The 136663-nt window shown below is 41.9% G+C and overlaps 7 protein-coding genes across 9 annotated transcripts; 4 read left to right on the top strand and 3 right to left on the bottom strand.

Moving 5' to 3' along the window:
* Positions 1–264: 264 nt before the first annotated feature.
* grm1b (glutamate receptor, metabotropic 1b) lies at positions 265–16850 on the top strand. Its single transcript, XM_061082980.1, has 8 exons — positions 265–1027; positions 2418–2667; positions 7466–7701; positions 10787–11033; positions 12000–12168; positions 12786–12912; positions 14421–15348; positions 16004–16850. The coding sequence occupies exons 1-8, from the start codon at positions 319–321 to the stop codon at positions 16848–16850; spliced, it is 3513 nt and encodes a 1170-aa protein (XP_060938963.1). The 5' UTR covers positions 265–318.
* Positions 16851–23150: 6300 nt separating this feature from the next.
* stxbp5b (syntaxin binding protein 5b (tomosyn)) lies at positions 23151–47702 on the top strand. The gene is made up of 29 exons (XM_061082385.1): positions 23151–23646; positions 26046–26143; positions 29535–29616; positions 30047–30147; positions 31078–31212; positions 33256–33319; positions 33972–34055; positions 34496–34619; positions 34774–34852; positions 35984–36138; positions 36241–36313; positions 36585–36732; positions 36957–37024; positions 37139–37179; positions 37481–37701; positions 37873–38057; positions 38385–38510; positions 38681–38832; positions 40036–40098; positions 40184–40240; positions 40331–40378; positions 41612–41662; positions 41827–41955; positions 42702–42938; positions 43149–43512; positions 43646–43811; positions 44208–44319; positions 44745–44965; positions 45052–47702. The coding sequence occupies exons 1-29, from the start codon at positions 23509–23511 to the stop codon at positions 45091–45093; spliced, it is 3564 nt and encodes a 1187-aa protein (XP_060938368.1). The 5' UTR covers positions 23151–23508; the 3' UTR covers positions 45094–47702.
* Positions 47703–51863: 4161 nt separating this feature from the next.
* Positions 51864–97245, top strand: sash1b (SAM and SH3 domain containing 1b). The gene is made up of 18 exons (XM_061082378.1): positions 51864–52334; positions 84734–84862; positions 85462–85512; positions 85950–85999; positions 87779–87822; positions 88199–88285; positions 88418–88536; positions 88740–88841; positions 89863–89995; positions 90616–91016; positions 91845–91919; positions 92009–92152; positions 92256–92388; positions 92605–92774; positions 92856–93062; positions 93501–93651; positions 93964–94095; positions 95382–97245. Exons 1-18 carry the CDS (start codon positions 51864–51866, stop codon positions 96188–96190), a joined length of 3408 nt encoding a protein of 1135 aa, XP_060938361.1. The 3' UTR covers positions 96191–97245.
* A 96-nt stretch (positions 97246–97341) lies between these two features.
* Positions 97342–98978, bottom strand: ddo (D-aspartate oxidase). Of its 3 annotated transcripts, none has more exons than XM_061082383.1 (4): positions 98807–98978; positions 98557–98665; positions 98277–98462; positions 97342–98072 (listed from the first exon to the last, which is right to left on the bottom strand). In XM_061082383.1, exons 1-4 carry the CDS (start codon positions 98976–98978, stop codon positions 97523–97525), a joined length of 1017 nt encoding a protein of 338 aa, XP_060938366.1. In that variant the 3' UTR covers positions 97342–97522. The 3 variants fall into 3 exon arrangements, with proteins under 3 accessions (XP_060938366.1, XP_060938365.1, XP_060938367.1); XM_061082382.1 differs by having other exon boundaries at positions 97342–98081; positions 98286–98462; XM_061082384.1 differs by lacking the exon at positions 98277–98462 and having other exon boundaries at positions 97342–98081.
* Positions 98979–99875: 897 nt separating this feature from the next.
* zbtb24 (zinc finger and BTB domain containing 24) lies at positions 99876–104863 on the top strand. Its single transcript, XM_061082379.1, has 7 exons — positions 99876–99897; positions 101218–102016; positions 102684–102851; positions 102957–103040; positions 103125–103208; positions 103303–103384; positions 103814–104863. The coding sequence occupies exons 2-7, from the start codon at positions 101242–101244 to the stop codon at positions 104664–104666; spliced, it is 2046 nt and encodes a 681-aa protein (XP_060938362.1). The 5' UTR covers positions 99876–99897; positions 101218–101241; the 3' UTR covers positions 104667–104863.
* A 485-nt stretch (positions 104864–105348) lies between these two features.
* Positions 105349–116184, bottom strand: si:ch73-242m19.1 (coiled-coil domain-containing protein 162). The gene is given in 25 exon segments (XM_061082157.1): positions 105349–105402; positions 105746–105891; positions 106112–106174; positions 106268–106388; positions 106996–107205; positions 107302–107454; positions 108413–108547; positions 108659–108811; positions 109172–109339; positions 109745–109792; positions 109997–110146; positions 110988–111097; positions 111177–111297; positions 111377–111515; positions 112067–112272; positions 112430–112612; positions 112961–113056; positions 113170–113323; positions 113565–113703; positions 114191–114368; positions 114750–114873; positions 115321–115497; positions 115601–115650; positions 115752–115863; positions 116177–116184. Coding segments are annotated over 25 exon segments (3198 nt in total).
* A 9629-nt stretch (positions 116185–125813) lies between these two features.
* On the bottom strand, positions 125814–134676 carry foxo3a (forkhead box O3A). The gene is made up of 2 exons (XM_061082156.1): positions 134146–134676; positions 125814–129386 (listed from the first exon to the last, which is right to left on the bottom strand). Exons 1-2 carry the CDS (start codon positions 134674–134676, stop codon positions 128073–128075), a joined length of 1845 nt encoding a protein of 614 aa, XP_060938139.1. The 3' UTR covers positions 125814–128072.
* Positions 134677–136663: the final 1987 nt, after the last annotated feature.

Below are 136663 nucleotides of genomic sequence, written 5' to 3'. Positions count from 1 at the left end.
CACTCGAAGAATAACAAAATATCTTCATAAAAGAGAATCTGGAACGAGAGAATTAATTTTCTAGAAATGATCAGCTGATTATTAAGATACTCGTGTTTTTTTTGTGTGGTTGATAGACTCATTGATCAATTAATGAATCCCTGTAGGTCATTTTAAATGAGTGAAATTTAGGAATTAAAGCCCCGTGTCTTTTCACATCCAGGATGACGACACTGAAGAAGAAGCAGCTGAGGTCATTGCCGTCTCATCCACAAGAGGATTGATGGACCTCCGTTATGATCAAGGGGACATGATTCTACATTCAGCTCCCGTGGCACAATGTCCAGCATGATTTATCTGAGTGCCAGTTTGTATTTGCTTGTTTTACTGTTCGAGGCTGTCGTGTTGTCCAAGGGCAAGTATGAGAGGTCGGCGGTGCCAAGCTCTGCCTCCCGCCTGGTGGCCAGGATGGACGGGGATATTATAATCGGCGCCCTCTTCTCTGTCCACCACCAACCGTCGGCTGAGAGGGTGGCAGATAGGAAATGTGGGGAGGTCCGCGAGCAGTACGGTATCCAAAGAGTGGAGGCCATGTTCCACGCCTTGGATCGGATTAACTCGGACCCGAACCTGTTGCCCAACATCACCCTGGGCTGTGAGATCAGGGACTCCTGCTGGCACTCCTCCGTGGCCCTGGAGCAGAGCATCGAGTTCATACGAGACTCGCTCATCTCCATCCGGGACGTCAAGGATGGCTCCAAGTGGTGCATCGAGGGGGTGCCGTCCAGTCAGCCGCCATCAACTAAGAAGCCCATAGCAGGGGTCATCGGGCCCGGCTCCAGCTCTGTGGCGATTCAAGTCCAAAACCTCCTGCAGCTGTTCAACATCCCGCAGATCGCCTATTCTGCCACTAGCATCGATCTCAGCGACAAGACTCTGTTTAAGTACTTTCTCAGGGTAGTTCCTTCCGACACGCTTCAAGCCAGGGCCCTGCTGGACATTATCAAACGATACAACTGGACCTACGTGTCTGCAGTGCACACAGAGGGTAAGACTCATTCATTACTTCAGAATTGCACGTCCACATACTTGAATAGCAAACAAGAGATTTCTCTAAAGAAATGATCAAAACTGAAACAGAGGCCAAAATATGACTTGAGAACAGTGATTGTCATGATGTAATATCCTGTTTCATTGGATCGTCCCTGAGTCCAAACCCCAAACGTTCACTTCCAGATGTAAACTTAAGGTCCAGACTCTGTAACCCTGATGAACTCTGTTCAGAGCCTAAAAAAGACATTACTTGTTTGAACAGATTGACTTGAAGACACAGTATTCAACAGAATATTTTGTCTGTAAAGAAATCAACATTTCTCTGTTCTTTCTGAGATACCTAGACAAACAGGAGACAAGATGACACAAGAAAGAAGCTGCATCATGAGACAGGGGCTCTGAATCATCTCCAATATTGAGCTCAGCACTTATTAAATCAGTTACAGTTGTTTATGTTGAGTATAACATTAGTTAGACTGTCTGGTTGACGACAGTTTTCGTGAGGTTCATTCATGTGACATCAGACTAAGCAGAGAACAGTTTCAGAGAGGGAAATAGAAAGTGTTTTTCTCTGTGATGTTTGATTATCTGTTTACAGCTTTTCTACATCAGTTAATCAATGAATCCAGAAAACATAAAAGATAAACTCTGCAGCTACACCATGAGTCGCCATTTCACCCCCCACACATCCTTGGATCTCATAGAATTTTTTTTTTTGCATATCTTGTAATGAAAACAGATAAATCCAGATGACACACAGAAAACACATAATCATGTCAAAGGATATATACATTCAAGCAAATATTATGATAATTAATATACCCCCCACATCAACATGAGTCAGATGTGATACTTGAAATACTCAAATCTATTTTTTAAAATGTATTTAATGAGGGAATATGAGTCTGTGACAAGCTGATCAAATCAAATCAAAACCTGGCAGACATTCTTTGTTTACCATGTTTATAATCTGTATATTTGAACTTGTTATAAAGAAGTTTCAGGGGCAGAGAGAGGATGTCTGTTGGCTTTGTCAGTGATGTTGTATACTTGCTGGCTATGGACATCTGGAGAAGCAACCTAAAAAATGACAAGTGCCTCTCTCGTCCTCAGTGAACGCAGTGGAGGTCACCTTCACCCAGTGTGCTCCAGTTGTGCTCCTCGTGTTTCCATAAAAAGAAATCTGGGGACATAACAGACCAGTTTAAAGCTGAAGGGACAGATGTGTGTTCTCAGCAAAACGTTCCCTGGATAGTTTTAACAGAATGAAGAAGAACAAAAAGAAACATTTGAAATCCAGAGTGAACTTTTAAATCCAAATCCATTGATCTTTCCCTCCCTCCTGTGAGTGAAGCTCTCCTGACAGCGCCTCTTGTCTTTCTCAGGTAACTACGGGGAGAGTGGGATGGAAGTGTTCAAAGAGCTCGCCTCGCAGGACGGCATCTGCATCGCCCATTCTGACAAGATCTACAGCAACGCTGGCGAGAAGCACTTCGACAGGCTGCTGAGGAAACTGCGGGAGCGTCTGCCAAAGGCCCGAGTGGTTGTCTGCTTCTGTGAAGGCATGACAGTCCGAGGCCTGCTCATGGCCATGAGACGGCTCGGAGTAGCCGGAGAGTTCCTCCTAATTGGAAGGTTTGTTAGAGATTGTTTTCCCACAGGGGGGATTTAGTTTTGTTTGTTCTGTTTTCTGTTTGAGGAGAAGTACACACGTTTTTAAACTTACTGAACGAAAAGAAAGCTTTCTCTTAGTTTAGCAGTCGGTTTTTGAAAGATTATAAAGAAAATTTAAATGAATTATCCGGATAATTGAAAGTTGCAATACAAAAAAAGGTTAAAAGATAAAGACAAAAATCAGTACAATCACGTCATAGCTGTGGCTTTCAGCTGCATCACAAGATGGTGTTTGTTGTTGTAAAAACTTTGCTTCCATGTTGGCATTAGAGTTCAGTATAAAAGTTCATTCTTGACTTTGGAAGCAATCTTAACTTTGTGACGATAACAAAGATGGAACAATCTTACATCAAGGTCCTTTTAGTAACTGTTCAGTTATTTGTAGCAATATAAGGTTTAGATTGTCTGTCTCGCTCTATTGTTTGTGGTGATACCGTGCAAAATGTTTGTGTTTATGAATTCACACACAAACACACACGCACATGCACAAACTGACACACACACACACACACACACACACACACACACACACACACACACACACACACACACACACACACACACACACACACACACACACACACACACACACACACACACACACACACACACACATACACACACAGACAAGGGGTGAAAACAATAACAATAATCTTTTTTTGGCTACACAGGCCTGCAGGGTCATAAACAAATCAGGATAAAGTATAAATAATAATAATTATTATTATTATATCAAAATAACTTATTTGTATAGCACTTATCCAAACAAGGTTAGAAAGTGCTTCACAACATAAATGGCAAAAAACGAATGAATACAAATAAATAGATTTCCAATTCAGTTCAACATATTAAGGCCGTGACACTGACATTGATAATAATTTAAACACATTAAAAACATGTAATTATCAATTCATGGACATTTTTTCCAAACAAACAACACCATCGCTCTGTGAGGAAAACACAGATGCTGAATTCTCTGTTATAATCTGCAGCCACACTCAGGAAGGAAGGTCTCCACAAAGTTCATATAGAAGCAGAATATCTTTTCTTCTTCTTCTGGGAGTAGAGTTCCTGTGAAAGCAGAAGATGCTTTGAGTCAGGCTCAGTAATGAATAATGCATCCGTGCAGCGAGCTTCCCCTCTCGCTGTCAGATCACAGGCAGGATGGGCTAATATGGGACAGCACCTCCAGCATAAGCTGGGGAATGTGGAAGCAGTGAACATCAAAGCTCATATCAGCACTTATAGCAGACACGCCGTAGTCTCAGCTCATCTCAAGTCCTGTTAAGAGTGTTTGGAACACCTGAAACAAGACTGGGGGGAAAAGCTCGCTATGGTTAATTTACTAGAGAAACGGTCCGTTAATGTGTGGCGGCCTTATTCACAGAGGCTGATGAGTCAAACGGCCGCCTCTGAAACCAAGAATGATGAAATGCAGGTTTGGGGGGGAAATTAAATAGGGCGTTTCAAAGTCTAAACTCTTGTTCCTTCCACTTGAGTTTGCACTGCTGCTAAAATCTCCTCGGTGGATGAGGAGGGTCGGAGTTTGGTGGAGCGGTGTGTGTTTATGTGTGTGTGTAAGAAAGAGAGAAACAGTGTGTGTGTGTGTGTGTGTGTGTGTGTGTGTGTGTGTGTGTGTGTGTGTGTGTGTGTGTGTGTGTGTGTGTGTGATTGTGTGTGTGTGTTCATTTTTCTGGGTCAAGGAGACTACTGAAAAAGGAAAATGTTTTTTTTAGAGCGATGCAGTAAGTGAACACATGCAGGCCTGTGTAATGGGCAAATCGAAACGCCCGAGGTGCTGGTCATCAGCCATCCATCTTCCGCTGTGTGGAGGATGAAAGAAAAGTCTGCTCTCACACCACAGATCACACACATGTTAAACAGCAGACAACTTCATTTGATTCAACTCTCGTGTGAAGCTGCCGTTGCCTTGGAAACGATTAAAGAATATACCAGTTTTGCAAATACTTGGCTGATGCCTCATAAATGTCCTCAACATTATTCTGATTTCAATAAAAAACCCTGCGTGAGGATTTTTATTAATATCCTCTGATAATGCCGAAATTAAACGACCGTAGTTGTGTGATATCGGAACTGTGTTGTGGGTCTGTGCTGTGAACGTGCGTTGGTTGACGTCAGAGCTGCAGGTTTTTTGGCGCTGGCAGCGTTGGACGGGGGGGAGTGTGATGCTGGGAAGCAGATGGCCAGGTACCGTTGATACTGTCGCACTGGAGAACAGTTGTCAGGTCGTCTCTTGAAGTGGGAGCCAAGCCACACGTGCTGCTGGCGTCGCTTTGTAAAAACCACAAATGTGAAGGCTGGTCGCTGATATTTTTGTCCTGCAGATGAACCGTAGCTCGTGCAATAATCAGCAACTTTGAATTCATCTGATTTGGGTTTTGTTTCTTCTGTGTCTCTGTGGAAAAGCCTCTGAAACAGCAAATCACAAAATGAATACGTTAACGTACGATGCTAAAATTCTGATTGTTCATACTCTATATTTAATCCTAAACAGGAAATAAAGTAGGTGCAATGTTATCTACCATCTTTGTTCATTGGGTTATATAATGCCAACATTAACTAACTATCTGTGTTATCAAAGTACAACTGAGGCTCATGGGAATCTCATCGGTTTTGAAGGTATTTAATCAAAAAACTTAATATTAGAGACATCAAATTTTGACTAGTGAGGCAAAAACATTACTATGAATCATCAAAAGTCTTATATTTCATCCTCAGGGGTTCATCAATATCTGTGTAAACCTCGTTAGCATAGGTAAATATAGATAATACAAAAATACATATGTCAGTAGTGGTAAAAAAATCAAGGGATTGAAAGCTGATCATGACAGTTTTCGTCCTCTGGGATCATGAGTTTGTCTTTCTGGGTCTTTGTTCGGAGCTTTCTTTTACCCGGGAGACACATGAACTTTTCTCAAAGTCCTTTCGGGACATGACATGAATACGTTTTTAGATGGTGGATTTTGGAACTGATTTGACATCTCTGGTTCATTTTAGCTCAAAGTTTAACAAAACACTGTTATACCTGACTTGGTTTTTGATGTTCAGAGACATTGAGTTGAGATCTGTCTTTCAATCTTCCTCCTTCTTTAGGTAAAGGGGAACCTGTAAAAAATGTTTGGTTAGTTCTTGCATTTGAGCTTGCTGCTCTCGGTACCACGTCCTCCTCATTAATGTTATTTAAGGATTCCATCTTCCAACTCCTCCTTCATATCTGACTCATAGAAGTAACTCCAGCACAGTATTGCAAATATGCAGATTCAATCATAATACTGTTTTTTAACGAAGCATTTGGAACTCAAATACAGGGGGAGGGGGGGGGGCTGTTTTGTGTGATTAAAATCTGAAGCTTCAAACAAAAAGCTGTTGTATTTTCTGCACAATGTTCTGAGAGAGGATTAACTGCAGAATTGACTTTCAAAGGATGGATGCATGAAAACTATAAATACACACCATGACCAGTGTGGTCACAAAATCTCACCCGGGAATGTATGTGTGTGTGTTTGTGTGTTTGTCTGTATGGATGGAAATTTGTTTTCTGGGGCAGATTGTCTGCTACAGAACTGATCTGTGAATTCTCGAAGGACTTGTGATTGTGTCTGCGGACGTTTTTCTTTTCTTTTTCCCCCCGAGAACAGTGAACTCTCCACGCCCGGCAGCAGGAGGCTGAGAGAGAAGCAAAGTCAGGGAAACAAAAGGGAGAATATTTCTGCAGGATTCAGCCTCAGCCTGGTTTATCAGGCTGCATGTGGTGCAACAAAAATAACAGCAGGGAATAACGCTTCCTATTAGATTGTGGCTTTTAGAACTGTTAAAATTGGGATAAGGTTTAAAATCTATAGTATAAAGTATTCTTGTATTACAATAACTTTTTACTTTTCAGAGGTCTGTTTAAGTATTGAAGTTCTATTTGATTGGAAAGAGCTTTTTAAACCAAAGCTTTACAGACATACACAAGCAAGTAATCCTTCAGCATCTAGACCCCAGTTTTTTTGTATCTCCCCTGTATCAACATTACAGGCGAGTCACTGACTAAAACATGCATCAGTTTTTGAAATCTCAGAGTGTCGTTGGCTTATTTCCAGAACCCCTAAAGACTCTTCTAACCATTTGGATGGAAAAATTAAGAATTGCATAATTTCTTATGAAAATATGCAATGTGACGAATAGAGATAGAGATAGATAAAGATAGAGTAGTAAAAATATGCCTTAAAATATACTTCAGTTTCGAGAAGTTACAAAGAATCCATGCTGTAGTGAATCCCACAAGTCATAGTGAACATAAAATAATTTCAAATTACACAGAGATAAGTTAAACTTAAAACGTTATATGTAGAATATAGTGACACATGGTGATTTACAGTATTGCCTATAGGATGACAGCATTATAGATCATAGATATTAATGAAGGATGTGACCTGGGAAGACGTCAACTGAAGCTGCAAAGAGAAGTGAGAGTTATTATTCACTCAAATATGGACTTCTTCCACAAAAGCAATATGAAGCCAAGAGTCACAAACCGTCTCTGTTGTAAAATGGAAAAATGTTGTAAACAGAATGGGGAAATATCTTAGTAAGTGTTGTTAATGGCCTATTCTGTGGTTTTTTAAAAGGTCATTAGGTATTATTTTCCTGAAAGAAAAACACATTCAGCTTTGACTAAAATTTATGAATAATACATGGGAATGTATAAACTGGGGCTTGTTTAGCACTAATTGTGTTGTGTTCCTCTCTGCAGTGACGGCTGGGCCGACCGCATCGAGGTGGTGGAGGGCTACGAGCAGGAGGCGGTGGGCGGCATCACCGTGAAGCTGCAGTCGGACGAGGTCTCCTCCTTCGACGACTACTTCCTGCGGCTCCGGCTCAGCACCAACACCCGCAACCCCTGGTTCCCCGAGTTCTGGCAGTACCGCTTCCAGTGCCGCCTCCCCGGACACCCGCAGGAGAACATGAATTATGCACGCAACTGCTCAGGTAGCTAAACAACTGGTGGAGCGATTACGATGCTTCCTGCAGCTTTTTCTGGTTTACAGTTTACGCTGCCGTGCACATCAGCGTGTCTCCTTGAACTGCTGTGATGTGTGCAAAGCTCGGAGCATCGATGCCAAAAGGCCCAGTAAACTGGAACACACTCTTTTAATTATGAATGAGACGTGCCAGAGGGTAGAATTCTCCCTGAGTCACTTCAATAACACCCCTTTTCTCATATTGTTCATTTCTGTGACACGTGGCTTTACAGAGGATGAGGATCTAGGTAACTTAAATCCTTTTTTCTCTTGCAAAGGAACAAAGTAAATGCACCAGCTTAAATTCTTGGTCTCAGGAAACAATGCTCAACAAGCACGTTTCCAAAAATATCTTTTCACATACTGCTCATACTTATTTTATTTTTTTTGTTTTAAAAATAAGTGTCCAAATGTATATATTTACGTTTACAATCTCGCAGTAAAAGGGGATAATCCCCCTCTCTTTTCAAAAACATGATGGAAAAATTACTTTATTTTAAGTGTATTGATAAACGTAAATATAAAATTATGCATGCAGCAAAAAACTACATTGTACGCCACAGTTGACAGCTCACGAGATTACTCTATGAATTTTTCTTTTTGCCATTGCACCCTCTTTCCTTTTTGCACCTGATTTAATCTTCTTACCTTTGCAGCATTTACACCTTTTATTTATATTTCTACAGGGAATAGAGCATCTCCCCTTTATTGTGCACATACCTCAAGCTTTTACCCAACCATCATATTTTAATGGCAGATGATAGAATATTTATTTTTGTCTCGTAAGTGTGGGTAGAGTTACAGTTTGCTGTCCTGTTCTATCGTTTCTTTATCTATAATATATGTTTTTATTTATTTATTTTGATGTAGAACTCCAGGACGGTGAGTGAATTCCTCTGAATGGATCCTTAATGCTCCTCACTTTAGCAATATATATATATATAGAGGTCGACTGGTATTAAGATACTTTTTAATCCTGTGTTGTGATTATTAAGGTGTGTTTTTATTCACAATTAATTAAAATGACGATTAATCTCAGTCCACCTCTAATATATGAAGCTATTGGGATGTTTCTATTTATGTGTTTTATTTATTTTTGATGACATTGCAGTGAGAGCAGCCCAACAATTGGTTCTTATCTGCTCTCACTTTGTGCTCTCGCACCCTTTCTGGCCTTGAGACAGAAGTATAAAACAGCCCAATAACATTTGAGTGAGATGGTAACACGCTTAAGTTGCATGTAGCCGCAGACACGGTAAAGAAGTTTGCATTAGTGAAAATTAAAGTTTAATTCATGTGACACACCGAGACGTTCAGTTGTCCCGTAGCCGACTCCGTCCGTCGTGCAGCAGTAGGTCCTCTGCTTGCATGCTGACATCATGACATCATTGCATCATAGTGAGTGAGGCTCACACGGCTCGGAGAGTGAGGCGAGAGAAACGCCAAGGAGCCGTTAAACTAGGTCATCGACAGCAGTTCCCGCCGGACGCTCAAACAGCTGCTTATACCCAGTGGACTTTGCAGTTAACGTGTTTGTTTGCACTGCAGACAGTTTCCCAGCAGATACAGCTAAATGTTGAGTGGGGTAGTTCTGTTTTACTTGTATCAGGTGAAAATGTTACGGACAAATGATGAATGTAGACAGAACACAGAGAATTCCTACCGTATCTCCGCTAAGGCAGCAAAATCTGCACATTTGTTATTTTGATATGTGAGAAAATATTGGAAAGAAATAGATCTATGTCAAATAAAACATGATGAGAATAGAGCACAGCTTGTCTTTGACGAATCTGGCAGTAGAAGGGCAATCGCCATATCAAAGAAAGTGAAAAATTCTTGGATCTACCCATTTATCAGGATCTGCTGCAAAATGTAATAGCTTCTTCCTTGGGTCATGTACCACCCCTCCACAATAGTTTCTGCATAACTCTTCTAAAAGAACAGATATACAAATGCAGATGGGAAAATATCCTCCTTGCAGAGGTAAATAACAAGAATTGTGGTTGTTTGTCTCTGCCAACAAGTGAAGTTGCAAGAAATATGATCATGATCTCCCCTTCTGTTCCTGAGGTGTTTATAAACGTCTCGAAGTGGTATTATCACAGTGAAGTCAAAAAAGGTCAGCGGTTTGTCATCACTTACTAATTGTTTCTTATTAGAAGCCTGTGTTAAATTCATGATTGCATGATGAGTTTATTCATGTTTGGCCACGAATGTGACCTTGACCTTTAAACTTTGACCACCAAATCGTAATCGGTTCATCCTTGAGTCCAAGTAATATTTGAAGAATCGTTAATTGGTTCGTTTTTCTCCGTCTCTGCCATGAGCTGATTTGACAGAGTCGTCTCTACTTTGGGAAAAGACTCTTTTCAGAAGGGAAGTTTTCAAAAAAAATCATCTTAAACTCCAGGCGCTGCCAAACAAACAAAGCAGACTGAAAGCACGATGGAGCTCTTTGTAACAACACTGAGCCGAGAAACTAAAAGAGAATGCTTACCCTGCTTCTAGCTTTCATTACACTGAACTGATAGGGTGTGTTTGAGCACAACACACTGATTGCATCCGAGTATAAATCATTTCTCACTCATTCGCTCGTCGTGTTTGTTTGAAGAAAGAAAATATGCAGAGACGACAGGAGATCCAAACTCATGAGAATGAAGGGTAGGTTGATTTTTCCGGTTGAGGAGACAGGATCTTAGCGGCACAGGGTTTCAAGACCAATCCCAATGAAACCCTTGGTCCTGAAAGCAGAAAGGCACAGTCCTGCCATGGTAACAACATTTCCTGAGACGTCCAGTTCCATTGAATCCGTCTCCCACAGAGGAAAAGACATGTAGCTTGCTGCCGGCAGAGAGTAATGAGACTGGATATGTGAGCACCCTATCACTCCTTTGTAATAAGTGACGTCATGCAACACACACAGAACACCTGAAAGTTAGATTTGAAACGCTTTACACGCTACTTGCTTGCAGCAATGAATCCCCTCCTGTAAGGCTGTTAATGAGATGCATATGATGGGGATGAGTCCTCACTGTTCCCTCGTGTGTGGACAGGTTACGAAAGTCTGGAGGACAACTACGTTCAGGACAGCAAGATGGGCTTTGTCATCAACGCCATCTACGCCATGGCCCACGGGCTGCATGACATGCACACTCACCTGTGCTACGGCCACGTGGGGCTGTGCGATAACATGAAGCCCGTCGATGGCAGCCACCTGCTGGACTTTCTGCTCAAGACTTCCTTCACTGGTGTCTCTGGGGAGGACATATGGTTCGACGAGAACGGGGACTCACCTGGGAGGTAAAACTTATATTTTTGTTCTCTGCAGTAATTCTTAAAATTACCACAAAAAAGTTTTGTGTTGTCACTCAAATCACTGTGACCACAGATTAAATGTAATATCCTTAAAAATGAATTCCAACCTCTCCTGTGTAAGTGATGGAAATAAGAGTTTGCATCCTTACAGTTCTTCACTGATGGAAAAATAATAAAATACCATCAATAACAACTTTTCAACATATCATCTCTATAGATAGTAAATGGTTTGTGTCTTCAGGTCCAGGGTCACTACATAAATTTGATATAACTCTATAAAACCCTGTCTATTTATTAGGTACCAGGTGAAAATTAATTAAATATATAAATTATTGTGCCAAAGTGTGTTTCTCAAATTTGCTTTCAAGAGGAAATAATGCTGAATTTATATTTCAGAAAACTGTAAAACTCTTGTCAGTCTGTATAATTGCATCATTTTTTCCCATTATTTATTTAAGTACAGGATGGCAAACCCTGTCAATCAGTCATATCAGGGAAATTTTAACAGTGCAAAAATAATGGCACTAATCTGCAATTTTAGGACTCCTACTACCTCTTATCAAACACCTTAAAAAATGTCACACAGAGATAAATAGAATATCTTATTTGTGATTTAAACAGTTAAAAAGGGCTTTTTTATCTTTGCCTTCTTATCTTGTCCCTTTCTTCAAATATTGTCTTTCACCTGAGAGGAACTGAAATTGGAGGATGGGTTGTCTTGAAATTCCAGTTCACTTGCTCCTTTGTTTTTATTGCAAACAAGAGAGCAAGTGAGGTGAAAGCCAGAAATATCAGCACCAGGAACTATCGATCAACCCGCTGACAGGCCCCCTGCTGATAAAATATTCCTTTTCTCTTCTAAGTGGCAGTAAAAAACTCTTATTTCCCCTTGAAGAATTGATTCAGCGTCTCGAGCTCTCCTCTAACTCCTCGTTCTCCTTTCACCTTCAGGTATGAGATTATGAACTTCCAGCGCGTGGAGTCCGGTGTTTACGACTACATAAACACTGGCTCCTGGCACGAGGGCGTTCTCAGTCTTGATGATGAAATGCTCCACATGAACCTCAGCGACATAGTCCGCTCCGTCTGCAGTGAGCCCTGCTCCAAAGGAGAGATCAAGGCAAATATACAACCTCTACATGTTGTGAATGTATACTGTAAAGCACATTTGGGTTGCCAGGTCAGGTAAAATGACGTTGGCTGGTGTTAATCATTTATATTTGGTAAGGATTTAGTTTTAAATGATGGACATCTATTAATGAATTCTCAGATAATTACTCAATCAAAGTCTGTAGTTATACATGTTAATAGGCAGTTAAATATACTTTAATCATCGGGTCTATGTTGTAAGTGTGAATATGAATAACTTTTACATCCAATCACTTGGCAACCCAAGCATAGTTGTTGCTCGTTTAGAACTACTGTAAAAATTACTGTTAGTAAAACCATTATTCAGATCCAATCAGTCATTTGTAAATTAAACTGTTGTATTAATATGTTAGTTAGAAATTCTGTTAATAAAATCTATTATTTCACTATATGGCTTCATACAAAAAAAGAACTGTATGAATTATAAAGAATTGTGAAACAGTTATTGAAAACAGGTCTCTGCTGAAAATGTTGTGAAACCTGGATATATCTCAATGTAACGCATCTTTCTATCCAGATTTTTATATCTAAATGATATGACAAAAACAAAATGTATCATGACATTTCTTTGTTTGTTTTGCTGATCAGGTGATCAGGAAGGGAGAGGTGAGCTGCTGCTGGATTTGCACGGCCTGCAAAGACAATGAGATCGTCCAGGACGAGTTCACGTGCAAGGCCTGTGAGCTGGGCTGGTGGCCTGACCCAGAACTGGAAGGTGGGTTCTTTCTCTTTTACTCTGCTTTTTTGTTACTTTGTGATTTTGGGTAATATGCTTATTTGCTTCCTTGCTGAGAGCTCACTGTTAAATAGAAGGCTATATCAAGTAGGTAATTGACTAAATCTGCCAATTAGCAATTTCTTAAAGGCTCAGCGTTTAGAATTTAGTGACATCTACTGGTGAAGTTGCATGTTGCAGCTGAATCCCCCCTCACCACACCTTCCCCTCCCAAACATGAAAGGGAACCTGTGGTAGCCTCGAGTTGTTATAAAAACTCAAAAGATGTTTAGTTTGTCCAGTCTGGGCTACTGTAAAAAAACATGTCTGCCTCTGTAGAGAGGACCTGTTTCTTCCTGTTTCCAGTCTTCATGCTAAGCTATGCTAATCGGTTCCTTCACATATGACATGCAGCTTCATGTGAGAAACGACTGTGTTTCAATCTTCTCATCCAACTCACAGCAACAATGTGAAAACATTTACAACAGGGATGTAATTCCCAAAACATGTACTGTTGCATTAAATCCCCAGAATTGAATCTCTGCAAAACGTACCCAAGACAAAAGACCTCACCTGATTAGAAGAGAAGATGTTGCTGCTCTGCAAAATACCTTCCCATCAAAATTACTTTAGTGGCCACAGGCTGAGTTCCTGTAGCCTGATGCTCCCGGAGATGAGAGATATTTTAAAAAGTAATTAAAGGCTGTGTAAAAAAGTTAAGTTCCTCTAAGCTTTTCCTCACCTCCTCCCACCACCTGCATTCTGCACAGTTTGTCCTGCTGAGATTCTTCTGGCAGTACTTTCTCATAAACCTGTCCTGTCCTAGTTTCACTGCCTTCCCATGACATCTGAGAGCCATTCATCATCTTCACCGTATCACCCGACAACAGCCTCACTTCACTTACCGCTCCTCTGGCCCACTTTCAAAGGCCCCTCTGTGCCGCTCAAAGACACGTTTTTAATAAGGACCATCCTGCCTCCGCGCAACCACAAAATCTTTGGCTATCAAAAAAATGTGGAGCACAAAGGTGACAAGTATTTACTGCACTTTAAAAATAAATATATAATCCTTCTTCTGTTTAATGTTAAGTCAATCAGATTTTAAAACTGTGTTCTCAACATGAAGCTGAAAACAGATCTGATTTGGATCCATGAAAAACGCAGCGTTTTTTCTTTGTCCTGCTGCATTGGCCCCTTCCCTCCGTGGCTGCGGCCCAGCCTGGCCGTGGCTCAGTAGAAAGGAGTTTATTTATAGTTGAGCTAAAAACCTACTTCGAGACTTACCGCATTTTCACAGGCTAAAATCTATTTGATTCATTTTGAAAGATTTCACACAACGAGACCTAAGAATCTTTTCATTCTTTCTGTGCAAAGTTACATTTGATTTAGCACTTTTAGAATCCAAAGTCTTTCCAACTGGCTTGTCCCGAGAAATATGAATATTTTACGAGTTGCTTTTAGTATATTGTGACTTGTTTATTTCTTCTTGTGTTTTTCTCCCTTTTCAGGCTGTGAACCAATCCCCCTGCACTACCTGGAGTGGAGCAATCCAGAGTCCATCATCCAGGTGGTCCTCTCCTGCCTGGGCATCCTGGTCACGTCGTTTGTTGCCTTTATCTTTGTCTTGTACCGCGACACGCCCGTGGTCAAGTCCTCCAGCCGGGAGCTCTGCTACATCATCCTAGCAGGCATCTTCCTGGGCTACCTGTGTCCGTTCACCCTCATCGCCCGCCCCACCGTGGCCTCCTGCTACCTCCAGCGGCTTCTGGTGGGACTCTCCGCCGCCATGTGCTACTCTGCCCTGGTGACCAAAACCAACCGCATCGCCCGCATCCTGGCAGGCAGCAAGAAGAAGATCTGCACCAGGAAGCCCAGGTTCATGAGCGCTTGGGCTCAGGTGGTTATCGCCTCTATCCTGATCAGTGTCCAGCTCACCTTGGAGGTCACCCTCATCGTCATGGAGCCGCCGGAACCAGTCAAATCCTACCCAAGCATCAGAGAAGTCTTCCTCATCTGCAACACCAGCAACTTCGTGGTCGTCGCTCCTCTGGGCTACAATGGCCTGCTCATCTTGAGCTGCACCTATTACGCCTTCAAGACTCGCAACGTTCCTGCAAATTTCAACGAAGCCAAATACATTGCCTTCACCATGTACACCACATGCATAATCTGGCTGGCGTTTGTGCCGATCTACTTCGGGAGCAATTACAAGATCATCACAACCTCCTTCTCCGTGAGCCTCAGCGTGACTGTAGCTTTGGGCTGTATGTTCTCACCAAAGATGTACATCATCATTGCCAAACCAGAGCGAAACGTGCGCAGCGCATTCACCACCTCTGACGCCGTGCGCATGCACGTTGGCGACGGCAAGATTGTCTGCCGGAGCAACAGCCTGCTCAACATGTTCAAGAGGAAGAAGAACCCTGGGAACGGCAGGTAGGTTCAGTAATTGAGTCTGAGTCTCGCTCCTGAGGCACCTCAGGGATGCTGGTTTTACTGTAATTCCCTCTCAAAGGGAACCTGACGTCTTACTGTATTCACTTTCATAGGATCACCTGTTGTAAAGTGTGACGGATATAGGTCAGTACTCAATTCACACAGCCATCTTAACCTTTAACCTGTTGGTAAAATTAAAACAAGCATCTCTGTGTGCTAAGGGATGATAAGTGAAATCACAAATACAGAGTACTAAAGGGTGTCTGCAGGTTCACAGAATTCCATTCAAGACTTTTTCTTAATGCATTATATTCAATATAATGCTATATAAAAGTATAGATGTATTAAAAAACAGTCAATATGGCCTGTAATTATTAATAATTATATCATCTTTTTAGAACTTTCTGGCAGTGCAGAATCAGATACACAAACATTTAACTTATGTCTATTGCGGAGTACAGAAAATATTCAAGGCCAATTCCAATGGAAGCAAATTCAATATTTTCAAACCTGCAGATACCCTGGGATATTACATGATATTAAAAAAAAAGTACATTATGGGTAGTGTTTTTTACATGAACCAGAAATTATGTTTTTTTTTGTCTCCACCTTCTGGGTTCCTGTGAAGTAACAGCCATCTTTATTTTGTTCATAGTTCTAATGGAAAGTCTGTGTCATGGTCTGAACCAGGTGCAAGACATCCTCCAAAAGGGGATCACATGTGGCACAGACTGTCAGTGCATGTGAAGAGACAGGACGCAGGTTCCAATCAGATGGCTGTCATCAAACCCTTAACTAACACATACCAAAACACAGCACTGGATTTCTCCAACCTCAGCACTAAGACTCTCTACAATGTGGCTGAGGAGGAGGAGAGTGACCTGATTGGATATAACCCCCCCATCACTCCCCCCATGATGGCCCACGGGCAGATACCTGCTTGTGGGCTGATAAAAGACGTGGGTGGGGAGGTGGGGGTCTATACCCATGAGCATCTGCAGAAAAACAAGATTTTCCCCCAACATGTCATCATGGCCCACCCGCAGGAGGAAATGGTGGTGAGCAGATTCACCACTGACGTCCCGGAGCTCAACGATTTGATAAGCATGCCTGAGGCGGTGAGCGGCGGCATGCCTGTGTACCACCAGGCCCACCTCATCCAGCGGGAGCCCGTCCTGCCCCTGCACCTGGACCCCTTCGATGAGGAACCCGACTCCCCTCTGGAGGAGGACGGGACGGAGAACGAGCACTTTGGCCTTCTCCACGGCTACATGTACAACAACGCACACATTCACGACGAGGAGGACCTGGTGGAGATCAAATTAGCGATGGAGGATTCTCTTGCTCTGATGCCTCCCTCCCCATTCCGAGATTGCCTCGCTCCCCCGATGAGCCCCTTCCCAAATTCGCCGGTATCCGAGTCAATTTTGAGCGACCCCCCGAACGTGACGTACGCCTCTGTCATTCTGAAAGACTTCAAGCAGAGCTCGTCCACTCTGTAAGGGCAGTGATTACCAGTTGTACAATATTATTGCATTTATAATGACTTGTGCTGTATGATTCATAAGGAAAAGGTCACTCCGTGGTCGGATGAGTCAGTTTCACTCTATAACTTCAAAGCTTAGACATGATAAGGGTGAACAACTTGGCGCCACATTTTTAACTACTTTTAGATGTTAGATGAAAGAATTTGCTGACTTCAAACATATATTTCTACACCAACATAAGCTTTTAGGGTTAAAGTAGAATTACTTCTCATGAGACCAATAATTAGGATTGTCTTTGTGTGTACTTTTGTGAATTAATGCCATTTAAATAGATTCATTTGATAATATAGTACCTGATGTAACGATCAGATGAGTTTCTTGATTTTAAACAGTTACTTAATGGTCAATAAAGTTTGTATGTATTAAAAAAACAATTACATTTTAAGATAATGCATTTTATGATACACATTGTGCGTTTTTGTGATTTATCGGGAAAATAAAGAAATTGAAAGATGTGAAGGAATATTTTTAAATTTTGGGGAAATCGCATATTTACAGAGTAGAGGCTAAAAACATTGATGTCACTCTAATATCAGACCAATAACTATTGATGTACAGCCAACAGTAGTATGACTCTTCTCATCTAAATCATATAAAACATGAATTTAGTGTATTTCTCTGAATATATCAAATTACTTCTTTGAGCTCTGCAGGATTAAAGTTTTCTCCTGTGAGATAATATACAAGATTTCTTGTTAAAAAAAACCACTTATGTGTGTGACTTTTTGATGGATGCAGCACTGCAAGACGAGAGCACTGGCTGTATCACGAATGTAGCAGAGGACGTTCAAGTGCCACATTTTCATTCCGATTAGTTTTGTACGTTTATGTCATTTCTATGTTCTTGAAATGCAATTTCAACTTTGTATCTTTTATAATTAGATGTCAGATTTCATAAATGTACCAATATATGTATAAGATAACTGATATACATATGTTTTGTGTGAATGTATGACTTGTGTATCATATTTTGGTATTCAGATTATGTGCATTACAGTATTAGAGAGAACTCATTAGCTGTGTATGCTTATATTGTGTGATTGGCTGTGTAGATCAATCAGTTTCCTAAATATTAAGACTTAAACAGCTTATTGAAATCGTATAATGTGATAAAGTGCTATTGTTTGTATTATTCTCAGTAAGCTCCTAATGTGCAGCCTGATACAGTAGCCTATACACAGTAAGGATTAAGTCTGCCATTTTAAACATATAGTTACTGTAGTGCATTTGAAGGAAACTTATTTGATTGGAGTAAATTAAATATTTTTATGCCTTTGTCTCCTCTTTTTCATGGTGAAATGTTTGGTGGCTCTGTGTCCTGTGTCCTCCTACTACAGCTGTTTTAAACCAGCGGTCAAAGATTCATGGCTTTGTTTTGATGCAAGAAAGTCAACATAAGAAGTCATGCAGGGAACAAAAAGTTTTTATGAAAAGCTGCATCATCTTGCGTTGTATCAATAAAAACTAGGATGAAGGATACAAACCGTCTGCTGGAGCTGACTTGATTTACTCTACAACAGTTGAATCGGACGCCAGAGCAGTGGTGAGACTGCAGCTTTGGGAAATGTGTCAAGATTCTGAAGTCAGTGTTGTAGCACATTCGTCTGCCCCACAAAGCCCAAACACAGAAGTAGCGTTTTACCTAAGAAGTCATGGTCAGAGATAGATGAAGTATCTGTGAAAACAGCATGTGAAATTGGCGGTCACTTCAGAACAGAGATAAACATCCAACTGAATTCCCTGCAGCCTGGCGAAACATCCAAAGAGGAATTGCTTTATCTATTGAAAGCTTAAAAAACGGTATATTTCCTCCCCTGGCTGTTGAATTAGCAGTTGAACCATATCAGTTTGGATTAACTGGTTTCTTGAAAATGTATTTATAAATTAAATTGCCCAGACGCCACAGAGGGCCACACAAAGGCTGCTGCTGGATAAACGTTCCAACAAGAATCCAGTCATGAATCCACAGCCACCAGACAGAAGCTGCTTCTGAAAGTCTGTGAGCTGCCTCAGTAACTCTACACTCATTTATCTGTTTTGCCAACCTCCTCAATATTGTGTGGATTGTGTGGGCTGCCTCATAAACACCTCTGTGGGGACAACGGAGCTCATTTCTCTGATAATCCACTGATCCAGTCAGGCTAATAAACAAAGCAGCAGGACACACATCCTGCTGGGGAAGAGTCGGTGAAACTCCCTGTGCAACCAAGACGTGCCGGTGACTGACCTGCTGTAATCAGGCCAGAAACGGTCACCGCCATTTTCTCGAGATACAAAAACAAGAAGAGAAAACGTCCTCTAACAATTTTAATAATTCAAGCTGTCAAACAAACCCTCTCAAATATTCCTCCTCATCAAATGACAATCCGATTCAGTTCATGCTCCGAGTGTTACTCGTGTGTTATGCAACCCATGCATGTAATTATCTGTTAATCACTTCACAGGGAGAAGAGCTGAGACCCATGCAGAAGCATCACAGCTCGCCTTGATGTGGCCAATAGCAGAGAAAAGCTATCAGCGTGACCTGATTTCACTGGAGGGAGGAAACATGTGAAAATGTAGCACACTGCAAACACACCACTCAGAACAACCACGTTAGTGAGTCTGCTAAACTGTATCATTAGTATCAATACCAAGTACTTGTATCAAACCAAAAATACTAATAGTGCAGGAAAAAGATTGTACGTATCATTCTCCATTACTAGAGCAAATTAATATGTAGGTAGCAATTAGTATCAAATTTGGTCGTGATTGTTATTTTAATTACTTTAAATAGTGTTGCGTAATAAGTAAATCTCAACATGGACGGAATTCAGTGGAGAATAAAGTAAATGATGAAGATCCAGTATTATATGACATTTTTTAGAATTACTAAAAGTAAAAGTCCCTCAGATTTGTATTTAATTGCTATATAAATATTATATTTCATCAAGTTAACCAGTTCAAATGTTCATATTCTGTGTGGTGACCTTCATCATCTGACAAATTCTACTGTGGTCACACATTAGGAGCTTGAAGTAAAGTTTGACAAGTTACATTAGTTGCTGAATGAAATAATCCACCCATGTTATATTATACTATATTGTCACAATTATAGTTTAATTCAAGTTACAAGACTTTTAATTCTTATAAATTCTCATATTCTTAATTTATATTCTAACCCTAATCCTTCGTTATAGGGATCCACTGTATGGCTAAAAGTACTTAGGTATAAATCTTAATTTTGAAAGCAATGAGCTGCTGTAAATGTAAATAATGTGGAATTCAGGTGCGATAGATTTACTCGTCACCAAGTGCGTCGTCTTGTGGATATTTGTGGGGCGACTGGAACCTTGGCCTTTATGTTCACTGACATGTGTATTACTTGGGTTATTTTTGTGCACCTATCTGTCCTGTGCTGTCCTGTAGTTTTACTTTTCTGTGTCCATGCTGTGCATCTAGGGAACTGTTCTACATCTTGCCACTGGGTTCCTATACACAGGCTCTACCCAGGTACGTTGTATGAATGTTAAACTTTAGAACAGACTGCGGGTTAAAAGAAATACAAACACACATGCACATATATTTACACACATTTATTTATACTTCTTTGTGACAGCAGCATAATTCTACAATGCTGATAAGGTGAGTTGAAAAATAAAAACCGACGACGTGTAGTTGACCTCGTGTGGGAATTGTGCCCTCAGGAAAGTGATGGAAGAAGTAACACACAACAGCTAATCGTGGATACACGTCCCAGATACCAAGGACCTCATTTCAGGAGTCAAACCGGGAGCCTGCCCCCAATACCTTTTTTTCACATCGGACACAAAAGCTGAAGCTCCCGACTTGTTGTTTATAAATATGACAGTCTGACTGCGAGTCGCACTCTCTTCAACACATCCCATCACTTCTGCATTATTGATACTGGCCTATTTTACCCGCCCTCCAGTGTGCATTTTCCCTAGCAGCTTTGTTCATATATTCATGATTGCATGAAAATTTCAATGTAGTCAAACACGGGAATAGGTTCACAAAGAGTAAGGCAGTATATGTATCCATGCTGGGCCTCCGTCAGTCTCCTATTGTGTCTTCTCGTGACCCATTTTATTCTGGCATTCGGTAATTATGTTTTCACTGTGGGTGGATTGTAAACATAAACACCAGACTGGTATTTAATGCACAGACGTGCTGTGCGTTAAGCTGACTCGAGTCCTTCTCGCACAGTCAAATTCTGAGTTTGTGTGAAAATACCAGAGAGAGAATAAACCTTATGATTAAAAACAGCTCCGGTTCTGCTTCTTCGATGAGACCAATCAGAGGCAGGAATCCATAGGTTGCTGTCCATGGTGCTAAGTTGTGGCCATTAGGAGAACCGTCCAAAACCAAATGCTCAGACTGCAGGATGATACAGTGTTGGTAGACTGCGCCACCTAGCTTACAAAATATGCATGTGCAAGAACATGTAACTATAAAAAGCCTTGATTGTTAAAAAACTGACAAAAGATGAACCACAGGGAATTTATGACTTTAAATTATGCTTTCTTTGATTTATATTGATTTTATATGTTGTACCTGAAGATTCGTCATGACACTTCTTCAACTTCGTTTATTAGTAGAAATAAGACATTGGCTTGGGAGAGAGAAGTATACATATCATTTACTTATTTATTATAATATGTTATCTACATAGAAGCACAGATTCCTCATTCCTCATATTTCCTTATAAATCAATGTTGGGATTATTCACACAGCCTTCTCTCTTCTATATCCGTCTCAGTAAATGTATTATTTAAGGGTACTGGTTAATTCCTGACAATGCCTGAAACAGTAAAGACATGTCAGCCAGTGAAAATAAGGATTTTCTAAATGACAGATCACAATCTTTTAACCAGGTTTTATGGTTTTCATTCTAGTTGTATAATTCTCTGTGGAGGTAAATTAACCTTGTTTTTTCCTCCCTGGGGATCAAGATATAGGAAGAAATATGTCCTATTTTCCTTTCGCACACAATAGACTGGATGTTGCATTGGGAACTTTTACAAAAGGGCCACACTCCTATCACATTTCTGTGGGAAGGTGGGGTGGATGAGTTAATGAATATTCAGATGGACCTTTTAGTGCCTCAAGACAACATTTATATGACATCGTTTTCTCACTGCTCCTGAGATTTTTAGGCTTCTTTCACATTTGTCACAGCTTTTCCTTCTCTCCCCAGCAGGGGGCCCCAAACCAGACTGAATTAGTGAAGTGCAGGTTGCTCTGCCCAGCAACTGCTCAGGGGGCTCAGACCATAGGGGACCAAAAACCCTTTACTACATTTAACTTCTGTTTGATTAATAAAGAAGCTGCGAAAGAAAGAAATGTGATGCATGAAAGTCTAATTTCAGTTGGGATTTGTCGTCTTTTGTCCTCTGAATGGTTTTGAAGAGGAATCCTGCGTCCAAGACTTGACCTGCCATATTTTGCTGAATTGTTCTGCTTGTTTGAAGTTTGCTTTTATCAAAGTGCTTTAACACAAAATAATTTCAGCTCTAGTACTGTTTTTTTATTTATATCCTCTTCTTTTATTAAAACATATGTATCATAACTATGTGGTGGTTATATTCTGTTTTTAAGTTGTAACTACAGTCCAGGGACTATAGATGAAAACAAAACAATAAACATTTATATTCCCAATGAATATATTGTCTTATTTGCATCTGTGTTGCATGATCAACAAATGAAGTAGTAATAATGAAGTAGTCATAATAATTGATTATATTATAATTATTCCCTTTTTGTTTATTTGCTGGTTTAGAATGTATTCATTTATTAGGGCCTGAGCACTGACAGGCACTGACAGACAGTGAGGCCCTATTGAAATTGTAAGAATTATTATTATAATTATATATTATAAGTTATTCTTACCAAAATTTGCAGAAAATTAGTTGTATCTCTTTTCTATTTCCTTTTCTTTAAAATGTCAAATATAGTACTACTACTAATACTACTAATAGTAGGAATAAAGATTATCCTTTTATTGTTGATTTGCACGATTGGAAATTATCTATTAAATTTGCAGTACACGGTTTTATTATTAAATTGTTATAATCTTTCAATAGATCCAATAAACCCACTAAAAAAACAGCAATCAAGTCTCTGGCAGGAGCAGCGAATGGGCGCTCGCACCACATAAAGTGACGGGTCACGGAATCCACCGTAACACCGGCGGTACATCCGGGTGACGGCGCAGCGCAGACTCCCTCCCCGCTGCAGCTCTTCCGTAGCCAGGCTGCTACCCGCTGCTACCCGCCGAGCCCTCTGGCTGCTGGGGACCGAGCACCGACAGACATCGAGCCCGACCGAACGACGCCGAAGCCGGACGCGAACATGGCGGCTTAACGCTCGCAGCGGAGAGGACCGGGCTCAATCCGTGTTCCGGGTTTTTTTTTCCGGGGGGGAGTGCGCTGTCAACAGCCTCCGTGACATGTGAGATGTGCCCGACAGGATTCTAACTGTGCGTTACTGCAGCTAACTAGCTAGCGGCTACCACCCCCCCCCCCCCCCTCCTCCTCCTCCTCTCTATCACATTTATTTATGGTGACTGGTTCGATCTGTTTTCTCAACCGTCTCGCGTCCCGACCGGAGGAAGATGAAGAAGTTCAACATCAGGAAGGTGCTGGACGGGCTGACAGCCTCGTCCTCCTCCGCCGCCTCGCACTCCGCTGGCTCCCGGGAAAGCGACGCCGTGCAGGAGGCTCTCCAGTCGGAGCATTTCCAGCTTTGCAAGGTGGGTTTTCTCTCCGTGAGCAGCGGCCACCGTCACCGGGGAGGGACTGTCTCCTCTCTGGGCAGTCAGTCAGGTGACACCGGTGTGACCCATGTTTCCTCCCGACTGGCTGTGCCCAGCGGGAGGTTTCATGACCCCGGCTTCATCCACAGAACACCTCTGAACATTAGCCCTCACATTAAAGTGCTTATTTGTTATAGGGCCGTGTCCTGCACTGGTTTCCTTCACTGGTTTCCTTCACTGGTTTCCTTCACTGGTTTCCAGGCTGTCACAGCGGCAACCACCACCGCTGTTTGCACTGCACTGAATCTCCGCCTCGGGACACACTTGTTTCCTTCGCTGTCACCTAACCAGCTCCTCGCTAAAGCGGAGAGTCCAAGTTAACGTGGGAAGCTGACACCTGAACGCAACACTCGCATGTCCTTATATACACTGGAAGAGTTTTTCTAGTTGATGTAATGTCTGTAAATGTAAGAGCTGCAGTCCTGACTGGGTTTCAATGCAGTGGCAACCACAGGTGTAAAGTCACTGAGTCAGTGGCAGAACTGGGATTTTTTTCTATATCAGGGGCCATGAATTAGACAGAGGGATCAATTCTATGTTTAACATTCATGCACAATTCCTGATTCAGTAGGTGCACATTGTCATTCCTTGTTATAGCTCTGCAGCTTTTAGCAAAGCCACACATCTATGAATATGTTATTTATATTATACATATCAAGCACATGGTGTCAAATTGCTGAGTAAAGACAAAAATATTAACAATTTGTCATATTTATTGATATTTACAGTTAGTAAATGATACTGAAAAATATACATACACTTCGCCATTTTGTTATAGTGTCCGAATGTTTAATGAAGCCTTTTATACCCTGTAAAGTGCACTCATTGTTTCCCACAATGCATTTCGAAAAGTAGCACACATCAGATAGTCACCAACCGAGCGATATATACCATCATGCATTGCGCTGGCGGCAGATAGACGTGAGGAGCGAGGGCAGCAGGAACAGCCTGACCTGTCTTACCAATGTGAATACGAGCAGAGCAGCACAAACTGCAGGGAATGTGTTTATTTCTACATTTAAAGAAGCTCTTTCAATAGGTTTTCTTTACCTTAAAGTATTTAATACTCGGTGTGAAATAATCCTTTCAAAATTTACTGGGGCATTCCACTGGCAGACATTGTTGTACGTCATAATCCTACGACAATGATGTTATTACCTCTGCGCCGAGTAGTGTCCGGAAGCGTTTCTCTTCTTCTCCCAATGAGCTCACGATATACTGAAGTAGGAAATAGTGAGTGAGTGATTTCAGACACAACAACAGATTCCTCAGGGGCTAATCAGATTTCAGCTGGGCCCTGTGCCCCCCTGACCCTGCCCTGAGATCCGCCCCTGTGCTAAGTAAACCTGAGTACTGTGGTACTGAGACTTTACTTGAGTACTTCCTTTTTTATGCGACTTTGTACTTCTACTCCCGCAATTTAGAGGTCTTTTTCAGTACAAAACTCCCTCTTTGTGTTTCACGAACCATAACAAAATATATTATCTATCAGAAAGTCAGTAACATTTTGGTAAATATCAATCGACTCTGTCCAGCATCTAATTTTAGATTAGCCTCAGCTAAATTTGCATTCATTTTTACACCCAACAAATTCTGCGGATTTCCCCCCTCATCCCTTTCTGTAGATTCAAATCAGAAAGGGATCTCTCAGGACCAGTATAGCAGGATGGAGGATAACCAGCTCCTTAAGTATAGATATTAACAATTAGAAAAAACGTCAATCTGTTCTTGAAAGTTCACAATGATTTCTTCAAACTGATTTTCAGCCATGTAGGGTTTATGAATCTATCAGGAAAAGGTCTCTGTTGTGTGAAGTGTGTTGTACATCTGAGAGGGCCGGCCCACCAGCTCCTGCTCCAGCTCCTGCAGATAAGGTCACCCCCCCCCCCCCCCCTGGGGTTACGGGGCCATGGCTTAACCTGTTACATTATCCTCCTGCAAGTTGCACAGAGCTCATGGGTGGCTGGGCAAGGTTTCCAACCTGAAACAATTGAGTTATAGATATCCGGTGATGATAATATTTTTGGTGGCCTGAGCGCTGCAGGATCCTGCTCTCTGCAAATGTAAGCATTAGGATGGAATTAATGAATTACTGATGTTTCACAGGACCGAGCCTGTACCCATGTGCGGCGGATATCAGTAAACCCATCCTGTCCCCATTCGCAATGTTTACGCTTTATCTAATTTATTCCGATAACCAGACTAATTTTCCACATTGATGGATTACGTTTATAGATTATTATAATGTTTTTTTTCCACTAATACCAGCATGACTGTGTAGCAGATGATTGATTGGCCGACTGGAGGTCTAATATAAATTCTGCTCCTTCCTGCAGACTGTGCGTCATGGCTTCCCATATCAACCGTCCTCGATGGCTTTTGACCCCGTGCAGAAAATCTTGGCCGTCGGGACCCAGAACGGAGCTTTGAGGCTGTATCCTTTCTTTTTTTTCTTCACAGGAAAATGAAGAGAACCAAACAAGGAAAGTAAAGCTTGGATGATTCCAGGGATTTTTTTCTTTCTTACATCCGCCTCCCCCTTGTACACACACACACACACTCACAAGCACACAAGCACAACAACACACTCGACACATGTCTAACTTCTATTATCCTTTCCTCACACGTCATGTGACCAAGCTGCCCCTGAGTGTTACACAAGGTCTGGGGGAATTCACACAGTAAGTGACCCGTCTCTGCTTCCTGTCATCCAGCGCAACCAAATGAAAATCCATAGCGCGCAGAGGGAAGTGAAGGGGCTCAGAGGTAGAGACTAGCTAGGATGTGTTTCTGTGCAGCCAGCAGCCTCCGTCTCCTGGAGCACCCGGGCTCATTAGTGGTATCTCTGCAGTAGCATGAACAGCTTCTCCGCCATATGCCGAGGAGCCAACCTCATCAACTGTGCTGCCCGGCCTGTGCCAGGATGCCACTTCATATGTGCTGTAAACATCGCTGGATTCACTCAACACACACACACACACACACACACACACACACACACACACACACATTTTTGCACCAAATCAAGCAGCTTCCATGAGCCACAGCAACGAAATTGCTCCTGGATTCTAGACTATGAGATGGTGCACATGAGCGTTTGCACACAAGTTTTTCTGTTTACAACTTGTCTTCAGGGTTGGTCTGTTTGCGTTTTAAACTCAGGGTTTCCCTTTGTACTGATATCCTGCTTGGGAGGCCCATCTTCTTTATTTAGATTTTCATTAGAAGTATAGCTCTGTCCTCGTCCTTATCCACTTTCCAGATTAAGAGAGCCTTGTGTTTACAGGGCAACTCCCAGAACACACACAGAGCTTCCATGTTGTCCTAATGTGCGAGGTAGAGCTGATGGGATTACTGTCATTCAGGCAATTGGTCCATTTATCAAAAGACAGGCTGTATCGATCCACCTCATTGCCCCTGGAGTTTGGAAACGCTGCCACAGCTCAGTAGACATAAGCTCAATGAGGTGTCTACAAGCAATAAATGTCTGCTTTTACAAGATCTGTCTCTACCTCAGTGTTTTAATCAGTGTGTTACTGTAGACGCTGGCTTGCGCTTTCTGCCGTGACGAAACAAACTTGAGTGTGGTGTTGGTAGATATCTGTAACTTTTAAAGACCGGATCGCAGGTTTCTTCCCTTGCATTTTTTGCACTTTCAAATTAAATGTTTTAATTGCGTATTTTATTCAAGGGAATGTCCAAGTTTGTGCAGGACTGAACTTTATACACGTTGAGCGGCAGCTGACTGGTCATGCAAGAAGTCAGTAGTTTGTGTTGATGAACTTCTGTGACAGACGCACTTCCTCTTTTTTTTTTGCACCAACAGTTCATTTTGTAGGCCAGCATGATCAGACTTCCTGTCTTGATTATAATCAGCTGAAGCCAACTAACGTTTGTAATGTTGTAGTGAACCACACATGGTTTATCAACTGAGAAAGTCTCGATGTTCTAGTTGTGTTACTTTAGTGTGTGATACCTTAACCTCCTACGAACAAAGTGAAGAGAGAACAATGTGTTCAGTCTTGGTTAAAATAATAAGCAGAGCTGGACGACAGTATGTAGAACAGATCATATGTTTTATATCCGCCACATGCACAGGGCTGCAAATAACACATGTTCATTATCCACCATATGTTATTATATTATATGTTAGAGCACATGTTGATGAAGTCAAATTGCTTCGAAGTTCATATTTTAAAGGGGGAACGAATGAACATGTGGTATCATTTTCAGAAACCTTTGTAAAAGAATCTTCTGGCAATCTATTTATTGATTTATTGAATAATTGACTATTTACTTTATGATTTTATTTGAAAATACGCAATGTATCTTTTCACCCACAGATAGACATTTATTTTTGGACTTTTTGTTTCACTGCATGACAGGATGTTAAGTTGCAGGTAAAGACACAGTTGTTGTTCTGTGACTCAGCTTCCTTTGCTCACACTATCTGAGAAGCTTATTTTCAACTAACGAAATATTACTAAGGGAAACTTGTATTGTCTTGAGTAGTCTTAGCTGATGATGGACTACAGTTTGTGAGATGTTTGTACCTGTGGTTTAAGCATGACGGGAAGTTAAAACCCTATTTGCTAACCACAGTGATAGAATCTTGTTTTTTGTCTCTCAGTAATTTCCTGCTAAACTAGAAAGTATCTAGTCTCTGCGGCCCCTTAACCCACATCACTACAGAATCAGTTCCCTCATGAAACTTAAGAGGTTTTGCTCGATTCTAATTTATGCCCAACCAGAGGCTATCAAACAAACCTAAAGCCTCTTCCTCTGCCACCGAGGGCCCGAGGAGAAGTGGTTGTTTGTCAATAATTCTGACAAATGTTGTGCAGAACCTGCGGGACCAGGAGTTAAAGCTGGACTCTAAAGGTCGCGGGAGAAAGTGTGTGCAGTTGCCGGCAGCTCTCGACTGGCGCCGACTTAAAGTCTTTGTTTGCCTCCATCCCTCCTCAGCAGAAGTGATGACCACGGTTGAGCCTGTCCTCAAACTGGCTCCTAAAACCCCACCTTAGTTTGTTCAAGGTGCTGAGGGATTGTTTGATCACAGCTCGGTTGATCCTGTTGAGACGCATTATGCTGTGTCAGCGAGTCAGGGAGTCAACGCAGCTGTCTGTCTCCCGAGCGTTTCTTAGATTATGATCAGTGTGAGAAGCAGTGTCTCTTCTTATTTTGGAGATTGTCTATGTGATTAGATCTCATGCTGCTTCCGTCTTCTGTCGTGATGGTGTGCAAGGCTCTGTGCACATACTCTTTCTGTTAAATGTGATCACAGGCTGGTTGAATCAGAAAACCATTTCCTTGTTACACTGCCTACATTCCTGAGCATTTTGGGATGCATTCAGTCCTGGTGCCCATGTGGCGGTGCTCCACAGTCTCCAGACATCAACTGGGGGCTGAATGGGTGGGCTGTCGTTTTTTTTTTTAAATGGATAGATTTAGTCGGCGGGGATCCTCTGGCCTGAAAGTAACTGAAAGAAGCGAGAGTTAAGTTAATCATGCTGCCGTCATACTGGCTGACGCATGTGAATAAATCAGGCAAACAGGGCCCACTGATATTATTTTTAACTGGCTATTTCCATTTGTTGCATGGTCTTGCCAGTGCAGCTTTAGGAAGGTAAACAGAAAACGCCAACTTGCATGTAGTTATAAAAACTAAGATCTCGGGAACCATGTTTTTGATATGAAAACATCTACAGCGCCGACCAAGTATTCAGTCACATTGTTTATTACTGCATCAGATCAGCTACATTGCTTATGTCTGTATGAATGTCACTGGTATCTATCAAGTTTTCTTTGACCGAGCCGCCTTTCAGCTTTGGCCGCGCTGGTGTGGAGTGCTACTGTCAGCATGAGAGTGGTGCTGCTATCATCCAGCTCCAGTTCCTGATCAACGAGGTTTGTTGTCACTTGTTTGATTTCTCTCCTCCTCCTCCTCCTCCTCCTCCTCCTCCTCCTCCTCCTCCTCCTCCTCCTCCTCCTCCTCCTCCTCCTCCTACTCCTCCTCCTCCTACTCCTCACTCGTTCACTCCCTGTCAATCTCCTGCATTCTGTCGTTGTATGTTGTTGCTCACAGGTACCGTAGACACCGGTGCTTGTTCAATGTTTATATTGATATACTGTAATTGCGTAATTTTGTACAACCATGTTAAATCCTATAATAAGTCACAAGATAATGCTAATCACAATAATAAACCTTATTTTCAAAGCTCTTACATAAGGACAAGTTGATAAAATGAAAATTGAAAATTGAAACATGAGATATACAAACAACTACATAGGAGGATGCTTTGTGTATGCTCACAACAAGTCCTCTTCTTCCCCATAGGGGGCGCTGGTGAGTGCCTTAGCTGATGACAGCATCCACCTGTGGAACCTGAGGCAAAAAATCCCAGCTATCCTGCATTCTCTCAAGTTCAGCAGGGAGAGGTACGGTAGCGTGTTCCTGTCACTGCTTCTCTTTCTGCACTAACACTGCGTCAGCCTCTGAAGTGTCAACACAGTTTGGAAACAGCCGGCCCCCCCCTACAGTTCTCACTGTCTAATCAGCTGTTTTGTTGCCGTCACATCTTGAGAAACTAATGCACGTGAATTTTGTGATTTTGCAACAACTAGGGTTTCCCTTTTAAATCCAACATTCATATGGGGAATAACTTTAGATTTCTGTAAATTCCATCCCCAGTTGCTTAGCTTTTTTTGTACAATTAACAGTGGATCAGATTACCACTTATAACAAAATGATGGTAAATATATTTATGAAGCGCTTTTCTAGTGTTGATAACCGCTCAAAGCGCTTTATGCTACAGTTTTGTTCCCAGCTGTCAGGGGCTGGTTCTGTCTTGACACTTTAGATACGAAATGGAGCCCGGGATCAAACCACCGACCCTCTGGTTAGTGGACGATCCCCTCTGAGCCACAGCTGCCCACTAATGAAAAATGAAGGCTTATGTGGTTCTGTGTCATTCACCATTACTTATAAGGTGATAACGAATCAGTTGTATTTTCTCTTTTGTGCCTTTGAATAAGAAACTCAGTTAGTGCAGTTATAATATACAATGTGCAGACAGATAAATAAACCCAATAAAACACCTATCACCTGAGTCTGTAGACACTGTGAATGGGTTGCATTCCCACCACTTGAGAGAAGACAGCGGTATTCACTCTCCCCACTGGTCTATATATAGTCTGGCTTCATTAGTGTGACACGGAGCAAAGGCCTTTGTAATTAAATCTTATTCACCCGCTACTCTTTCCAGTTGGACCAGTGTAATTAGAGAGGGCGACTCTTTAATGGGAATGAGTCATGAGATAATGAAAAGCCTGCCTGTGTAGTGATGGCTCCTCATCTCCTCTTTGCAGGATCACATACGTCCACCTGCCCTTCCAGAGCAAATGGCTTTACATCGGCACAGAAAGAGGAAACATCCACATTGTCAACGTGGAGTCCTTCACCCTCTCAGGCTACGTCATCATGTGGAACAAAGCCATCGAACTGTGAGTCTGTATTTCACCCTCCCCCCCACCCCCCCAGGTCTTTGCTTACTGGCCATTTGTATGTCTTCTTTGTGTAGTTGTTCTTTTGTCCCCGTTCAAACCAGGTTTTAACATCCATCCTGAGATATCTGATCACAAGTGCACAGCTCTAGGACAGTTCACACCTGGTATTGTCCTGAATGCGTCTCTTGTGACCATTTGTGATCGGATCTCACTTCCCCGCTGTATATGCAAATACACACATCTGTCATTTATGTCCGCGATGGCCGAACAACGTTGTTTATAGCCTGCGTGAGTGTATATATTGGTCCTATGTAAATGTGTGTGTCTGTTAATATGAGAGCATGAGTGAGCAGAGTCCGGAGAGGCTAGGGAATTAATGCACTGAACATAGCTTTACAATGAACTAAGATATCATTTAGTGTGCACCTCCAAATGTGGTCTGAGTGATCCGATCTCAGATGTGTCCTCAATGTTTCTTCAGTGAGTTCACACCTGAACTTAGAGCTCTCCCCGTATGATTGTATCACTCAGGACGGATATTAATACCAGGTCTGAATGAGGCCTTTCAACAGAAACTCTAAAATGCAAAGGAGTCCGGATGTCCATGTTTGTAGATCCAGTGCGTCCTCCAAACTCAGAATACTGTAGGTCTGATCAGTGTGAGGGCGGTACGGGGGGAGGCGATTGAGCCAATGCCGGAAGTTGCTGCTGAGACTTCTGGAGGTGTTTGCTTCCCGATTTATCGGAGCTTCTGTGATAGGAAGGGCCCACTTGATAACCCCGGCGACTTATCCTGTGTCACCCACTCCTGCACATACACACACACTGTGGGGATCACAGGGAATTTCCTGAAGAGGTCGGGTAAAACTTGGCAGGTGCATCATGCAGGTAAAATAAGGTTTCAACGAGTATTACAGACCCTGATTCTGTTAATGCAACTGACAATTTATATTGTAATAAGAATTATTATGCAAGTAAAGTTGAAAGTGGACCATAAAGCTGATAGCTGTGTATCTGATGAATTTGTGTGTTGAAAATGCCAGATAGCTACTTGGCATCAGTCTCAGAAACAGACAGTGGAGATATGTGAAATGTTTCTGGTCGTCTGACTGTGAAGATTATGAAAGGAAATAGCTTCTGGCGGTAGGGTGACATTTTAAACACAATATTCTTATTCGAAGAGTTGTCCGATCTCTTGTGGAAATGTCTTTTCAGCACACGTTCAGCTTCAGCGTTTTTAGTCTGAAAACTGATGGATTCATATTCTAGGCCTCCTGCATAGGAGAAGAATATTCTCCGTCTTAATTATCTTAATGATCACAGGTAAAGCTCAACTCACCAAACTCAGTTTATACTTATTTGTGATCAAGTAAAATAGGCTTACCTTCTTTTTCCATTTGTAAAGATTCATGTTTAAAGCTGTTTGATATGAAAAAATTAACATTTAGACTGTAATGAATGCAATAATATTAATTTCTATAAAAAACACTAGGTTATGTTTATGATCCATGACACCGTAATGACTGGAGTTAATGTTCCAGTCCGTCCTTGCCATTTCTTCTTCTCTACATCTTTGACTGTATCGACTCATCAGCAGCAATGAGATCATTAGCTGCTGGAGCCAGACCACATTCAGAGGCAGCAACACTGTCTTTAGGCCAGACCTTCACTTCCTCTGTGGCCCTTTGCTCTGTTGCCACGGTGATGCAGTCTCCACATACTATAATCTCTCACAGACCCTCATGTGACCCTGCTCTCCCTCCCTTCTTGTCTCTCTCGTATGTAATGTCCCTGTCCGTGGTGCACTGATGCACATTTTCATTTATGATTATCTTGGTGCTCAACCAGAGATTCTGGCTGTTATTATTTTTTTGTTCCTCTTTGAATGTCCTCTCTAATTGCCTCCCCATTGTCCTCTCCTTCAAAAACACTACAAATGATTTTGGACGGCATGTAGCAGATACATATTACTTTATTCAGCGTCTTCATCCACATGAGCCCTAATTTTCGGTGTCATTTTGATTTGCCTTCTCTGTACAGATCCACTAAGACACACCCAGGGCCTGTAGTGCACATCAGCGATCACCCCATGGATGAGGGAAAGGTAAATTGATCCTTTAGTGCCACAAAACCTGCACAGAACAGATTCATTTCTATTTCTATGTAGCTTTAATTCCCGTTTCCATCTAGAAAGACACCCTTGAATTATTCCTTAGGAAATTTGTAAAAATGTCAGAAAACGCCCAATCTTGTAATGTTAAACAAAAATTGCCTGGATCTTTCTCTTTGTCCGGATCCATGGCAAAATTATTTGGGTTCTTATTTGGCTGATTTCCCATCCTTCCACCAAGTTTCATGGAAATCTTTGTAGTTGTTTTCGGGTAATCTTCTAATCAAACAAAAACAAACAAATGGACAGGGGCAAAAACAAAGTAATAAGCAAATTGATATTTATCTCTTAGATGTGGTGATATTAACATAACATTGAAGCTGTTCTCTCAAAGAAATTCCTCAGGAAATGAAATACAGCACGTGCAATTTTTCTGTTATACATATTGAGTCATTGAATTAGATACTCAAGAAACTGCTTGACCTGCGAAGTAAAGTGTTGCCTCTGCTTAACATGTTACCTAATCTGATGAAACCTTTGGACATCACAAACTGTAATGAAGCAGCCATGTTAAGTCAGGTATGTGAGCACAGAGGTTTCACAGCAATCAACTGAGCTGTGCTTTGTGTTTCTCTTCTTATTGCAGCTTCTGATTGGATTTGAATGTGGTGTAGTGGTGTTGTGGGATTTGAAGTGCAAAAAAGCTGACTACCGCTATACTTATGATGAGGTAAGACATTATTTCCTTTCCTCTCAGTGCTTGTGAGGATGTTGTCTGAGGTGGTTGTCTCGTGGTACTTGGGGAACCAAAAGAGTATTAATCTGCCTCTGGATATAGTCCTCAACAAATACACAGTTTCCTCCAGCTGTTGTAAGAAATTATTTTCTAACCTTTTTAAAGATGGAGGTAGATATGTGTGACTTGCTTTTAAGTATTTACCTCTACGGTAGCAATAAACCTGGGAAAGCAAGAGAGCATTTGGACAACGACTTGCTTTGGTCTTTTAATTTAAATTTTGACGGCAAGAGAAATAGGAAAAACCAGCCTTAATCATCAAATTAGCTGAACACAGAGCTGCTGCTAATCTTCCTTTCATCATTGCTCTGCTGTAAAATGTGAACGCACCCTCTGTTTTACGCTCTGGTGATGGGCTGCTGTGTGTCTTTCAGGCCATCCACTCAATCGCCTGGCACCATGAAGGAAAACAGTTTGTTTGCAGCCACTCCGATGGCTCTCTGACCACATGGAATGTACGAGCCCCAGCCAAGGCTGCACAGATCATCACGCCACATGGTTAGAACTGTTGTGCACACACAGTTGTACTGTTTATGCACACACACACATACACATACACACACACACAACCATGCTGTGTGGGAGCATGTATACACAGTTTGTACTCTGCTGCTACAAATTAAAGTCTAGCACATTTTTTGTCCTCCACCAGGGAAGCAGCCTAAGGATGGAAAAAAACCAGAACCTTGCAAACCTATCCTGAAGGTGGAGTACAAAACAACGAGGGCTGGGTAAGTTTGCTGGTCCCCACCCATCCTGTGTCTTAACTGACTCTGGTTTGAATCCATATCCTGTACTGAAACTGGCCTTTCCTGTTATTCTGTCTTATACTCTGTCTGCCGTTCAGACCTGTTGACAGTATCCTGATGCTGGTGGTGGCAAACACTGAAGTCTTGTTTTTATGTTCTTGCAGACTTTGCTTTGTTCCAATGATTAAATTAATGATTTTCGTGTTATGTTCACTCACTGTTTAGAGCATTTATCATCAGCTGAAGAGTTCCAGCTTGTCAAGATCACAAAGTTAAAAGAAACAAAACTTTCCTGAAAAACTGTGTCATAAGACTGTAGTTTCACTGAAACTGATCTAATTATCTCTAATAACACTACGTTCACCCAGCGGTCCCAAATTGCCCCAATCTGGGTTTCTTTCTCCTATGTGACCCAGATCCGATTGTTTAATTACAGTGTGAACAGCACAAACCACATCTTTACGAATCAGATATGCGGCGCTTAATCAGATACAGATTAGACTTTTTGAAATGCGACCTCGGTCTGAACAGCCACGTGACCCGTTTCGTAATTCAATGGAATTCAAGGCAACATGGAAGACAGCTGCGACGGAGGTAGTCAGTGGAGGGACAGTGAGGTGTTACAAATCACAAGTACCTGGGGTGACGTGTCTGTAGAAGCAGGGGTCGTATCGTAACCGGTCTGTGTTTGGAAGCATTATCAAGAGAATAATGTATCTGTCAACGCTCACATCTGTGGCCTCCATGTTTATTACCGACATCTCCTCTTGTTTACTTCCGTGCAGAGCGGACTGCCTGTGACGCCTTGTTGTTCTTCTGGGCATTCGGGTCACATCAGGGCCATTACCAGTTCACATTATGAAAAGCTACATACAAAAAAATCTGATCTAGAAAAAACAGGGACAGAGATTAATTAGATGTCGGTGTAATTAAAAAAAATGTTTTTTAATGGGGTCAAATCATTTACAGAGAAAGCACAACAGTAGCATTCTGATGTCCCTCTTCAACCATTTCCCACTGATTAGACCCAGTGGCTTTTCACCTTCACAACACACTGACATATATTGAGTGAACAATTAAAATCTGTGTGTGTGTGTGTGTTTCCTGAATCAGGGAACCATTCATGATCCTGTCTGGAGGTCTGTCTTACGATACAGTGGGGAGGAGAGCCTGTCTGACTGTGATGCATGGAAAGAGCACTACCGTCCTGGAGATGGACTACCCCATTGTAGATTTCCTAACGCTGTGTGAAACTCCTTATCCAAATGGTGAGCTGCATTAGTCCACTCAGTGTCTCACAGTCTGTGTGAGCGCAATGAAAATATTAAACATCATCATCTCTGTTAATTTTGTGTTGTTTTGTTTGCCAGACTTTCAGGAGCCTTATGCTGTGGTGGTCCTGCTCGAAAAGGATTTAGTTTTAATAGACCTCGGACAGATTGGGTAATTATTCAAATAATATTGGTTTTATGGAGCAATCATAATATAGTGATTCGAAGTATAAACAAGATGCAGAAGAAGTAACGCACAGTCGGTCACAGTTAATATTTGGATGCCGCATTTGCTGTCCAAGTGACTATAGTTTATACATTGTGAAGAGACCATTCCAGAGTGTGTCATAGAAATGCTGCTACTGTCATGTACGTCTAAAGTTGACATACCTGCCAGTATGATAAGGTTAAGTCTTATTTTCGAATCCCATTTTTCTTTGCAGGTATCCAATTTTTGAAAATCCATATCCTCTGACTATCCATGAGTCACCAGTGACCTGCTGTGAGTACTTTGCTGACTGCCCTTCTGAACTTATCCCTGCACTTTACTCCGTTGGCAGTCGGCAAAAGAGACAAGGCTACAGCAAGAAGGTAAATTGGGTTTAAAATACAGTGGACATTAGAATTTCATTTTGAAGGCTTTGCACATTACCTGGTTACTCAATTAGGCCAGATGGCTGACTCTTGCTCTTACTTATCCCAGTTCTGATTTCTGCCTCGCAGCATACTTTTTTATTTGAAATAGATTAATGACTAATATCCACTAAGGTAATATGATTGCTTTTGATAATTTGAAGTTGTTCTTTCGCTCACAGGAATGGCCCATTAGTGGTGGAAACTGGGGCCAAGGCACACAGAGTTACCCAGAGATCATAATCACAGGGTTAGTGATCGATGAAGTAATCAATAAATGTTGGTAGCATGCATGAAATAATTTGAATCATATTCATACTGTAATGTTTTATTAAATTGTTTGCAATGTTTTTCCTTAAAACAGACATGCTGATGGGACAATCAAATTTTGGGACGCCTCAGCATGTGAGTAGTTTGTTTTATTTTTGTGTATGCTACATTGTTGTCTATAATGTTAACAGAAATATTAGAATTTGGGGCAGAAAATTGATGAATGGTGAATATCCCTTGTATGTCTGAAGGTCACACATCCCACTGCATAGAGTTATTAATGGTTTGCCCAATTCCTGCTGATAATATTGGTGGCACTTCTATTTTCCACTTATTGTGCAGTGGAACTAATAATTTACTTCAACACACTTGTAGCTACAATGGAAACATCAGCTGAGGTACAAGATAAGCATATTTTTTTTTACTGTTCTCAAAGTAATGCTTCAAGTGCTGTACAAGCTGAAGACTGCCAAGGTGTTTGAGAGGGCTCGTGGTAAAGAAGAGAAGCCGAGCACAGATATCGTAGACGAGGACCCATTTGCCATCCAGACCTTGTCCTGGTGCCCTGAGAGCAGGATGCTCTGTGTGGCCGGAGTGTCAGCGCACGTTATCGTCTATAGATTCAGCAAGCAAGAAGTCACCACTGAAGTTGTGCAGGTGATTAGAAAAATGCAGACTTAAAGTTTTGGACGATTATGAATAATTTAATCCTTCATCTTGAAACACTGTTTTTATCCAATGTTTGGAGATACATGCATATACAGGTGTTTTGAGGGGTGAAGGTTTAACAACAAGCCTTTTTTGTGACAAGTCATGTCTTGTGTTAAGCTCCTGGAGGTGCGGATGCAGTGTGACTTTAGCGATGTGGACTCTCCTGATCCTGGGGGGGAGCAGACTCCCACCCTACCAACACCAGGATCTGCCTCCAGCCCTCAGGAGACTGAGCTGCCCACTCAGCCCTCAACAGGCAGCAACTCCTTGGATGGACACCGGGACAACGTACCCTGTCTGCAGTATGGACGATAAAGTTTTTAATTAAAAAGAGATCAAATTGAGCCAAACTAGCAGGTTTTCACTGAATAGACCAAAAGGAAAATGATACTTTAAGTCATGAGGTCATCTATTTACAAATTGTTCCCATATACCAAATTTTTGACAAAGTTTTTCCATCACTACACCAGGGAAAATTGTAAAAATGATGAAAAGGCTTGGATAATAAAAGGGTGGACGGGAGAATAACAACAGTATTGAAAAATTATGACTGGCTTACCAAAAGGGCGATTATTTATTCCGGTGTAAACCATATCCTGCTGTCTCACCCTGCTGTGTGTTTGATGCAGGGTGCGGAGCTCCCCGCTGAAGCAGTCTCCGGGCTACCAGGTGGAGCTGGTGATCCAGCTGGTGTGGGTGAGCGGGGAGCCACCTCAGCAGATCACCAGCCTGGCTATCAACTCCTCATATGGCCTGTAAGTATCTAAAGCCTGCATCTCCTGACTGGTGGTTAAGTCTGGCCAGTAGCTGTTTTTGTGCTAAACGTGTATGTGTGTGTACACAAACAGTTTGTTGTGCCTGCAGATGTCAGCTTTGGCGTAGGAGGGAAAACACCATCTGATTCCTAATTTCTCTCGTGTTTCAGTGTTGTGTTTGGAAACAGCAACGGTCTGGGTGTGGTGGACTACCTCCAGAAAACTCTGCTCCTCAACATGGGCACGTCCGAGCTGTACAGCCCATCTGACCCCTACCAGAGGCAGCCCTGCTCCCCACGCAAAGCTCGGCAGCTCTCTGGAGGTGAGCTGCTGTCTCATTCTCACTCTATATCCTGCCATCACCCTAACTAACATGACATGATACAATATTGTTGATCCTGGAAACATAACTCTATTCATCAGCAGCTTACCTTATATTCCATTGTGTTGCTATCTGACTGAGTGGTTTGGGGGAGGCGGGGCTTACTCTTGGCATCCACTCTTTACCTCGCACTACGACAACCATCCCCTGCAGCAGCTCCTCATCCTCAACAGGGGGCATCTCTGACAGATTCTCCATCTGTTCATTTGGAGAGTGAAAAAACAGTGGAGCATGGTAGTGACCTGTGCAGTCAGTGGAGGCTGTAACTGCTCTCATAACATGATCCTTGTTTTGAATGATAAAACAGGGCATGAGCCTTGTTGTTTACTTGCTTGTCACTCACCCTTTGCACTCGTTTTTTTCCTGTCTCTGTTTTCTGCTGCTAGACTTAAGACTCTTCTCTGTGGATTCTTTAGTCTATGCAAACTGTAATGATGCAATTTGAGAACTGTTTTACTGTTTCATCCGGCAGCAAGTCTCTGAGACTGTCTTCTCATTTACACTCATGATTTCCAGTCTTCTCACTGTTTTTACTCTTTACTCCCTCTGTGATTTGATAAAGACAAACCAAATGGGACATCTTACATGTCCAGGCTTTCTTACTTGTATACTGAGTCTGTGAAAAAACTACGCTCACGTCACCTCAGTAAGTCTACGTATGTCAGAGTTAACACCCCCCCCCCCCCCCCACCCAGTATTGTTTTTAGCATTATTTGTCACCCTTTAAGCTTTTCCCTTTTTCTCCCAGATTTTGATATAGCTCCCTCAAATCTCCAGAAGCTCACTAGTGAGATTTATTTTAAAATACTGGCAGTAAGCTGGGACGAAATTCTATGACCTGAGGGCTCTGTAACAAAATCAGGTAGTGTGTCTTTTGATTCCGCCGCCTGTTTTCCTAGACAAACAGTGACACCTTGAGTCAACAGATTTGCACTAGATTTGTGAACTCCCTGGCGCTTATTTACTGAACTGTAGGAGAAGCTATTCCTGCCCTTGTTCAAATGAGTGATCCTTGATTGTTTTCACTTTGTGTACTGTACTGTACTGTAGGAATAGACAGAGCTATAAGAATAGTTGCCGAGAGAAGTCTAAGGTTGCGACTTATTCTACCATGTTTAATCACCCATTTTGTCGCTCCCACAGGAATTAGCGAGTCCAATGAAGGATCCAACGCGACAGAGGACCGCTGCAAATCCCCTACTTCAGGTAAGCTTTAGTATTTGATACAAGAAAACAAATCATCTTATTATTTTTAACTACATCCATCCAACTGCTGCTGTTTATCATGTAGGATCTACCTCACCATGCAATTCAGATGATGAACGAAAACAGAAGTTCATTGAGAAGGGTACTGTACAGAGCTGCACGTCCCCTTTGATTCAAGCCCGATTAAAGCAGCTGCCGTTCCCTGACTTGTCTTTTTGAACCTTGTTTCCAGTGAAGTTAAAAAGCAGACGCTTTTCCAAGACGGTTGCCAATGACTTTGGTACGGTATCATCATCCAAACGTGTTTCCTCTGATCGCTTTCTCTTTCTCTCTGACAGCGATCTAACCACACTGTGCCTTAATCTGATTTAAATCTGTGCCAATGAAAGAAAGAAGTGCTTTGGAGGAATGTTCTTTTCCTTACTAATCACATGGTTTTGGGGTTTCGTATTGATGACGTATGACATTAATCAGGACTCTTTTTCAAATGCATGACAGGAAATCTTGTGAATTTCAGGCCTCAGATTTTCTATGCACAATCTACATCTCCATACTCCTGATAAAAACAGTAGTTTATACAAATTGGCAGATGATACTTGCTACATCTCATTTTTAACAGATTCAAAAGCATAGAAAATCTGCTTCCTGCCACTGTCTTTGTTGTCCTAATGTCCAACCACACTATGTGTGCGTTAAAGTGAATTATTTGTCTTTGATTGTAGACACTTGCTGTATGTGTTTCTGATTCCAGGGCTTCGCTTCAGTGTTAACTATTTGGCTGGCCACTGACTTCCTCCCACTCTCTTTGCATAACTATGTTCACTGAATTATGATGACCTTATTTCTTGACTGCCTCTTGCTTTGTTTGACATTAGAGACCCTCTGTGATGCTTCTCTGCCTCATTTGAATTCTCAGGGTCTCTCATCGGGTGGTTATGGATTACAGCAGGCAACATTTGGGGTCTCAAATCAGAGATTTGGCACTGGCAACAAGCCACATCATTAGAAGTTTAATGTTTTTTGGATTACAATATTCCCAGAATCTTGCTGTGCACATTAAAGCTAGGGTTGGCAATCCTGGAAAAGCGAGCAAGAGCAAGGCTACACCAATACATCCCACCCCCTTCCTGTGACCCTCACGTTGAAGCCACGCCCCCAAAATACTTTTACGTGTCTCGCTTGCTAACTTCTGTCAGTCGTCTCTGCTTCAGCTGTGACGACTCCGGTCAAACGCATTTTCCTCCCGACTGAATTAAATGATTGGTCGTGTTTATTAAAGTCCTGCGAGTGCCAAAACACAGGCTTCTTATGGAAAGTGTTTCAGAATCAAATGACCAACCCTACCTTCAATGTACACACAATGTAAACACTATTGTTATACACTATTTGCCTCAGTAATTTGAACAGTTAACCAGTGAACGATTGTAATTCATTTTAGTAATGCTTTAATTCTTAAAAAAGCCATTTTCAAATCCTCTCCTCATAATCTTCGGGGTATCTGTTTCTGTTACAGCCAAGATGTCTCGGAAAATTAGCCAGACTAGTGAGCAAAAGCCAGACCATGGTAAGCCATAAACTAAATACATTTTCTTACAGGTGTTCATCTTGTCCTTCATGTCTTCTGCTTAGTGTAAAAGGTATTTTTCTCCGGTAGCGTGATGGTGTGAATGTGAGATTTGTTGTTATCCTGTAAGTTGAGACGGAAACTGTCTGTGTGTGTGTGAGCAGAGGAGGGCTTCCAACGATGGCGCTCTCTCACATGTAAGAAGAGCATTAATTGTATGACCAAAGGCCAGGCAGCGTCCAGGATGAGCCAGAAGGCGGACGTATGTAGAACTAAGTCTGCTCCCGACTCCTGTGAGTGGACCAGCCATTGGTGTGGCTTGAGCTGAAGTGGGATAACTGGTACTAACCCCCACCACTGCTGGGGCTTTTTTTTTGTTTTTAATTGGTTAACATGACACTAATCCTCTCACAATAACTCCTTTCTTCTTCTCGAGTAAGATTCACTGGCTTGACTGCACTCCACGTTGAAAATCTCCGCTTTTCTTGTTTACAGTTTTTCCGTGTGAGGGACACGCATGACAGGCGGTGTGTTCAGCCTTTAGCCTCTTTGTCACAGATCTGTTTTGTGTTTCTGTTGGGGTCCCTCATTAGTTTTTTTAAGAGGGTCAAAGCTTGTGTGTCATCTTCTGTCAGCACAGTAAAGAGGCATGAGTAATTATTGCTTAAATAACAGGTCTTTCTTTGGAGACACTGTACTACTACACACTTATTTTAGGTTTTTTAGGTGTAAAATTAATTGTAGTTAATATCAACTAAACTTCCTTCTTGTTTGTGAACTGTGTAAGATGATATCAGAAGGCTCTCTGATGAAGGGTGTGTGTTTACTGAATATGTTTGGAAACATGTTCTGCTAAACACATGGTTGCAGAACAAAGCTCTAACTTGATAATTGCATTTTGACTTGGTGGATTTTATGGCATTAACATAACTAATTCTCATTTCTGCATGGTGGAGGACTTCCAATGACCTTTCCCCTTTTCATTTCACATGAGCAATATCCTCATTGCCTTATATTTGTGCTCCCTCTTGCTGTCCAGATGCCAAGGACAACTCGTTCACCCGCTCGCGTAGTTCAAGTGTAACCAGCATAGAGAGAGAATCTCGAGAGGTCATCTCCGCCTTTCACTTCTGTGAGAGTTTTCCCAGGAAGACGGACAGCCTGCTCAGCCCCTGTCTGCTGGTGGGAACCACCCAGGGCTCTGTGATGATGGTGGCCCTCAGCCTGCCCGGAGGGGACAGCAGGCTGCAGCAGCCGGTCGGCATCTCCTCCTGCGGTAAGAAGCCGAACTGAACTTGTTATGACTCAGCAAGTGTGGATCTGCATGTAACTGGGTGGCACTGAGAGCTGCATTCATTTATCCACAACCCTTAATGACCTCTCCTGAAACTGATACAACATGAAAAGACTGCCTCATTATACAAGTACCTCATTATAAAAGTCTCTCTAAGACTCTAAGTGAATCATTTTAATTCCTATTTTTCAGGAACTCTAGTCAAACTGAAAGGAGGCATTTTGACGATGGCCCTGCTGGACTCCACTGGAACTCTGCTGCCCCCTTCCTATGAGCCATGGTATGACCCAAACGCCTCAGATGAAGAGAAAGAGAAGGAGAAGAGCCGGAGGCGCAGGCCAGCCTCCCCTCCCTCGTCACAGGAGGGTCAGGACCACCAGTTCGCCGTGCTGTGTTCGGAGAAACAGGCCAAGGTGGTGGCCCTGCCCTCTCAAACCCGCATCCACAAACACAGCATCACAGAGAGCTCCTTCTTGCTAAGGGCTGATGTTGTGCTGATGGCCGGAGAGAACTGCATTGCCTGTTTCTGTGCTAATGGGCATATCATGACTCTGAGGTATTGTCACTGGAAGCTAAAAACCACAATAACTATCTCTGTACAAGTCATTTCAAAGTGAAGATACAACTCTATCCAGTGGAAGACAGATGCAGCTCAAACAATCCACTGTCTGATGTTTTTGTCTTCACAGTTTACCCAGTCTACGGCCTATGTTGGATGTGAACTACCTGCCGCTGACGGACATGCGGATAGCCAGAACGTTCTGCTTCTCTAACTTAGGTCAAGCCCTGTACCTCACGTCCCCCACCGAGTTCCAGAGGATCACCTACAGCCAGGACACCTGCAACAACCTGCAGGTCAGTTACTCTTCATCAGTGAATGAGTTTTACTATGAAACATCGGAATTCCTGTGACAGTATCAGATCCAATGATGCTAAATGTGCAGAAAAGACTTGACATGTAGGTTTGGATGAAACAAGAAAAACTACAGTGTTTGAGCACTTGTATTGAATCTTTGGTCATCAAAATAGAAGACATATATTTAGCCCCTGAGGTTAGTAAAGTTACATTTTAATATCATGTTTCTTAAATACATGTGTAATTTAATATTTTCATATCCATTATAAGAATGTGAAGTGGCAAGGGTTTCAACAAAGACACAAAATAATGTCAGAGGCTTTGTAGGTCAGTCTGGATATCTACAGGGAATATAAATTGAAGTAGACATGTGCTGATGTTTTTTTCTTCTCCAGGAAATGCTCGGTGAGTTATTTACCCCTGTGGAGACACCAGAGGCTCCGAACAGAGGTTTTTTCAAAGGCCTTTTTGGTGGAGGAACTCAGTCTCTGGACAGGGAGGACCTCTGTGAGTGCACATCATGATTCCCTCGGCTTCTCACATTTACATACACGCTTCCATTTGCACATAAATGTATTTCTGTGTCTATGTCTCAACACAACGGGCGTCTGTTATTTCCTACAAGTGCCACCACTCTGGCTCCAATAGCACATTTATAGAAAGAGAGCCATTGTCTTTATTTCCTTTCTAAATTCCAGCTGTTGTTGGAGTTTTTAGTTTTATACTTAAGTCAAATTCCTTAATATGCAGATTTCTTGACTATTACATTTTTCTGTTAAAGGAAGACATAAGTTTAATTTATTTTGCAGGTGACATTTCGTTCAAATCACTTAGGTACCATTTGATTTAACACGATAGATGACAAAGTACGATTTGGCAGAAATTCCCTTTTCTCCCCTTTTTGTAATACATTTTTCTGATCATTTTGATAGTTGGAGAAACAGCTTCAGGTAAGGCCTCGCGCAGCCTGGCACAGCACATCCCTGGCCCAGGCGGCATGGAGGGCATGAAGGGGGCTGCGTCAGGGGTGGTGGGCGACCTGGCCCGCGCCCGGATAGCTCTGGACGAGAGAGGGCAGAAGCTGGGCGAGCTTGATGAGAGAACGGCAGCCATGTTGGCCAGCGCAGACTCCTTCTCCAAACACGCCCATGATGTATGTACCTGACATTTCTTAGAGCACTAAAACCGTATTTTACCGTTTACCCCACTGGCTCTGACACTTTTTTCTTTGGCCCCCAGATGATGCTGAAGTATAAAGATAAAAAGTGGTACCAGCTCTGATGGCAGCGTGTGGAGCATCGAACTCTGTTAACACCAGTGTCTCCATGGAGCTGCAGGTCCCTCTTCTTCTCTTCTCTATTTCTGTCCACGTGGTGGTGGTGGTGGGGGGGATTCTGCTTACCAGACCCATGCTTTAATTCTCAGCACAATATCATACACTCTGCATTACCTCAGTCACCGGAGGACAGCTGAGGAGCAGACACTGGTGGACCCAGCGTAACCAGAATGGAGAGGAAATGGAAGAAGAGAAGCTCTTCGGATTCTCTCTTTTCATTTCAGCGGAGAGCGCTGATGTTCACGTAGCACCAGTCCGACGAACAGGAGAGAGAGAGAGAGGACCTTCCATATCCATCCATCATGCGCTCATATATAGCTCACATATATATCCACGCACCCTGCTGTTTTTGTTCTGAAGGAGGAAAGACTATACTGCAAAACATGTACTTGTGGTGGCCTGATTGCGATCATTCCCCCCCCACACACCCCCCCCCCCTTCCTGTGCCCTTTATGGTGTCTGCGAAACATAGTGGACTCAAATGAGGAGAAAAGTCTGATGACCCCTTGTACTTCAAAATCTAATCAAGTCAATGAAGTTGTTCGTTTCTGTAGGAATGATTGTATCAGTGAAGGACTTGTGTTTGTTTGTTTTGTCCCTTTCTTAATTATTTTTGTCAGTCTGTGTTTGTCCTTTTTGTCCAGAAAGGGCCTTTCAAGCACTTAGAGCCGTGATAAAAAAAATGGACAGGGAGATGATGAATCTTATTGCCTCTCACTGAGTTAAGGGCTAGTAGTACGCTAGTTCATCACCGACCGTTCCTTTTAAGAGCATTTTCCAACCAAGTTGTTTTAGGTGAGAAAGATAAATTATGTGTTTTCTGAGAAGTCACTTTGGTTTTATTTAAAAAAAATTCAGTTATTTATTGGAGCAGTTTAATAGATAGGAATTAAATGAGTTTGTATGTTGGGCATTACATTTTTTTTTTCCTCATCTGGTAGTAAAATGAGCAAAAAAAGTGCTGAAAGTGTTTACCCCCCCATTACGAGTTTACATCAATCTATCAGAAAAATTAAGAGTTATTACACTGGAGAACTCCTGAAGGTCTTTATATACTTCTAGCTTTCATGGGGCTGTTGCTATGTCACGTATGAGAAGGATGATAATGTTGAAGGGCAAGATAAAGATTGTCCTTAATGTAATAAGCATAAATGTATATTTTGGTTACAATTTTAAGTTTTTTGTGATAAAGATTTTATCTATACATGATTATTCAAAGTTCTTTCTTTTCTTTTATTTGTTTGTTTTCGGTCATAGCTGAAGTTGATTTTGGTCTTGTTTCTCAATGTGTAGGTTAAAAAAGCATGTGTCTCTCACAGCACAATGGAAATGGTATAGCTGTCTTTGTGTGTGTGTGTGTGTAGCTGCCAGTAGGAAGGACCCACAGCACGGCAGTGTCCCACTCAGTGCCAGCGGTCATCTTTCTCTTCTGCCTTCGCCTCATGACGCATATATGCTAACCTCTACCTATGTGTATATCTGTGTGTTTGTGAACATACATATATTTAAAGAATATGTGTATGGGCACCAATATTTATAGTACTACAAAGATACAGTGTATTACAATAGGTCCTTTGAGGTATTTGTGTTTGCTTGACAGTGTTTTTTCAATGTGATTAACTAGACTTCTACTGTAATATGATTTCGGTTCCATGAGGTGCAAGGATATGCTGCTATTCTGTGTCGACGTAGGAGCATTATCAGTTTGTCTTTTATTTTGAAAAGAGAGAATAGACCTCTGTCAGTCTAGGTCGCTGCCAAATGTTGTAAATAACAGGGACAGCTGGACACAAATCTGACAGTGCAGGTTCAGGGCAACGTGACATTCTGTACGCTTGCAGCCATGTTCTTTTCCGACACCAAAGAGTTGCTTAATTTCACAGAGTTGTCTTGATTTTCCCAAATGGTGTGAGAGTCAGTCTGGATTCCTGGGACAGCACTACTAAGCCAAGAAGTCAACTGTGTGTAGGGGTGAAAACAGATCAGCTTTAGCTTCTTCCTGCAGGCGTGACACCCTCATTGCTGTCCCAGGCTGCTGTTGGCGTGTTCAGACGGCAGTGGATTTGAAGAGTTCATTCCAAAATGAGATATCCACCAAAGAAAATCATGTAAGACAGACTCATGGCAAACGGTCGCAGGCATAAGGTTAAACTCGAGAGATACTGTGAGAGGTTTTGAGACGTTTTCTTAGATTGGAGAGTATTAAACCGTGTAGACATAGGAGAGGTTTCAGTTAAACCCAAAAAATGTTTTTCTCCCAAGATGGATATAAAGCATTTTGGAATAAAACCCTTCACTTTTAACTGGCTGGTTTTAATCTGCTCTTCTAAAAACTACTGAGATAAACCCAGACAGAGCAGGGATGTGGGTTTTGCACTATTTTTTGTACTTAGAATTATTTTGTTAGTATGATTTTTAATGTGTTTTAATTCTTTCGTGTCCCATTTTCTTCTTTTTGAAAGGACCAAACCATGACAGAACTTATGCTTATCTATGTCATTTGCCAATTATGTTGATTGCTTCACTCTCAGATTTGTTTTCAGTGTAAGGTTAATGATACTACAATATATTTATATATTTGAAAACAATTATATGTATATATATATATATACATATATACACTTTTAATTTCAAGAATTATTTAAAATGACAACCTTTAATGTAATCTTTGGGATAGAATAACTCAACGTCAATGTCCAAACAATGGTTGTGCATAATCATCCATGGTCCAAACTGGACAGTGAACATTCCTGGTTATATATTGAACACACGCTCATCTCAGATTCAAGCTCTGCTACTGCAGGAGGGTCATCTCCTCTCACCGGGCCACTGAGACTTTCTGAAAAGTCTGGCCTTGACTTTAAAGTGCTTCAGTTAGCAACATATATGTCCTAAATGGTCTCTTATTGCACATTGAAGGATGCATGATATTAAGTGTTTACAAACTTGAAACAACCACGTATTATCCCTCTTAGAGATTGTCTGTTCTGGCATTTGTATTTACCACCATGTTGAACAAAACTGAAGTTCTCACCACGCATCGGACGCGTCTCCATTCTTTCTCTTTGTTTGATCATGCCAAGTGTGAGAGATTCTATATTTATTTTACCGGTACATCTGTTTATGTTACTTGTTCTGCTTCATGAAAACTCTTGCTTTCAGTGCGCTGTAAAAATGCATTGAAATGGAGGCTCGGCTCCCGGCAGCGTGCGGGGGGGAGCGCAAGGTTTTCTCACTCGCCATATACTTCCATCCATCTGTCTTCTGGGATGAATATCTGTGGAGTTGCAGTATTTTCTCATAGTAGGCAATTTTTGTACAGTTTTATTAAACAAATTTCACATGGATGTCTGACTTAATCTGCTGCCACAAACAATTTAGACTGTAGATACAGTATATAAATATATATATATAGATATTATTGTGCAATGGAAAATAAATGTAAAACCAATCATAACATATTTTGTCTTGTGTTTTTTTGATTCATGTTTTCTTATTTACTCTCCGACCTTATTTAGAAATGATTGCTTCATTGGCATAAATATGGAAATAGTTTTTGGAAATGTGCCTCCATAAGTCAGAGGTCGTGTCAGCTATCGATTATAGATCAAACACACTGGTGATGTATTCTTCAACACTTATAGTCCTGAGGGATGTCATTTTGACTCCTTGACTCATGGTAGTTTGTGCAAAAGTAGAAACATGTTTTAAAAAATGTTATCTCAGCAAAGAAGCAGAAATTATTTTTGCAGCTCTTTTTCAGATGGCCAGGAGCTTAACATATTTTGTTCATTTTCTAATTACCATTTTTATACCCAGATATACATATTCAATGACTCACCATATGCTCTCTATCCAGTTATCTTTTTATCTCTCTATCATCTATCTATCCATCTCTCTCTCTCTCTCTCTCTTCAAACATCTCTCTCCATAATCTATCTATCTATCTATCTATCTATCTATCTATCAATCTCTATATATCTATTCATCTCTCTCTCTCTCCATCCTCTCTATCTATCTATCCATCTCTCTCCCTCCCTCTATCTCTATTCATCTCTCTCCATTATCTATCTATCTATCTATCTATCTATCTATCTATCTATCTATCTATCTATCTATCTATCTATCTATCTATCTATCTATCTATCTATCTATCTATCTATCTATCTATCTATCTATCTATCTATCTATCTATCTATCTATCTTTTCATATCTCTCTCTATCCATCTCCCTCCCTCCCTCTATCTCTATTCATCTCTCTCCATCATCTATCTATCTATCTATCTTTTCATCTTTCTCTCTCTCTCCATCTTACAAACTAAGTAACTAATAAAATCGAGTAACCTTCTTGTACTAGTATTGTATCAGTATTTAATGTGATTCTATTGTGTCTGCTCCGCGTCCCAGAAGCCCCTGCAGGTGGCGCTGGTGTCCTCGGCGGGGTCTTCTTCTCTCCACCAGCAGCAGCAGCATCCTCCTCCTCCTCCTCCTCCTCCACCTCCTCCTCCTCAGACCGTCCGAGGCGGCGCAGCGAGCGGAGCCACAAGCAAAGTTGCGAGGGTCTGAAGCCGGAGCTCAAAGTCCAGCCCCAGCAGGTCCTCAGAGAACAGGTAGAGAACTAACATTACTTCACTCTCCTTCCCTGTGCGAGCCCTTTCGCTCCCGTTTCCCTCCATGTGTGTGTGACGTGTGTTTAACCGCTGGGGCTTCGGCGGCAGCCTCGTAATTGTTTCCCCGGGTTGAGTGTCTGATGGACCGGGGGCGACTCGCCTGTCTCACGGCTGCGGTGGATGAGACAAAGAGGATGGAAGCGGCGGGAGAGTAAGCCAACTGTTACCGTGCCCCCCCTCCTCTTCCGTCCATCCGAAGCCCCCTCATCTTCAGCGTGGGGGGGAGATTTTAGAGAAACCTGCTCTTGTCCAACCAGAACTTTAGGATTCGGTCCATCAAGGGGAAGCTGCTGAGGTCAGTGGCCCTGGAGGCACCTGACCCTGAACTTCCTATTGGACTTTAAAACAGCACAGCCTCTTTTTAGCTTGGATATAAGTTCCATTACATTTGATTTGTATTTCGCCAAATAACAAAATACATGATCTCAAGGCACTTTAGGATATTACAGAGGATCCCATCAACTGTGAGCAATTGGCGAATGTTAATTAGGTTTTTTCACTCTTGTTGAGGGCTAAAGGGAAAGTTCACCCCAAAATGGAAATTCACTCATTATCTACTCCATCTACCATTATGCCTATGGAGGGGGGTGTAATTTGAATCTTGGGGCTTACGGACCCCTCAGGTTCTTCTGTTGTTTTAGTACGTATTAAGAATCGGTCGCCATTTACTTGAATTGTATTGGATTTGGCTGCAACTCTGTTACCCCTGAAACTCCAAAAGGGATTCGTAGACTCAAACATTTCACCCACTACCCCCGTCGGCAAAGAGGTGAGTGAATTCAAAATTTTGGATGAATTATGCCTTTAAGGACAGGGGGTGTTGCACCTTGTTAAGCCCTATGAGACAAATAATGATTTTGGAACATTATGGGCATTGCAATTCATATCTTATTATGTTATTGAAAAAAATGGGGCCATGTACCCCAACCAGTTGGGGAGTGCGGTGGAAAAAATGGGGTTGGAGATGTTGAAGGTCAGAGTCAACAAACGACCCTGAAACTCCGGGTCTCCGCTGTTCAACTGTCCCTGGGCTGCACATAGATGCACTGACTGTGTATGAATATGGGAAGAGCAACTCTGTAGTTCAAGGGCATGAGAAAAATGTTGGAAGAAAGGAGATGCCTCCAGGACATGTCCAAGGTCCGGGTCAACAAACAACCCTGAAACTGTCTTTGCACAAGAAAACCAGTGCATCTGTTACTCCTTGTGTTTCCCATATTAAATGGCTTCTGGAGGCTGAGTGGGTCAAACAACCAGAAGGTCGATGGTGCCATCCCAGTCTGCCCCATTCCCTGTGTCCTTGGGCAAGAAACTGAACCCAGATATTGCTCCTGATGGCTGTGTGTGATAGAGGGCTGCAGATGGTTGCACTGTATGAATGTGTGAATGGGCTAAACTGTGTTGTTGGGGCACGTTCGCAAATGTATAACAATTTCCGAGGCGATGAAAACATTCAGAATCAGAATCAGAATTCTTTTACTTACCAAGTATGTTTGCACATACAGGAAATTGCCTTGGTGTCATTAGTGCACTGAACATAAAACAACAATATAAAAACAACAATATATAACAAAATGGAATAAAATAGAATGAAATTATATACAGTAACAGTTCTAAGGTTCAGAGATTGGTGATAGTCCCATAATATATAAATTATAAATTATTATTCACTTCCTGTGGTGCAGCAAAATTTCAACTTTGGTGAACTTTGACCTGCGATATTTGTTTCACCTTTGCGTATATTGTGTCCATGCCCAACAGCGGTTTGTGTGGTCATCAAGACTAAAACTATTCATCTACCATTCTGACTATCAAAGGTGTTTCATTCAGCATCTTCCTACAGTATAATGTCTAAATTTTAGTCTGCTCTGTTTTCTAAGGTTCTTCCAACGACTATTAGATGTGTCTGCTTTGGAGAATTGACCCCAGAACTGTGTGTAACGTGGGGATTACATGGGTCACAGCGCTGGAGAGCCTCAGCAGCAATGTGAATGAAGATGATCGTTTGCACCTAAGGTAGAGGCCTCCCCGCATCCTGTCTCAAGATGAGCCAGGGGCCAAACCTCGTGCTCGAGTGGCTCTCCAAGCTCGATCTCTCCCAGTACGTGGAGGCCTTCATAGACAACGGCTACGACGATTTGGAGGTCTGCAAGCAGATCGGGGAGCCCGACCTGGATGCCATAGGTGTCCGCATCGAGTATCACAGGCACAGGCTGCTCACAGCAGTGGAGAGGCTGAAAGAGGAAGAGAATCGAAAAGCAACGGGTTACTATTTCACCTTAGAGCCTCTGGACGCCTCGGCCTGTCACCACACCTCACAGGAAGACTTCCTGACGCTGGGGTCACACACGGGGACCACAGGAGTTCACCAGGTCTCCTGTCCTGGAAACCATAACCTGAGATACACAGATTGTAATGACTTTGTGACTTATCCCAAACTAAAGCTGAAGGTACTGATACGGGATAAACTGGCTAAAGAGGGGATTAACCTTGGAGAGGCACCCTACACCGATAAGGTAGGCAATTTTTTGTTTTGTTTTACACTATGTTGCTTGCTTTTAAAGCGCTGTCTCGTTGAATTTGATATGCTCACTCTGCTATGTAAGTGATGAAGAGTGTGTCAAATCTCTTTGATGGCGCTGACGTGCAGTGATTCTTCTCTATCTCTCCATTGATGCTTTGGATTCTTTGGCAAAGGAAATGATTCAGTGAAGTGTTAAATCCTGCCTCATAATTTGCTCAAAACGTTTTCACACTAGGGCCTAAGTTCAGTTAAATTAATTCCTTTTAATTGAATTGCATTGGTGGGTGCTGAGTTGACTCATACCATGGTGATGTGAGTGTAAATGGTTGTTTGTCTCTGTGTGATTGCCCTGAGATTCCTACTCATCCTCCCTACCCTGCATCTCACTGGTGAGGTCAGCTGGGATTGGCTCCATCTCTCCCCAGCTCAGAGTGTCTGTGCTTTAAAAACCCTGCTAATATTTTTGGCATAATATCAAGGGCACCTGTGACACAGGAGGTAAAGTGGGTCGTTCATTAGTTCCAAGGTTTGATCTGCATGACGGAAGTGTCCTCGAGGGAGATGCTGAACATCACTGCATGCGATTGGCTCGAGCAGTGTGTGGACGAATTAATGAAAGGCACATGAGGAGAGTTAAATGGCTTTTGATCAATTGGAGGAAAAGCAATAAACCAGAACTCAAAATGCTGTAGCTCCAGACATTCAGCAGACATCAGGGTTCTAACGTGTGTTAAACATAAGCCCCATACCTCATATTTAACACATCCCAGCATGTTGTTGTCAAGATATCAAAGCCCCCTGACCTCTGCAGTGAGAGGTCAGTAGGGCAAGGGATCAGTTCGCTACAGCGACAGATGTTTACTCTGGATGAATGACACATTTACTGATTGTATGGCATTTTGTTTCCGGGGATCCTCTCTGCTCTGACAACAGTCCAGTCTGTGTTGCCTGCAGACAGTGCAGAGATTTTTGGTAATGTAATTGCACAGAATAGCCAGTCCACTTTGGTATTGACCAAATCCCTTAATATGCTCAGCGAATGTTCTGAGGCCAGTGGGATGAGGGGCTGAGTGGCAACAATCTGTCACTATCTTTGAAGGATTCTGGATTTTATTGTGTGACAGGAAAAAGCTGTCTGCCAGCAGACACTACTGGTGGGGATATGATTCTGTTTCAGCTGTATTGTACCAAACTGTCAGAGTGAATCCCTGCTAAGCAGCACTGTTGGAAACCACCCTAGAATATCTTTACACATCCAGACCGATGACACAGTTAAGGTTGTCAGCCGTGGCACTCAGCCAAGAGAGAACTTTTCTTTTAATGCACATTCACCCTCGTCTGGTTTTTTCTTTCCTCAGCTGTGACAACTTTAAAACGCTCCTCCTCAATAATTAACGAATGTGGTCTGAGGGCCTGACGAGCCAGAAGCAGCTTTCCAGTTTAACTGAACTGATCTTTTTTGTCACAGCAAATCATAGACAATATTAAGCCTAAGTCATATTAGCATGGATTTTCCCAAGCCTTCCTGTGGAAATTTGCCCATTTACCATATTCTAATTTATTCTGACCATTGCCATCTATTTGGAAAGGTTGATTTAATTCCTCTGTCGTGCCATTAGCTTTAAAATTGCTGCACCATACCTATAAAACTGTTTGGTTTCTGACAGTTTCTCAGCTACAAGCATTTGCTGTTCATGAAAGATTCAGAGGCTACAAACTAGTAAGTGCAAAGGCACTTTGTGGTTTACTTACCACGTTTTTATAGGTTTCAATCCAATAGTAGCAAAGTCGGATTCAACGAGCAAAACAATCCAAAATTCTGCAGCTCTCGAGTCAGTACAGGATTTCAGGGCTATAAGTTCATTCAGAGGGGAAAACCTACGAAACGCACGGAAATAGATTTTACTCCAGTCAATGAAATAGTAGAATAGTATATCATCCTCCCACATTTCAGTAGGAAGTGAGCCAAAATTTTCGGCTCATAAAGTTCGGCCATTCAGATCCTTCTCGGTACTTTCATTATGAAAACAAACGTGTGAGTATTGAGCACCAGCTTGTTAAACAGCAGTAGAAGGCTGATATAAACAATCGGGTCAGAGTGGTCAGCTCTGCGTGGTAACAGCCTTTTGGAGCAATTTGGCTTTTCAGGTTCATCAGATCTAGTCCATTAAACAGTTGCAGGAGGCAGGTATGTAGGCCAGCAGGGCCCATTTTCTTACCAGGAATAGCATACGGCAGCTTCAGGCTAAGTCTTACTGCCAGAAATACTTTTTTTATCTCAAATTCCAGCAGGAGTTAGGCAATATAAAAGTAAATTATGTGTTTTGGTTTGTGATTAGATATAGTTCGTGATTTTTGGTTCTATGCCAAGGAGTTTATGTTTTCATGTTTGTTTGTCTTGTTTGTTTGGATTATGCAAAAACAGATTTCCGAGAAACTTGATGGAAGCATGCGAAATAGATCATAGCAACCCATTGAACTTTGGAGCAGTTTCAGGCTTTTCTTATTTTTGTGTGATACAATGTTTTTTGACATTCATTGAATAATTCATGGATTTTGATGAGAAAAACGGACGTATTTATTCAACTGATATTTATGAGTGTGTAAATTTTAGTGCAGCTTGATCGACTTCAAAGAGCTTTGGCGGAGATATGTGCTAAACTGAGTGCCATTCTATAGTTGCACTTTAATCCATATTATAATTGTTCTAATTTTCTGTTCCTTTTTTGGCCAAAATGGTGTCAAGTGGTGTCAGGGCGCTGTCACAGAAATGTCATGTAAAGTCTGTGTTGTGTCTCATTTCCACAAATTAGATTTTCATGTCACACAGGAATGAAGGCAAAATATTGAAATCGACCTTTTGTTGAAGGGTGTAGACATTTTTAAACTCAACATACATACACATACAAATACCATGGAAACTCTCCCTATTTTGCTATTTTTTTGCTCTTACTGATACATTGTATTGGAATGATTTAAGGTTATCTTACATTGGCCTTGATAGTTTGCTCTGTGTGAGATCTGAAAGCAGTATGGCTTTCCCCCGGGGGCTGTCTGCAGTTCGCGGATGGCAGTGGTTTTGATCTGCAGTCCCACTATGCCGTAGTCTGGGTTTGATAGTGCAATCAATTTCCAATGAGTAATGTGCTTTTCTGACTATTCCTCGCGCATGACTAGTTCAGGCAGGCCCGCCGGACCTATTGGGGACTTTCAGAGTGCAGGAGAAATAGAGTTAATGGGATTAAAGCTGGTTGAGCTGTAAATGACCTGAACACTGGCACCGCGACAAGTGTTTCACTGGAAGTGTATCAGGGATTTTCCAAAAAATAGATTTCACCCAAAGGCAAGACGGAGAAGCAAAATCTGGCATTAAAATAAAAACTCCCATGAGCTTGACTCTCACCAAAGTAGAAACTAAACAAACATTTCACAGCCAGATGCTGCTTTAGTAGAGCTGTAAGTGCTTTAGTAGAGTCTTGTCATCACATTTTACACTCTAGTATTTTGAATCACAAAAGACTAGGCCTATTCATAATTTAAGAGTTAAGATTTTAAGTTAAATTCAAATCTGAACACACCCTGTTGATTTGAACTCAAGTTGTTAACTTCAGTATGAGCACATCAAGATGATTAACAAGCTTTCTAGGGGAGTGTCACACGATAAGCTTTGTACCTTCACAAAAACACATTCATTACATTGTTCATGGCCCACCAACCCTGATTGGTATTGTCCCTTTTTAGTCGTCTTAACAATGACCCTCAACTACCCAGAAGGCCTCATTGCAGTTTCTGCCCTGAAAACATCTCAGAATAGGGAACAAATCTTAGTTGTTCAGAAGATTTCCCTCTGTTGCTCTGCCAGAGGATCGGAGGACAAGAAAAACCAGCAAGCGCCCTTTTTGACAGAAGAAAAGCCTCTCTGAATAGAGCCTGGCAAAATACAAGCTTCGCAGCAGCTGACAGCTGTCCCTGCCTTTGACGCTATAAAAAGGACACTGAATAGACGTGTTTTTATTGAAAAAAGTTGGTTTTAAATCACCAGCCTCAGTTTACCCATGAGAACCAGTGCAACATAATGAGGGTCAGAAAGGATCTGGACATAAAGGAGAGAGGTGATTTTCTAGTTTAATGGTTGATAACATCAATAGTTTCCTTTTCCCTGCTTCTCAGTCCCTGATAACCCTGAGCAGGATGAGTGGGCACAGATAATGAAAGAGAGGTTAATGTGTAGTCTAATGTGCGTGTCTGTTAAGATTCCTGTTAAGCTTGACAATGTAAATATAAATAAATATTGCAGGCTTTTAATTGTTGATAATTAATTAATGACAGTAAAATAAAGAAAAAACGGTGTTGAAAATCAGCTTAAGCTGCTACTAATTTGAGCTAACTATGAGGGATGCACTGATTCCATCCACTGGATCTCTGACAGTGTCAATACAGGCCTTATTAACTGGATCAATCTTTTAAATCATGTGTTTTGCTTTCCATTACATTTACTGAGACTCAGCGGGGTTCCCAACACAGTTTTCGTGTCATAGCAGTCAACTCACCTCATGTTACCCCACAGGAAAAAAATCTAGTGAGTTCCATGCATTGTGCATTATACAGATTTCAATTTTGAAAATAGATTTGTAACTAGAATCGACAGATCAATGCGTACATATTTATCACTTATATTGTTTGCTTAATTGTTTAGCTACTAGCTGTTGAAGAAGGTTAAAGTGCCAGAAAACTTTACCAGTTAACCTGGACCTCTCAGTGGTTATTAAGGTCAAGTTTAAGGTACAGTTTTTCATTTCGAGAAAAACATCAATAAAGAATGAAGTAAAACTAAATTGTATTTTTTAATCTCAAGTCGAACTTTTGAGATTGATAAAGGTTACTTTCCACACACTGCTCACCTACCTCTTCATGCCTTGTGTCGATGAATTGATGAAATCGTTCTTTAGAATCTGTTTGGATGGCGAGGAAATTCTTTCACTTTTATCACATAAACACAACGTGGTGATCAACGTTAGATCTTTGAAGAGACTGTGGCAAAAAGTGTCCAGAGGGAGAAACCATACAAGCTTGGAAACATGGAACGCTGGAACAGCAAATTCCCAACACGCTTCTCTGTATGTTCGTCTGAGTGCACGAATAACAATCATAGATTTGTATCAGGTCATGTTGCCGTGTGATCCTCTATTAGAATGTCCTTTCTCCATTACCACTGTCTCCCTGCTCACCATGTAGCGTACTGTAGGGAAGGTCTACTTATGGACTTTATTCATGTTGTGTCAGTATGGATTAGGTCAAACCAGTGGGCCATTACAAGAATATGGCTGGATTATTGCACTGATGGTGCTGTGGGGGGGTTGCACAGTCTTGCACAGTGCACTCAAAGGCTTAACATGCCATGAACACCCTTGTCGCTTATCGTTTGGGATGGAGTAAATTCCTTGTTATTCATGGAGTGGCCACTTCCTCTATAGTGAAGATGCAGCATGTTTGAAAAAAACAAGAAACAACGAGGATAGCTGTCACTCTACCAGCACATGTTCAGCCACTGCACATTACATCACGTCTAAGTGATATCACAGATGCAGATGTTATTTACACAGGGAATACTGTGTTATGTATAATGTAAACCCCCATGCTAAGCAGGGCATAATCACTGACCTATATTTATGAATTTAAGATTAGAATTGTCCAGGGTCAGTGGACTGGAGGTTGAGGAGAGATGTATCGAGTAGCTCATTCTTCTCTATCAGTTCTGTACAGTGTAAATACCACAGTATATAAGCTCAAGGAGGAAGGGTGTTCTTTTCATTTCATTGGATTAATTTGTGCAGTTGTTTTGTGTCAACATTTCCCTTAAGCCTTAGATATTGAAACACCCCTCAGCCTCCACCCTTTACCTCTGTTGCTGCCTCAGCTATTGTATAACAATGCTAAGCAGCTCTTTGAAACTCTCTGGCACTCTGTGAATTTAAATCACTGAGAAAAAGCCTCCTTTGCTTTGAGGCAGTTGGACTGAGGGAGGAAGTTTGACTCAAGTCTGAATCGGAGGATAACACCGAGCTCAGCCCTGAATGCTTTGAACTGCTTTTCTTAATCACACTGTACCTGCCCTGTCTGGGACGTAAATATCAACCTTCTGTCATCGGGATATCACGCATTTGAAAGTGTCCAGATCACTCATGGTCGCCAGGAATATGTAAAGCAGACACAAATACTGCATGATGACATTCATGTTTTTTGATAACGATTCATTTCCTTAGTTCTTCTGAAATCACGTGTACATGAATGGTGCTTTGTAGTAGGTTATGAATTTGTTGGGTAAAGCTGTTTTCTGAGTGCCTGCTCTGCCCCAACCCGCCTACCTGCGAGTGTTATATCACCGCCAGGCACTTGAAGGTCTTTGAGCCTCACTACTTTGACCTTGATCACATTCCATTACGAGGGTCTATCCATCTCTCCGCTGGTATATTTTTACCCCGTGTGCAAGATGGGCCATTTCAGCCGGGGTCAGCGAATCTTTTCAGTCAGTCAAGCAGAGGAATTTAAATGCCGAAGGTAAGAGGTGAGAGAGACACGCCATCGCTCTAATGCCGCTACGGTTCTTTTGTGATTTATTTATGTTACTGTGAAGTTTAGCATTTTGCATATAGTCACACTTTGATATAATAAATTATAACGAAAGTACCTAATACAATTAATATGAATAATGAACTAACTAATTAAAGGAAAACCTGAAAAAATTACTAGAAAAACAGAATGACAATGCAGGAGAGGTCACTGCAAGGTCTTAGTGTGCAACTGGTGTGATTCATTCACCATTGGCCTTTGCAATCATCACATATTAATCCAGTAGAATAACTTTGGGAGACTTTGGACTGACAGGTTAAAGTGCTTTACATTACCATCCTCAGAACATAAGAATAATGTTTTATTACTCCAGTAGAATTCAGTCACATTGACACTGTTCTGATGGTTCATGATGGCCCGACATCAAGATGTTTGTGTGTTGTTGTTTTTCCTTTAATTTGTCACCTGTGTCTGTATTCAATAATGTGCATAATGTACGATGTCTATATGTCTATGTACACATTGTTAAAATCTTAAGCAATTTATGAATATATCAGTTTAGGACCAATGGTTTTGGCTTCACAAAACAGCCAATTAATTTTGAAATAATAATTCACCTACACTCCACACCAATTGAAACAAAAGTTTGAAAGGAAATGGAAAATCGTTTTTCAGGATATAGTTATCACATTAATTCAAATATAATTATGGCATTAAGAGAAAACGTTTTTTTCACATCTGCCAGTTGCTAGATGTTCTGTCTATCACTCCATCCATCCCTCCCTCCCTTTGAGTTGTGCAGCAGGTAAAGCATGCTAGTCCAAATGTCCCTCCTTGGGAGCCCCAAGGTGTTCCCAGGGCAGATGTTCCCCTGGACAGATGTTCTGTCAAGTCTCATTAAACCAACATGAACCAACCTGAGCCTAACTAAACTGTCTAGACACCCTGAAGCAGTCAGTAATCCATCATGACTTCTGTGTCTGCAACAGTGAAACATGTTTTTTACGTGCCAGTAGAAGGCATTTTCACTTTCATTTATCATTAGAGATATCCATCTGTCTTTTGATATATAGGTCATGTATGGATTGCAGCTTATAGTCGGTTTACATGCTGACCGTCTCTCATGACATTAATGCTACTACCACTTGGGAAATTTGAACTATGCGACTCACTTCTCACCTTCTATGCCAATACTTGGCACATTAAGAGATAATAGAGATATATTTTGGCACACATGCCATGATGTAAGGACATCCCCACATTTGGTAAAAATCTGGTCAGAGGCCTGCGTGCAGTGCGTGGTCAGAAAATTAATTTGTGAGCTGCACATGGAGGTAAAAAACAAATGGATTTTTAAAGTCAGAACATTTCTAAAACACATCACTTAAACCCGATCAAATCTGTCTGGGTGTCTTTAATCCAAGCACGAGATATACGAGGACTACCAGTGAATTCCCTTCCCCACCCCCACTCCCTCACTGACACAGTGGATTTAACGTTGCCTGCAGCTCATTCAAAATGCAAAAGAATGACAAGGAAGCAGACGACACACAGTATAGTACACACATCAAATCACTGCAGCTGTTTAGCTGTTGGATTTAGAATTCAGTCATGACCTTTTTTGTGCAGGTCAGATAACCACTTAAAATCCTGTAACACCAAAAGACTTTCTCTTGAATCATGCCCTTCAGGCGAACATGAGTCGACTACATCTCTCAGGTCTGTCTGGCACCTTTACTGTTTTTTTTTACCCTAGAATATGCACAGGTCAAAGTCTAAAACATTAGATCTGTCAGGTACTGTGGCGTCATGTCAACACTGCAACAGTAGACAGTCAATTATTAATAAAAAACAAAGAACATTAATATTGTTTTCATAAACCAAGGTCAAATTGTATACATGTGTCTCGTGATCTTTCAATTCTGTAGGCAATGATTTGTGTTTGTTCTTTTCGTTCTGTTGCCATCTCCACAATCTCTCTGCACTGACTAAGATGACTGAGCTGATTTTTGTTTCAAGCCGGGCAACAACAATAGTGAGAACATCTTCATGAAGCAAAGTGCCAACATATTCTGTCACAACTCTCTACTTAGCATTCAATTTTAATATCATATTCTGTGCGGCGTCTGTCTCTTTGCATGGCATTCATGAATCCAACACCAAGGTTTCGCCTTCTTATTCATCTGGGGAAGTGTTAACCTTTTGAATTGAGTTTTAGTGTTTCTAACTCCCTCTGAAAGCTGTGGGGACTACACCAACCAGTGTAATTCAAACCTTGCATTTTGAATTTGACGGATCCCTGACTTGTTTTAGGCGAATCCAACCACCAACAAATTACTGTTCCCACTGACAACACCACATCAGGCAACTGTAAGAAAAGCAATGAAAAGAAATCCCATGAGTTTACGCAGGTCAAGAAAGGATTTGGTTATTCTTGTGTTTTATTCAAAGAGACAAAAGTCACTACATCTTCCCTGTTTATATATACGGACCCTGTCCAGGATGTAAAGATCATTTCACACACAGTGTTGTGGGTTAAACCCACAACTATGGTGAGCCCCAGGGTGCAAGTGCCTGAGCGAGACAGACAAACTGAAATAGAACAGTAATTTAGTGCTGTCTTTATCTAGAATGCCATAACTGTGTGTGATTATATCGTTGAGCAGTGATATATATTATATTGAACTACGTACAATGACAACGAGTAAGAGCATTACCCAGCACTGACGGGGTCATGCAGAGGTTGAGCGCATATTGAACAGTTATATTTATATCCGCCAATGAGGTTATGTTTTTACCGCTGTCGGTTTGTTGGTTTGCTTGCTTGTAACCCAGATTACACAAAAACTACCGAAGGGATGACAATGAGACTTGGTGGAAGGATGCAGTACGGGGAAGGGAAAAGCCAATTAAGTTTGGTTGGAGCCAAGAATTTTTTTTATTTTCTTTAACATTGCGAGATGGGGCTTTTTAACAAAATTTTCTCACGGAATAATTCATAGATCTTGATGGAAAAAAAACACGGAACTGTTATCTAAAGCTGTTTTCAGACATGGCCGGCGGGTGAAGTCATGAGAATTGGGTACAGACTTTACCCGCTGTTTGCTTTTCACACATGCACAACTCAGCGGGAGAGTCTCCGCACAGACGCTTTCACATCTGCAACAAATGCTTGGAGAAGCGAAAGCTGGAGCAGGCGGGTGCAGCAGGCACAGACGGGAAGTAACGTATTAATTCCGCTGCAGTGATCACGTGATTTTCTTTCAAACTCAGACAACGGCATTGACTCTTATCGCCACAACTCTCTTGACATCTTCATTCGTGCCCTCTTTGTGTATGACAGCCCCACTCGCTCTCTGTGAATCCAGCAGGGAATCCCGTGCCGTGTTCTCACGTCGGATCCTCCAGACTTTCTGCAGATTTAATACTTCTGGGGCCAGACAGAGAAAGTGCGCAGAAACTGGGGATGCTCTCAATCAGAGATCTGTGTTCACACATGCACCTCTTCCGGAGAAAGTGCGATCTGTTCCTTTTTTCTGTGCATATGCGTGTGTACGCCGGATGTTGGACAGTACTCATTTAGAAAGACAAAAAAAAAAGGATTGACTGTATGTGTTTTTTCTTTTCAGATTTTAAATGAAAGAATGTTTGTGTTGTATGTTGTTTTTTGTTTTATCGTGTTCTTTTCCAATGTCAAACACAGTGCTGTTGCGACGTACTGTAGTGGTATTTGCTATATCTGAAAGGAAAGGTAACCAAAAATGATTGACCACTGAATTTTGTGCTTCCTAGTGTAAATGTGTTGTAGGGATTCACCTTACACACAGTGTGAAGAGCAGTCACATATTAGTTCTAGTTTGCCTGTTTTTCCAGGGACTGTCGCTGCTGGAGCAGCTTCCCCACAGTGTCCGTTGTTCTTTCCATGCACTGTAGGTCTACAGTACATTTCACAGCTTGATCTCCATCCAGCTGTGTCACATTGGAGGGATCAATGCAAGCTGTGTTTCCCACAGGTGGAGAATTTACTTGTGACGGTGGGTGGCACAGCATGTAACTGATGTACATACAGAGTATCATGCAGTTCAGAGGGGGGGAGTGTAACCAACTTTGGCTGAAATTTATAGATGTGCTCTTACAGGAAGACTGTTGGAAGAGACTTCCATTTCCTCTGGATCCCTGAACACCTCATATGCAGGCATAGCAAGGCACACAGACAAGTCATTCAGTTACATGTGAACAAGCTCTTCTAATTTGAAACTGAGTGTTTTTTTTATCTACCTGGGCAGATTTAGTATACCAGGATAGACCGCCCAAGTAGATATTGTGTGAAACGTTGGCAAGCTCTGCCTATACACATGATATTTCATAAACAATAGAGCTTGACCTTTCTGGGAGGATATAGAGGATTTTATAGGTGAATGCCAAGGGTCACACTCCTGTAGCGACAACTGTATCTTTAGATTATGACCCACTTTCAGCTCCTCAGCAGTTTAGACCCCCCATCCCTCATAAATTTCATATGACAAAGCAACTGACACTATTGGATAGAATTAACCATGACAAAATGTAAGCTGAGCTGCTTCGCTGTCGACCCAGTTGCATAGAATACGACAGTTCCTGTATTCACTGCCATGTGAAATTAAGAGGATTTGATTCTCAATTCATATCCATTTTCTTGCAATGGGTTTCTTGAGAATGGTTAATGTGCATAATCTTACCCTTTCACCATACATAATGTATTCACTCTAAGAAATCCAAGTCCAATGAAGCAGCTATAGTGTTTCTGTTTCTTTTGCCTCAGGTTCAGCCGTTGGCCTCTTTTTTTCAGTCTCAGTGAATTATCATATGCTCATCTGAGTCATCATTTCTTGTGAAAAGTATATATAGAAAGTTTGTGGCTAGATGATTGTCATTCTCACTTTCTATGAGTTTATATATAAGGACTCTGTTGTTTAAAATGGTATTCTCTAATAGCTACCTGTAACAGAAATATTTGATGCGACCCCCTCTTTGGTAAATCTAGGCTAGAAACCTGAGCCTGCAATAGAAAACCCTTACAGCCCAGTATTATTCTGAAAGTAGGAAATACACGTCCTATCCACCAGACTGACTACATCAATGCTAATGTGGTCACGTCTTAGAGAATGCATAAAAAATCATGAACTGCCTCACTTACACCTTTCAGGAAACATTCCAATCCGCTGACTCGGATTGTACAACCCTTAAGTAAATCAGACCACAGAGTATATTCAATTTTTATTTCTTCCACATTTGAAATCTGGCCTCACAGATATGGAATTTTGGGTAAAAGATTTGTCATACGATTTATTGCTAGACATATATTGGGGAAAAAATGCCAATGATTCCTATAAAATGTCTTTATCGGACCCTAATAATAAAGAAAAACCACTATATATTATAATATACTGGTATAGAGACTCATGCAGAGACAGATAAATACATAAATCACAAAATGTAATCATATGCAGAACTTGAATTAAGATGTAAAATGTAAACATAGATGCACATCTTCTCTGCATTATTTATTATTTGTTCTATTTGTTATAAAAACAGTTTCACTTTGAGCATAAACATAGATATGTGATTTAATCGATCAACAGATAAATTGATTGTCGGCCTATGAAACTCTTAACATTTACTCGCCCCCTATGGGGCTTCTGTGCTTTATCTTGTCATGTGGGCGCATGTAAATATTACTGGGTATTCATACCAGTGGCAGTAGTGGCTGAGAGCACATATCTGGGTTAAGTAAATTTAAAACAAAAGTGAAATTGAGATGTGTGCTCAGATCTAAGCCAGTGGTTACAGAATAGTGCTGCTGTGTGCCAGACATGACAGGTTCAGACTCTTCTGCCGGTGTGAGATGTTTCACCTTAGCTGTACCTCCATTAAAAATATATAACTGCTCTGTATTGCAAATTTTAACAGAAAGGTAAAAGGTAGTCTCCACCTCAGTGTAATAGACTGATGTTACGCAAAAAAAAAAGATCATCACTTTTTATTATTTTTAACCCTGTTTTACTATTATATCAAATCATTTAAATTCTAAGATTACAACCACCTGAATATGTTGTGTTGCAGTATGTGTAAGCTGTCACTCAAGGAACTGCTGGAATTTATTCAGTCGAGAATAATATGTGGACTGTCAGTGCTTGTCTACGATGGAACAACACAGTATGGAACAGTATATGGAGGTTAGGACATGTTAACATTTACTTCTGTTAATTCATTTACATATCAGATATAAATTTGTCCGTAAAAGATAGTTTAAAAGTGTTTTGCGATCTGGACAGGCTTGCAACTATATTATATGAATAATGAAAATATAATAAATATCAGCAATCAGTTGTGAAAACTACTTGAAAATAAAAAAAAGCAGCACTACTGGAATTCTCTGTCTCAGGGCCCGAGCTGCTATCCTGAATGATGGACAGGAGTCTGACAATATCACTTTCATTGACTGAAAATGAAATGTAGGTCAAACTGAATTGAATGAATAATTCAACAACAACCGTGTAAAAATGTTGGCAGAGTCTACAACCAAACTCAGCCACAGAAAGAGGAATTTGCACTTTGGGAAATCTAAAAAACCCAGTGTGGGAATACTTTGGATTTATGTCTTTTGATAATTGAGGAACCTCGAGATAAAGTTGTTTGAAAGATGTAATCATTGCAGAGTTTGCTATCTCAAGGCACAAACCTTCTTTTTGTTCTCAAAACTGATATCAGCATTTAACCAGGCAAGCAAATGTACATGTAAAGTGATAATCCATACCACTCATTGTTTAGCCGTGGCAGATTTCCAGTAACGAGTTAAAGCCAGCTTGGATTTGTGCTTATCCTCTTCTCAACCAGTCTGATCAAGTGCATCCAGGCCGCACACACATCAATGTGTATCTGAATGCATGTGGCAAGTCTTTTAAATAACAGATAGCAATGTTTGTGCTGCCTCAGTGACGGGAAAAAGCCTGCGCCTTTAAAAAAAGCTTCTGAGGAGCAGGCGATGCCTCCTGGGGAAGTAGATGGCAGTGAGCAGTGATCTTTGGTACAATAGTTCATGTGTACTGTACGACTACAACGTGTCCCTGAGGTGAACACTATGAAGCCAAGGGAAAGTGATAGTCCTGCAAAAGTATATTTTTGAAACCATTAGGGTTGGTGTTGCATTATAAACTGAAAGAATCGGGGCAAACAAAATTGTTGCACTCTGCGCGTTCCTGCATAAGGAGAAATGCCTGTGTGAATAATTGATTGTCACTTTTTATATCTGTACAGGACACTGCTGTTTGGGCCTCAAGCGCTTTGGTCAGTTCCCTCGCTGCATTTGTTGAGAACTAGTGAAGTTGTTGGTGGTTTCATTCTCCTCAGTTGTGCATGGCTGTTTGGTTTGTAGTCATTATGGAGGATCTCATACTTCTGTTCTCGATTGCTTACATTCATACGACTCACTGTTTATTGAAGAGTCTCTGTTGAAAGGACTCACTGAAATGGTTGTCGCTGCTGGTATGCTTTCTCTTCTTTTGGAGGGACTTTTATTCTGTGGAAAATCTGTGAAAAAGTGATCTCATCTCCCAATATTGAAGAAAGTGATTAAAAAATTGCTGTATCTGTCCCTAAAGTTGGGAATTTGTTCCGCAGTTTTTTCTTTTAAATCCTTCTGAAAATTTACAAACTAGCCAATCAAACAGCAAGCAGACAGGGGTTTAAATGTGAAAAAAAGTTCCAAAAAATATTCAAAATACACAAACAGACTGAGAATTCACAAGTGGTCTAAATAGGACAAAAATCTACAGATCTGGGCTGTGTCATATTAACCAGGCAGAACAGACTGTATATAGCTAACATGCTTACATTAAGATAATTGTGATAAACCCCTGGATGCTGAAACATGGTCCTCCTGAAACCTCTCGTCATCTGCATCATCTCAATTCGCTGTTTGGGTTTTCTCCAGCTATCAACTTAGTGTGACGTTGTGTTGATTCCCCGAAATTCCACTGAGGCTGTGTGCTGGAGTTGTGTCTAACACGGAAAGGACCTGCATTCTGCCAGGGAGCAAACCAGACATGCTACGAGTGTAAACCTCCACTGGTGATTGTGCCAAGTGGCTTAGTGAAATGTTAAATGAGATGTATTATGATAGAATCGACCCGTTCTGCTTAGCACTCAAGTGGGCCAAACACGATAGCTTGGTAAATCACTGTCCCCCAGCCAACATGGTGATATTATACAGCTTATGTCTTTGTAGCTTGCCTATGCCACTAGAGGTATTAGTCACATCCGGAACTTCAGGCCATTGTTTTATTTGTGTGTTGCCTGGTCTTTCCATCAATATGCATAGTAAGTGGAACCAAGGGAACAGAACAAAACAAACTCCTCTCTGTTTTTATGTGTTTGTATTTTTTTTAATCTGCACCGATGTTCAAGCAAGTGTGGAATTAAGTGACTCGATGCAATCAACCGTTACCATCAATTACCACGTGCTTAGGGAATTCCCTCTAGCACAGGTCTGTCAATTCCATTAAGTATGTCTAAATGTAGCACAGAAATCCTTTCTCCTCCTATTTAGAATCTTTATAGAACAGTCAGGAAAAAAGGCGCTTGCTACTGCCTCATTGACTGTTCTTGTGCACAATTTTTTTGTAATGATTTCCGAGATCATTATTTATTGGAATACAATCCTTTTAACAGAATTATTCATGCTTTAATCAACAAAGACGTGTTCTTAGCCACATTTGCATACGACTCTGTTCTCCCCACATTAACATAATCATGCAAAATCGGGGACAATTGATACTGCATTTAAATGAATAGGCACATGTAGGCACAGTGAGTTTTTCTGGAATAATTTATCAGAACTATGGATATCTCTTGTGGTTGCTTGCAACATGGGTTTGGCAATACACTGATGTATTTGCCCAGGGGGAAGATATCAAGAAACAGCAACACGCTGTAAAGACAGAGTCTACCGCTGTGCAGCATTATTTGAACAAACAGTTGGATAAAGGACACTTCCAGCTTCCAAATGAAAGAACAAGTGGGGATAACGTCCCCTTTTATATGTGTTTGGTCTTGTACTCAATTTTGTTTTATGAATCACTTCTCATTAAAAGAACAACAACAACGGAAATGGACTTGTTTTCTTCCAATTGCCACAAACCTGTTTGTATCACTGGTCTCATTAGAGCCCTTTGACAACTCCTCTGGCTGCAACAAAAACCTTTTTACAGGGTTTGACTCATCTATTGTTTTCAGTGCAGAGTATTCTCAAATTCAAAATGATGCACTCTTGAGGTTAAATTGAATTCTGTGCCCACTTTGGTCAGAAAAGCTTCACTCTCAGGACTGCAGAGAATTGCCTCCTGAGTGGTATCTGATATTGTGTTCACTAAGAAGCATGTGTGTGGTCATATGCCGTAGAGAATACATAATGGAGAGTGGCATTTGCAAAACAAGTGATTGACCTTGATCTATGATATGATGATGTCATACAGGGCCTGGGGCCGAAGTGCTGCAGTTTTCCCGTTCATCGACAGTATCTGACTTGCTTCTGCTCTAATGTGTTTGGGCACAAGTTGCTGTGAGACAATGTGTATCGACCTTTCAAGAAAAAACATTAGTTTAGGTCACATAAAGTCAAAATGTAATTGTAAGATAAAAAAAAAGCGCTACACAGTGATTGGTAGTCTTGCTTATAATTTGTATGAGATCTCTGATACCGATTCATGAGGCTCCTGCTGCTCTCCCAAAAGAATGAAGGTGTATGACTCTATTTGTGGGGCTTAAATATATAATATGCAATAATTCTATATTAAATCAAAACGACCACATTTATGTTTTTACATCTTCTTCACTTGTAATTACATTATCCAAAATGTTTCCAACAATGTTAAAACCCAAAAGAAATCCTCTATTTTATCCAAGACATTTCATTTCGGTCGCCTTTTAATCTGCTTTACGCGTGACTTTGCCCATCTCTAATATAACCTCTGGAGAAAATGACAAAGAAAAACACTCAACGCTTTAATATAGACCTCATCCGTGAGCATGATTTGTGCCATCATCAATGATGGTAAAGACAACAAGTCCCAACTCACGCTGCTTCATGACATGCTCAGACTTTGAACAATTTTAATTGTGAAAAAATGAAAACCTGTGATCTGAAATATGATATATTTTGATGTTAAAAATATTATTGTTAAAAAAATTATTAAAAGACTTCAAATTCACACTTACTACTGCCTAACCACAGTTGTTGAGGGATTTATATAAGCCCCTTTGAAAAGTAATTTGGGATCGTGCAGATATTTGGGACAGTAATGCTTGATTTAGTCTTCTTTCCAAAATACACACTATTTTGTAACAATTGTATCTTCTTGCTGCTTGTAAAGGATTCACCAACAGTTTTAACCAGGGCATGTAGGTCACTCATTAGCTCACTGACACCCTCTGGGTTAAGTGGCGACTGTAAGTACCTTGTGGAGTCTCCATTCATGACTAACCCCCGTCTGTGTTGCTGCCCACTGTCCCCGGCTCCCACAGACGTCCATCCAGACATGACAGCTGTAGTGCATACTGAAGCCTGTGGTTCACCTTTGCACTAGCAGATTTCAGAAGTTGGCATGTATTCCGTTGTACCCTTGACTTTCACTGAGATTAGTGCAGACAAGCTCAAAAAAAGATTCCATACGGCACAATGAGGACAACGTAGCACCACACCACCAGGGCCTCTGGCCCCCTGATGTCTGGTGGGTTCTAGTCACGGTGATTCACTGGTGAGACTAGTCGTGCCTCCAGCTGTGCATCTAATGAATATTAAAATAAATTGTTTAGAGATAGAGAGATCTGACTCATTAAGACTTTATTTTTGCCCTGCTGCATACCTTCTCTTGACTTTTATCAAATGAGACAGTTTACATCTTGCAGAAAGTTTCCTAAATGTCACATGTCACTGTTTCCTAACATGCAAAGCTCTTGGCATTTCAATTTTAAGTTCAGTGAAATGGATTTTGAACGTGGCATGATTGGAGATTAGCATATTGTCCTCTCCATGGTAATAAAATGTCCCTTTTTAATTTGGAAAATCTACCGTACCACAGGTCAACCATAGCTACGTGAAGATCACTTATACAGCATTAGAATAATAACACAATTTAATTAAACACTGTTCTCAGCAAAACACAGTTTGTTGTAGGTCGATTGTTGGCTAATATTAGGCTTTTGTTTTAATCCCCTTGGTATAACAGATGGATTGGGTTCGTCCACAGGACAGAGGAAGACGGTGTATAGAGGAAAGTGTCAACAGTTCTGTAAAATGCTGCATTTTAATTACATATTTTTTATTAAATTAATTCAAATCAAGCCACACGACCTGAGCAACTGAAATCACTGCCGGTGGCCGGAACTGCTACCTGCGTTGGATTTGATCTAATTTTGCATTCTGCTAACCAGTTTAATTTGATTTGATATGAAAATTGACAGAGATTGTGTTTTTTACATCTTTAACCAAGCACATCACATGTAAACACCATTCATATGCACATATATAGACCAAGTAGACTTCTCCCACTACTTTGATTCTTTTTAGTAATTCACACTGATAAATATGACTTGGCGCCTTAGTCAGACATCACACTGAGCAGATGGGTGTTGGACACAGCCAACATGAAATATTTGCTGTGTTCATTTTGGCAATGACACTTGATGCCACAAAGTCCTTGTTTGTGTGTTGTCTAAGATTCCTCAAGTGTGTTGCGTGACATGATTTTGCGATCATTCCTAGAAGAAGTCCTGTTTGCGCCTCATGAGCCGGCGACTGCCTGCAGGCTGGCTGCCTTGATTTTGTAGGTCATATCCACTGTATTAAATATCTATCACTCAGATCTGCTTTTACGTTTTCCTTTTAAAGCGTCTAAGTGACTGAAAACATATTACTTAGCTGAGCTTGGATCTTTATCCCTTGGTCACTTGTGGACACTTGGATGACTTGAACTTCTATACGTTATTCTTCAAAGTGCTTCTTAACGTAATGGATCCGAGATAGGTTCCCCAAATCAGTTTGCAAAAAAGCAGTGGCAGTGGAGTAAACAAGGAAGAGGTCAGAGCCGCTGACATTTAGCTTTCAGCTTTTTAAGGTTCCTCTCTGGATTCACCCTTGCAGAAAAATCGATTCGAAGTGCAAGAGATTTTACATGGATGACATGAGACAGACAGACCTGCACAGGTTCAACCATGAATGTAAATTGGTGAAGTAAGAGATAGCTGCTTGGCTTGACTTCTGGCCTGGCTTTTTGTTCCAGCTCCCCACAGCGAATCTTATAATAGACCTTCTTTTACACAACACATTTTTGTGTTTTCTTGAGAGGAGGTTTGGGTTAGATACTGTTTTTTAGTGATTATACTTTTCATTTATTGGCTGTTTAATTGTTATTTAATGTCAAATTTCCTCTTGAGTGACACTGAGGTTCTTTCCTGTTTAAAAAGTCAGCCAGATTAATGTCTTACATGCATTTACTGATCGCCTTCCCTATCTTGTCTTGATATCATTCTCAAGGTCATTTCCAAATCAGATGCACCGTATCCATTATTCCAGCGGTTTTCTCTAACACTTACATGAATCACATAATGGTCTTGATGGTCCACGGTGGCCAATAAAGTCAATATAAGATACGTGACTGCGTTCATCTACTATCTCATTAGCTCAGTGAAATTATGTATTTATGACTTGTCACCATATAAAATGTTCCCCCTTGGGATATAACAGTTTAATGTACTATGATTCAAAAGCACCACAGAGGGCAGCCTCCAAAGTGACCATACAGTTGAATGGAGTACAGAGAATGCTGGGTATGAGCACCAAACTAGATTTTAACAATATATTACTGCACTGATTTGATATATTTATTGTACAGTTTTTTAGAGCTGTTTCAGTGTTAAGGCTTTTGTTTTCCTTTATACATACTAGTGGGCCTCAAAACGCCTCAGTGAAAATAATATAGAAATCCCAACTGGTTTCCAAATATTTTCCATTTCGCGATCATCAGACCAAATTCTAGTTATGCCCAATTCCCCATCTCCCCATATCTGGGCAATTTCCACTGATGAAAGCTGTTCCTGTAGATATTCTCTTATCATTTTCATCCAGCTCTGTGACTGTGACTCTAGGTTTGACCTTTATTTTGTCCAACAATATTAAAATAAACACAAGCTGCTCTGCCATCTTAAATAACCCCAAATGCAACACAGTAACTCAGATTATGAACTCCCTTTGAGACGCTCACTGTCTGGTCAACTGATAAAATCAGTTACACACTTTGTGGCATTTGCAAAAACATCTAAATCGCATCTGTGGTGCTAACATTCAGTGAATGAGCTAAACATGCCCAGTGGACAGAGAGCACTGCAAACGGCAGGGTTGTTTTCAGCAAATCTGGCACCTGTGTCAGTGTCACACATGCTTGCCAGATTTCAAAGCAGCGAAGAAATCTAATTGTGAGTTTCAGAGAAAGGAGGAGGGTTGCTTTTGATTATTTCTCATTTATTTGTATGTCTTTTTCTAAACAGGAGACATGCCCTCCCTCTTTATTTCTTCTCTGGAGACGACAGAGATTCAAACCTTAATTGACCCATTTCATTTTCTGAGCAGTATACCAGGGTACAGAAAAAAACTATTTGATGAACTACTGAAAAACTTCAGTTCTAAAACCTTGATCCCTGATTTGTAAATAAGACAGGCCGGGCAAACATAGCCAACAACTGACCATGTATCATGTAAACTACACTTTGGCAAAATTATGCTGGGTTCGGAGAATAATTTTGAAATGATGATCAGGATCATTCATGTTGGCTTGGCGGATGGTTTTACACTGCACATGCCTGTAAACAGTGAAATAAAGAAATAGCCATGTATGCCAGGGACAGGGGAACACATAAGTGCAGCTTATATTCACGACATCGGTGTCTGCTGCACGCTCATACCTGTAGAGGTTCCAGTCGGTCGTCTCATTCCAAGCTAGAGCTGGATTGTTTTGACCCGATTTCCTCTGCCTTCCTCTCTACTCTGATAAATAATTAGCCAGCCCTTTTCATGTAGCCGCAGCTGCTTAACTGAAATCACATGGATGAGCGACTGGAAGGAGATAAAATGTGCTCAGCTGGGCTCCACGTTACTAGAAAACCAATACTGCAGCTCTGATATTTGAAGATTCCAACATGTTTGCTCGAGTGGAAAGACATTTAGGGGAATTCAGTAGTGCCTGTAATTCCAAACACACACACACACACACACTCACAGACACACAAACCTGAACAGGAAGAAGAACATATTCAGCTTTCAGTTTTTGTCAGAGACTCAGCTTTCAATTCCGTCAGCATACGTCATTCTGCGTACGTCTGATGGAAATTCCTTTTGTGTTTACTGTCCACCTGTTTGTAGAAAAGGGACCCTTAAAATCAGGATGTGAATGTTTGCATGATAGGAAGCTGAAACTAAATGCGGAACAGGCATTTCTGTGACAAAGGAAGTTGTATGAGAGGTAGTTTATTTGCAGGGCCTTCAGGATGGCCAAAGCAAATAAAAACTGTGTGGAGTGTGACAGCTACTATGATCTGGATCCAAATCCTTGGCGTCAGTCGAAGTCCAATTTCAGTTGTATTCAAGGGTCTTTAATTGAGGGTCATCTCCCTGCACACGTTATCACTTTGGCAAATGCAGCAGAGAGGATTACAGGAGTCTGAGTCTGAATTTAAACAAGCCTCTTGTCTGATGGAGTGTTGGGTAAGTGCAATCGTCATCCTATGAAATTCTTAATACTTTTTTAATACGTATTCATGTCCTGATGTTTGTCTCACATCAACTAGATTCAATCAAAACATTTCACATTTCAAGTCAGGACTTTCTGACTTCCGTGCATTATAAAAAATACTGCCCATCAATGTAGACGGTCGATATCAAAGTTTCATCTCCACTTGGCATTTCTCCTTGTTGCTTCTTTGTCTTATTTCTTCCCCCACCTTGTCGTGGTCTTTATGTCACCTCGGGAGAAGAAAGGCTTTCACTAAACCACAAGACACCTGTGTATGATTCGTCTATTTTTATTATCCACATTCAATATTCAAAATACATAGTCTTAATTTAGAAGCTCTCAGGATACAATCTCTGACATATTACAAGATAATACCTTTTTTCATGCATCATGATGCAAATGGAAGCATCCAGATGTAGTGGTAGGAAGACTGGGTGACAGGAAGTAAAGGAGAAAAGACATTAGGACCAAAGGGAGAGTGATGAGGACAAGCAAAGAGGAGCGAAGTGGGACAAAAGAGACGAGAGAAACTAAATTTTATGAATTAGGAGAGTAAAAGACAGGAAACCGCACGACATGGTTGGTTTGAGACGTAGAGATTTTCAATCAAGATAACGATTCATGGGCCATCGAAGCTTGACGTTCCTCCGAGAGAGTGAGGGTCAGATCGGATGAGCTTTCGATCAGAACAAGACTTTCCTACAATTATATGACCTGAACAAAATAAATCCAACTGACTTGACAAATCCCGGCAGTTTGCCTGTGTGTAAAGGTATATTATCAGATAAAGTTCTATTAATGTAATGTTAAATAGTGTTTGGTTAGTTATAGAATCACTAACTATATGAGCACCAGGGTTTCGTCTATTTATATTTTAACCTTAATCATATGGCCTTCAGATAGAGATCCTGAAATTGAAGTGCTTTTTAAAATCTTTTATTGTTTTAGTTTTTTTTTAAATTGCATTAAATGTGTTGTGTGAAATGTATAGCCTGCTGCAGGGGTATGGTTTATAATGCATGAATTTAAATATTGAATTTGCTTTACATGAGTGCTAATGTCTGACTTGAACAGTTTAAGCACTTTGCATTATTAAAATGTGTGATATTTCTTCGCTAAGGAGATACAAATATCACACACTCTATTAAGGTTTTGTTTTCATCTCAGCTTGTTTGTCTGTCTGATAGTTGGCACAGTTACACAAAAACTACTGGCCTGCTTACTACATAACTTTGTTAAAGGATGCGATATGGGTCAGGGAAGAAAATGTGTTTTCATAAGGGCACTGTTTGTTCATGATGGAAGTAGGCGCCCCCTAATTTTTACAATATTGCAGATCTTATAAATTGATCTCTGTTTTAAAAGCTCATCTTCACAAAGCAGTCCACTTCATTTTATTGATTATAGCCCAAACACATAATCACAAGGATCGTGTTTATACAAGTAGTTGCAACCTCTGCAGTATTTACAAGTGAACACTTCTTTTTAATTGATAATAAAACTTCAATGCGGCACATTGATTGCAAAACGTGACTGTGAGGATGTTTAAACACTTGGCCAGATGTCAGCCTGTAGAAGGAGCCAGATATTGAGCGAGAGATCAATTCCAATTAGTCCGTGTGTAGTAGGCCCGTCCCGAATACCATTTTGGGGGCTTGGAGGCTTCAGTGAGAATTACCATCAAATATTCGACGCTTTGACAGTGTGGGGGAGTGGGAGGTGGGACAAAAGTCAGACTAAGACATTAGACTTGGATCGCGTGCAGCATTTTAGCAGCTGCACTACGACAAAGCTATTACTTCCTCTTTTTGGGGGATTTGGAGGTCATCTCGATTCATTTGGGAGTTTTTGCAGATGACTTTCATTTCAATAGAGTTAGTTGATAGTTGTGATGAATAAAAACAATCACATAAAATTAAAAATATCTAACAGATAAATTAACATTGATCCATACTTCCTATTCACCATTTCATGAACTATTGGGTTTTGTTCATATTCATATTTAGACTAGCATTTGGAAACTGATTTGGATGCTGATTACCATGGCAACAGACAGCTTTGAAGCAATTGGGTCAGCCATGATATGTACTGTATATTTATCAATCAGTTATGTTGACTTTTGAAGCAGTGCATCTTGGATGAATCTTGTCCTAGTGAAATTATTTATGTGTATGTATATGAAACTGTAGCAGCATTAATTATGTTTTACTTCTGTTTACCAGTATATGGGAATAATTAAGGTTTAATACACTATGCTAAGCAGATCAAGAATTTCATCCATCATAGATCTCTGACCTATCTTGTATGTTGAGCTATTATCTAATGGGTTTTCAGGTTCACTATGGATTCTCATGCAATTCTTATGATGTCAGAGCACGGTTGGCTAGCTGCATTTAACGTCCATTAATGGATGTAGTGGCTGGGAGGTGGTTGTCCTTGGAACCACAGATGAGGAGACTGTGCATCTGAGAGTTAGGAGGAGGAGGTAAATGGAGTTGGACAGGAGATGTTGTCAACAGCTCTGTTGGGATGTACACGGCTGTCAAAAGGGGCGTGTGCAATTAGTGAGCCTGGTCCCCTGAATGTCCCGGCGGTGTAAAGACGCAGTTCTCAAAAGCTGTTACAGAGTCGTCTCGGCATTGTCTGGAGTTGCCCTTTCACACATGCAGCATAAAAAACTGAGTGTCCATGTGATATGTTCTCATCTATTGTAAATGCTCTGTCTGGTTTAGGTGAGCTGTGGGATCTGTGCAGAGCAGGAAGGTGACAAGCGCAGTTCAGCTGTGCTGCAGGAACGAGGGGTAGAAATGTCACGACTACTCACACGTTACTGGACATTACATGGACTTACCACGAGGAAGCTGGCAGAGTAAAGTCTGTTTAATGTGCTATTCAGCGGATTCAGACATTTGCATTCACACATACAGCCCCTCTGGGTAATGTCTAGAGAATGTCAGGTTGGTAGTTAACGTGTGAAAGCAGCCAGAGAATCAGATCAGAGAATCAGCGGAGGGACAACTGGTCTGTCTGGTAGAGACGCTGGCTCTGAATAAACATAAACAAACGATCTTAGTAAGATTTCATGAATTCCGCAGATTAGAAGGACGTCTCTGGTTGGTCGGTGTCTGTGCAACAGCTTGTGTCACCGCCGGCTTAAAGCTGGCTGCTGTCTACTCTGTACCACTTTGGATGAAGGAATATGAAACGCAGAAACCAAACTGCCTAGTTTGCATGAAATCTATTCATAGGCACCATTGTTGAACTTTCTACACCAGTCACTTCTCTGCTGAGAGGTGTAGTCTTTGTCTTTTCTTCAGCCCACTTATTACCGTGCACTGTTGCCATGCTGTTTTTCAAAGTTAAGTGAATGTCTCCTCAGCACGTTTTTCCCACAAAACCTTTCAAAAGAGAAAGGTTCGGTGGGTGTTTTCATTCCTGGCGGGAACAATTCACTTGTTTTTGAAACCCCGTAGAATGGCCTCATTCGGGGGCCCCTGTGCCCTTACGTCTCATGATTGACAGCTGCCCTTGACTCCTCCATTGTATCTCACAGGAGGATCATGGATGTTGTGGTCTTGTGAGGGGTGAGGGCTGATGAAACTGCCAGAGACGTGGCAGGCTGGCATTCTGTTCTCAGGGGATGGCAGCACTCTCACAGAAGGGTAATTACCCGAGCGTGGGGGAGATGGGCAAATGAATCGATTGCAGCACCTCTGAATTAATTATGGTCCACGGAACCTGAACAATCCACAGGCTGCTTCACAAACGAACCCAGAACCATTCACAGAGCCCAAATGACAAATGTGAATACACATGCTGTTTCTATTTGTGAACTGTGTTGAATTTTAAAGGGGAGGTTTTTCGTATTTGTTTTCAGCACCACTGAATTAAACATGCTCCAAGGAATGGGAACAATCCACAGGCCGCCCACGCCATGAAAACCCTCTGCCGTCCAGAGGGGATTTAATACGCACAGGATTTCCATGCATGTAATTTAACTGAAATTTGAAGATGATTCACAGATTGATCTCTGAACTGCTGAATTACACATGCTTCAAGGAATGGGGACAATCCAAAAGCTGCATCCTTCAAAACAAGATAAGATCCAGCACAATCCACTGGATACTTTCCCAAAAAAACATTATCATTACAGTGTCCTGAATTTAAATTTGCGCTCGTGTTTTAAGCTAATGTTTAAAATCCCCATCCGATTTGCAAGATTTAGAGCTGTGGACAAAAGGTCTGTCCTGTGCCTCCTGTCTGCCCTTTTAATCTTCTTTAGAGTTTCACTAGCGTCCGTTTTTTAATCTGGACCTCTGGCTGGTTTCCCTCTCTGGTATGATCTTCATTGTTTTTCGCTGCATGGCAGAAGAAACCTTTGTAGATTTTAATTTGCTTTTTGGAAGCTGTCTCGTATTTTTGGTTATGTTTATCATTTGAGAAAATCATTACTTAATTATCCTTGTCTGGAGTTCGTGTCGCTAACCTTGTAATTCATTCAGAATGAGAGTGTTACAGCTGTGCACCGAAGCAGGTCTTCTCTCTCTCCCTCTGTCAGTAGTGAGAGAAAATGGCTCAGTGAGTGACAGGCTGAAAAGTGGAAGCAGAGCTGTGTATCACAGACCTCGCTCATGCAGTTCAGACAAGTTGAGGTATTCTATATGCAGTGTGTGTGTCTTTGACTGGCACCACTCATGTCACAATGTGACCCCTCTCGTCAAGCTCTCTTTTGGGACTTGTCACAATCCACTTACCACTCCGACATGAATGGCTGAGCTCGTCCACTGAGCTTATTTTTCCCTTAAGGGAGCCCTGCATGGAGTCAAAATGAGGGCCATTAATATCGTGAGCTTTTGAAACAATTCATTTTATTCAAACATCCTGCAGTTGTGTGTTACCTTTTGTGTGCATTTAAACAAATTGCATACACGTATCTGAAAATGTGAATTTGGAAAACATTCTTTGCAATTTCAGTTTTGTAGCTTAACAAATATTTTGTGCATGGGCGGAAATATTTTGTGCATGGATATTAAGTAGAATTTGCTTTTGTGCAAATTTTTTTAAATGAATCGAAAACCAATTTTACGATTAAAGAATAAAGTGACATAGTACATACAATATAATGCCTTTGGTATGTCTATTATATACAGTATTATGAATAATTAATCTGATCTGATCTAAAATCAAATGACTACCGTATATTGTGAATATAATATGAAGTAAGTAGCGTTACACTCAAAGAAAAAAGTGTAAATTCCTTGTGTCATTAACATTTCCACTTGTTTGATTGAGCCTGATTTGATTCTGTAGATAGGAGGGCAGAGCACATAAAGAACGTGTGATTCCTCTTCCTGTGATGCTGTTGAATGATTTCATGGCTGTACCTACTTTGAGAAAACAACCTCCAGTCACACATACAAAACATCATCAGAGAAATACAAACCATGACAGGTTTTCCCTTAGAATTGGACTCAAACACAGAATATTAGATCTTTTCTGATAGGCAATGTACGTATTGTGTCTCTTTTGAGCACTGAACGATCTCTGTGGGGCTCAAAACTCGGACAGGGGTCTCGAGTGCTCCAGGTCAGCACAGGGAACTTGATGATGACGGTAAAGAAGCCTGGCTGACAGGAAGGAATGGCGTCCCATCTCCACGCTACCCCTTGTGCTCTGAGGTGACGTGTGGACCACCGCTGTGTAGCCAGGCGGAAAGCTGCCCTTTGCGGCATGAGCTGCCTGGGCCCTTTGGCTCCGCGCAGAGAACGCACCCCGGCACCACCTCCGCCATCCATCTGCAGCTCAACATAATCTGCAGCCTCCTGCCGCAGATCTGACACTGGCATTGTTACTTCCTGCTGCTCTGGAGTCAGTGGTCAGTCGCTAAAGATGAAGATTAGAGACGATTAGACAAAGATGCTGAGGGGTTATTTTTCCTCGCTTAATCTCACTAATACTACAAGCAAACCAGGTCACTACCCTTGATACTTGCTTGATGCCTCAAGGATGTGTGAAGATGCCTTTGTTGATGTGTAGAAACACTCCAGCAGTGAGCAGAAGAGGGAAGCCCTGCTGGTGCTGCTTCTTCTTGTTCTGGATCTCCTGGATTTTCTGTAACTTCTTCTGCTAAACTCGACTGAAATGTAATAGGATACCGTCGTTACCGGGTTCACAGAGGTGTTCTTATCATCCCTACTTTTGCGCATTGAAAATCAATATTTAGTTTCCACTTGAATGTCATATTTCACTTTGCAACTCTCCATCACTCCCCATAGCACTGGATCATTGGCTCATCAGTAAGTGGCTGATGAGCATTGATGTTGAGTTACTATTTGCTGCCACCTGCTGGTACTTGGACATGTTGGGTTTAAAAAGCCTCTGATTCATAGGACTTATTCATGTCTGTTCAACATTCAGACATTAATTAGTTGACATGTTTATGCTGTTGGTCAGTTTTTAAGAGAATATTTTATTTATTTTGTATATATATTTAGATGGTTGTTAAAGAGGGACAAGAGGGATGGGACTGAGTGAGCCTCTGTAGTCCTACCTTGTTGTTAATGTTTGTATTCGATTTGACCTACTTGGCTGTTTTGTTTGCGGAGGTTTATTTTTGTCTTATGATATACACACTCTCCAGGCAACAAACCAGAGAGCGATGTTTGAGAATAATTCAAAAAACGATCAACAAGCAGAAGCTAGACTGCAGACAGAGAAAGCAAGAAAACTGATCATATTACTCCCATTTTTTATGTTTTTACGGTGGCTAACTACAGAACAGTATTAGATATATTTTTTCATTTCATGAATCAAGTTGAAATGTTGAGTAAAGACTTGACCTTTCATGATTTAATTCAAACTTTAAACAACATATCAAACTAATAATGTTGGCACATATGACTGCTCGTTACAAAATACAGTTTGATGATTAGTGGTGATTAAGATTGTCTGTTCAGGAGAAACCACACAAACCTGAAAAGATGGAACAATGGCAGCTGGCATCAGCCACTCCTCTAACTGGATTGAATGGACCCGAGGAGTTGACATTTTGACTTTTATTGTCCTCTGATAACCTCCATAAACCCATTAAATTGTGCTGATCTGGATCAGGGGGCGGATCCAGGGATTTTTATTCCCTTTGTATAAATTTGCGAGATCAATGTGTTTTTTATATTTTCACCATTTTCTCAAAGAATAATTCACAGATGTTGACTTAAGAAATCTAGCACGTTAAGTAGACTTATATCTACGAGTTTATGAAACGTGGAGCAGCTGGATGGAGTTATAGGGAACGGTTGGGCCTTGGCGGAGGTATAAGCTCTATGGAGTTCATTCTAGTTTAGTTTGATTTTATTTTCTTATGCCTGACCCAAAGATGTCATAGCTACCAGTTTGCTAAAGAGCAGATTTTAATGTTTGTATTGTTACCTTTAAAACCTCATGCCTCATAGACTACATTGTTGAAATTAACCCATAACAACTTAAACACAGTCTGAGCTCCAGGGGCTGGAACCTACTCACTCTTCCCATAAATACACACATACAGACTATGTGTTCATTTCAGAAAAGGCTCAACTGAAAAGAAAGAAATCTCCATATGGGCAGAGTGATGCATCATCGGTCAATATTTAACATCTCTTATAAAAACCATATTGGCCTGACGCATCTCTTTAAGGCTCCTGCAGACATAAACACTCAGGCACACTCTCACACAATAAGAGGTGGTGGTTTATTTGAACATGTGAGTCAGCCGGTCCCTGTGGGCCGCAGCTGGAGAGGGTAGAACAGCCCCACCCAGCAGCGTCATGTGTGGTTGCTACTCCCCCCCCACCCACCCCCCCAGCCTTCCCTCAACCAAACTCCCCCTGGTTTGAGCGTGGTGAACACCCCTCCCCTTCACTTCAGGATGTCCTCGTCCTCCCCTCGCTGAACTCAGTTGAGTTTCAGAACTAAGCCCTTCACTTACTGCAGCGTGGAGGAGCCGAGGAGCAGCTAGTGCTGGGGGAGCTACTGTTGGCAGCCGGTTGCCGGTTTGTGGTGAGTGTATTTTTATGTTTGCACTGGAATGTGGTCCTCTGGTTGGAACTGGTCGTTTTCTGAAGATTCATTAAGTGGAACATTTCTGCTTATTTAGACATGTTTCAGAGGACAACTTTGTGAGCTGATCTTAAGCTTTCCGTTTGAAAAACTTAACTTTAAAAACAAGTCTGAGATTGGTCTCATGTGATCTTTTGAAACTTCATTCAGAAGTCTGTTTAAGAACTCTAGTCTTTTATGGCTAAGTCAGTGATGTTTATGAAATGAGATTCTATTCAACTAAAGTTATAAAGGGACAGTTGATCTAGATTAAGTTAGCAGATTTATTTACAGATGTATGACAAGGTTTTTGTGTTTGATATGGTTTTCAACTTGGGATTCCTTTTTACCAAAATAAGGACGTCAAATGGGAAATAATGTACTTTACTGTCTATTTGTTTGTTTTTAAATCTCTGTTTTGCCGTAATATGTTCAGATCAGTCCAGATGTGGACCGTGGAAGAGAGTTTCTGACGAACTGAATTCATGTTTATTCTGTCTGCATATTTATTATCAAAGAAGTTGTTAATCAAGGAAACTTATGCTCTATATAGCTTCCGATAATCTTGGTCTTGATGTCTGAGGCCAGTGCTGCTTTCGACAGCTTTGTTTCAAAGCAGCATAAATCCAAAGGAATTAGTTGCTGATACTTTGTGACCCAGTTCTTGTCGCCTTCAAGGATGAGACGGGACAGAGAAACTGTAAAAACACTCATTAGCCCCTTTGGGCCCTGGGGGCATGTGGATCTTTTGTCTGCCTACGAGATGCTGAGCGCCTGAGAAATGTGACACTGCACTCTCCTCTTCTAGCCTCTGTGGTTTATGTCTCATGCTGGAGTTTTGGCTCACAGACCATTAATTTGGAGACAAGCACGCTGGAATATTTCCCCCCAGAAACAACCGTTCTGCAAGATGTTCTGGCACGAGAACGGAACATGTGCTGTTTATTTGATTCAACAATCGGGGGCATTTTGTTGTTCACATGCATACGCTGTGTTTACATTCATCTGTAAAGGAGGACATATGCAGGAGCCGTGTATAATAGGCGCTCGATATCATGTGGCCGTGTCACAATAGGCTGTTTATGTGGATCAGCGTCCGTCTGAGGCAGAGGAGCTGCAGCAGCCAGGCACAGCGCAGAGCGTCTCACTCAGCCTCAGCCTCTTTTCTGACTGTATGAAAAGCAGCCGGATTTCAAGGCCTTTTTCGACCCCAGGGCACGTCATTTACCAAATGAATGGCTCTCTTTACTGGACTGTTGAGCCTGTCACAGTCTATCATGCCACGAGACAAGTGAGCCCCACAGTATTAGTTTTCACTGCAGAGGCTCATTTGCATACCTTCAGGCTGTGGTATGATTTACACATAATAATAATGATGATAATGATGCATTAAACAGTTTGCTGGGTAGTCGGACACAACTTGTTTTTGTTCTTCCAGTCTTAAAGAATTATGAGTAACAGACTTCCCTCATGTTGCGTTACCCACAGTCAAATCTCTCTTTATTTTATTTGTTATATTGTCTTTAATTTGTTGCATAAGTCGTGATTCACTTATTCTCGCAGCTGCTGCTCACACAGCAGCAGAACATAATACTAAAATTGGACACTTGATTCAATTCAACTTCATTTATCACATTTTTTCTCTGTAAGAGCAATTTTATGCAGCAGCTTGTTATCGCAAATCAAAATGTGCACCCAGACCCAAAGCAGAAGAGAAAGAAAGACAGACAGACAGAAAGAAAGAGACTAAACTGTAAAGAAGTAATATCTCAGCTAGTGAAAAAGCTGATATCGATAGCTGATAGCTATATATCGTGTGGGGGAGCTGAATCCAATCCAAGCTGACATTGGGCGAGAGGTGGGGTACACCCTGGACAGGTCGCCAGTTTATCTCAGGACCAACGTAAACACATTAGAGTCTCCAATTAACCTATAACCCCAGTCTGCATGTCTTTGGACTGCGGCAGGAAGCCGGACGACCTGGACAAAACCCATGTAGATACGATAAGAACATACAAACTCCACACAGAGAGACCCCAAACAAACTGTGAGGCAAGTGGCAACATTGCTAACCGCCGCACCACCAAAAGAGTTAAAATGGGACTTTCTATCAATACATGTATGTTAATGGAGGATCACGTGACAACTAGGAGCTGCTCTTGGTGACTTCTTTAGTGTGGTTTTCTGGCCCATTTCTTTACTGTTATGGTTCATTTTCAAACGCCTCCTCTCCTGACACAGCAGGCAGGTGCCTTCAGTACAAAGCTCTGAGCGCTACCCCCCCGGCAGCACGTAAAGACAAAGTAATCTGGTTTAAAATGCTTCTTCATTGAGTTGATTCTGGTCTCAAATGTCACTAGGTCATACAATTCAGCACATTTTTCTGAAATGATTAATGTCATCTTCTCACATGGCGAAAGGCACGTACCTTCAGCTCACACAATGGTAGGAAACTTCTCCAGGAGTTTTTGCTCGGTGTCAAGACACAGGCTCCTCCGACTGAGTGACTCCGCTCCTTGTGATTTACGGTAGACTGAGCCGCGGCCTCCTGAGCCGACTCCTGATCCCTGCAGGAGAGCTGAGTGAGAGCTGCAGCTGCGTCACACGGTGCTTCCTCTGGCCAGGGGGTCAGGTCTGAGTGGGGCTGAGGAGGTGGAACGGGTCAGTGGGCAGGAAGACAACAACCCCACCATGTTAGAGGCAATATCACAGCAGGATGTCTCTGATGCTTCTACTCTTCTGGTGCTTTATCCTTTGTTTCCTGTCTGTTAGTGTTAGTGCTGGCCATACTGAAGCTTGAAACAATGGCTTATCATGGCAGTGGTCAGTATTTACAGCGCTGGTACACTATATGGCATCGTTTTCCTCTTCTGGTCTGTGCTTATATCTTTACGTGTGTCTGACTGCTTCTTATCTTTTGCAGGATGGCTCAGTGGGGAACTTTGATGACCTGGCGCACGAGTACTCTCAGTATTACGGCACCTCCCTGACTGACGTATGTGACAGAATGGAGGAGCTGCGCAAACGCAAAGTGGTGAACGATACAGAGATGGTAAACTTCATGTCATCACTGAATGACTTTAGTACTTTCTGCAGTCATCTTGAAGTTATGCCATAATTCCTGTCGAAGTAATAGTTTGACATATTTTGGAAAAAGGCAAATACGAATGTCAGGAGATTCTCCTGAGTTCGGTACACATCTGGAAGCCTTTTAAAAAAACGGATACCCTGTCTTCGTCAGAAAGTGACACAATCCTCCTACTGCCACCTATAAAACTCACTAATTAACACATTCTTGTGTGTTTATAAAGTCTAGCTGTTTCCCCCTTTTTCCAGACCTTATAGTCAGCGTAGACAGCCAACTGTTGGCTGTAACCACATACAGAAATTAAAGCACTTTTAACTCTTGGCAACAAAATACTTTGAAATGTTGAACTATTTCTTTGTCTTATTACTGCGACAAATAAATACCAAATGAAGAAAACATAGGTTTAGACACCTGTTCATCTTTCAGCAGAGACCATAGCTGTGTACACCGCTGTTATTCCATTGTGTGGGCTGTCTGATTCAGCGAGACGATTATTATTTCTATTTCCGTGTTATGATGACACTATAATTTACTCCTCGACTTCCCCTGCCTGTGTTTTTCAGGGAAAGGTTGACTCAGCGGCCACATCAGTGCAGCTCCGCTCTCAGATCCAGGTGAGTGTCCAGCTCCTCTGTGTGTCAGACCTCAGGAGAAGGACGACTTCCTTCGTGCGTCAGCAGACAGGCTGATAAGAGCCGAGGAATTGCTTTGTCATGACTGTCCTGAGCCAAACCACGTACAAAAAGTAACATCTGACTGACTGTGGTGCGGAGAACTGACCTTGAGACAGTTCCCGCATGTTACAGAACAGATGTTAAAATATGGTCAAATGTGACCAGTGGAGTGTTTGGGTTTTCCTGCCACCGAGATTTGTATTTTTAAAATGCAACGAAGTACAAACAAGAGGGTTGAAAACAAGTTTTGTTACCTCCTAAATGCTTCAGTCTGTATATTTTGTCTGCTACACAGTTTCTTTGAGGGAAAGGTCATAATTTACAATCACCATTTCTTCTGTATTTATTTATATTCACACTTTTTTCATCTCTTGAAGGAATCCCTTGGACTCAGCAGCACCACGTCCACTCCGGAGACAGAAAGAAGGTACAGAATTATTATTTTTGGAGATGTTGGAGATCCACAAGATCATAGTAATACATATTTACACACAAAATAGATACAAGCATCTGAAACCCACACTTGAGACTATTTTAAGTAGGGTAAATACTATAATGGGTTATAATAAACATATAATTTGTCCGGATAATGTGCAGTGTTGTGGGACGGACTAAATAGTTCTTATTTATTTAAACCATATCAGTTTTAGAAGCAGAGATACCATGTTTCCTCCTGTATAACCTCTGTCGTGCTGTGAACACGTGCGTTTCCTTCTGGAGTCCAGTCACATTTATGAAGCATCTCTGTGTCACCTCTGAACTTCCTTCCTTCCCTCCATTGTCTGTTTTGAAGGATTTGAAGATTAGTCATATTTTTTGTCATATGAAAGTTGAATACGATGAAAGAAATAGACTGATTTGATTAAGTATTAAAAACAGAACATTGCAAATTGAGCAATAGAACATTGTTATTGTGAAATCAGCTGGTCATCAGAACCTGAACAAGAACACAAGAAGGAAATCTTGAAATCTCACTTGCCTGCCCTCTAGTGGGGCCAACACATACTGCTGGAGAAAGCTGATGCCCTCAGAAACAGTATATTGTTAAAGTAAAGATATTTAAAGGAATAATTATTGCATTAATAAATGATAACTTTATATTATGTCTTTTCTTCCTATTTTTTCCCTTATTCACATGTTATCTTGTTCTGTGCTGCAGGAAAATGGGAGCATGTGAAACCTTTTGAGATTGTTACTGTGATAAAGAGCCACACAAGCAAATTAGATTTTCATAAAAACATTCACTGTCTCCCACATAATCTTTTACTTTGTAGAATCTAGTGGAGGAAAGACTCTGACTCAACAATCCTTAAAATGATCCACTGTTTGATTATTACAGTGTTTTGATGGATTTGTTATATATGTGTCTTGATGTAAGAAAAATAGCTGCTCTAAGCACTTTCACCTGCTGGTCTTAGAAAATCAAAAAAAAATTGTGTTTGACAGATATAACTGATATTTTTAAACGAACAAACAACCATCTAGTTCAGTTACACCAGAGTAATACATAGTTTTGGTTTTGTATGACAAGACGGGAAACCCAGATCTGTTTAGTGTCAGGAAAATAAATGACTAAGCCATATAAGAACAATTAATTTAGAAAACACGCACAGAAAATGATATTTTAACAGATCTGTGGTGGGGGAGACCTCCACTTGTCTGTGGACAACACAACCTGCACCGGACACAACAACTGTGAACTGTGAGAGACAGTTGTCCACAACAAACAGCCCAGAGAGATGAAGACAGACAGACAGACAGACAGACAAAGAGAAAGAAAGACAGAAAGAGGGAGGGGGGAAAGTGTGCAGGGAATGCAGAGGCCACGGTAGCGCTGCTGTTGCTGCAAAACCTCCACTGGACATGAAAAGGCTCTATTGTTCCTGCGGTGGCCGTAGAGCACTGACCTCTGTTCATCAGCCAAGAGCAGCCAGTCTTTTTCATCTGTTTGGACTACTTTGATTTGCCTCCACTATGGTGCCACTGTCATGAGGGACAGTGCGCTTTTTGTGATTTCTATTTAGTTTAGTTTTTTTTCCTTTTTAAACTGACGCAAGTTTGGAGGATAGAGAGACATGTTGAGGGAGATGGTGAGATAACGAGGAAGATGAAGAAAATAACTTTGGAAAACAGGTACTGGTCTGTTCAGGGAGTTGATTCACGATTTGAACTCTTCAATTGAAGTAAGTATTTTGTTTCTTTGTAGGTTTCCTGTGCACAAATCCAGCTCTGATGATGGATCATCTGGAGGTAAGATGTTTTTTCTTGTGATCTAAATTTCATAAATGCATCATTGTAAAAAAAAGTGACCTCTCAAATTCTTTCACGCAATATTAAAACCTAAGAATAGTGTTGTTTTGTTTGCTTCAGTGCTCCAGTGTGTGATTGCAAGGATTATTAAATTCAGCATATGTTTTTATTTAATAATAGCAAAAACAATGTGAACTGAATCGTTTAAACATGCCTTAACTTCTTTTTACACTTTAAAGAGCAGTGTGCAGAGGAATATATCATAATTATTATTGTTTACCTCCTACCTACCCTGGTTACCTGTTTTGTTAATTTGCTGTTTTATATATTGTATTTTTTGCCTTGAAATAAAACTGAATATTTGTTTAATGTGCAGGAAAATTGGATGGAAAGAGAAAGGGCAAGTCTATTTGGCAAAGTTTCCGAAAGTCACAGAAGGGAGTGACGCGTCAGATTTCAAAAGGTATGTCGAGTTAAATACACTAGAACCTGCTCTACATGTTGACACACTTTACCCAGTACCACAATACAACTTTTAAAAGCACCTAGTTGTGTTTAATTCTGTTAATGTGTCATGTCTGATCTTTTGCCTCAGGCTCGGGTGACGTCGTTGGTTTTGTGGCCAGTGAAATTACCATGAGTGACGAAGAGCGCATCCAGCTGATGATGATGGTGAAGGAGAACATGATCTCTATAGAGGAAGCCCTGGCACGGGTATGGAGTCATGCATCCTGAATTCTCACAGCTGCTGTTTCATGACTTTAAGAGTTTACTGTGAAAAGACTTTTGAACACCTAATATGATCTATAAAGTTAAAAAAAAACATTATTTGTATAGCTGCTGATGGATAAAAAACATACCTAAACAGGTGGCAGGTTTCACAATCATGTTTACAGTCATCTTTTTTTTTTTTGCAGCTGAAGGAGTTTGAGAATCAAAACAGACAGACGTGCAGGTCTGATCCCACAGAATGGACCGATCCCTCCAGTCCCAGCACAAATGAATCACTCATCTACAGCGTAAGTCTCTAAGCTCCCAGTTTAAGAGCACTTCAGGCAGCGCGTTGGGCCTGAGAGACTCTGACCTACCGATGCCAAGGCTGCCGGGCTGTTGACAGCATCTCTCTCTCTCTCTCCCTGTGCCCCTGTCCCGGCAATGAACCAGGGCCCCTCTAAAGCCCTGCAGCTCAGGGCACTCTCCCAACTGCAGGCCACTGGGCGGACTTCTATTCATCCCTGTCAAAGCGCTAACCCCCCATTGTGCTGTAGTGTGCGGGTGGATTCAGCACAGGGCCCTGTTATGCAGGTCGCAGCTCTTTTATGCACGGGTGGGGTGATTAAGGGGGCTCAGGTTCAGGGCACATTTTTCGGATTCATCTGGATGGCCCAACTATTTCTCTCTGCTCTGTGTTTGTGTGCGTGCGTGCGTGTGTGTTCCCCTATCACTTTCTCATTCTGTGTGATCCCTTGTTGTTTCTGTTATTTAAATTCCATCTTTTGTTGCCATGAGTTTGTTTTTTCTATCATTTTATTTAATTTTCTGGAGAAAACAGTCCTCGTCACCACTTTATTTTCTCACTTAATAGTAAGACCCGAATGTGTTCCACCGGTATTTTCTTAACGACCCTCATTTCTAATTATGGTTAAGGTGATTTCCGAGCAGCTCACATTTTATGTTCCCACGTACAGAAAGCCTTCTCTGCTGTGTTGTGATGCAGAGCGCGTGAGACAGCTGTTTGCATTGCCTTCCCCGTCAGCACTGTGGTTTCCTACCACAGTTTTATATTAGGCTGCAAGTACTTTCCACTGCTGGTTCTTAAAACTGCATCTGTATCTGCAGCAAGCACAGAGCTGAGATACTTTTTATTGTCATACGAGATACTAGAAATAGAACAATTATTAAAAGATACCTTCAAATGTGTAGCTTATGAACTTCCCCTGATTATACAGAGCAAAATTTTGATTAAAGCGTAATTACCTATTATATCCAAAATATTCTTAAAAGTCCTAATTTTTTCTTTCTTCTTTTTTTCTTGCTCAGCCTTGCGACCTGTCAGACAATGATCAAGAAGAATCCGTTACGTTCAGGAGGCTCCATAAACTGGTCAACTCCACCCGGAAGGTGAAGAAGAAGCTGATCAGAATCGACGAGTCTAAGAGGCCTGGAGCAGAGGGTACAAAAACAAACACCCCCGTCACCACTGACTTGATCTCATGAAGCACAAGTGGACGTCGCAGCCATCGTAGTTTTTTAGGTCTTAGCAGAAAACAATGTTGCTAAACAATGTTTTCGCTCTCATTTTATATGATTCTGGTGTCTGAGTGCTGCAGATTCAGTCTGTGGATATTTTGCTGTGCATATGGAAAAGATTAAAAGCAAACAGGTGTTCAGAGTAGGAACATACTGTGTAGTAAAAGTTAATCGTGTACTCGGGCCGCCATAAGGCTGATTGTGATGCTGCGTCTGGAGAAAATATCAGTAATTGTCCGCATCTAATTACAGTTTGACCAAACATATGCTCTGTAATAACAGTATTTAGCATTTCTTTTCACTTGCTGTTGAGTGTGTGTCGGTATAATTTTCACTGATGCTTTTTCGGTGTAATTATGGTAATTTTCCAAAATAGTTTGATGTGCTCAGAAAGTTAACATCCCATAGAACTGGCCTTGGCTGACCTTACTACTGTAGATAGATCAGATATTTACAAAGAGTTTAACTGTATTCATTTCATGAGATGAGTCTGCTACATCACATAATTAATTCCCATGCACTCTTTTCTTTCTACGTACACAGAGGGCCTGACCACAGACGGTCTTCCCTATGAAGATGCCGCCGCCTCCCTGTACTCGGGTGTGCTGAAGAAGCCTGCAGTTTGCCCCATGGACCTGCTGGCTTCGGCCCTGCAGGAGCAGCTCATATATGACCGGGACTCTGACAGCCTGACCACCTCCCCCTCTTCCAGCAGTCTGGACACATGCAGCAGCCAGAAAATCTTCCAGGCCTTCAGCAAGTCCAGCGAGAGCCCAGTTCATCAGGAGGCGAGTGGAAGGGGGGAGGCGAGGCAGGCATGCGAGGGCAGTGCCTCTCCCTATTCTGAAACTGAGGGCTGCAATGAGGAGGAGCTCAAAATCGCTCGCTCGGTGACCGATGGAGAGCTCCGTCACCGTATCCTTAACCCACTCGGCCACCACGGGGTGAGTCCAATCAGAGACTAGCTCTAATTTCAACTTACTACACTCCACCTAGAAAGACCCAATTCACCCACATGTGAATTTCTATGCCTTTGTCATCACCGAAAATCCAGCTGCTCACAGACACACAGTGATCATACATATTAAATCCTCTCCAATCCCTTTTTCTAAATCCTGCAGTAATCACATCAATGCCCAACAAAACAGTGTTCTGTGAACCAATCCCCCCTGAGAACACTGCTCCGCCACCTGCACCGAAATGAAGGCCGACCCAATATGAGATAGAGTTCAGACAATAGTTCAATTCATTACTCTGATAGATGTCTTGACCATCCTGCACGGATATTTCCATGCATATTTATTCTCTAACATTGTCTGGTATTCAGTTCATGGTCGTATATTTTTAACATGTAAATAGTTCTAAGAAATTAGGAATAGCTCATGTGGACCTGTGGCCACCTGAGCTGCTGCAGGACCATTTGGGTCAGATACCCACTGCCAACTGGGGGGTCATGGAGAGACAGAACCAGGAACTACCTCTCCAGACGAACATTTACTGCTATTAAATGTCAAATGTGACACTCATTTCTTGTAATTTGTTTTTTTGATTATTGGTTGGATCTTGGATCTGAGCACTGATTTCTTGGGACTGAATGTTTAGTGGCTCGTCGACACTTTGGGCTTTTAGAGATTCTAATCCTATTTCTTCACATTCTAACAAATAATCTAGTATTTTATAATTGTCACTTGAAGCCTCATTTTTATATAATTCAAATAGACGACCCCACCCTTAGCTACATCACTGATTTGAGGTTTCCCTTGTTTTCACAGAGAGCTTGTAGCTTTGGAGGATTTGACCTGACAAACCGCTCGATGCTCACAGTCATGCCCGGCAGTGACAACACCGTACGTTACTGTCTTTCCTCCTGCATTTCCATCGACTGAATCAAGATGAATGTGTTTGTTTATATACTGCTTCTTTGTATGTAATTCAGAACAAACATGGAGACGGTGGAGTGAGAGACTCAGTAAAGTCTCCACCTACATCACGTATTTCTTTGGGAAAAAAGGTCAAGTCTGTGAGGGAAACGATGAGAAAACACATATCCAAGAGATACAACAGTTCTCTGTCTGAACAGGTGAGAACTGTCCTGATATTACATTAAAATACTGTGGTTTTGACACAATATTTTGAAGGTAATGGGTAATTTTGTTGTTGTTGTTGTCTTCTCTGTATTTCAGTCGAGTCCAGATCGCATATCCAGCTGCCCTCACTCACCTCAGATAGACTCAAACTCTTTGGAGAAACCCAAATTGAAACCAGGAGGGTCTGTAGAGAGTCTGAGGAGCTCCCTCAGTGGGCAGAGTTCAATGAGTAAGTCAGTGTGTTTACAGTGTGTGTGTGTGTTTTGTATGTGTGTGTAGTGTTAGTTTTAACTCGGCCTTGGCTACTCAGACGTCTGGTGTTTATCAGACAAATGTTTAACGGACCATAAATCCCCTCTTGGATCGTCCAAACCTTTTTTTGTAAAACATCTGTCACCTCTCAAAGTATTCTCGAGTACCAACAGAGCCGTGTGGTTTTGTGCAGGTGGTCAGACGGTGGGCACCACTGACTCCTCCAACAGCAACAGAGAGAGTGTGAAGTCCGAGGACGGGGAGGAGGACGAGCTGCCGTACCGCGGACCCTTCTGTGGACGAGCCCTGGTTCATACTGACTTCACCCCCAGTCCCTACGACACCGACTCCCTCAAACTGAAGGTGCCACCAAATAAAAAATCCCCAGTTATGAGCTGATGTCTTCTAAATAAACTCACACCTCATTTGTGGTTTTCCTTTCAGTGCGGCGACGTCATTGACATCATCAGTAAGCCGCCGATGGGCACGTGGATGGGGATGCTCAACAGCAAGGTCGGCACCTTCAAGTTCATTTACGTGGATGTGCTGAACGAAGAGGAGGCGAAGCCCAAAAAAACGCGCAGGAGGAGGCGGGCCCGGCAACCCAAACCCACCTCTGTGGAGGAGCTGCTCGATCGCATCAACCTCAAAGTAATCAAATCCTGTCTCAAGACAACACAAAGAATGATATTTTAAAAAAGAAATTTAACTACTGTGCACATATAAAGCTTCAACCTGGAGGCAGTGAGCTTATCTTAGCATAAAGACTAGAAACTGAAAAGTAGCTGTGTCACAAGGATGAGGAATATATGGATAAACATGTTTATGAGCTTTATATGTGTTTGTTGTAAAAATAGGCTTAATTCTACTCACATGTTAGTTAAGCTAAAAGTGTGTGCTAGCTCAATTTTCATTTCCTCATCTAACTTGCCAAGAAAGTGTACACATGCATTTGCCTAAGACTTTAAATAAGTACTCCTCAAGTAAAAATTCAACAACATTTATCATTTCAATAATATAACTATAAATTTGATTGATGACTTTCTAACAACGTGTGTATTGATCTGTCTGTGTCTCTTCCTTCCACAGGAGCATCTCCCCACCTTCCTGTTTAACGGCTATGAGGATCTGGACACGTTCAAGCTGCTGGAGGAGGAAGACCTGGATGAGCTGAACATTCGAGATCCCCAGCACAGAGCCGTGCTTCTCACCGCTGTGGAGCTGCTGCAGGAGTACGATGGTGAGTCAGGTGACCAACAATGAAACAAGCCGAGTCACTCCGTCTTATTTAGTCATATTTACATAGGACTGAAATATTGCAGCATTTATTAGGACGTACAATCTTAAAGTTTCTCCTTTAAACAAAATGATTTATGAAGTGTCACCTCCTGTTGCTGTGGAATATATGTGGATATCTAATTATATGTGATCCTCTTTTTGTTATAATACTGATAGCTTTTATTTCCAGTCCTTACACACATGTACTGAGGGCTCTTTTTGAGATCATAAGAATTGACCATCTGCCCCCTGCTGGTGGTGTTGTGCCTTGCAGGTAGCAGTGACCCCGAGCGGGGCAGTCAGTCCGGAGGCTCGCAGGAGAAGCTGCTCCTGGACAGGCGCGGCCTCCTGGGAGATTCCCCGCGAGACTCGGGCTGCTACGAGAGCAACGAGAACCTGGAGAATGGTAATGACAGTCTAAGTCGCCTGTGAACACTGTCCTCCTCCTCCTCCTCTGCCTCATCCTTCACTAGAAAGACTCGCACGGTGATCAGTCCTTCTCGGCGCTCGAGCAAGTCACCAACTTCAGTTTTCATGCTCCTCTGGAAAAGACTCTGCTGTCGTCACATTTGCTTCTGGCACTCTCTCTCTTTCTTTTTTTCTGCCAAGCATCTTCTTCTTGGAGTCATTCTCTCTCTTCAGTTTCTGCATCATCGAGTCAATCTGTTTTTTTTGTCTGTTCAGTGCTTTTGAGAACTTTTTACTTGCCTTTCTTTACAAGCATTACATTTTCAGATTTTATAACACTCAACGCAGAGAGAGGAGATAACACAAGGTGCTCTGTTGCTACGGGACTTGAAAGTTCACTCGAATTATTTTGAAACCGCAGGGACCTTCACAGACGTGGTTCACACTCAGTCTCACAAATAGATCTGCACCTGTGAGTTGTGTGGTGGGTGTGTGCGTTTGCTGAAAGGGTGACTGTTGAAACCGATGTGTGATACGAGTGTTTAAACAGACCTCTAGGCTTAACTAGATAGAAATAACTCTTCTCGGTAATTGCATTACATATTTACTGTGAATGCTTGTTTTATTCATAACTATATCATACATTGCAGTTGTTTGCTTACGTCTAAAAAATTGTAAAGATGCAAAGAGTTGTGCTAACTGTAAACGAGGGCTTCTGTGAATGTCTAAAGGTTCATGTGGTTTTGTGAACAATAACCGATCAGCCACGCGTGTAAAAGTGTATTTCTCTAAAGAGTTTGTGGTTTTTGTGTATATTTTTTTAGTCCTGTAAAATATAACGTTGCACAATATTTTAATATGTGCCTGGAAACTGCACATTGCAGAGCAATTAAGATATTTACTAAATCGTATAATTGTACTTGTTGAAATATGGCATTTTGTATAATTGTAAATGCACCAAAAGGCCGACTTATGACTAAACACAGTGAAAAGGTAAACTCTAACACTTCAGAATGAAAGGAGGCGGGTTTAGGGTCTAAAGTCTCAGCATTTTCTGACGTGTGTTTCTGTCTTGGTTGAGCGTGAGGAATAAATTGCTCCATGCTTCACCAGACCTGACTGCTTGCTTCTTTTCTGCCATCAATCACTCATTTTTAGTTTACTGTGTCGGGCTTCTCTTCTCGCATCCGCCTCTCTTTTCCAACACTGTTATTGATGTATTGGAATTGAATATTCATCACAGCTGACTGCATGATCTGCGCACACTGCACTTGTTCGTTTCAGGAAGGGACAAAAAGACTTCTTCGTCCATGAGCAGGTCCTCCTCTGGTTTCCCGTCAAGCCTCCTCTCATCCCCTGAGTACCCTGCCCTCCCTTTGACCCTGACCTCCAACAGCCCAAGTAAGACTTTACTCCACAGTGACCCAGGCTGGCAGCCTTGTGTCTTACCATCACTAAGACCCCCCAAGAACAGTTTATGTCCCCTGAGCTCAGCAAAAGCTCATCTTCCCAGCAGAACCATTGCTAGGAGCCAGAGTTGCATGGAGCTGAGGAGAAGCCCAGCGATGGAGCCGCTGGTTCGCTGCTCCTCCCTGTCAGGCCTCCACAAAGAGCCGAGGAATAAACTCACTGACCCTAAAGACTGGAATCTGAGTCCCAGTTCCAAGAGTGAGGAGAGCACGAAGCAAACTGCAAATCCTCAAAAGCATTTCATGCCCTTGTTTCCATCCTCCCAGTCTTCAACCGCCACAAACAAGGCTGCGGGCGCCGTGTTTCCAAACCCTCAACAAGGAGGAACCACACAGAGCACACGCCTCAAGCTGCCGCCCACAGAGACAGAAGACAGGTCCAGTCATCCTGTGAATATGCCCTCCGTGCCTTCCCTGACAGAACCTTCCTGCATCTACAACTACACAAACCGCATCTCCTCAGAGGACAACAAGGGCCATTCGCTTTCAGCCACTTCTGAGGGCCGTCGGCTGAAGATGCAAAGAAACAAGAAGCCGTCAGTAAATCTGGGTTCATTGAAGGAAGAGAGACTCCAGAGTGTAGAGCCGCCTCCTGAAAAGCACTTGGCATCAACAGCACAGTAAGGTGTCGATTTTATAAATGTAAATTGTTGCTGTTGGTTAAGCACCGTTTTTTTGTTGTTGTTTTCCAGATGTTTGAAATTCCGATTTGTTTGTGTGTTTGTTTTCAAATAACTTGCTTTCTGAAAATGTAACCACATATTATTTGGGGGAGAAAACGCTGTTGCCTGCCATAAAAGATCTTAAGGGAAAATGCAAATGAATGACCAACATCGCCGATTTATTTACACCACAGACCCAGATGTTCCCCATTCAGCTAAATCTTTACAGGGAAACTGCCTTTTGTAAACCAGAAAATGTTTAAATAAGTAAATATTTATTGCAATCATTCCTTATTTCGATTTTACTGAAGTTAAACGTTTTCTCCGTTTATTTGTCGTAACTTTCACAGAAGACGCATCGACATGTCACTGTAGGAAAATGAATGGATTCCATTTAGCTGCTTCACTGTCAGGGTCCTGGTTGAGGCTGTCACGTCTCACTGGGACGCTTGAATAGACTCCGGTTAGTGCCTCCGCCAAGGATTGTACGTCTGTTGGTTTTTAAGCAAGATTACACAAAAACATCACAACAGATTTCCATGAAACTTAATGGAAGGATGCAGAAAGAGTGTGTGAGATGTGATGCAGCTTGAGTCAAGTTAAGGACGTTGGTAGAAGTGTGCCCTCTACTGGGTGGTGTTGTTAATGTTTCCAGTGTCACATGTTTTTCTACTGTCAAAACTTCTGCGGTGAAAACTTGACAGATGAGTAGCATAAAGAAGAACAGAAGTTTCCAGACAAACCGTTATTAGGAGAAACGTGTTGATTCTGAATTGTAATTTCAAGTAATGACAGGAATTCTGAAAATAAAATGTTTTATGTTCTTGGCACAATGAACAATTAGCGGTGTTGTGGCAAACAGGTACAATATACAAACGGTTTAAAGCTTAGTAGTTTAACAATTGCACTCAAACATTTGTTTTTAATTTCACATCATGTACAGTATTTTCCATTTCAGTGATTAATTTATAGATAAAGGTTTTTATATATGAGCTTTATATAATGCTGATCACACTGCTACATCAATAAAGTTTTTTATTTGAATGAAGTAAATCTCTTATCAAAATTATTACATCACCTTATAACGAATCCGAAGAATCATTAACCCCAGATGGCAGTAAAGTGTTATTTTTTTGTCTTGTTACACTAAACCATGTAAAAGCTACAGTAGATGTATAACTTTAAGCATTTAATAAGCTCTGATCAGTTGATATGTTGTGTATCAGTGATTTAAATCTTCCAGCAGTTGTGTCTTGTTCTTTAAAGTGTTGTCTGTGTAAAGACCAGGTTCCGTTCACAGTTTAGCTTGAGCAGGCTTTTCTCTGAGGCACTGTCGGACCAGGCTCATTGCATCCAGGGCCGTGCCCCAGGCCAGAGTGACCCCCCAGCCCCCGTGGCCATAGTTATGGACCACTGGTACCTGGCGGCCCTGCAGCTGCACCACCTCCCTCTCCAGCCTCAGGTTCCTCCTGCTCGGGCGCAGACCCACCCACTCACTGAGAACTTTGGCTTTGCTGATGGACGGCTCCAGCCGGCTGCAGCGCTCCAGGATGCTCTTGGTGTCTCCCTCGTCCACCTCGAGTCGCCAGTCCCCCTCCTGCCTCGTGCCGCCGATAGTGGCGCCGTGTATGCCGGGGTAGATGTAAGTCTTTCCATCTCCGTCTCGGATGAAGTGCTGCAGCCAGGGCGCCTCCACCTTGAGGACCTGGCCTCTGACGGGGTAGACCTGGCTGTCACCCACCAGCAGCTTGGAGCCCAAACCAGAGCAGTTGACAATGATGTCGTAGCTGTTGCTTAACTCCTGGAGATTGTCGACTTTCCTCTGGTGCACTTGACCTCCAGCTCTTTTGAACCTGTAGAAAACATGTACAACAAAAGTTATACACCTGCATCACATTATAAGGAATTCATTTAACTTAGTAGATTCAAAACAGAATCTTTAACTGCAATCAGCAAAGGCGTTTATTAGGGATTTACTATTTAAAGAAGAAAATTGCATTCCAGTATCACATATAGTTATGTGAATGGACGTAAACTATGATGGTGACGGGACAAACCTGTTCTCCAGCCACGGCAGGTAGCTTTCACATTCACATTTGATGGTGGTGAACGCTTGCCCGAACGTATGATCTGGGAACCGTCTCAGTTCGCGGTCAGTCATTTGTCGGAAGCCGATCACAAACTCTGACCAAAAGGGAAGTTTATCCGCCGGAACCTCTTTGAAAATTTGCCAGCTGGAAGGAAATGGAAAAGAATAAATTACCGGGCGCCAAGAGAACGATTTTAATCTGGTTTATCAGTCGCTTCTTTTATGGCATCGATTGTTACCCAGAGCTCAGCATGACTCCGGCCTCTGGGGCGTGTTGGGATTGAGCGATGGCCAACAGGTGATCAAAGCTGTCCTTGAACCAGAGCCTTTGTCTTTCCAAGGGAATATCTAATAGAGAAACCAATGTGTAAAACCAATGTGTGCTGCATATTTACTCTATGGGAGGATTTTGAATCTCTAAAAAGGTCACCACTCTGGTGAACCTGCACTGACAACATTTTGAAACGTGGGAGAGATATGGTTGAATACCTGGGAACTCTCCGGCAAACATGATCCCTGCAGCTCCATCACTGGTGGTGTCCGGGCTGAACTTCTCCGACAGCAGAGTGACCGAGCAGGAAGGAAGCGCCTCGGCGATGCAGACGGCGGTGGAGAACCCGATCACGCCTGCTCCCACCACCACGACCCTCACGCTCGTCATGATGGACGGGCCTGCGTCTCAGACCTGGAGGGAAACCGGAGGAGGACAAATCGTGTCAGACGCTGCCTGCAAGAAAACCTTTGATATAAGATAACTAATCCACAACTTGAAGTGTTTATGAATGTTGGAAGCGGCTGCAGAGGGTCAAAGATCCAAACCCATAAAGGTTCATGTCTGGGCAGGGGGTGTGTTTCTGTAATAATGTGTTACACAACAGACACTGTACAACTAGGTCACAGGCAGCCAAACCAGTTGAACTGGTAGAATGGTTTGAGAAAGTAAAAGTTTAAACAGTGAAAAATGTATATTGCATTTGGTCATACATTCAATAATCTTACCTGAGCAAAACATTACAAGAAAAATGTACTTGTGTATGTAAAGTATAATTCGTGCTACTGAAGAGCATTTTTATTATTAATTATTGAATAGGGTGTTTTCATTTTTCACACAAACCGATCAGTTGATTGAATTTTTGAACCGTTCGGAAATCAGGAAAAAAACATATTTCCTTTATAGCTCAAACATGCTCACTTTGCAGTGATACTTTCTGCAAAAGCAACATTTGTTCTACATTTATCAAATAAGAAGATGATCAATATTTATGTATTTAAGTGTTATTTTTTCTATTGATTGAGAGATTAATGAACTAATAACTGCAACAGCAATGTTGTTCGATTGGAAGATGAGACTAAAGGTGAGAGACGATTATCTTACCCAGTATAAATTTAATATCCGGAGGATTAAACAGATATTAAATGTCTGTTGGTGTCGCAAATGGAAAAGTAGATTTATAAAAGGCCTGTTGGGTTCAGAGCAGCAGCTTCTCAGATCCACATCCTGTGTAGATCAGCCACACGCGAATCTCGTCACATCTCGCGATAGTGCATCACTCACTACTTCCGCTCCGACCAAGACGAAGGTAAGGTCCTGAAAGCTCACTGTTTAAAATTACTCTGAGGTTTTATCCGTTTAGGTCCTGGTGCTGAGAGTTAAATCCCTAAAACACACACGATTTGATCCAGTGCAGCGTGTTTATACTTCTGCTAGCTAGCTGTGTTTGGCTAGCAGCGTCTGCATTGACAGAGACGGTGTGAGTTAGCTTGTTTGCTAACTTGATCACATCAGCGCTCAAGAACTGAAAACATTGTCAGGTAAACTTCCTATAAACGTGGAAAATGCTGCGAAATGCTTGATTAAAAAGACACCGAATTATTTGTATAGTTTCATTAACTAAAACTGAAACGATCACGTACTGAATCGATCCACATTTGGTGATTTGCAGATGTTAAAACCGTCTCCACATCTGAGCACAGTCAAGATTAAACCACTTTGTTTTCTATTACTGTCTATTCGCGGTATTACGGTAAGAGTGTGTACAACGGATTTCATATTAAAAACATTTTAACACATTTATATTTTTACAGCGAAAATCTAAATTAAATACTTTTATTTCTGGCATCAATATAGGTTTTCTAACGTGTAAACACCACATTCATTGTTGCACATTTACAACTAATAAGGTAATAATAAGGATTTGTTTTATTGATGATTCAAGCAAATAGCAAGAAAGTTAATACAGTTTTATTTCTCCTGTCTTGCTGTTTTGAGTTTGAGTCTTAAGTCCTTGATCCATTATAATATACGTGTGTGCTAAATCATTTAGAAAGGACTGAATATATTTTCATACAATCTCCTTCATTTATTTAGAAAAAATTAAAGTTTCAAATAGAAGTTTCAATTAAAAAATCGTGTATTAATGAATGAACAAAACAAGCATATCATTCAACAAAATAATATAATATTGGATGGGGAAAATAGTCCTTGACTTCAAACTGTATTTCAGAGAAAATATAGGCTTTATCTTTTATTTTGATGAATACTCCTACCATAATATGTAGTATAGACAGGCACCGCAAAACCAAATACAGGAATATACACAATGAAATTCAAGCAAAAACACTCATTGCAATAATAAAACTAGAATTTGGTAAAATTAAGGAATGAAATACATAAAGATGCTATGATTTAAGCTATTGCTGTATTTCCTCAGAGCTCTTATTTCAAAAGATCTGTCTCCCTTGGTCTTTAGCTGAGAGTCAGGAACAGTTAAGAGGCCCCTGCCAGAGATACTTGTACAAGTAGTTAATTCAATGTTAATAAAATTAAGTCAGCTAATTTAAATCCACACAAATGTCCCCTTCACTCAGTCGTTTGCGCTGTTGCTCTGTTTTTTCTTCAGGAGCCGAAGGGATCATCTTCGAAGATGCCTCAGAGAACAACAGCTTCATCTTCCACCCTCACTGCCGTTCATTCAGATTCACATGAGCAGAGCATCCTGAGCAAATTCGACAACCTCCGGAAAAGGGACCTTCTGTGCGATGTCACGTTAGTTGTGGAGGACGTGCACTTCAGGGCGCACAAAGCTCTGCTGGCAGCGAGCAGCGAGTACTTCTCCCTCATGTTCACATCGGGGGATCCCATCAGCCGGTCGACCTTTACACTGGGCGGGATGGAAGCTGAGATGGTCTCTGCGGTGCTGGAGTTCATCTACAGTGCACGCGTGTCCCTGGAGGAGAGTTCCGCCGAGCAGCTCCTGGCCACGGCTCATCTCATGGAGGTCGGCGACCTTGTCAGAGCGCTCGCTGAACTCACACGCTCTGCAGCAGGGGTCAGAGGTGACACAGCCAAGGTGCCCGATCTGTCCAAACGCAAAAGAGGACGACCAAAGAAAAATGAGGACGTGTCAGTGAAGAAGCTGGAGGACTCAGAGGAGCGTCGTACTGGAGATGTGGACTTGATAGCTGAAGGCGATTCAGATTATAACCCACCGGGGCCCCAGAGCCGACAGAGCAAACGCAAAATCAGGCCTCCAATCAAGTACAAGAGTTACAAAGTGGACCAGGAGACAGCGGTGAACAAAGAGCCTAAGAAAAGAGGGAGGAAAAGAAAATATCCAAACACGGAGGCTCGATGTGAGGACTGTGACAAAGTGTTTAAAAACCACCTCTTCTTAAAAATTCATCAAAGAACTCACACAGGTAAACACGGAAAGGATAAGAGTAGCTTGTTGGTTTTAATCCAAGAGACACAATCCTCCTTTCTGACTTCATTTTTATCACAAATGATGTCTTATTGTTATAGTTTAGTCCTTTATTCCTCAATTCCCTCAACACATAAGATAGTAAAGTAAGATAATCCTCTATTTGTCCCACAAGGTTGGAAGTTGCAGAAAGAGGAATAGTGAAACTAGGGAGCAGCACTGTTAATAATAAAATAATAAATAAGTAAACATGCAATTTTTAAACGTGGGGAACAATACGAATATTTATAATGTATACAAGATAAACAGGATTTTCCTTGGAGCACATGCGGCTAGTTGGATAGATAGATAGATGGATGAATGGATAGATGGATCGATAGATTGATAGAGGAATGAATAGATAGGTAGGTAGATAGATAGATAGATAGATAGATAGATAGATAGATAGATAGATAGATAGATAGATAGATAGATAGATAGATAGATAGATAGATAGATAGATAGACAGACAGACATCACTGGAACACTGGTTTGTTTCGGGTGTTTACTCCTTTTAGGAAAGAGTGGTGAGTTGACTGATCAAATGATGTGTGTATGACTCTGCTGGTGATACTGCACCGTCCACCTGTATGTTCACCACTGTAACTTCCCTGTATGTCCCCCAGGAGAGAAGCCTTTCCGGTGCCAGGTCTGTGGGAATAGTTTCACCCAGAAGCACACGCTGCTCGTCCACCAGCGCATCCACACCGGAGAGAAGCCGTTCGTTTGTTCCATCTGCTCCAAGACTCTGTGCACCAAGCACACGCTGCGAGAGCACATGAACCTCCACAAAGGTGAGATCAGAGGAAGCTAGTGCTCTGTGTTATATTCTGGGGCTTAATCTGTTAGTGTTTCTCTTGCTGAACTGTATATTGTTGTCATTTCACCCGTATCAACAGAGGAGAAGTCCTTCAACTGTGATAAATGTGGAAAGACTTTCACTCAGAAGAGGCAACTGAAAAGTCATTACAGAGTTCATACAGGTGAGAATCAAATCCATTCAGCAGGTGAATTCTAATGTCACTTTAAAGGCTGAAAATATATATATCTTTTTTTTTTAATTAAAGGTAAATCGTTGCCGGAATGTGCTCAGTGTCATCACAAGTTTTTGGACACGGCTCAGCTGAAAAAACACCTGAGAACTCACACAGGTAAAATCAGACTGAGCTTCTTCGACAGATCTGTGGATAAATACTGAGACATTTCAAACTTACAGCAGAGTTCACGTGAATAATGTTTTCACAGGGGAGAAGCCTTTCACATGTGAGATTTGTGGGAAGTGTTTTACAACCAAGAGCACACTGCAGACCCACATCCGCATTCACAGGTGAGAAATGAGTTATGGGAATTTGACTTTGGTGTAACGACTTTAATTCATTTCTACATAATATTTAGAGAAGCTATAATCTATATATACAATTTAGCAACTAAAGATGAAGACAGATGTTTTTCTTTGGTAGCTGGAGACCAAAAACCGAGTGGTGTTAATTTCATCATATGTACTGTATTTAAAAAATACAATAAGAATAATAAATATTTCTATTCATTATTCAATTTGACCATTTTACATTAGGATATCCTCATAGTCTTCAGTCAAAGGTTCTCTATGCAGTTTATTTTAACAGTAGCCGTGAGATAGTTTGAGTTTTTCAAAGAGAAGCCGTGGGTTTGTGTGGAGAGAAGAAACGAACCTATAAATATATAAATAGAGGTTTATCTTCAGTTAAAACCAGTGATTGTGTTTCTTTTTTTCCAGAGGTGAGAAACCATACGATTGCACCATCTGCAACAAGTCCTTCTCCGACCCCAGTGCGAGAAGACGACACGTCACCTCTCACTCCGGAAAGAAACCTTTCACCTGCTCCTCCTGCAACCTGTCCTTTACCCGTCTGGACAATCTGAAAACTCACACCAAGACCCACAGGAAGGAGCGAGCGGCGTCCACCGAGTCCTCGTCCGACACGGCAGCAGAAGCATCAGCAGCACCTCAGGAGGAGGTTCGCAACATCCTGCAGCTTCAGCAGTACCAGCTCCCCCCCGGCTCCGAGCAGGAGATCCAGCTGGTGGTGACCGGAGATATGAATAACATTAACTTTGTGCCGGGTCAGGAGCAGGAGATCAGCATCATCACCACAGAAGGGGAGACGGCGGAATCGTCCGACTCCAGACTCACCCTCCTCACCCAGCCATCGGGACACATGCAGAACGTGGCCCTGGTCGCTCAGGGCGCCATGGTGGACCACGGCCCTCAGATCCAGACCGTCAGCATGCTGGAGGGACAGATGACACACCCGTCGGAGCAGATGCATGTCATCACTCTGAGTAAAGAGGCGATGGAGCAGTTGCAGTCCCACCACGGACCCCCGCAGCCCCTTCAGATCGCTCAGCGCCCCGTCCCACAGCTGCAGGTGATGCAGCAGCCGCTCCAGCAGCTGGGCAGAGAGCAGCACAGTCAGGCCATTCACATCAGCAGCCAGAGCAGCCAGCCCATCTCCATCAGCCAGACCAGCGAGCAGATCTCCAGCCACCACATCCAGGGACAAACCTTTCAGATCCAGGCCGGAACTGTCTCCTACCTGTACACCACTGGGCTCCCGCAGGAGGGCTGAGAGCTGAGGGCGACCCGGCTCAAGGAGGACATCCATGTGATGCTGAGGAATCTAAACTGAAACATGCTGCTACAGTAGACCACTATAACAGACTGGTTTTACTGCTTTCCCCACTGTACAGCAATGGATTTACAATCATATTCTTGTGAGAGCAAATCCTTAGAGGAAAATAAAATAATATGCAACTCTGGAAATTATTTTTGAGGCTGATGTTGATATTTGAGAATAACAAAAGTCAGTGGAAAACATTTGTCTTGAGTTCACAAGCAGTTCCATGATCACACAAACATATCCATACATTACATTTTCGATCTGACTTTAATTAGCAAACATTTAAAAAGAATTTGGTGACATTTTGCAACATTAAAGAATATTTCACAATTTACAACCAAGTCCAAATTACTTGAACAGAAAGTTTCATGTCAGACATGTGCAGCTTAAAACAGTGGTAGATTTTATTGTAAAATAAGAGATAAGATAAGATGATACGATAAGATGAAAACGAGAAACATGCTCTCAGGTTGACATCTTGGCTTTTGGAAATAGAGTTCATTGGACTTTGTTCAGACAAACAATAAATCAGCAGCATTTTGCATATTAGTCGGTTGCTAGCAGCTGGAAAAACTCGCTCAACAACTCCATGGCTTCTTGAAATCCCCCCCGGAGGGAAACGTTGTGCGTCTCACAGCTCTGGTAGCAACGTGTCTGCAGTCAGGACGCGCAGGCGAGACGGATCCTGGAAGAGAAACAAAAAACACTGCCGGTGTTTAGCCAAAGACAATGTTACAGAACCTAAATAGAACATCGTCAGTTTGCTGCATGTATTTCTCTGTTATTATACAACTATCCCAAGTCCCTGGAGAAAACGTCACGTTACAAATCTTCGACACTTCCTAGTTCTGTCAACAAACTTTGTATTTATATCTGTAGAAACAATAGAGGAGCTGAAAACCAGTTTCTGTTATGTCAACTTTACATTGAGCTTCTTCGCTCACTTCTCAACAGAACACGTGGGAGTTTAAACTTCGGCTGAACCCGGTTGTTTTCTCTCTGTGTGACGCTGCTGGAGTCTCACTCACTGCTGTGGCTCTGTCTATTCTCGTGTTAGAACGGCTCCAGGCTGTGTCCGCTCTCTGGTGTCTGGTGGCAGAGTCCTGAAGCACGGCAGGGTTGGTGAAGCTGCCGGGCTGCAGGGCCGACTGCTGCCGACTGACCCTGTGCAGACCTGAGAGAGACACAGAACAGAGGCTGAACTCTCACACTGCAGGAGGAAATATGTGCAATAATAGATTTTCAGATCTCATCGTGACAAGTTACGAGCATCTGGATCATCTCATTTTGCTTCTGATCCGCATGAGCAGCTTATATATTGTATTAAATGTGGGAAAAACATCTCTCCAGTGCTCTGAGATGGATGTGTTATTGCTCTGTGCTGGTTTCAGTACCTGCTGAGGGACTTCTCGAGCTCAACCTGCTGACTGACAGCGTGAAGCACGTCCTGCTTCGCCCTGTGACAGACACAGAGAGAATTGGGAATTACCTGAAGGAGAAACTTGTAGGACAGGAAAAAACATCCAGGGTGTAGAGACCAAAGTTTGTACCTGCTGTAGAGGTGCGCCTGGAGAAAGCTGCCCCCCCGTCGTTCACCTGGTGCTTCAGCTTCTCCACCTGCTGGAAAGCTTCTTGTTTGATGCAGCGCTCCTGGTGAAGCTGCTCCTTCACCTACACACATATATTTTGATTACTTGACCTTTAAGGTGTTGTTTCTCGATCATGAACTATTATTAACTTGATTGACATGAAATTTGGTACAGAGTGAATCTTAATAACTTTGGTTCCACTGGCTTTTCCTCCATCACATCACAATTTCATATTTTTTTTGTTGTTCCTTGGCTCTTTTAATTCTTTTAGTAGCTCGTCGTACTGATAAAACACTGATAATGCTCAATATATGTTTAAAAGTCATGAACCTTTTTATGAGGCAAAAATCCTAATCTAGAGAGCGTCCTCTTCACTTCAAGCACTAAAATACAAAAAGGGTCTATAAATCTTTTAATCAAAATCAAAAGTTCTTCACTGTTTAAATATTTTAAATTATATATGCATATGTTTATCTGACAGTAAGCCTTTACCTAATCATTTAATGTATATTGTCACTGTTAATTGAAAACCAAATGTAGGTGAAATGGAACTTTTCAGAATTTTATTTTTGAAATCATCAGAAAATCCCTTTTTATTCTTTACTCATTAAAGGTTTGAAAGCTACAGAAGCTGGTGTATCACATGTATTCTGCTCTGTTCTCTGGAGTCTGTTGCTCCACAACCTCACCTGTCGGATCTCTCTGGCGCTGCGTTGTCTCTGGATCTGGCTCATCCTGCCTCCTCTGTCCAGCTGCTGGCTGAGATCTCTGAGCTGCCCGTCTCTGTCCTCCACATCCGCTCTCATCTCCTCCAGCCTCTGCACTCGATACGTCTCCAGCTCCTGTCTGCTGCGAGCCTCCCGTGCAGACTGATGCCGGGCCTCCTGCAGCTCCTCCGTCTGAGAGCAAGTGTTACAGTGTTTGGTGTGAATACGACCACCATAGTTCTCTAACTGTGTGTATGTGTTTGTCTACAGTCCATGTTTCCTGCCTACCTTCCTGCCGAGCAGCCTCTTGTTTCGGCTGCACTCGGCCTGGCAGCTGGTCAACATCTGTCGGGCGGCGTCCAGCTCCTCCTGCAGGAGAATCACCTCCTCCTCAGCAACCATCTTCACTCTGAGCGCCTCGGTGCGACTGGAGATTTCACTCTGGACACAAGTGAGGATAACTACAGCTGTAAACACTGTGATGCTCTTGTAATGACCATTTTACTGATGATAAAACTGTTATAATAATCATATGAAAGGAAAAAAACACACTAGGCCTATATAATAGATACTTTAATGTTTATCTTGACCAGAACAAACATATTATTATTATTAGGGCCCGACAGGAACTGACAGACAGTGAGGCCCTATTGAAATTGTAAGGATTTTTATTATTCCGGCAAATGAATTGGCTCAAATTCTTACCAAAAGTTTCAGAAAATTGGAAAGTGGTGAAAATTCATTTTTCATTTATTTTTATTTATTTTATATTTTTTATTATTTTTTTATTTAATTAAAAAATATAAATATATTTTATGTGTTTGTGTGTGTCAGTGTCATTCAATGCTTTTTTTAAATTAACATTACAGAGAAAACCATTGTATTTTCCACTTTACTACATATTTGACAGCCTTACTTAAAAGTTACTTTTATATTTTTGGATTTTAGATACTGGATGATTTAATATGCTTTAAAAACCTGTTAATTAGAAAATAATAATTAGATACTGATATTTTATTGAAAAAACAGGTATTATAGGCATACATTTATATTTATATATGAGCATTTAAGAATTAAAAATCAAAACAAGATCACATAATAGATTAAAGTCTATAAAGTGAGGTGGGATTGAGAAAATTTAAATAAAAAAGGTCCTGACAATTTTAGTTTGAAATAGAAATGAGGGATGAAAATGAAAGTATTTTTTGACATACTTTTTCTTACGAAAGACAAAACTAAAAAGCTTTTGTTTATCATTTACCATATTTACCTGTAATATTCAAATGTATTTGATTCTAGCTTATACATATGTGATATTATATGAAATAAGACAGTGAGGAAAACTGACAGCGTTTGCTTTTCATTTCCCTCCTGACGTGAATATTGAGCTGCTGCTAACCTGCTGAGTCTGAAGCAGCCGCCGGTGAAGTTTCCCCTGGTCGACCACCTGCCGCCATCGACTCAGAGCCGTCACTTTACAGAGCAGAGCCGTCAACTGACTGTTCTCCAGGCTCAGCTCGTGGACTTCTTCCTTCTGACGAACACATCATCAGGCACATTAACGTGTGTTTAAAGGTAAAGCATAAACGTGTCTTCTGATGTTTTGGTAGATTTTGAAATCATCAAGGTTTTTTCCTGTTTGTACCTTTAACTGTGTGAGGGCGAGTCCATCGTTGTCTGTGGTGCAGCCGCATTTCTTTTTGAGTTTGATGATTCTGTCGACTCCCTCCGCTCGGATTCTGTTCACCATCACACTCACATCCTGCTCCACCTGCCACTGGCGCTCATCCAGTCTGACCTGAGGTCCACACACAGAAATGTCTTTAACATCCCAAACAAGGAAGAAATATCACAGGATGAGACAGTCAGTGATAAATAATAAACTATTTAATCTATTTTATTTATTTTATTTTGAAAAGTACATTTTAAAATATTAAAATGTGAAACAAAAGTCAGTGTAGAAAATTAGTTCAAACTCATTATGTACCTGAGTCACTATAAAAGTTACAGAGCTACACAATCTTCCAAACTTGTAGACGTAGTTTGAAGAAGAGGTTTAAAACCAATATAGCTATATATGAGAAGCCTTTGTTGCCTGAGCAGACCTTTACTTTATTTATTCATTGTAGAAAACACGGTACAGGATAGAATTCCTCACCTTGAGCTGGAGGCAGGTAGAGAAGAGATGTCGGACCAACGGGTCGTAGCGCTCTTTAAACTTCAGACTGAGTCGTTCTTCCAGAGAACGCTTGTCTTCTTGGAGGTGAGCGACTCGAGCCTGTAGAGCTGAGATCTCCAGCATCATCCCGCGACATGAAACCGACACCTGGGTCACAGTAACACAGAATTACTCATCTGTAGGAACATGTTTGTTTGTGATGATCTCAACATACAACTGGAGGAATGTGGTGAGAAGAGGCTCAACCATATCATTATCACCACAAATATTTGCACAAACAGATACTCAACCGATTTAGATACAGACATTTGTTTTACTACATTCGTCACCCAGTTTTATTTCCCTATTTCCCCCTGGACGAACTGACCAACTCTGACGTCCTAAATATCTCTGATTATAACTTAATTTCCCAGCTTTCAAGTTGACAATGAAATGAGAAACCTCACAGATGATATCCGGTGTAAATGTGAGAGCTCCACTGAGAGAATGGATTTAGTTCCTCTCTCTGTCGTTCTTTTTCTTATTGTTAATCACAGAGTTTATAGTTCTTACCTCTTGGTAAATGTTACACGTCTGAGAGTCTTTAAGATTCTTTAAATCCTGAGGTTAAAATGGAAAAGGAGATAAATTCAGAATAACATTATATGACACAGCAAAGATTTGACGTGTTAACACAAAGATTTTTCTGGCTCAAGGTCATGAAGTCAGGTATTTGTGCATGAACATTACATTTTGAATAGCGAAATGAAAGAGGTCTAAACATAACAGTCAAATGTTTGCTGAGGTGAGGAACTGCACGTGTACTTGTTCTTTCTGGTGCAGCAGCTGAGTCTGCTGCTGCAGAATTTGCTCATAGAAGTGTGAGTAAAGCAGGAAGCTGCGGCGCTCTCGCTCCATCAGAGAGGAGCCGAGGTGAGTGGAGCACAGCCGGAGATGATCCTGGGAGAGCGTCAGCTGGAACAAGAGACACACGCAGGAGGATTAGTGTTCGGCACGGAAACAGAAAGACGTGCGGAGAAGAATATAATCGCAGGATGGTTTTCTCCTGTTCTGGTATTGTGAGTGAAGGTCACAGTGAATATGTAATACAGCTCTAAATGTGATGTAAACTGATGCTTTTGGTCGTCATTGTCAAATGAAAGGAAAGAAGGAAATACTGAAATCTGGAATTTTATGTCTGTATTTATTAAAGAGAGTAAATAGTACTTTCATATTGCTTCTCTGTAAGTAATGGACTTAACCCCTTATTGCCTGAATTAATTTCCAATTATCTAAAAAAAATATTATTTGTGTTTTTGGCTGTCATACAGGTGCTAAATTAAGTGGAGATTGTTAATATCAATATAGCATATACAATAGATATAACATTTAGGTATGAGTTTAATTAGCGACATTAGGCATAATGGGGCATAGTGGTATTAAACAAATATTCCAGTCTCTGGTATGTAGATTATTATATTGATTCTGCTTTTGCTTGAAATTGAATAACAACATATGTTTCTGTACAATCATTGCTGTTCCATCATCACAGTATTTCAAATACAGCTTAATACCTCAAAATAACTTTGCTGCACAGTACCAAAGGGCTAGTATGTATTTTCCACTCCAACCACTAGATGGCGACAGAGTGCTTCCAATACCTTCATGGTATGTGTAGTATTTGCACCATCAGGCATTAGTGGGATAAAAAGACCGGAATGGGGTCTACAAGGGGTTAAGTTGCATTTTAACTACAGACTCTACAGCGTACAAGCAGAGTCTACAATGTATGTTGTTCCTGTGTGGTGGTTCCTACCCGTCCATCCAGCTGCTCAGCTCCTTCCATCAGCTGCTCCACGAAGGCCTCCACGATCTGCGGCCGCTCGGGGGACACGTTGTGCTTCAGTGAGCCTTTTTTCCACAGCTCTGAACAAACATGGAATCTTTTTATGGAAACTGCAGCTCTGTCATTTCCTCTTCTGCTTAAAAGGGGACTCTGAGTTACCTGTAGGGAGACACGTGTCCTGACGGGTCCGCTCCGACAGCACCAGGGTCAGCTCCCTGTGGAGCCTCCTCTGCACGGCCCTGATCATGTCACACTCGGTGATCTCCAGCAGGGTGTGAAGCTGAGACATTTTACCAGGTGGTGAGGTCTTGGTATTGAGACATGAGGCTTCTGATTGTGTTTGTTTGTTGAGGTCGTACCTGCCAGGTTTTCACGTCAGTCTCTGAAGCTCCAGCAGGGGGCAGGAGAGCCCGGCTGCCAGAGATGAGGAGCTCGTAGTCACGCTCTTTACCCATTTGTCGAGCCAGAGCTTTCATACTGGGGTGAAAGATTTCAGCTCTGCAAAGCAAACACAACTTTAAATACGCTATTGAAAAAATGTGATAAAACAATAACCCTTTTGGGAACCAGCTATTTCTGAAATTTGTGGCAGAAACAAAAATCCAGATCTGGTGAATTTGAATTGGGTTTTACAAGGGGAACGTTGGGCCTTTTGTTTGTTGTTAAGCAGGATTACACAAAAACTACAGGACAGATTATTACCGAACTTGGTGGAAGGATGTGTTGTCTTGGATCTTCATGCAAAGAATCAGGCATATTGAGGGGAGTGATATCAATGAATGTGTGAAATTTGATGGGGCTTGATTGACTTCTGTGCTCTGCTGGGTATCATTCTGTTTCTTAAAGCACTTGAGAAAAATATAAAAAAATTGAAAACCTACAATTTCAAGTCAGACAAGGAAGTAAATTAATTGATAAACAATCTGGGTTATGGTAAAAAAAAGTTCCAGAACAGCTACTAAGGGGAACTTTGCAGATGTTGTTTTTAATTTTTTTTTACTGATTGTCACATTTTCAAACGCTTAAATCTAATAGAATCCGGACTGTACCTGTAGAGGTTGACAAACTGCTGATACGAAGCGTGTGAACTGAATATCTCGGCCCCCAGACGTCTTCGAGCCCAGCTCTCCTTAAAGACCTGCAGCTGCTTGGTCAGCAGGAGGAAACCTTTCAGCACACGCTGCACTCGGAGCGGATCCTGAGGAGGAGGAGGAGGAGTGGAGTTCTTCTCTTCCACTTCAGAGCAGCTTTTGTCCTCCCGAGGCGAAGACAAAACATAGTTAACGAGACCTGACGTTACAAACACAACAGTGTGGGTTCATGACCATGAGCGGCCTTGTGGACACACTTTGTGTTCACACATAATCCCAGCTGTGTAATTGGCCTGGTTAAGCGTGAATTTCCATAACAACTTATAAACAGATTTTTACTTCATTAGGTTTTCCATCGTGCAGAAGGTCATCTTTGTTGCCATGGAGACGGACGGGCTCTGAGTCTCCTCCGCTGTTCAGGACGTCCTCCATGAGCAGAGACACGCCGAGGATCGCCGCATTGGTCTGCAGTCTGCTGCAGTCCCTCAGTCCACTGAGACACAGCTGCACACAGACACAACAAACACACAACAAACACACAACTCCTCTGTTTTATATGTACACAAACACAATATGCACAAAACTCCTCTGTTTTACACACAACACAAACATAACTTCTCTGTTTTATCTGCACACAGACACAAGATACACATAACTCCTCTGTTTTAGACACAATACAAACAGAACTCCTCTGTTTTACACACAACACAAACACAACACACACACAACTCCTCTGTTTTTAATACAATAAACTGTGTTTGTCTGATCAAGTTTGTATTAAATTTAGGAAGGGATGGTTTTCCCCCTTTCAGCTCTAAGTGAACATGTGAGGGGACATATTAGGTGTTGCACCTGCATGCAGTACTCGATGGGTGGTACGTCCCAAACATGTAGAGGGAACAATCCATGACAGGCTATGAAACTTCTCCAGGGGAACATCCTCTGAGCCTGAAGAGAGAAAATATATATTATTTGACATGATATGATAAGATACATTATATGACATGATATATGATATATGATATATGACATGATTTGATCCGATGGTTATGCAAACCAACCCGACAGCCTCGGGTCTCTAGAGGTGGAGGAACAGGCAGCGTGATGCTGAACACGTCGGTCTGGATTCCGTCACTCAACAGAGGAAGAGCAGTCATCATGTTGTCGCTCACACTCTGGTAAGAGGTCATGTCACCAGCTGAGAGGAACGCCTCCCTGAACACAACACACACATGTTACAAAGGGAGAAGATCAACTGTTGATTTAAGATGTTTTCACTTCTGCTCATTGGTTTTGATTGTTTGTTTGTCAGCAGGATGACGCAAAAATTACAGAACTTGTTGGAAAGATGGAGATAAGAACCCCTTAAATTTTCAACAAATGTTTTTACTACTTTTTAACCAGGAGGTTTTCACTCCAACAGATGATGTTGTTATTGCAGCTCAGACGCACTGACCTGATGAGGTGTCTGACTGCCGTGTCAAACTGCAGGAGGAGAACCTGCCTGCGAAGCTGCAGCAGACGACCCACTGACTCGGGGCTGCTGGGATCAGACAGACGCTCGACCTGACGCTGGATCTCCTGCAGCTCTGCTCCTGTAGAGGTAAAGAGATTACTGTGATTGATGAATACATTGGTCTTTAATTAGACAGTGACCGCTGATGGTAATGATGGTTTAATAGATATTTACAAACATTAAAGGTCCAGTTTGTAGAATTTAGTGATATCTATTGGTGAAGTTGCATGTTGCAGCTGATCACCCCTCACCTCACCCTCCCTTTCAAACATGAGAGAACCTGTGGCAGACTTTAGTTGTTATAAAAACTCAAAAGGTGTTTAGTTTGTCCAGTCTGGGCTACTGTGAAAACCATGGCGGCCTCCGTAGAGAGGACCCGCTCCAGATGTAAATATAAAGTATTTAAATATAATATATAGATGATTACACACTAGTGAAAACATCGCTATTATCTTATATTTAATTTCTGCCAGTAGATCCCTTTTGACTAAATCTTACACACTGAACCTTTCATATTAGCACTGGTCTGTGATGACTGTGATGCTTTATTTGAAACATCCACCTACCGATGCCTTCAGCTCCGCCCCAGTCGGCCACGAGACGTGAGCCTGGAGCCTCTTGCATCTTCCTACGGCTCCACGAGTCTTCTGTGTTCCCGAGTCTGGAGAAACTCACCAGGTAACAAACGATGTCATGAAGAGCTGAGACTATGAGCAGGGTGTGATGGAGAGCAGCAGCACAGGCCTGTTGGAGTAAGGGCGACAAAAATGTTAAATTATCTAAAGAAAAACAGTCAAATCAAATAAGTTGATAAAGGATTGGAACTTTCAAAAAATGATGTGACAGTGGGTTAAAGACACTCATGTAGTTTTAACTTGACAACATGACAACATGCAGAACATAGACAGACCAAACTAAGTTCTAAGCTCTGTGGTTCAACCACCGCCTCTGGATTTATTCATGGTCTCTGAATGCTGTATGTTTATATTTGCAAGTTTACTTATTATTACTTTCCCTTTCTATTTTTTTCTAATTTTGATCTTATCTTATTTTACCTTATCTTATCTTATCTTATCTTGTCTTATCCATTGCTGCTCAGATGTATTCATAATGGTAGAATCTCACCGAAATCTCCAGCGTTTTGAACATGTGCAGCACCTCAGAGAAATGAGGGATGACCCACAGGTTCAGGAGAGTTTTTCCGTCTGCAGACAACAACAACTGCTGCTGCTGCTGCCGACGCTGAAACCTTTTGCTTGAGAGAAAGAAGAGATTTCAGATAAAAAGTGAAAAAACAAATCTACATTGTAACGCACAAGGTTTTACAGTTTTTTACATAAGTAACAGACAACATTTAATAGCTGATGTGTTACTGTCCATTTAGATATCCTCCTCCATCTATTATAATATTCATGATGTGAAAATAGTCTTGACTGTAATATACAGTCGTAGTTAAGTGAATATTTTTAACATGTGAGGAGATATTCTGCTGTTTTGTACGTGCCGGCATTTAACCTGTTTTTAAATCATTGCTTAAAACAGATTATACAGGGAACCCTTTATATGTCTGACTTCGAATGTTTTTAATATTTTATGTTTATATTGTGTCGATTAAACTAGACCTAAAAACACACATGTGCATGATTATTTTCATATTTTACAGATGAATAACCAATCGAATTGAAGCTGGTTCTACCTCGGGTCAGGAGAAAGGTCAACCCCTGAATCCACTGTAACTTTGGATGCGCTGGTTTGTTCCGTCGTGAAGTGAGACCGACGGACGGAGGGGACGTCGTCCAATAGAGAAGTTAAACTGTAGTAGTATTCAACGATCTGCGCTCTGACACAGTACTGAGATATCCGTGTGCTGAACCTGTGGAAATAATGACAGACACACAGATCAGGATACGAGATGTGCTGTTAGCTATCATCTTGTTTTGTAACAGAGTGAATTAAGTTGTTTTTCACAGACTTGCCTCTTGAGAAATTCGATTATGAGGCTCCTTTTGATCTCTGCTGCTTCCTCCTGCAGAGTGAGAGAAACTAAATTGACTTCACGGACAAACGATCCCACTCATCATCCTGCTCAGCTCCCTGGGAATCTATCCACCGCTGTGTGCTACTCACCGGGGTTTGTGTGAGACCCCCCACGGCTCGTTTCTTCTTCAGATACGAGTTCAGCATCTCGTCACGCAGACCCATTTTTTCCAGCTGTATGGACACGAAGGCTTCCATCAGCCTGCAGGAACAAACAAGACCGGGTTTATGAAAGAGGCAGAGCTAAAGCTTGGTTGATCATCACCAGTTTAATCTGTTTTGTTACCTCTCCCTGGTGGTGGTGGCGGTGGTGGTGGTGGGAGTTTTCATGTTTGACTTCTCCTGCAGTTTGTCAGAGCTGCTTTTGAGTTTGGAGTCAAACCCTGTTTTACATTCTTTATCAGAATGAAGGACTTCTTCACTCTAAAAAAGAAATGAGAAATTGAACTCAAATTGGAAAAAAACTGGTTGAAATGTTGTTTTATTCCCAAGTGTCTTTAACTTAATTATTTTACATGGTCATGCCATCATTATACTTTATTAAATTTAGATTTTCATATTTTACCCATTTCTATCTACTTTATTTATACTATTTTCTCAATAAACTTAAAATTGTATACAGATTTATACTTTTATTTATTTTACTGTAATCATTTAAATGAATAATATTTGCTTGACATGTATACTGATCCAAAGTGAACCTCAATCTAACTCAGGAAACTCTCTTTGTCAACCTTTGTTTAAATGAACAAATGCGTATAAATATACAGCAGCAACAAAAGGAAATACTTCTCTGTCATATGTATGTACTGTGCTTGAGTAAATGTAGCACCACTGTTAAATACACACCTCCGCTGATGATGTCACACTTTCTGCCCAATAGCAGAGACACGCCACTTTCACAGCACTTATCAGGGCGTTCTTCTGGGTCACCTGACAGGCCAAGGTCACCTGGAGGTTCTCAATGCTCTGAGTGTTCATGAGCTGTGAAAACATAAGAAAATGGGTTTAAACTGTTTGTTTTCTATATTAATGTTAAAGATCCATCGCCTCTTTTGAACGTACACGACTGACCGCCTCCTCCGAGCTGAAGCTGAACCTCCCGACCTGGTCCTCGTCCAGCTCCTGGATGCTCAGAGGCAGGTGGGAGGGGCTGAACCTGCAGCAGATGGTGATCCACTTTAAAAACATACTTCAGTGCGGAATGTGGTAAAGCAGAAATACAAGAGCCCACGAGCAGAAGCAAGGCCGAGAGGTAAAAACATGCAAACATTGTTCCCTGTTGCCCGTCAGAGGAACAAGTGGAAAAGTACAGCTTCTTAATGAAGTCTTTAACACAGTATATGATGGAAACTCTTCCCTGGACGTGTCTGTAATGTGCTGTCGTAGATTTTCTCGCGGGTATAAGACATGTGGGTGTTTTATTTACCTGTCCACAGACGAGTCATCCTCCAGCACCGCCGTGATAAAAATAGGCCTCTGCCCTGTTTGGTCTTTTTGTTCAGCGACCTCAAACTGCACCGGCCTCAGATGCAGGTGGAACTCAGTGAAGCCGAGCTCCGAGGCCACGTGTCTGTACAACCTGGACGGAAATACTGGACGTTACAACCTGACGTGATAGGTCACCAGGCCAAATAAACAAGGAGAGATTTTTTCTGATCACTTTTAGGACTTTACACCACGGTGACTTTTCTTTTTACACTCAGAAAAGTTGTTAATTAAACTTTAACATCTACACATAGTAAACAGACATTGAGAAGAGTCTGGTTAAATCTTGGACCTTAGGCGAAATGTGAAAGTACAAAATTAAGATTTTAAAGACAAACATTTTCAAATTAAAAAAAAGGTTCTTCCATTATTTAAACGGTGGATAATTTATATAGAATTAGAGAAAATGGAAAACTTATAAAGAAAACAGCTTTTCTGGATAATCAGAACAAAAATAAAGAAGGAAAAATAAAAACAAGGATATTGAAATGACTACATCCTTGTTGACAGAAAGCTGAAAACTTTTCTTAAAGGGTCTTCTGGTTAATGATGGTTAAGTTGAGATGAATATCATAAGTAAACGCATAAAAACTAAACATTTTCAATATGAAACTTTTCATTGTCATATCAGGGCTCCACCCTGATGGGACTGAGATCTTTACTGTGCCAGATGTGCCGTCTCTGAGGCCGACTCCAGCAGCCGATGTCGGACGGTGACGAGCTCCAGCAGCTTGGAGAAAGTTTCCACTGCGTACGACTGCTTCTCTCTCTCTCCCTGCCTCGTGTCCTTCTCCTCTGCAGACTTCACCAATGACAGCCCCACGTTCTGCACCAAACCTGGGTCCTCGAAGAACACACCTGAGAACAACTGAGGACAGGAAAGCAGAGTTAATCTGTTCCCTTTCTTTATGTGACTTGCTTTGCAAAAACCTACATCCTTCTGTATCTGAGAACTGTAGGAGGCTCCAGGTGAAACCAGGCTGTTCCAGCTCTGCAGGGCCTTGTGCAGGAGCTTCTGCTGCAGGAGGAGTCTGTGGGAGACGCTGGTGGCTCGGTGCAGCTGACAGAGCTCCGTGTGAGCCTGGACTAAACCCTGATGGACCGCGGAGGCCAGGCAGAGGGAAGGGTGAACCTCCAGGAGAAACACGTTCATTAGTGCAGGGCTGCGAACACAAGAAGGTAAATGCAGAGGTACTAAGACCCTAACGTCATGAACTTTTAGAGGGTCGTTCATCTGACTCCTCTGTTCACTAACCTGCTTCCTCCGAGGGAGACCATGTGTTTGGGAACGTAGTTCAGTGGAAGACCGAAGTCCTGAGTGGAGCCTTCACGATCGTCTCTCCAGATGCGTTGGAGGTACTGCCGCTGTTTTTCAATCTGATGAGGTGAACAACACAATCTGTCACAGAGATTCAACTGAATCAAACTGCAACACAGCTGCACGTGAACTTAACTCGATGCCTCTGTGGACTTTTGTGTTTTCACCTGATTATCCAGGACATTTTTGATGAGCTGCTGGTGACTCCTCAGACAGTCGGTCTCGGCCCTGTAGACCTGAGCAAAGTGGTCCTGGTTCAGGTCCAGCTGTGGTCGACTGTGCATGATGTCGGTGACAACTCGGGCCAGAGCAAACCTCTCCTCGGCCCCCGCTGCGTGCTGGTAGGCCTCGCAGTAACAGTTTAGGAGCTGGAGGACAGAAGAAGAAACAACAATCTAAAGGGTTTCTCATTCAATACATTGATTTGATCTTAAAGTTAGTCTTGTGAAATGTATTGGTGGAACAGTTAGTAAATGGTAGGGCAGACAATGAAGAGACATGAGAATAAAACCAGCAGTATTTTCCCTTTACCTGCACTTTGCTCTCTAAAAACTCCGTCTCACACGTCCACAGGTCGAGCAGCACTGCGACTCCGTCCACATCCGTCCCGGCAAAGGAGTGGATGTCAGCCGTCCGGTTGGAGGTTGAGGCTTCTTCAACTTTTCCCATTTTCTCCGTCCTGTATCTCTGGATAAAGTGAGAGCCGACGAGAAGAAGCTCCTTCTCCAGCTCGTCCAGGTCCTTCAGGGCGACGTCGTACACGATGTAGAACCCTCTCTGGTCCTGAGTGTGGACCACACGCTCCTCACAGCTGTAGAAATCATGAAGATTCTCCACCTCAGCAAAATCCATGAACTCTGAGCAACGAACCTGGAATAGGATTTGTAAATAGATAGATAGATAGATAGATAGATAGATAGATAGATAGATAGATAGATAGATAGATAGATAGATAGATAGATAGATAGATAGATAGATAGATAGATAGATAGATAGATAGATAGATAGATAGATAGATAGATAGATAGATAGATAGATAGATAGATAGATAGATAGATAGATAGATAGATAGATAGATAGATAGATAGATAGATAGATAGATAGATAGATAGATAGATAGATAGATAGATAGATAGATAGATAGATAGATAGATAGATAGATAGATAGATAGATAGAAGGACATTTGAAATCATCTATGTCTGGTTGTGGATCCAGCTCAACATTGACTCTGAAACCTGATTCAGAATGATTATATAATTTAGATAATTTCGTAAAAATATGACAACTTTAAATATATGTTCAGAAATTAATTTATATAAAATCCCTTGCTTCTCCCCCTGTGGTCTAATAGGCTGTTAGATATGCAACTACGTGGATGAAATCCTCTAAAAGAGAATGAAGGCAGAGGATGAGGTTGCAGCCAGAAAGCCGATGACTAAACAAAGTACTTTAAATGTTTTTATTTCATCCCATAAATTCACATCAGATAACAAATACCAGCTGCGGCTCCCCAAATATGTTCCTAACCTTTATTTTGAGTGAGTTCATGTAAAAGTCCCTTGTACCTTGTAGTCGACAGGAGTGTTGTGGTTGAACTGGAGCGAGCCGAGGCCTCCCGCCTCCCCTCCTCCTCCCCGGGCTGCGTTCATCCAGCCACTTTCCTCCGCTGTGCTGCACAGCTCCCCCTCCTCCAGCTGCAGACCTGCCAGGTCAAAGGTCAGAGTCCTCTCCACGGAGCGCAGGTAGTTCAGCATCCCGAGAGAGACGCGCTGAGGACAAGACAAACTGAAGGTGTCATAACATCTAATCGTCGCTTATAGCAAACGTCATCCATGGCACGCAGACTGGGGGCCTCACCTGGAGCTCTCTGAGTTTCAGATGACGCAGGTGAATCAGGGACAGGTAAGCACCTCCGGTCACGAAAGGGTCTGAGGCTCGTTCATCCAAACTGTCATCAACATCCACCAGCTGCAGACTGTCCTCAGGAGAGTGGCAGAGTTTTACAAAATACTCATGGGTTTTCTAAGCTTTTGCATCACTTATTCAGGAGATCTAGAGCCAATAAGAAAGCTACGTTTATCTGTGCAAAGTTTTACCTGAAAATCTCAGCACAGTCATTTAAAAAAATATTTTTTGATGAAGTTTTTCTCTTTTAATCTTAAAAGTGTCAAAAATAAGTTTGAACTCTTATGACAATTTCCCCAAGACCAAGTTGACATCTTCAAATCATCTAGTCCAAAAAAGGTTAAATGTATAAGGACCCAGATAATGTTTAGCATATTATAAACTTAAATAGGTGAATACGATTAATCATTTAAAGTTATTAAATGGTTGGTGATTCATTTTCAGTCAAAATCATTGCAAAATCAAAGAAAAAATGAAACAATTTGATGTTGCAATGCTTTCTGATTCTGTATATTCAGCCTTTTGGGACTTTTTCCAACAAAATAGATGATCTGAAGCTGTCTCCTTGGTCTTGGGGAAGCAAGACAAAATTGTTATAAGAATTCAACCTTATTTTTGAAACTTTTAAGATGAAAAGAGAAAAACTGGTTCATCAAAAAAGTAAAAAAAGAAAACACACCTTTCATTTGTTGACCTTTGATCCTTTAAACTCGTCTGCTCGCTGCCTCCTCTGCCTCGGGAAGTGGACGAATGACTCTGTGTTTCCTGACAAGACAAACATCACTTTTAATTCAGTCGGCAGCGCTGAGGACAATGAAGATGTCATTTCTCTGAGCAGAAATCCGGATGATACATGCCTGAGTTAAACCTGCAGCTTTGTAAACACTCGTCCACGTCTCTGAGATGTTCTGTCGTTTGGTTTTGCTGCTGTGAGAGAAGCACAACCTCGGTGTGAGTAGCGAGTCACAGACGTGAGCAGCGTGGTCTTTTAGAGCTGATGACACTTGGAGCAGATCGGGAACCTGATGAGATACAGAGGAATGAAATAACTCAACACTTCTTAAAATGGATAATTAAAAGTGAGGTTGGAAGTGTTTTGTATCATCCATAAACAATATCTCTTTATTGTTGGATAAAACTATTGTGAGAATGCTTATCTTATGTCACAATATTTTTACAAAAGTTACAACTCATCAGATCTTGTTATAGAATCTGAGCTGAGTCTCTGTTCACCTGCAGAAACCTGCAGTGCATCCTCAGCAGCTCGTCCACACTTTTCTTCTCCTGCAGCTTTGTGATGAGTTTCTGCCGCCAAGGATCCCGACGGGGTTTCACCTAAAGAACAAAAACCCAAACTGTCAACACCACTTGTCCTACAGAGGAAAAAACATCAATGCACACACGTATAAAACAGGCTGCGAGCAAACAAAGGGGAACTGTGGACGCACATCATATAACATCATAAATATTAATACAAATACACAACCTGTGACAAATGTTCAAGAGCTCAAACCTTTGGGACGAACCAACAACTTTATAGGATCACAGAAATAAAGTTGTGGTGTGCCCTTTTGACCTGGATGTATAAATGATCTTGGACCTGAATGAAAGGAATCCAGTTGGCCTCCTTCCTCAGAGCCTCGCTCGCACTCTTCCTCCCCCACTGGCTCCCTTTCACCTCTGAGCCGTCGTACTGAGGAAACGTTTTCATCTGCTCCTGTCGACTGAAGATCCTCCTGAACTCTCTCCACACCTTGAGAGACATTTAAACACATGGTGATGACGCCCGGACAAAAACATGGTTTTATTTATGTTATTTATGCATGTGCTGCTGTCGTCCATTAAGCAACGTTACCGTGCTGAACAGCTCCATCTCATCTGCAGATGTCCTGAGTTGTCCAGTGTCACACGACAGGTGGAAGTAGTCGATTAAAGACTGAAGCTCAGATAGAAAGTCGTCCAGCTGAACAGAGACCAGGAGGAAGTTTCCTGTTTGCCCTGAAACGCCTGATGTTGAACAAAACAGTAGAATGAGCATCTCCACTCCAACTCCTCACCTATTTCTTCTGTCTGAATAGGTTTTCCATTTTACGAAATATATCTGTGTAGATGCATTTGACCTTTTATTACAGTTTCATGTATATTTAAGGTCACAATTTAGGCCTTAAATTTAGGTCACGATCATGATCCTTAAATGATGATTTATGCAAGAAGACTTTTACAAGAGCAGCTGATCACATGGTCTCACGATAAGGTCCAATTATTGGCTTCAAATTGACAGGAATTGCAGATATATTCAAAAAATGATGGGTATGCTAAGTGATTATTATTATTTTACCAGTAAATCAGTATTTATTTGGTCTTCTACTAAAAATAATCCTATATTCAAGAAAGAACTGAATCTAATGGACAAATTACTGTTTACTGTAGTGGAAATATTCACAGTCCACAGCTTTTCCTCATCTCATTATCTGTTTTTCAGATGCTCATGACGATTGCAGATCCTTCTCTCCTCTCTGGGATTCTTTCTTTTCATTAAACTGACCAGTAGATTTCCAGGTTACTGCAGGTTTGACTCTCACCCTCAGCATTTTGAGCCTGATGTAAAGTTTCCTCCTCCTTCGTGACACTTGTGTGAAATTCTTCATCTTTCCTTTCACAGACTGGAACATAATGCAGCACCTGAAAAAAACAACAACACATGCAGTTATAATAAATGAAAAGACGAACAGGTTGGATGACTTTAAGACAGTCTATGTGTGTGTTCACCCTGAGGAAGCTGTGGACGGTGTGAACAGAGTGCAGGTGGCAGACGAGCCAGCGGAGGTAGATGAGCAGGTCGTCCTGAGAGAGCAGCTGAGCAGGGTTTCCTCGTCCAATCAGGATCGTCTCTCTGCTCCCTGACAGCCGGCGAGCTCTCTGAACAGCGTCCTCGTACTCGCTGGTTAAAAGTCTCACCTGATCCTGAGAGAAAACAAGTCTGATGTAACTGTAAAGTTGTGTATTGTCAATAAAGGTATTTAACATTTTCCATTAGTATACCTTTAATTTACTGCTTATTTCTTCATGTAGTTTGGTAAATTTAAAAATTTGCCAGCTATATTTAAATGTTTGGATATATCTGGATATACTTATCAGTGATTTCTCTCTTTCCAGAAGGGGTCAACTAACAATCACTTCAACTGTAGATATATTCAACCTTACTGTTTTAATTCAAATGAAATTAACGCAAAACTCGTGACCAACCAATACTGATGATGTATTTTCTTAATGATCAATAAGGAAGTATTTTGTAACTATACACCCCAAATACAAAATTTGAATGTGAATACAACAGCAGAAAAGGAGCCGTGACACAAACAGGTTCATATATAAGGAGGAAGAAAACCTCCTGTCAAGCTGATGTGTTACTTGTGTAAAATGTGTTTTTTCCTGTTGTCACCTTGTAATGAGGATAAAGCTTCTCCATGACGCTGGCGTGGCGGCAAAATCTCCTCCATCTCAGCATGAGCAGATATTTGATCTGAGCCAAGTGATATGATCTGTCAGCGTAAAACTGCGAGAGGAAACACAAGAAAGGAAGTTAGTGTCAATAACATTTCTCGTTTTATCTTTTGCTGCCGTTGTATTCGGTGGCGTGTGAAGTGTTTTGAATGTGGTGTGTTCAGGCCTCACCTGGTGCAGGAGAGCAGGCAGACTGTCAGCTGTGTGTTCCAGACTGAGACAACTGTCCAGCTCCCTCTGCATCACATCAGCCTGAGACTGAACAGGAGAAGCTTCGGCCACCTGCAACCAAAGAGGAGTCACATTCACTTTGTTTCAAGAAAAAAGAAACAAGTCCAGATTGATTTTTAAATTACTGGGTAATCAATAAATGACATTTCCTTGGACTTGATAGAAATGAAGATGGATTTTTACTGTCTCACCTGAAGCCCCCTCCTCAGCGCATGTTCCCTCTCTGCACGGAAGAAGGAGACATCTTTCGGCGGCAGAACAGAACTGAAACAGAAATTTATTGAAATTCTTGAAAAGCTTCTATTCCAATAGATTCCATTCAGACATGTTCAAGACAATAAAATAACTCCTAAAATTACAAATACTCTTGCTAACTCATGGAACAAGATTTAAAGAAAAAATCTGTATTGTTTATTTCTCATATTTGAATTATAAAGTTAATTATGCAAATATATTATAAAACACTCTTCTAATATATATGTACAGAAAAGTTTAATTACCTCATTAAAATTACATATATTCTTTCTCAATCATGGAAAAATTGAAAATATATATATGCAAGTTTTTATTGAATAACTGCTGGTCAAATGATATCTCTATATTTATATATATCCTATTCTCAGTGTGGATCCACAGGACATTTGGAAACAAAATGTTTTTATTTTGGATCTGGATTTTCTTCCAACTTCCAACTAGTTTTGATGTCACAAATTCACACGTTAAACTCAGATTTAAAGTGTACGGAAGAGTAAAAGTGGACACATCAGAATTAGAATCAGATTTATTGCCAAGCGGGTTTACACATACAAGGGATTGGCTGTGGTGTATTTGTGCAAGTATACATTTAAAAAAGTATAAAAACTATATAAAAGCTCCAACATCCACCAGAAGCAACAACAAGCAACAGAGCAAGACACATTTTTGAGTGGAGGCAGAGTTGAGTTCCAAGTTCCTGCCAAAACAAACACCAAGAATAGTTTGCAGCTGAAATAAAGTGTGTGTATACAAATCCCCAAGCTTCCTCACCTGTATGAAGTAAATCCACTCTCTTCAATGTGTCCCCTCAGTGCTGAGAGCTGATGTGAGAGCTCGGCCTCCATCTGCTCCACCCTGACGGAAGAGGAAACTCTGTACACGTCACACATGGTGCAACTTCTAGTTCAGGGTCAACACAAGTGTAGAAACTGGAAAGAAACTGAGGTACAAATATTTCAAACAAGTCCTGAGCAAATCTGTGCGTCCATGCTGACTTGTTGTGAGGTATCCATGGAGACAGGAGCGGTTTCCTCTCTTTGGCCTGAACTCACACAGTAGCTGCATCTGATCAGTAGAGGGCTCTCACATCACATTTGTCAGAAAACCATGACGTCACCGCTGCTGTGCTTTTCAGATACTGCCCACATTACAATAATATGTAATAAAAAGTAAATGGATGATGAATGATGCACAGAGTAGTCGGTTGTTGGGCAGTTCCCTCCTCAGCAGCCGGGGCTCCTGCTATCCAGAACCTGGACTTAATTGAGCGGGGTCCACTCTTCTTGGATACAGGGTGTGATTGGTTCTCAGCCTGTGATGAGATTGTCCAATAGCAGATCAGCTCCTCACCGCCTGCAGAGTCAAGTCTGCAGCTTTGCAGCTCCTCCAGAGACAGGAATTAAAAAAGGTACATGAGGAAAAAAACACAGGCAGACATTTAGTGGTTCTTTAAGCTTTATTTACATGCACCATCTCTGTTACAGCCAAGATAAGAATTGGGATTACAACCGACAATCTCAGCTTGATGTCTTGTTTTGTAGGAGCAAGAGGAAGAAATAGAGAATGGATATTGGCAGTGAGTGTTACTCAGAATTCATGTAGAATCAAAAATAAAAGTTTTATGTCATTTGTATTTTGAAGATTAAATCATCCATGTGAAGACGCAGAAACCATTTGGGAACATAAATGTGCAGAATGTGTTTTTTTTCTCAAATCCAAAAAATATGCCAAAATGGGGGTTGAACATTTCTATCAGTCAATTAAGTTGCAACATTTTTCACGATTTTTCTATAACTAATCAATTTGATTGATTGATTTGTCGTCTGTCCTGATGATCCCCCGACTGAGGGGGTCAATAAATAAATAAAACAAATATGCGTCTTAAAATGATCGAGTTAAGTTTATCAAGTAGACAAAATAACTGAAGTCATTTAAAAAAAAAAAAATCATCCTGCTGTTCCCACAAAAACTGTGCTGATTTTATTCAATTTTTTTTGCACCTGCAGCACTGGTTCCTTATATTTATACACTGTATATCCTCTTATTTCCGCTAACTTCAAAGCAGAAATGTTTTGGCAATATTTAAAATACTGTGGTTCTTTCTTTCTAAAATGGCAAAAATGGCTCTAAGATACAACACAACGTCCTCTCGCAGGGTTTGAATCGCTGTGGTCCAATCGTCAAAAAAAACTCATCACGTCCCGTGTCCTTGCCCGACCACTTTTCCTTGACCCACATAAAGAAAATGCACAAGGTCAAGGAAAGATGTGAAGGAGGATTCATGAAGACGTCGGGGGCGCTAAGAGAATCTGACACTTGCACTAGGCGGCGTAAGTATGTGACAGCAGATGTTATTGACGTGGATCAATAAATGCTGCCGCTGCAAGGAATTGACTTATCTCCTTTCCTCTTGTAAAGGATGGTCCAATGTGTCCTATGCTAAAGGAGATAAGAAAATAAGCACCGAAGCACCTTTTCTGCGACTTATACTTTACTTCTGGATCATTTCACCAGGAACCTTGTGAAGCCTCAAAACAAGACGATTCGATCACAGCATTTTTTTCCCCCCCAGCACCTGCTGTAGTGCTGATAACAAAGGAGAGGCTACTACTGACACTCCATCTGCAGCCACTCCCTGCTATCTATTTATTTATAGCACCAAGAACTTCAAATTCAAACACCAAAATATTGTAGTCGAGTGTTGTGGAGTGTGGTTATTTGAATCCAGATATTCCTAAATGTCCGCTAATGTAAATGGTGTCACCTAGAGCTAAATCATGTCCTTAACTCCGTCCTGAACTCTACATGGACGGGACCTCCGATATTGCAGTACGAGGAAGAGGAGGGAGAGGAGGACGAGTGGGGAAGATGGTGAAAAGGGATCTGCAGCAGAAACCACCACATCGTCGAGACGTCAGTAATGAGCCTCTTCAGAAGGAACAGAATTCACAGTAATGTCACTAAACTTCACAGGGTCAAATCTGCTAAATGAAGGGAAAACATTACATACAATAACCACACAATGTAGATCAGTTCACATCTTGATAACATATTAACCTCTACAGACTGATATTTGGTGCATGACTCGGTGCATCAATGGGAAAAGAAAAAAAGCTTTTCTTTAACATTTGTTTTAAATCTTTTAGTCCATTTAGGCTACGTCTCTCAAAGAAACATTAAAATAAAAACTAAAGCTTGTCAAGTATCCTCCACTGGAACGTAATAATGCAACATTCTCATTCTGTAAACAGGCCGTCAGCCAACAACCGGCTGACGGCTGGTTTGGCAAAAATGTTGGTTCAGGTATGAAAGGGCGTGAAAAGGGAGAAGAGCAGGGTGGAAACAGAATTCATCTTCATCATGTATCACTTTGTGATATGCGTGATTCCCTGAGACTAACATGAGTTGATGCTTTTCATATAGTTTTAACAAAATGTCCTGTACTAGTAGTAAGTGCTGTTGTTCACACCGCCCAGGTATTGATCTTGTTTCTCCGCTGTGTAGACACCATTATGTGTCTCAGACACTTAAAATACAGTATCGAAATGAATGCCTCACATTAAAAACAATGGAAAAAAAATACTACATGAATACACTTTTACACACTCCATTCCCTCTAGTTGAACAATGCAGGACAATGACACCCAATTTACATTTCCCCCACTTTTCTTTTCTTTTCTTTTCTTGAATCATGCTCCGACAGAGCCTCTCAGCTCGGGACCCAGCTTTGAGGGGAGGTCTGTTTCGAGCTTGAGAAGCTTCCTGAATTCCTGTTGGCGTTCTGGGCGGAAGTGAGGCAAGAGTCGAAGCTGAGGTCCAGGCAATCTGCATCCATCAACTCGTTGCGGATGATGGAGTCCATGTCACACTCCAGGCTGCCGTTGAACACGTCCAGGTCCAGATCGGCAGGAAAGCGGTCCTGGCCGGACAAACCAGAGCCGAGCTGCATAGATGCGTTCTTGCTGGGTGACTTCAGGTGTGGCTGCTTGGCAATAGGTTGACTGGCATCGCCGTCAGAGGTTGACAAGCCAGCTTGCCAACCAGGCACTGATGAGCTTTGACCCTGACCTGCGATGGTGGGGTTCACCGACATGTGGTCTTTGCGCAGCAGCATGGCATTTCGACGAGCGTTTTGCAGAGCGATGGCGGTGCTGGCCTGCGACATCAGCGGGTCGGACTGGGTGAGCATGACGTTGCTGGGGCTGTGGGAGTCCAGACTGAGCAGATCCTGCAGGGTCTGATGGTCGCTAAAGTGCGAGATGCAGGAGAAGGTGGTCTGCTTGTTCTCCTGAATGGTCTGCATGGGCGACTGGCGCAGGCTCGTGATGGACGGAGGGCTGAAAAGAGGGTTGGGACCGTAGCTGCCAGAGGGGCTACCCAGACTGCTTCCTGAGCAGCTGAAGGTAAACAGGGAGCTCCCCTGATCGTCTGCTCCACTGTCCTCCTCTCCAGGAGGAGGCTGCTGGGATGCCGTCAGGCTGATATTGTCTAAAAGGTCGTCCATCAGGTTGTCAGAGAGCCCATCATTGAGGTTCATGGTACCTGCCAGGTCAGAGAGCCCAGTGGGCCCTGTGGACGGGGACATGCTGCTGGGACTGGAGTACAGCATTGGGGAGAGTGGAGAGTCATCATCAGGCACCTCGTCCAGCTCCAGGTTGGCCAGGATCGGGGACAGACGACCGCTGATTGTGCTGGCGTTAGAATTTGTCCGGGAGCGGAAGTCTGTCCAGGCGTCGAGCTCATCGCTGCTGCGGGAAGTTGGACTTCCTGTCCACTTGGAGAGGCTCGAGGAGCTCTCAGAGCTGCCCTCTTGAGCGGCTTGCAGTGAGGCCTTCTTCTTGGTGGCCCGTCCTCGAGCCCCTTTGATGTACTTACTGTTGTCCATGGATACAGCCCGTCGGCGAGGAGCTTTGCCTCCCTTCCCCCCCTCTGGGTTGACCATCCACCAGGAACTTTTCCCTGTCCCTTCATTCTGGACTTTGACAAAACGACTGTGGAGGGACAGATTGTGTCGGATGGAATTCTGCAATAAAATGAAGGAAAACGATTAGCTGCAAGATTGAAATATGTGTCAAAGCAAAACTTGTGAAGCACTTTAGAAGATATGGTATAGACTACACAGATTTTACAGACAAATCGATATATTAGTAATGAGGAGACAAACTCTGCCTTTTCTGTAAAACCATTTAAATAAATGTGTCTGTGGTGTGGGAGCCAGACCTCGATGACATCATCCAGGCTTGGGCTTGTAGACAACATATTTTTGACCAAAGTCAGTGTGAGTCCAATGAAGAGATGTGGAAGTTTGCAACAAAGGAATCAGAGGATCTAGCACTTTTGGAAACGATACTAAAAAATAAAGGTTAGAGTTAAAGGATAGAACTTAGGTCATATTTTCAACGTTTTGGCCATCAGTTTAGATAAAATCGTACTCGGGTAAGATCCTGGAACATGATGATGTTGCTTTAATGAAGTCCGACAGGTGAAGAAACACAAAACGGCCAGGCAGGTTGTCAATGTGCCAGTCTAGTCAGATTATGTCAAAAACTTTAAATGGAGGTGAAACTAACAGAGTTGTTTGACAGTTTGGGAAATTGAGACCAGCTAAGCCTTGGCATAGGAAACCATAGTTTGTACCAAAGGTCCTTTTAGTACAGTGCTGGATCTTTCAATCATATCACACAATCTACCTCAGCACATGAAGTTCGAGTTGTAATGAATTTTAAATCTCAACTTTTAAGTTATTTTTAAATACCTAGACAAAAAGGTTTTTTGGTTTCACAGTTGGTTCCATTTTTTTTTGTTTAACTAAACCAAGTAGTGTGAACAACATTACAACGTTGTCCAAGATACAAACTTTTTTGTGACCCATTTTTGGCTGCTCAAAAAGGTTTGCAGGATTTCCCCGGAGATGTTTCCTCCACCGTGTAGGAAATTAAACAGCTGGAGTCGGCACGGCTGACCCGCACTAAGACCCACAGCAGTAAGTAAGGAGAAACTTTGCAGTGATTTCTGCAGCCCAGAGGCCAGCTTCACTGGGAGAGAATCCAGCATAATTCTCTTAAACTTGAATTAACTTGAGTAAACCAAGGTCCTATTTAAATCCATCTCTCAGAGGATTAAACTAATCAAATGCAAACCAGGCTCAGCACATACAAACTACGGTGACACGAGGCTGCCCTAATGATATGGACCTGTAGCGGTGGAGGCAGCTGCTCTCCAGCTTTGTGATGATCGAATGATCACAAATGAGCATTGGCAACAGTTTTCCTCTGGATATAATGAGTCAGTGGAATGATCCGCTGATATTTAACTTACAGCAAAGCCCTCGCTTAAAGCCAATTAAAGGATTAGGTCAACTAGCAATCACTTTCATCGCTTACAACCAAACACATGTGACTCAAAAATAAATCTCAGGTGCCCCGTTGCTCTTTTCTTTCTGGGTTTCACCCATTTAGTAGGAAAGGCTGCTGGGCTTAGTGGGCTATATCGGTCTTTCATAATTTACTGTATGCTATGATATACTATGTACGCTTTAAAGCATATACTTATCCTTAATATAAAAAAATGTTAATATTTAGGAGAGCAGTGGAGGGGTTAATAACAAAAACACAGAGAGAAGCAACTCATTGATTGTTTGGTTTTAACAACTGCGACAAGACAGGATGTGAATGTTTTTAGTGTTTTCACTTTGTCCAAGGGTTAATAAACAAGTCTCGGGGAATAATCTAACTTGGGATGTTTCTCTTTCTGAATTTGGCTGAAAATCCGCACTAATTCCTTCCATCTGAAGAGGAACACCCAAGCTGTGGCTGCTGTGTGCTACGTGCAACAAACATCTAGGCCACCTGGACTATTTTCAATGATAATATAATGATTTCACTAATATGAATATATTTGAGAATAGTCAAAACATGTAGTCTATACGCTTTGAACTCCACTTTCCATGTTATCCTGTTTTAGATTTGGCATTTGAAAATCGGGTATCAGAGGTTGAACAAAGTTTGTGGACAAACAAACACATCACCAGTGTCATTTTATTTTTAAATGGGGTTTCTTAATATATTGACTTAATTTGCTCTCTTACAGAAATCTCATTAAATGGAACTCATTGTAATAATTGAGATAAAGATGTCATTTATACCATATGATGAGAAATAATTGTTCAATCTACATAACCTGTAGCTTGTATTACACATTTTACTGGTTGCAACTGTATTATCATTGCCTAACTTCTTTATGATAGTCCCTTATCATACAATATATGTTGGGGAATAGTTTACTGACCAATATAAGCTTCACATTGTCTCTCTAGCTCTATCTTTTTGCAGAGATATCTATAAAAATGGGTTTTTCTCACCATATTTCCATTGACCTTGAGCTTGACCTTTGGCTGATCAGCTCCGAAAAGTTAAGCATCAGGAGAAACCCTCTTAAGTTACAAGCCCACCCAAGTTTGGTGAAATCCCACCGATGCAATTTTGAATTCCTTATTCCCTGTACACACAGGGAAACAATACCCCGTTGCTATGCTGGCGTGCAGGGTTAAAAAAAAAAAAAAAAATTACAGATGTATTTCTCAAGAACCGTCTCAAACCCCGAAACAAGCAAGACATCCGATATCACGCACGTCAACTGGCCTGAACAGCTGAACTGTATAAAGGCTAAAAAGTCACATGCAAACCAAGTCAAATAACTGCAACATGATAATCAACCCCGTGACCTACAGGGAGTGAACACAATAACTGCAACACCTGTCCGGCTCAGTCTCGTGCATCCAACACAACTGCTGTGCAATAAATAAATAAACCCGTGTTGACACTTCAGTTTTGGCCGAGGCTGCCACTGAGGTTTTGATTGAACTCTGACGTTATTTATGGGGCCATGAATTGTGGTGTGGCCGTATTGGATTGTACTGTATTCCAGCAGAGGGATGAAACAGTCGTTACACCTATAACAATATAACACGGCTCAAATGAGAGCAAAATGCAACAAAAATTATTTGTTTGGAGCTCACAAAGTCTGCTGAATTCAGAATTAATAACATTATACTGCAAAAATGGTGCTTTTAATTGTAGAATACAGTATTGTGGATTACGTGTGCAACCCACAACATTCCTGTTATTTTCTGTTTGTTTCTTTTTGGAGAACGACTGTGCACCATGGAGAAGGTCCTGCTTGAAAGAAAATAGCCAGTGGACATAACTGCGTCTTTTAAGCTGAAGGAAAACAAGACAATTTCCCAGAATGCTTCTCTCAGGTACGTACAGTATGAGCCATGGCGTTTAGAAAAAAAAGGAGGATAAATCACAAAGAGCAGAACTCCTGCCGTCCCCTCCCCCACGCAGTCACAGCCGTGCTGCAGCACCCTTTGAGCAATGCCTCATTCCGAGCGGGGACTGGAGCAATGCCAGTTTAGCCAGAGCCCGATCCAAAGAGAAACACTGAGCTTCTCTCACACTGCTACACATTGACCTACATAATTTATAGTCAGCTGATTGATCCTCGTGCCCGGGCCACATGAAAAAGACAGTGGGGCACTCGCACAGCAGGCCTGAGCTGCTGCTCTGCCCATCCATATGGGAAGCTGCAGCTTGGGATTGGATTCACAACAATGAGAGTGGGGGGGGGGGGGGACATAGATAGATGAAGGTGGCCACTGAACATATTGAGGTCTTATTCTTGTCTTGTTATGGGAATGGGACGTGAGACAGCTCTGGAGTTACTATCTGAGGACATTTTTTTTCCCCCTGGTGCAGATGAGCAACCCTTCAGCGATGCCTGAGTCTCAAACAGCGTAGGAGCATCTCCTTTGGGAAATGCTGATGTCAGCTCTCCTGTAACCCTCAACATTAACCCTTTCCTCTGCCAACCACTGTCTGTCTGCAGCCACATGGAGGCGTGTGCATGAATGAAACCTGCCTGCCACTGATCTAGAGTAACCACTATCCAGTTGATTCTGTGCAGATTAATCGGTTATTAGCATCAAATTGTCTCCCATACGGATTACTTCTGGGGGGGGTTTTCATATTCCAATTCCCATCATGTCACCGCAATTTGATGAGGTTTTTCCAAAAAGCAAATCTTGACCGTTACTGTAATTCCTTACTGAAGAAACTCCCTGGAATTGGCCTGCATCCCACATGCACAGTTATGCAGTTGTGCGGGATTACGGACCTATTTCCAGAGTTTTTCTAACCCCCCCCTCTCTCCTCCAATCTAAATCCCGCAAAGCTCAGAGCTTTCATCAGACTTGATTCCATGACAGATGAATTGGTTTTTCCAGGCCTGTACTAATCCTTCAAATCAAACAGAAGCAGGCAGCAGGGCCCAGTGGAGGCTGGTGAGAAGTGCTGCAGTGTGAACCAGTTGGAAAGTGAAATTGACTTTGCATTGCCTGTTTTGCAGTCTAGAGTTTCATACCCACTACCTTGTTTGCACTGGATTAGTGTGCAGCTCTGATTCGTTTGTGTGCAAGTGTGTAATTTGATGCACATACCAACACAGCCAGATATTGTGACAGCAGCTTGGACCACAACACATTTAACCCCTGTGAGCATGTTGCAGCCACACTCCACAATCCTCTGCTGTGGTGGACAAAGCAAATGTGCCTGAAAATGTAAAAATGTGGTGCTGTCTGCAAATAACGGTGTGTGTGCTCGTCTCTGCATGAACCCACGGCCGTGTGTGCATTGTGTGTGTGTGTGTGTGCATAGTGTGTTTCTGCACCATCACAACATGGTTCTTTGTCGTGATGACAGCAGCAGCATGCCTGCTCTCACCTTCCAGCCCGCAGAGCTGTTGCTGTCGCCTTTGTCCTTGAAGTACGGCACAGACCTCACCATCCAGTCGTAGATCTGGGACAAGGTCAGCCTGTTCTCCGGGGAGCTCTCGATGGCCTGGGTGATGAGGTCTGCATAGGAGTAGTTGCCCCAGGCGTTCCTGCGGGCGGAGGACTTCCTCAGCTGCTGGGAGGCAGAGCCGCGGAGGGAGTCAGCGGAGGAGGGGGTCAGCCCGGAGGGAGAAGAGCCGTCCGCCGCCTCCTCCGCGCTGGGGCCGCGCCGGATCTCCACGGGCTGCGAGCCGGGCCCCCCGGTGCAGCTCGCCCCCCGGGGCTTCACATCCCCACCGCGGGGGGTCTCCGCGGCGCCCTCCTCGTCGTCATCCTCCTCCTCGGGGATTACGTCAGTGTCATGGGTGTCGGGTTTGCCCGCTCCGGACTCCGGACGGGGCAGCGGCCAGGTGCAGGAGCGGGGCCGCTTCTGGGGCTCGAAGTCCGGGTCGATCTCCACGTTCCGCGGCGGCTCGGCCATGGCGATCCGCACCGATGCTCGCGTCTCGCACAAAGGGGGAGAAAATCACTCGGGTCGCATTCCATCAAAGTGGCGTGCGGGATTCATCCACGATGTCTCCCCCGGGGGGCTGCAGCCCAGCACGTGTCCGTGTGTCCGTCCTCCTGCGAGGCGTCGATCTGCAGCACGGAGCTCCGAACAGTGTCCCCCCCCACTCCCACTCCCCCCCCCAGCAGCCCACACCCTCAGCTGCACAGTTTGCCAGAATGTGGAGAGAAGCGATCGGAAGTCAGCGGAGAGTCAAGAAGACGACGTGTGCCTCCCCCCCCGCGTCCTGCAGACTCGCGTTCCTGCAAGCAGACCAGAATGACTTCATCTAATAAAGCCTCCACCTCGGCGCTATCAGTCCGTGCACAGCTGCCATCTTGCCTGGTTCCTTTCCCCCGAGTTCTTGTATCATCCGAGCGGAGGAGGGCTGCACGTCGCCCGCTGTCCGGATCCGATCGAGGTGGAGATCGCCTTCTCGAGGCCCTGCAGCTTTCTGTGCAGAAAGGACAAGACCCGCATCCAGACCGGGACTATCCGCATCGCTCAGGACCTGAGGACGCACAGATGCATTGTGGCATCTTGGAGAGGGAAGCTCGGTGTCCTCGGCTCGGTGTCCTCCGTGCGGACAGCAGCCTGCAGGGACAATTCATTCAATCTGCTGCTGCTGCGGTGGAGCAAGCGCTTCGACTCCAGGAGAAAGAAAAAAAGAAGCAGGATCCTGCCCCCTGGACTGAGCTGAAATTAAAGAGACAGTGTGGACACGTCCTGCTCGGCAGTGACATCACCCTCCTCACTCCTTCACCAGCACACACATCAAACACAGACACACACATATACACTGAAGCCTCTGCACGAATAAAACAGGGAGTGAATAAAGTAACAGCAGCAGGACTCACCTGGAGATTTCTGTGCATCGTTACTCTGAGGGCCGGGTGGAAGCACAACCAGGGACTTCTTACAAATACTGAGCACATTCAATTTTTGATGAGCAGAAATAAATCCTCTGTGTCATTATTCATTAGTTGTCCCAAAAGTTGTCGAATGTAAAAAGGTCAGAGTTTGAAAGTACTTTAAAATTTCCTTTAATAAAAGGATTTGGCCGCAGTAACATTTTGATATCATCCAAAATAATATGGTTGGCTGAGAAATAAACAAACAAATAATAGAATAAACATATTAACATCTAAGTTGTATACCACATTAAGTTAAATAAAAAACACATTAAGATGATTAGTAGTCGTCTATATTTTAGCATCGTGGGAAATATTTTCATATTATATAAAACCAAAAACAAAGATCTACTTGATTTTACTAATGATCTGATCGGGATCAGTGCAGCCAGATGTTGTTGTTAGTATCAGCATCTGATCAAGAATCATTGTTAACCTCACCGACACTGTTGCCTGTTTTTCTATGATAAACTGAATGCTGCAACAACATTAACATCCACTTCAACATGAATGATTTGAATGAATGAAATCCACATTCAAACAGACGTCCGGTTTTGTGTGATTAAAACACATTTGACTCTGAGAATAAATAGGAGCCGGTTAAAGCAGGAGCAACAGCAGGACTCACCTGATGCAACACTCAACACATTACTCTTTAGTCTGGATGGAACCAAAACCAGATTTAAAAATGCTGAGCGCGTTTAATGTTTGATGAGACCGCCAAAAATAAATCCTCTGTGTAATTATTCAGTAGTTGTCCTAAAAGTTGTCAAATGAAAAAGACACAGAGTCTGAAATTGAGGATAAGACCTCAGTTATATATTGTGAAGTATAAACGGTAGCAGGTATATTAGGCTGGGATTAAAGCAAAAGCAAAAAAGATATTTAACACTTTTAAATTTGAAACTTTTATAATTAACCTTCAAATTAAATAAAAAAGATAATTGGTGTGTTTAGTAATACTCACTATTTTGCCAGCGTGGAGATGAATATGAGTCACTTATTAATCA

This window comes from Limanda limanda, chromosome 12 (genome assembly GCF_963576545.1).
Source record: "Limanda limanda chromosome 12, fLimLim1.1, whole genome shotgun sequence".
Taxonomy (NCBI): Eukaryota; Metazoa; Chordata; class Actinopteri; order Pleuronectiformes; family Pleuronectidae; genus Limanda; species Limanda limanda.
Note: the sequence above shows the minus strand (reverse complement) of the source record. Positions and strands in the feature narration are given on the sequence as shown.

Coding starts and splice junctions, on each gene's coding strand:
- grm1b (XM_061082980.1), top strand. CDS start 319: ATGTCCAGCATGATTTATCTGAGTGCCAGTTTGTATTTGCTTGTTTTA. Junction 1,028..2,417: donor GTCTGCAGTGCACACAGAGG/GTAAGACTCATT, acceptor TGTCTTTCTCAG/GTAACTACGGGGAGAGTGGG. Junction 15,349..16,003: donor AAGAACCCTGGGAACGGCAG/GTAGGTTCAGTA, acceptor TTTTGTTCATAG/TTCTAATGGAAAGTCTGTGT.
- stxbp5b (XM_061082385.1), top strand. CDS start 23,509: ATGAAGAAGTTCAACATCAGGAAGGTGCTGGACGGGCTGACAGCCTCG. Junction 29,617..30,046: donor TCCAGTTCCTGATCAACGAG/GTTTGTTGTCAC, acceptor TCTTCCCCATAG/GGGGCGCTGGTGAGTGCCTT. Junction 44,320..44,744: donor TCTGGACAGGGAGGACCTCT/GTGAGTGCACAT, acceptor TCATTTTGATAG/TTGGAGAAACAGCTTCAGGT.
- sash1b (XM_061082378.1), top strand. CDS start 51,864: ATGAGCCAGGGGCCAAACCTCGTGCTCGAGTGGCTCTCCAAGCTCGAT. Junction 84,863..85,461: donor TGGTGAACGATACAGAGATG/GTAAACTTCATG, acceptor TGTGTTTTTCAG/GGAAAGGTTGACTCAGCGGC. Junction 85,513..85,949: donor AGCTCCGCTCTCAGATCCAG/GTGAGTGTCCAG, acceptor CATCTCTTGAAG/GAATCCCTTGGACTCAGCAG.
- ddo (XM_061082383.1), bottom strand. CDS start 98,978: ATGACGAGCGTGAGGGTCGTGGTGGTGGGAGCAGGCGTGATCGGGTTC. Junction 98,666..98,806: donor GTTTGCCGGAGAGTTCCCAG/GTATTCAACCAT, acceptor TTTCTCTATTAG/ATATTCCCTTGGAAAGACAA. Junction 98,073..98,276: donor CTGGAGAACAGGTTTGTCCC/GTCACCATCATA, acceptor CAGGTTCAAAAG/AGCTGGAGGTCAAGTGCACC.
- zbtb24 (XM_061082379.1), top strand. CDS start 101,242: ATGCCTCAGAGAACAACAGCTTCATCTTCCACCCTCACTGCCGTTCAT. Junction 102,017..102,683: donor TCATCAAAGAACTCACACAG/GTAAACACGGAA, acceptor TATGTCCCCCAG/GAGAGAAGCCTTTCCGGTGC. Junction 103,385..103,813: donor ACCCACATCCGCATTCACAG/GTGAGAAATGAG, acceptor CTTTTTTTCCAG/AGGTGAGAAACCATACGATT.
- foxo3a (XM_061082156.1), bottom strand. CDS start 134,676: ATGGCCGAGCCGCCGCGGAACGTGGAGATCGACCCGGACTTCGAGCCC. Junction 129,387..134,145: donor ACAGCTCTGCGGGCTGGAAG/GTGAGAGCAGGC, acceptor ATTTTATTGCAG/AATTCCATCCGACACAATCT.